The 144,179-nt window shown below is 39.2% G+C and overlaps 5 protein-coding genes and 1 long non-coding RNA gene across 12 annotated transcripts; 1 reads left to right on the top strand and 5 right to left on the bottom strand.

Annotated features, from left to right (window-relative positions):
* Positions 1-16,611: 16,611 nt before the first annotated feature.
* crybb1l2 (crystallin, beta B1, like 2) lies at positions 16,612-21,016 on the bottom strand. Its single transcript, XM_051703615.1, has 6 exons — positions 20,916-21,016; positions 19,954-20,054; positions 19,108-19,226; positions 18,860-18,992; positions 17,221-17,363; positions 16,612-16,822 (listed from the first exon to the last, which is right to left on the bottom strand). The coding sequence occupies exons 2-6, from the start codon at positions 20,047-20,049 to the stop codon at positions 16,651-16,653; spliced, it is 663 nt and encodes a 220-aa protein (XP_051559575.1). The 5' UTR covers positions 20,050-20,054; positions 20,916-21,016; the 3' UTR covers positions 16,612-16,650.
* Positions 21,017-24,509: 3,493 nt separating this feature from the next.
* Positions 24,510-33,104, top strand: cryba1l2 (crystallin, beta A1, like 2). Its single transcript, XM_051703616.1, has 6 exons — positions 24,510-24,681; positions 25,533-25,609; positions 25,930-26,048; positions 26,421-26,562; positions 30,545-30,687; positions 32,328-33,104. Exons 2-6 carry the CDS (start codon positions 25,541-25,543, stop codon positions 32,473-32,475), a joined length of 621 nt encoding a protein of 206 aa, XP_051559576.1. The 5' UTR covers positions 24,510-24,681; positions 25,533-25,540; the 3' UTR covers positions 32,476-33,104.
* Positions 33,105-39,036: 5,932 nt separating this feature from the next.
* On the bottom strand, positions 39,037-64,029 carry unc93b1 (unc-93 homolog B1, TLR signaling regulator). 2 transcript variants are annotated; one of them, XM_051703050.1, is made up of 13 exons: positions 63,865-64,029; positions 63,349-63,487; positions 62,888-63,029; positions 58,401-58,554; positions 57,932-58,093; positions 54,709-54,838; positions 52,442-52,535; positions 50,466-50,590; positions 49,783-49,965; positions 42,568-42,841; positions 40,657-40,775; positions 40,365-40,487; positions 39,037-40,004 (listed from the first exon to the last, which is right to left on the bottom strand). In XM_051703050.1, exons 2-13 carry the CDS (start codon positions 63,466-63,468, stop codon positions 39,756-39,758), a joined length of 1,875 nt encoding a protein of 624 aa, XP_051559010.1. In that variant the 5' UTR covers positions 63,469-63,487; positions 63,865-64,029; the 3' UTR covers positions 39,037-39,755. The 2 variants fall into 2 exon arrangements, with proteins under 2 accessions (XP_051559010.1, XP_051559011.1); XM_051703051.1 differs by having other exon boundaries at positions 63,349-63,483; positions 63,865-64,026.
* A 5,700-nt stretch (positions 64,030-69,729) lies between these two features.
* Positions 69,730-72,315, bottom strand: timm10 (translocase of inner mitochondrial membrane 10 homolog (yeast)). The gene is made up of 2 exons (XM_051702017.1): positions 72,014-72,315; positions 69,730-70,373 (listed from the first exon to the last, which is right to left on the bottom strand). The coding sequence occupies exons 1-2, from the start codon at positions 72,082-72,084 to the stop codon at positions 70,178-70,180; spliced, it is 267 nt and encodes an 88-aa protein (XP_051557977.1). The 5' UTR covers positions 72,085-72,315; the 3' UTR covers positions 69,730-70,177.
* Positions 72,316-72,655: 340 nt separating this feature from the next.
* LOC127443423 (uncharacterized) lies at positions 72,656-79,771 on the bottom strand. Its single transcript, XR_007897665.1, has 3 exons — positions 79,507-79,771; positions 78,512-79,397; positions 72,656-77,774 (listed from the first exon to the last, which is right to left on the bottom strand). It is a non-coding gene; the product is annotated as an uncharacterized LOC127443423 (long non-coding RNA).
* Positions 79,772-83,228: 3,457 nt separating this feature from the next.
* ctnnd1 (catenin (cadherin-associated protein), delta 1) lies at positions 83,229-132,210 on the bottom strand. 6 transcript variants are annotated; one of them, XM_051702008.1, is made up of 20 exons: positions 131,836-132,188; positions 108,920-109,071; positions 104,731-104,802; positions 103,676-103,801; positions 103,149-103,429; positions 101,616-101,894; positions 101,258-101,513; positions 100,854-101,076; positions 100,558-100,750; positions 98,294-98,411; positions 95,017-95,173; positions 94,580-94,597; positions 92,655-92,720; positions 92,388-92,515; positions 91,998-92,148; positions 91,609-91,804; positions 91,274-91,464; positions 91,066-91,119; positions 88,188-88,270; positions 83,229-85,329 (listed from the first exon to the last, which is right to left on the bottom strand). In XM_051702008.1, exons 2-20 carry the CDS (start codon positions 109,064-109,066, stop codon positions 85,321-85,323), a joined length of 2,748 nt encoding a protein of 915 aa, XP_051557968.1. In that variant the 5' UTR covers positions 109,067-109,071; positions 131,836-132,188; the 3' UTR covers positions 83,229-85,320. The 6 variants fall into 6 exon arrangements, with proteins under 6 accessions (XP_051557968.1, XP_051557966.1, XP_051557965.1 ...); XM_051702006.1 differs by lacking the exon at positions 83,229-85,329 and adding an exon at positions 87,851-87,950 and having other exon boundaries at positions 132,121-132,209; XM_051702005.1 differs by lacking the exon at positions 83,229-85,329 and adding an exon at positions 87,851-87,950.
* Between the last annotated feature and the right edge of the window lie 11,969 nt (positions 132,211-144,179).

Below are 144,179 nucleotides of genomic sequence, written 5' to 3'. Positions count from 1 at the left end.
TAAGAAAGATACATTTTTCACAAAGGGCCCTTACATAAGAACTTTAGCAAAGGGTATATTCAAACTGTAATGCCATGCTTCCTTCAGAGTGTCCACATCAAGAGCTCTGTCCTTTGTAGTGAGTAGGGCATAGGGATGATTGTAATTCGCCCGAATGCGGCTTCAAAATTCATGTTTGAGGTATGAAAGTGTCCGAAAGGCTTCGTACAAAAATGCTGCCTTTGGAGGCTGTATATGGATATAGAATGAAAATAAGATGCTTTTCAAACTGTTCTGAGACCAGGTACCTTGAGCGTTCCATTCATTTAAAGGTGCACTCATTAAAAAAGTTGAACTCCTAAAGACCTGAACTGTAATTTTGCAGTATACAGTAAGTAATAAATCATGACCACTCACACTAAAATGAAGACTCCATTCATATCAGTAACCTTATAAAAGCCGTTTTATTCTACGTGGAGAGGGTCCGCACATGGGGGCTGCCATGTTAGAATCACATGAACAGCAGAATACTATTTGCTTAATCTCAGTAACCGTCCTGTTATTTTACACTTTCACTCATTGATTAAAGTAATCATGGCTGACTGTGTGTGAATTCTACATTTCTACAATGGGATCTGAAACGGAAAACTATTGATTTGAAATTATGCTGCTTCCAAGCTGCTAGGTGTCAGTGTAAGTCCAAAATGACACAAAGATAAATGTTCTCTACTATCTATAACTATATCTGTGTTTATGCTTAACACACTATGCCCTGTACTCCTTTTGCAGTTCTTGCATTACACTGACCTATATCATTCAGTCTATTTCTCTGTTATTTTCTCACTCATATGTTCCTTTTTCCCTCTGTCATTGAGCCGATAATGAACCACAGTCACCGCTGAATGCATGCCATCATTTTCCTCCTGCTTAAAGCCTCTATTCACAGTGGACCCCATACAGTATAACCAGTCTTTTCTCTCATTCAGATTGCTTCTTTTCAGGTTGCTTCTTTTACATTTCTTCTTCTCTTTTCTCTCTCTCTCTCTGTGTGTCTTAGTCCTTCTCTTTTTTTTTTCTTTTTTTTTTTACTGTTTTGCTTGTTCCTCTCTGGGTGATATCCTCACTTTCTTTCTTTGCTGTACTGTTTTCTCTCTCACACTCCTTTTCTTCCTCACCTTCTTTTCTGCGCTGACATTTTGTTAGACTCAAAGAGAAGGATGCAAGTGTTAGTTTGCTCACTGCCTTCTGTGTGTGATCGGTGTGTGGGCAAGTGTTCTGAGGGCAAAGTGTGTGATGTTTGTGTACAGTACACACACAGCTAGAACTGTACGACCGTGTTTGTGTGTGTGTGCATACAGGAACAGCTAGCATTGTGGGATTGTGCACAGCATGAGCCGTTACACTGTGTGTCTCTCTAATGTGTCATTGTGATCATAGCAGAGCTCGGTGCATCAACACATAAATTCAGGTGCTATTTCCTGATCTTTTCTCTCACAGCTCTCATTCAATGGCACACGCCTTACAGTCACCATCTTGTATTGTTTTTTTTCTTTTCTTGTCTATGTTTTCAGTGTTCCTTGCTGTTAAAAAGAACAGCATTGCTGGCTACCATCATATGTGTTTTGGATGCTGGTCTCCAGGATGGGATGCTTTAAAATTTAAAAGTACTTGCAGCACCATTTGGGGTTCCTCAGATGTCACACTGGTGAAATTCTCTGAATAACCTCTAGGCACCCTTTCAAGGAGCCTGCAATATCCTAATTATGTACTCAAGGAACTTTAATTTATGTCAAGTGCCTTGTGATGGTGTTACGTAAGGACAGGGGCGGTACTAGGATGTGATGGAGGCATTTTGGGGAGGCATTTTGATCTTTAGGGTGGGCAACTGTTTATCTTTTTGTCAGACCAGGGGTGCTCCTCCGTGATAATTTTGTTTGGGTTGGTTACCCTTAATCGTGTTTTGGCATTGATCCGGGGGGGCCTCAGAAGTTTTAAATGGGGCACAAGGAAAATTTAGGGGGATAAAAAAAATTGGAGTGAGGCTTACTTAAAAAGAATCCCCAGGAAAAAATTTCCACGCAGAAATTGCTAGTGAATTCAACAGATTAGTGATGGGCCGTTCATGAACGATTCGTTCATTTTGAACGAATCTTTTATGTGACTTAGAAGAACGAGTAGTCTCAGAGAGTGATTCGTTCATTTTGTGTTCATTGCGCAACCTCCATTCCTTTGTTATGTGAAAACCGCACAGGCGCTGTACAGGAAACAGAAATGATTAGTTCACCTCTCGAGTGTTTTGGTCCGAGTCGTTCGTTCTTTTGTCACGTGACAGCCGTATATGCTATGCATTGCTCACACAGGAAACAGAAATGATTAGTTCACCTCTTGAGTCTTCTGGTCCGAGTTGTTCGTTCTTTTGTCACATGACAGCCGTATACACGATGCAGTGACAAAAGAACGAACGACTCGGACAAGAAGATTCCAGAGGTGATTTAATCATTCTATTTCTCATAATTTGTCCTTGGCTGCATTTTAAATTTTTCCTTATTGGGACTATAATCAAAGTTTGCATAAGCAGATGTGTTGGGGTGATTTGGCTATTGAAAATGTAACAATTTAATTCTGCTCAAATGAATGAAATGAACGAAATTACTTGAATAAAGATTCATTCATTTTGCTGAACGAGACTCAAAGATTCAAGTCAGTAAAATGATCCGATCTTCCCATCCCATATTTTCAAGTAATTCAATTCTTGGTGGCTTTAATTAGAACTTCTCAAGTAGAGTTTACTTCATAATGAACTCAAGTAAATTTTACTCACTTTTGTTTGTACATTTTACTTAAGTAATGTAGCACTGACGTAAGCTATGCTTTCATAGTGTACTGGCAGTTCATTCATTATTTATTAATTTAGTCATATACCATAAGACATACAGATACCTTCCACATAGAAATTTAGCATAAGCACTGCAGTGCATTGGATAATATCACCTTTTTTTTAGCAGTCATAAAAAAAAACATGACCCTGAGATCTCAACAATTGGTGCATAAAACACAATGACGGTAACAATCAACAGATAAAGTTTTTGTTCATGAACAGGTCATTTTGAGAAGAAAATTACCAAATGTAACAGCAAAATAACCAATAATATTGGTGTAAATCAACTTGTAAACAGTGAAACTATGCAAGCACATTAATTATTCAAGCCTGGTGCATGCTGGGAAAACCAGTTTACCTGTGAAATTTATTCAAATTACCAAATAAGTATAACATGGTTTTCTTCTTTAACCCTCCTATTGCGTTCAGGTCTGATCAGGGAGAGGTAGATAATAATTTTTAAATACCACATAGATTTTAGTATGGGAACCAAACGTTGGGACTTTGTCAAGACTATCAAAATACACAATACATTTTTACTTTCTTTCAGATTTTGTAATAAATTTGTTTAAGAGAAATAACCATTTAAAAAAATTATTTCATCTTTTGCGTTCGCAGGTCAGTTTTGACCCGGGTATCAATTGTGGCTTTAAACATGATATTATGTAGAGTCTTTCTTCATGTTTTGTACTTCAGAGTAGTGCTTATGAATACCATCTATCTTCTTCATTCAATTTTCACTGTTACTTAAGACTAACTCATTTTCTGCTGCTAAAAATATCCGCTGCTCCCATATGGATCTTCCTCCGATTCCACAGACTTGCCCCAGCATCCCAACGCACTCTGAAGCCTCTCAGCCTCATGCACTCACTCATACACGCACAGATACAAACTCTCACCCCTCTCTGCACTTTATTTTTAACCCAGTCAATCAGACACTGCTCACCGATGACGCAAATCCACATGCAACACTGGCACCATCAGCCACAGGGAGAGAAGAGAGGAAGAGAAAAAGAGAAAGAGAGAGGCATGAAAAGGGACAAGCTGTGGCAGGGAGTGAAGATGGAGGGAGAACAAAGTGTTTGACGATAAGATCATAAGACCAGATCTGAATGAAACATTTCTCAGTTTGTACCAGAACATACCTGAAATGTGACTGACAAATTTTCAGACTGCACTGTACACTGTACAAATGTTTTGTCAGGTAACCTAACCTAAAAAGGTGCTTCATGCTGTAACATCTAAATTAATTGGTTTTATTAAAAATATTATTTAATATGACTGAATAGCCCTGCCATCATTAGGTCTTCAACTGTTCGGCCAGCTTGTTTCCCGACTTGTCAAGTGCCCCAAACCCCTCTAAAATCAGCAAACCACACCAGGCTGTGAGACCAGCTAAGATGGTTTAAGCTGTTTTTTTCAGCCGAGTCTGTAAGATAACAACTGCACATGTTCACTCTTTACAGTGTAAGTAAAATATACAAATGGCTTTGTAGGTTTCTCCACTCTTTCCATCACTCTCTCTCTCTCTCTCTCTTTCTCTCTCTCTCTCCTTTCTTTCTAACTCTGTCTTACTGATAGGTTCACACCCACTCATTTGTTAAACACTGAGACAAATAGCCTACTTCACTCTCGACGGAAAGACTTTTTAGGAAGTTCCAGAAAAAGAATGGCTAACTCACAACACAGCTGTGACGCAAGACAAAAAAAGACCTGCCGCACACACAAACACACACATACAGCTTTTGCAGCCTCTGTGTGAGCTTGTGTTTCAGAAAGAGAGAGGTAATGTGGCAAAGGCTACATATTTTCTGTGTATGTTTATACATAATACAGAAAATCCATTAGTGAAAGAGGATATTGCACTGTAAAAAAAAATTTTCTTAGGTTACCTAAAAATGTAGAAACATCTAATTTAAATGGCTTTATTCAATTAAAAATATGGTTTACGTAATACGATCGAATCAACCTAGGTAATTTTTAAGGGTCAGTACAGGTAGAAATCTTTAAAGGTAACATCTGCCTATTTTCACTTTTTTACAGTGTGCACAGTAGCCTATGTGCGAGATGGAAAACTGATATGTGAGCCCATGCTATTATTAATGTCATTGATGTATTTTGTGAATTTTTTTAATAGAGAGCTACTACAGTTATTTCCCATCTAAAAATCTGCAGAACATCTGTGAGCGAGAAGAGCAAAAGACCAAGAAAATAATAAATGTAGATTTACAAAAAATGAGATTCCGTACTGAAGAGCCGATTGTTACAAGCACCACCGTCTAGTGGTGGCAGTTCAGTACTGCAACTGCCCGAGATTCAGTTATTTAGAATCCCACTGGGCCATCTGATAACTTTCTTCCCTCTAATCATTCCAGCCCTGTCCCAAATCATCCTCTATCTTCTTTTCATTACCCCTTGGAGTGTGAGGATGGAAAGAGTGTGTGAGACAGGCGAGAAAGGCTGATCACACACTTAGGATATAGAGTTACTAGATTTCCCAAGGTGTTTGGAGTGTGTGTGTAGTTGTTTACGCGTGTAGGGCCTAGGGACGACTGACGTCAATGTAGAGGCCGCATTTTGAGTCAACATGAAGTGTGTATGTTTGTTTTGGCCTTGTGTAGGAAGCATACCGTCAATATCAAATAAAATATTAATTCATTCAGGAAAGCTCAGAAATATGTTACACACGCAAGTGTATCAAGAAGTGCTAACTGAAAATGATCAGTCATGTGCTGTAAGAACACTCTTCAATCTCTCTCTTCATGATTGTTTTATGTTGCCTGACGTTGTTTTTATAGCTGCACTCAATATTTTTTCCTCATTAAAAAAGTTTTACTCCAAAAGAAAGAAATTGTAAGATATGTATGAAGTCATGAACACTCACATGAGATGAAGACTCCAGTTCTATGCATTTTGGGGTATCCCATTTGCGATTATATAAATATCGACATTTTATCACTAACAGTTGATAACATATTTTTCCGATGATTTGTTTAGCATGCTTGTCCAGCTGGACTGCATATTTTGTTCTGGACCCAAGCAAGTTAAAAATGGCTCATTTTTTAGAAAACTGCCTAAGTTAATAATAACAATAATAATATGTATGTTTTATTTATATAGCGCCTTTCCAAGAGCACAAAAGTACATATATGGACAATACATAGAGAGAGAAAGAAAAAAACAACAACAACAACCAATTAACAGTTAGCGATGGAGTTGAAATGATGTGAGAAAAGATAAGTCTTTAATTGAGATTTGAAGGTGGAAATAGAGGTAATGTTATGAAGGTTAGGTGGAAATGAGTTCCAAAGTTTAGGAGCTACAACACTAAATGCCCTGCCACCCATTGAGGAGTCAAAATCTTGGGACAGAGAGCCGTCGAGCATCAGAGGACCGGCGTGTACACGTAGGAGTGTAGGGGAGGAGTAGTTCACATAAGTAGAGCAGAGCAAGGCCACGAAGTGTGTAGCGAAGGGCTACCTTATACTGTTAGGGCTAGCTTGAATCGCAGTGAACCAGGTGTGTCGGTCAGAACACCACAGAGGGAAGTAGCAGTTTGAACAGGTTTATTTTCACAGATGCGGTATAATCAAATCAGAGAGGGGAGTCAGCCTTTACATGCACATCAGTCAGTTCCTACTAACAGGATGTGGACAGATAGACTTGAGGACTGCAGTGGGCCCAAAGTGGTGTATGTGATAGAGACAAGGAGGCCTCCTTGGAAACATCCAGAGGAATGAATACTCTCTGCTCAGTATAGGCTCTGGGACCACTGCTAATAAGCATACACGGGTTGCTGAGAATGATGGGAGGCGTGAGCCAGTTAGAGGGAAAACTTAAGTACTGTCTTTCACAGATCTTGTCTTCTTGAGAGGGCTGGATACATATCAGTAGAAGCATGAGATGTATGATTGTGGTGGACGGTGTGGTTTCTCTCTTATAGGACGCACACAACACAAATTACATCCAAATTGTGGCTGATATTAATGACGATGCACGTCTCCAACACTAGTTTAAGCAGAAAACCCGATCGCGAGCAGTGGCGGAGGCTGTCTGCCGATCTCCAAGTAATGAACAGCGTTTCTTCCGGCTAGCCGCGATAAGCGCGTTTCATGATAAAAGTCCCCATACTGGCTAGCACGACAGTGCTCTGACACTCTCTCTATCGCCTTTTACACAGCCGCCCCCAAATTGCGTGCAATTTGCTCATGTAAAGGCGTATTCTTAATCTGGAGTCGTTGATAGGCATTCCTTTTCCTCCTTAGCATCCGGTATGACTGGAAGAGCAATAAGCCGAGCAACGGGCCGGGTGTAGACTTTGTCTTTAACTTGTACATCTACAGATCGTACATGCCCATCCACACTGGGATGTACTTTAACCACTCTGCCAACTGGCCAGAGTGCCCGGGGAAACTGGGGGTCCATCAACAAGGCTACTGAACCTACTGTCAGATCGGCTGGGGTACCATGCCACTTCTGTCTGCATTGAAGGGTTGGCAGGTAGCACCTGATGAATCTCGCCCAGAAGTGATCTGCTAGGACTTGGCAGTGTCGCCATCTTCGCCGGCTCAGTCCCTCACTTTTAGGGTACACCACTGGAGGTAGTGCTCCATCCAGCCGCCCCATCAAGAGGACATTTGGAGTCACGGCATCCAAGTCGGCAACACTGGAGGAGGTGTAACCCAGCAGTTTCGAGTTCAGTATAGCCTCGACCTCTAGTAGCACTGTAAGCAATACTTTTTCAGAGACAGGTTGAACTCCGATGACAGTATACAGCGCAGTCTTAACAGATTTGATCTCCCTCTCCCACGTACCCCCGAAGTGGGGAGCTGCAGGGGGATTGAAGCGGAAATCAATCTTCTGCTTGGCTAGGAGTCGTTTGAGGGCAGAGGACATGCTATCAAACCATTCACTGAGCTCTTTCTCACCTCCTTTAAAGTTCGTGCCCTGGTCCGAATAGAGCTCCATTGGACTCCCTCGGTGGGCGACGAACCGTCTGAGGCTCATCAAGAAGGAGTCAGAATCCATAGCATGCAGGAGGTCCAGGTGCACTGCCTGAGTGGTAAGACATTTATAGATAATGCCCCATCTTTTCTCCGAGCATCGTCCTATCTTCACTTGGAAGGGGCCGAAGCAATTGACACCAGTGGAGTAGAACGCCGGCTTGTATAGACGCAGACGGGCCACAGGTAGGTCAGCCATCTTTGGGACTGATGGCTTCGATTTCCATCGCCTGCACTCCTGACATTGGTGTTGCACCCTCCGTATGGCCTCTCTTCCACGGAGTATCCAAAAGTTCCGACGCATCTCAGCGAATACTCGCTCTGGGCCCAGATGACAGAGCCGAACATCATAGTCCTGGATAAGGAGTTTCGTTGTGGGATGGGAGGGGTCCAGGACAATGGGATGTTTAAAGGCAGGGTCTAACCATTCGGCCCGTCGGAGTCTCCCTCCCACGCATATAATTCCCTCATCAGGGTCCAGCATACGGTGATAGGGTAAGGAGACGACTACTTTGAAGTACAGCCTTTCCTGCTTTAAGATGACGCAACTCTTCTGGAAAGCATTCAGATTGGATTCTCTGAAAGATTTCCATCTCTGCCTGGCGATAGTCCTCTGCGGTCAAGGGCTCGTCTTGGTCCGGCGCCCTATGCATCTCTTGTGCTACCGCCTCGACCATACTCTTCCAGGACAGGTATGGCTGCCCTCCATGAGCCTCCTGTCTGTCAGCTCTTGATATCACTCCACATGTGGCCATCTTCTTATACTCCATGATATCCTGCTCAGGGATCTCTCCCAGTGAGGATGGCCATTCAGCAGGTCCCTTGCTGAGGAAAGATGGCCCTTGGCTCCAGCGATTATGTTCAGCTAATTCTGCCAAGGTCTTCCCACGAGTAACATCATCGGCCGGGTTCTGTGCAGAGCCAACGTAGCGCCAGGTACTTTCTGCCGTAAGCTCCTGGATCTCCGCTACACGAGTGCCCATGAAGACCTTGAAGCGGCATGACTCTGACTGCAACCAGGTTAACACGGTCGTCGAGTCACTCCAAAGAATTGTCTTATCCGTCTTCACCGTCAGCTCTCTCTCGATCGTCTTGGCCAATTGAGCAGCAGTCAGCGCACCGCAAAGCTCGAGGCGGGAAATGGAATGTTGCCGCCTGGGTGCTACCCTGGACCTAGCTGCAAGGAATGCTAGATGGACTCATCCCTGGACATCTTCTGTCCTGAGGTAGGAGACTGAGCCATAAACCCTTTCGGAGGCATCACTGAACACATGGATCTGCCTGGAAACAAACATCTGTTCAGTAAGGGCTGGAGCATAGGGTCGGGGTACAGAGATGCGTGGTAGCAGGTGTAACTCAGATTCCCATTCCTTCCATGCCTTCTGCAGGTCTTGCGGGATACATGGGTCATCCCAGTCACGAGGCTTGTCCCACATGCTCTGGACGATGAGCTTGGCACGAGTCGTGTAAGGTGCAATAAATCCCAGGGGATCATATTGTCGGGCCAGTACCTTATAGACATTCCTCATCGTCAGTGCTCCATACTCCAGAGGTCGGCTCTTGTAGCCTAAGGTGTCTGATCCCCAGTGCCAGCTGAGGCCGAGGGCCGGTTCCGACAAGCCAGGTTCATCATGGGAAAGCCATCGCTCCATGCTGTCGGATCTCGCCTCTGCAGGTAGATGTCTGAGTACATCTGGTATGTTGCAAGCCCACTGTCTGAGCTCAAACCCTCCAGAAGCTAGTACCTCCATGAGCCGGTCCACCAATTCTTTGGCCTCATTTGCGGTGTGCACACTCTGGAGGCAATTATCCACATAAAAACAGAGCTCCACCGAATGCTGGATTCCTTCTCCTGGCCCGCCATGATCTCTTGCATGCCTCTGGAGGGCAAAGGTGGCACAGCACGGTGAGCACGCAGTACCAAATGGTAGAACCTGCCACTGGAAGACTTCAGGGGGGTTATCGCGCTTCATGTCCCTCCATATGAACCTGAGGAATGGCTGGTCTTCTGGTAAGAGCTGAACCTGGTGGAACATGCCTCTGATGTCTCCACTAACTGCCACCGCATGTTCCCTGAAGCGTAATAAAACTCCCAGTAGAGAGGCGCCCAGTGTTGGTCCAGGAAGGAGGGTGTCATTGAGACTTCGGCCTTGGAATTGAAAAGAGCAGTTGAAGACTAAACGACTCTTCCCGTTATGACTCACCAAGTGGTGCGGTATGTACCATGACTCATTGGTGGCTGAGGCTTCGCTTGAGTCGATTCTCCTGACTGCTCCTGCTTCCACCAACTTCCGAATCGCTGCGCAATACTCTTCAGCTTGTAGAGGGTCCCGGGCCAAGCGTCTCTCTAGACTCCTGAGGCTCGGTAGGATGGCTTCCTTGGGAGCCCTGAGTGGGGGGACGCCTTGCTTCCTTAGCAGGGGCGTGGCATATCTAAGGATGCCTGCAACCTGTACTCGCCCGTCCTGGCCTCCAGGAGCTCCAGCGCTTCCTTATCCTGTTTTGACCTCACTGCCAGTTTGCCACTCTGGTATGGCAGGATGTCCACCTTCCAGAGCTTCTCCACGTTCTGCATCAGATGTGTCATCTGGGATGAGACACTAGTGAGGAGACACTGCTGGATATTCGGGGCCCACTGGGTAAGGTGTGCAGGTCCTTGGAGCGTCCATCCCAGCCTCGTGCGAATGGCCGCCGGACCTCCAGGAGGGCCCAGTCTCACCGGCTCGACAGGGGTAAGTAGATGGGGGTAGTCTGCACCAATCAGCACGAGCGGCTTGACGCGCTCAAATGGCTCGTACCTCCTCTTCAGGCTGACCACGGGGTAAGAGTGGTCTGCTAAACCCAAGCGTTGTGAAGTGAAGGCCTCCCCTATCCGGAATGTTCTCTTGGGATTAGTGGGGGATGAGATTTTGAATGAGACAGCGGCGCCCTTCAGGGTTTGAACTTCCTGTTGAATTGTGCGGAGAGCGAGATCTTCAGGCTTCTTATGCAGGCCCAGTTTGTCAACTGCCTCAGGAAGGAGCATCGTCCGCTCTGATCCATCGTCCAGAATCACATAAGTATCTACTGTCCTGTCCCTGTTGCGCAGGAGAACTCTGACGACTTTCAACAGAACACGAGAATGGGACGATGGTCTGTCTAGGTAAAGAACTTCCGTACTGGTACTTACAAGACAACTTTCAGCTTTCGGTTGCTCAACCTTGGGGTGTGCGTTGGGATCATGCAGTACCCTTAGATGCTTTCCTTGGCACACATCACAGAGCCTTTTGAGGTCACATTGCGCTGCTTGATGTCCTCTCCCGCATCTCCAGCATCTCTTGTTGACTTTAATCCACTCTACGACCTCCTCTCGAGTGAGTTTTTGAATAGCCGGACACCTATTGAGGAAGTGCTCTGTACCCTCGCAATACGGACAGTAGGGTTTCACTTTGCCTTTCCGTCTCAGTGCGGATGAACTCTGGACTTCTTGTCTAGTTGCTTGAACCGTAGAACCGTGGCTATGGGCTTACTGCGACGCTTCTCAGCTCGGTAGCCAGACAGCCCTTGGGCACGGATGTCAGAAGGGTTGTCGTATCCTTGGCACCACGATTCATATCGAAGCCATTCTGCCAGGTCGAGCAGCGTAGGAGTGTGTCCAGGACGGTGGAACATCAGACGCCTGAAGTTCGCTCTCATCTCAATTGGAAGCTTGGTAAGGAGACGGGCCACATGTGAGCCGCATTTCAGCTCGACTTCTCCATCTGGGCCTAATGTCTGCAGCATACCTACAAGTGACTGTATGTGCAGAGAGAATCTCTCAAAGGCTGATATATCTCCTCTCTTAATCTCAGGCGAATCCATCACTGCAGCAATCCGCTTCAAGGCTACATGGTGCGGCTGGCCAAACTTCTCCGTCAAGGCTGCCATGGTGTCCGTGTATGGCCTAGGTGAGTTGATGAAAGAGTCGGCAATGAGACAGGCCTCTTCAAGCTTCACATGATCCACAAGTATCTGATACTTGAAAAGCTCTGAAGCATCCGCGGGTAGCAGATTTAACAGAGCTAATTTTAGCCGAGAGAACTCCATTGGGTCGTTATGAATAAACAGAGGAATCTTTGGCGCCGGCCCCCTATACTCTCCTCCTCCCTGACTCATGGATACTGATGAGAACTGTCTGCCTCTGGCGGGGTGTGGTTGGCTCATATCAGGCCTAGTTGGGTGCTGAGTTGAGGATCCTGCATTGGTGTGATACATACTGGGCTGCGGACGTGAGATGGGCGAGTGGGGTCCTGGTCTCAGGGTTGGGGACCAGCCGTCATATTGTTCAGGACCTCGTCTAGGCTGAGGGGTGTTCAGGCTTCGAGGTGTCGAAGGTGGATGAGTGTGGGCTGTGATGCTGGGTGTCATACTGTCCCTCATGAGCTGTAACTCACTCATCATTCGGTCGATGACAATGACCACTCGCTGCTCCTCGACAGCTGCCGACTCTGGAGGGTAGTCGGAGGAAGGCCATGGCGGAGGGGGCAGCTCCCCGTCACCCTCCTCTTCCTCTGGCACTAACGAGTCCTCTGGTAATGGAAGGGGAGGCATTGGCCAATGCTCGAATGCCTGATCACGCTGCGCTGCTCCTTGCACTTTGACGGAGGCCGATAGTTCAAGCGATTCCCTTCTAGTGTCATAAGGTGAGGCGGAACCGTACTGCATGCTCTCTCTGTGTAGCCAGCTTGGCTCGGCTCCCTCCTCAGTGTAGGGCATAGGGGTATGTCGCCAGCCCAGGCCTGTGTCATCATAGCTCTCCTCAAAACTTGGTAAATAATCGTCATGTGCCCTGGGGGGTCTACTCCACTTCACATGAGGCTGTGAGCCCCGATCTTCCTCTCTAGGCGGGTGTGATGCCGGGCTGGCACGTGATGGGCCACGGATCTTCAGTCGCACTGCACTGACCTCATAATCCTTCAGATAGGATGGCTGTCTTAACTGACGTTTGGGCCGAGTGGAGGGGGGCCACGATGCTTCATCACTCCGTTGCATACTCCCAGCACGACTACGATCCGGCTCGAAGGACCACAAATGTAGCGAAGGGCTACCTTATACTGTTAGGGCTAGCTTGAATCGCAGTGACCCAGGTGTGTCGGTCAGAACACCACAGAGGGAAGTAGCAGTTTGAACAGGTTTATTTTCACAGATGCGGTATAATCAAATCAGAGAGGGGAGTCAGCCTTTACATGCACATCAGTCAGTTCCTACTAACAGGATGTGGACAGATAGACTTGAGGACTGCAGTGGGCCCAAAGTGGTGTATGTGATAGAGACAAGGAGGCCTCCTTGGAAACATCCAGAGGAATGAATACTCTCTGCTCAGTATAGGCTCTGGGACCACTGCTAATAAGCATACACGGGTTGCTGAGAATGATGGGAGGCGTGAGCCAGTTAGAGGGAGAACTTAAGTACTGTCTTTCGCAGATCTTGTCTTCTTGAGAGGGCTGGGTACATATCAGTAGAAGCATGAGATGTATGATTGTGGTGGACGGTGTGGTTTCTCTCTTATAGGACGCACACAACACAAATTACATCCAAATTGTGGCTGATATTAATGACGATGCACGTCTCCAACACTAGTTTAAGCAGAAAACCCGATCGCGAGCAGTGGCGGAGGCATTCTGCCGATCTCCAAGTAATGAACAGCGTTTCTTCCGGCTATCCGCGATAAGCGCATTTCATGATAAAAGTCCCCATACTGGCTAGTACGACAGCGCTCTGACACTCTCTCTATCGCCTTTTGCACAAAGTGCTTTGAAAGTTAACAGAAGTATTTTGAATTGAATGCGAGATAAAACGGGTAACCAGTGAAGATTGAATAGGATGGGAGTAATGTGTGCTGACCATATGGAGTAAGTGAGAACTCTAGCAGCTGAATTTTAGACATATTGTAACCTAGCAATGCTTTTGTTGCAATAAAGAGCGTTGCAATAATCAAGATGCGAGGTCATGAAGGCATGGACTAATGTTTTAGCATCAGTCTGGCTAAGAATTAGGCAATATGTACAGGTAATATATATGTTATATGAAGGGTGACTTGGGTGAAGGAAGAAGTGCTAAAGCAGATAAAAACTTTGTGGCTTCTTGGGGCTTACAGCAGCAGTGATCGGTGCATAAAAGAGACATTTGTATTTGATGTTTTAGAGAAATCATGTTTTACTTTGTGATTCTTTTAAAAAAATTTGAACTGTGGTGTTAGGGAAATAGGGACTTCTCCATTTAAGTGCTATGTGAAAGACTTTTATATTCATATTAATACTTTTACCCCATTACCTCTAGGTGGCGCTTATTTGCGAAGAAACACAAAACATTTTTAAACAAAATTTAAGTCCTCTTCACTATAATTGTTTACTTCTGGTTGCTTTCCGATGCCTGTCCACAATGGGATTCGGTTCCCTCCGCATCTCGCATGACGTAAGCGCGCTGGCATGTTTAAATGAAAGCAAAACCAATTAAGCTTGTGAGCAACATTCTCTTGTAAACAAATCGAGCTGCACTTCCAGTTGTATTATGTCAATTCTCGCGTGAACATGCCAACGTGCTTACCTCAGGCGAGAGGCGGAGGGAACCGAGTGCCATTGTGGACAGGCATCGGAGAGCGACCAGAACTAAACAATTATAGTGAAAATTACTTAAATATTGATCTGTTTCTCACCCAAAGAGATTGTATTGATTTAGAAGACATTAATTTAACCACTGGAGACGTATGGATTACTTTTACTATGATTGTCTGTGCTTTTTGGAGCTTTAAAGTGCTAATCACCATCCACTTGCATTGCATTGGACCTACAGAGCTAAAACATTCTTCTAATAATCTTTGTTTGTGTTCAGCAGAAGAAAAACTTATGTGACTAAATGATTAGATAATTTAAATTTTGTGGTTAACAAACTCTTTAAGGGGTTAAAACTGTTTTATTGTACATGGAGAGGGTCTTCTCATGGGGGCTGCCATGTTAGAATTACATGACCAGTCAAATACTACTTGCTTAATCTCAGTAACCGCCCTGTTATTGGACACTTTCACTCATGGATTAAATTAATCATGGTTGACTAGTGAATTTCTACAATGGCATCTATAACTAAAAATTTGTGATTTTGAATAATGTTGCATCCACACCACTGATGACACAAACAAAAAAGTTACTGAGTGCACCTTTAAATGCATTTTATTTCCATTTAGATAAAAATAGACCCAGCAGTCAAAACAGACTGCGTGCTGTGCACTAAAAGTATTTATAATCAGCATGTTTAGCCATTGTATAAATAAGCTAATCTTGATAGCTCACTCAGCATCCCCATTTCAAATAATTAATACTAGTAATTGTTTAAAGGGGTCATATAAGCTTTTTTTTGTTTTGTTTATCATTTTATTTTTTCTCCTGATGTAATCAAGTTTTGTGCCAAAACAGTCATAATTTTGTTTTTCATTGCCATTTTCCACCATCTCTTTGAGACTTAGATTTAGATGGGCCTGTTTTTTTTTTTTTTTTGTGCTGTACCTTAAAGACTTCTATGTACTGTAAATGCTGTCTTAGCATTTGAAATGAGTTACAGCGCTTATTCACAGGTTTCCTGTCAAGTCCAATATAGTTTGTGCTGCCCCATCCTTCAATAACAGCCTATTTGCAAAGCCTGCATGACATTGTGACAGGTTCACTAGCCAATCGATGTTGAAATGTGCCACACAAACTGCTAAGGTCACCGTTTAAGAAACTTCAACTATGCATTTCTAATGTTATGCAGAGCTGCATGTGCTACAACACAGTCAACAAAAGCACAAAGTTAGGCGGAATTTCGTATTTTACTATTATAATTTGTTTTATACAGACTTGAATAATAGTATCAATGAACACTGAAAAGGCATCATTGATGTGTAAATGATCAGGTTTATGTCGGGTCTATTCAGGCTTCTGATATCAGATAACAAGATGTTTTTGCAGCTTAGTTTAAAAAAAATTAGTTCTGAAAGTTACAGCATGTTTTCACAGTGCATCAAAGTCTTTATGTCAAAAGATCAATGAAACATCAATGTTTCATGGTATGACCCATTTAATAATATATAATACATTTTAAATGGGAGCTTTTGGACCATGGCTCTCTTTCGGAGTTGTTACACAGTGGGATAAATTAGTTTAGAAATGTGGACAGAATTTTCTTTCTTCACTGATGTGAGAGGCCTGATATATTTGTGGTAAAGGTTGAAGGCATGTATGGACACAGATAACCAGCAGTGATAACAGGAAACAGTGATTACAGGTGTTGTTTTTATTACCTTTCCAAAAGCATGTGGAGGTTTTACACAGCCTTTAGGCCAAAACACCCCTCCCCCTGCACCCGTTGCCCCACCCAACCCACTATTGTCAATCATCATCCCTGACCCCCTGAGTCAGAGATCACTTAAGGCTTCTTGTGATGGACTGATTTTGTCAGGGGAAAAGTGAATAGAGGATGAGGAAGAGGAGGAAGAGGGAAGAAAGAAGAAGATGGAAGAAGAGGTAAAGAGTACAGAGAGAATAAATAGGGGTGAGAAAGAAAATGCCATGTCAATCTTTACAATTGCAGTAATCTGCCACATTTTCCTCCAATACGTTTTTGTGTTGTGGCAAGCCAAGAATACGTTCTCTCTCTCAATCTCCCCCTACCCGGGATGACTCATATGAGTGGTGCGCTCCTCCTCTCCTTCTTGGCCCTCCCCCCTCCCCCTCCTTTATCTTCATCTCCCCCTCTCTTTCCCTCACCCCTGTTCCCTCTCTTTCTCGTCCTCCCGAACCCTCACTTGGTGGCCATAGTGTAGCAGCCGTCTGGGTGCCACTGCATGTCGCGAATGCGCCTGACAGACTGCATCTGGGGATGACGAGCGCCAAACTCGTTAAAGTGACGGTAGTCGCCCTTCTCCAGCAGGTACTGGCTGCCACGGTAACCGGGGTACTGGTAGCCCACCCAACTATAAGATGAAATGTGAGGGAGAGACAAACAGACACCACAAAAATAGAGTAAATAAAAATGAGAGTAAAAGGGTAAAGAGTTTATGAAGTAGGCGTAAAATAAGTATAAAAGTATAAATATAAAAAGCCTCACTGGAAATGTTTTGGAATAAGTTTGTAGTACTAATGATTTCCTTATATGGAAGTCTTTCAGTTTATTTAGGCAGAGTTTATACAAACCATGATGGAAAGTAAGTTTTGCAATTAATTTCAATGAATAATTCAGTATGTGACTTGCACATTTGATCACAAATCTCAGAGACATTTGAAGTCTTTTAATTTGTCTCGAGATCTATTCTATATCTATTTTTCTGTTCAGATACTTGCAAACCAATTCCTTTGATGTGAGAGCACTTACGTGCCACAGCTGACCATGATGCTGCCGACACGGTCGGTAAAGCCGTAGGTGTACATACTGGGAACGTCATCATCGATAATCTCCATCTTGCGGCCCTTGAACTCACCAACCTCATGCAGACAGATCTTATGCTTTTCTGGATCCTGTCAGGAGCAGACACAACAAGAGGATCAAAAAATATTATTTATACATATTTATATAAATATAATTATTTATCTTTCTTTTTATAGTTTTTACCACTTTTATGGAGAGTGAGATATGACAGGAATTTATGAGAGATGAGGGGGAACAAGATTGGGGAATGTTGCGAGCAGTGTTGTATAGTAATGGACTACATGTAATCTGGATTACATAATCAGTTTACAAAATTAAAGTACTTGAAATTAGATTACATTACATTTTTAAATGTGTAGGACCCACTTTAAATTAGGTGTCTTCAACTACTATCTATCTATCTATTCATCTATCTATCTATATTTCTATCTATCTATCTAGAAATGCTTAGCTACTTGCTCAAACTTGCTAGCAACATGCTAACAACATGTTAAATCATGCTAGCAATATGCTTATAACGCCTAGCTACATGCTAAAACATGCTAGCGATGCCTAACTACATGTTAGAATATGCTAGCACCATGCTAGCAACTCCTAGCTTAATGCTAAAACATGCTAGCAACATCCTAGCAACGACTAACAACATGCTTAGAAGGCCTAGCTACATGCTACAACATACTATCTTTCAATCTTCCAACCTTTCAATCTGTCTGACTGACTGAAGGGCTTTTAAAATGTTCAAACTTTTTCAAAATACTTGAACTTACAGGCTAGGCTTTTCAAGCCAAACTCAAAGTTTGTCTACAAAGTTTTCAATCTAGTTACATCTGTAGTTACACTATTAACCTTACCCCAACCTTAACCCCTAACCCTACACCAACACTTATCCTAAACCTTAACATAGTAGTTAAAGACACCTAATATAAAGTGGGACCAATGTGTGTAGTCTAATTAAAGTAAATTATTATGGATTACATGATTTCATATCGATTATATAACAGTCTTGACTCTTTCAATGAATTCAGGGACTTTCAAAGGACTCAGGGACTGACAAATAGCAAATTGTTATCCAGATTACATGTTTGATTTCATGTTTACTAATGTTTAATGAAAGGAGTGTAAATTGGTATTTAATACACTTAAAATTATATTTTCATAAAATCATGCAATGAGTCATTTAAAAGTAATCAGTATAGATCACATAAAAAGTGTAATCTTACTACTTTGAATTGTAGTTTTGTAATTCAAACTCGCATTGCCAATGTGAGGCTTACAGCTCAATTTATTTTTCAAATCTTTAGCCATTTTGCCACTGACAGGAAATTATGGGAAAGGAGGAGGAACAAGATTTGGAAATGTTGCGAGCCGGATTCAAACTTGTGTTTCCTACAAGAGCGCCACGGCTCAACGCACTGAGCACTAGGCCACAGCTCTGACCAAAAATGGTGTCAGAATAATGTTTTGATGATTGCATGAAGAACACTGCTTTGACAATTGTGATTATATGACAAACAGTCACTCCAACCCTAAACATAAGAGAGGAAGACATTGGCATGATGAATAAAGTGGAAGGAAGGGTGAATACCATTTTGACGGGTCTGAAGGAGAGCAGATAGTCGTTCCTGTGGCAGTTGCTCCAGCAGTCCCAGCGAGGGTACTCACCCTTCTCCAGGATGTACATCTCTCCACAGAAGTTCATCTGCTCCCAACCTACCCAACTAAAAAGGGTGAGCGAGAAAGAAAGGAGAAAGATAAGACAGAAGTGTTGAAATACGCAACAATGTAAAAGTCGCTCATATGAATTGTAGGAATGTCTGTAAGTGTGTCACTCACGGGCCGCACTCCACACGGAGGGAACGCACTTTGTCCATGCCCATCTCACACACGTTCATGCACTCATTGGTGATCTCGATCATACGGCCCTGAAAGTTCTCTTGATCAAACACATACATCTGAAAGAGACAAAGGAGAAAAATGGGCACAGAAAATCAGGATGTTTCTGCTTTTTATGCAACTTTAAGTTGACAGTTTTCAGTTTGGCTTTGCTTAAAAAACTGCACACTTCCAACACCCACATCTATTTCTATGGAAACTGAAATGATGCACAGTTTCGCCAAGCTGTTTGCATTCAGTCCATCATGCATGTGTTATTAAACATTACACATACCTTTTAGCCATCTGATTATATACACTGACCCCAAAATATATTTGGACACTTTTGGACTTCTAAGACACACTTAAAAATATATGAATTTGATTGCATTAGATCCAAAATATCAATATAGAAAATAATTGGCATCTGCAAACTAATTATGCTAGACTTTTTTCTCAGAACTAGTCATTAAAACATTTTTTTAGTAAATGTATAAAATCAATTTTGAGAGTAACCACAGGTGTAGTTCATCACGTTAACTACGGATATGGTCCTCTAACGTTATCTTAATTTTGCACAGTATATCTATTGTTTATCTATCGTTTTGTTTTTTTAAACTTGGTTTGATATTTTATTTCTTATTTATTAAAAAAGTTAAATAATGCAAAGACATTCATTTATACATTTTTAATTGTGTCCAAAGTGTCCAAATATATTTTGGGGCCTCTGTACTGTAGGTAATATGAAATTGACACTGCAATATGACATGCACTTTGATCAAATATTAATGGGTGAATGTGTGTTACCCTGTAGTTTCCCATGCCCATCTCGGTTCTCTTAGTCTGAGCGGCCTTCCCATCAGGCTGGGAGGCAGGCTTGGACTTCTCTCCACCAGAGGACATGATGACTACAGTAAAAGAGAGAGGAACCAAGAAGAACAACATATGCATGAGTGGAGAAACATGAATAATTAGAAGATTTCTTCGCTAAAATATCTATTGTTGGACATGTGGTGATGTCAAGTGCTAAATATTGCTCAATAAAGTTCATGAGACTCATTCTCACAAATTATTTAGTACATTTATATTGCTTGGTTGAATTCTTCAAATGTTGAATAGTTAACACCCACTCACTTTGCAAGTAAAATAGCAGCATAAACACGCAATGCTCATACGTAGCAGAATTGCCCTAGACTACTATATATATATATATATATATATATATATATATATATATATATATATATATATATATATATATGTTCCAATTACGTAATGTACATTCTATTACAATATTATAATAAATTGTAATAAAATTGTATAAAACAGAAAGGAACCTCCCAGGTATCTGAGGGAATTAGTGGGGAAAAATGCTAAAATAACAGCTACTCCAGCAAGTAATTAAGAGTACCATTTAGTCATTTTAAATCTCAATAAATAAATAATATGACATTTAAACATTTCCTTTAGCTGCAACTCTCTCTCTCATTACACATAGCAAAGAGACAGCTTCTTTTTTCTTTTCTCCTTCTGTTTTGACAAGAGTCCTACAGTTCACCCTGACAATTATTAAGCTCTGTGCTTACAATAGGATCACATTTTAATTGCTTTCTATCAGTGCCTAATCTGTCAAAAGCGGCTCTCTCTTTCTCTCTGTTAGAGGTAATCTTTCACAAGTCTATGCTGGGGTTCCACAGACTACATAAATAGACGACATGAGGTAATGACTCTTTTCCAGGTTGTTTTTCTCAGAAACCCCAGTCTCTTACCTGTGTGTTAGTCAGAAGCCGTTGTCTATCTCACTTAGCGTGTCAGCGTGTGTATTGAAAGCAAACATCTGTCCCTTTTATAGGCTGGTGGCCAGCGTGGGGGGATTAGGCCCACAGAAACAAACTCGCTGAGCTCAACACCCCACACACAGAAATCACCCCATCATCAAACAGAGAGAGAGAGAGAGAGAGAGAGAGAGAGAGAGAGAGAAAGAGAGAGAGAGAGAGGTGCACTTATTTCTTAAACCCAAGAGTTATGCCTTTTTTCATAGAAGGCTAATTAATTTAGTGCCCATAAATGGTAATTATGTTTTTTAGAACTCTGTATTAATTCTTATGTCATCCACAAAGTACATTAAAGGGATAGTTCACCCAAATATGAAAATTCTGTCATCATTACTCACCTTGATGTTGTTCCAAACCAGTATGACTTTACTTTCTCCGAATACAAAAGGAGATATTATGCAAATGACAGCCTCAGTCACCATACACTTCCATTTTATTGAAACAAGATGCAATGGAAGTGAATGGTGACTTTGATCAAATCATTGCCTAACTTATAATTTTGTGTTCCACAGAAGAAATTAAATTTAATAACATTTCTGGCAACCGTGCTGCAACCTGTGTATGCTTTTTGGAGTAATGTGCCAGCAAATTGTAACTTTTCATTATAAAACTAAAGCTGGAGAGGAGTTTCTCATTTGAATGATGCTGTTTTTTGGCTTTGCTTTGTTTGTAGGGTTAACAAAAACATTGCCTTTTGCTCCCACATGAAATACGCTTACACAACCACAAAACACCCTTATTTACCAGGATGATAAAAGTATTAAAGGAATATTCCAGGTTCAGTACAAGTTAAGATCAATCAACAGCATTTCTGGCATAATGTTGATTACCACAAAAAATAATTTTAAATTGTCCCTCCTTTTCTTTTTAAAAAGCAAAAATGGAGGTTACAGTGAGGCAGCTACAATGGAAGTGAATGGGGCCAATTTTTGAATGGTTTAAAGGCAGAAATATGAGGCTTATAATTTTATAAAAGCACTTACATTAATTCTTCTTTTAAAATTCATATATTATTTGAGCTGTAAAGTTTTTTTTAATCATCATTTTTACAGTCATTTTAGGGTTTGTTGACTACATTGTCATGACAATGAGGTTGTAAAATTGGCTATAACTTTATACAGAAAAGGTTAGTAAGCGATTTTATAACACTAAAATCATGTTAACATGCATTTTGTACATGTCTTGAGGCTATATGTTTGAAACAGTAAGTATTTGAATGTTTATGGATTGGTCCCCTTCACTTCCATTGTAAGTGCCTCACTGTAACCCAGATTTTTGCTTTTATTTAAAGAAAATGAGGAAGGAGTCAAAATAAATTTTTGTAATAATCAATATTATGCCACAAATGCCGCAGATTGAGCTTAACTTGTATTGAACCTGGAATATTCCTTTAATATGACATTGTCATTTCCCCATCACTTTAACACTTCAGGGTCACAGGTCATATGATGTGATGAGCAGCCATGATGGGACAGCTGTTACCATGGCAACACTACAGTCTGAAAAAAGGTCTTATAAACTTAGTCTGGTACACCTACACTTGATTATAAGGGGAAAATAAATAAAAGAAATATAAAGGAAATAATAAAGTAACTTCACTTTTTGGAAACATAGAATGGACTTCATATTTTGGGTATCACTATAAAATATAGCTACATATTAATAAAGTTAGTTATACACCGATCAGCCACAACATTAAAACCACCTGCCTAATATTGTGTAGGTTCCCCTTAATGCCGCCAAAACAGAATAGCATTCTGAGATGCTATTCTTCTCACCACAATTGTACTGAGTAGTTATCTGAGTTACCATAACTTTGTCAGTTCGAACCAGTCTGGCCATTCTCTGTTGACCTCTCTTATCAACAAATAATTTCCATCCACAGAACTGCCGCTCACTGGATGTTTTTTGTTTTTGGCACTATTCTGAGTAAACTCTAGAGACTGTTGTATGTGAAAATCCCAGGAGATCAGCAGTTAAAGAAATACTCAAACCTGCCCAACTGGCACCAACAATCATGTCACGGTCAAAATCACTGAGATCACATTTTTTCCCCATTCTGATGGTTGATGTGGACATTAACTGAAGCTCTGGACCCATATCTGCATGATTTTATGCACTGCACTGTTGACACACGATTGGCTGATTAGATAATCTCATGGTTGATTGTTGGTGCCAGATGGGCTGGTTTGAGTATTTTTGTAACTGCTGATCTCCTGGGATTTTCACACACAACAGTCTCTAGAATTTACTTTGAATGGTGCCAAAAAAAAAAACAAAAAAAAAAACATCCAGTGAGTGGAATTTCTGCGGACAGAAACGCCTTGTTGATGAGAGACGTCAACAGAGAATGGCCAGACTGGTTCGAACTGACAAAGTCTACAGTAACTCAGATAACCGAACTGTACAATCGTGGTGAGAAGAATAGCATCTCAGAGTGCTATTCTGAGATGCGGGTTGGCGCTGATTTGGCGGCACGAGTGGGATCTACACAGTATTAGGCAGGTGGTTTTAATGTTGTGGCTGATCAGTGTGTTATAGTAAAAATATAGTAAAAAGTTTTTTTCAAGTAACATTCGGGTTCAATACAAGTTAAGCTAAATCAACAGCATTTGTGGCATAATGTTGATTACAACAAAAATTATTTCGACTCATCCATTCTTTTCTTTAAAAAAAAAAAAAAGGGGGCAAAAATCGAGGTTACAGTGAGACACTTACAATGGAAGTGAATGGGGCCAATTTTTGGATGGTTAAAAGGCAGAAGTGTCAAGCTTAGAATTTTATAAAAGTACTTACATGAATTCTGCTGTTAAAACTCATGTATAATTTGAGCTGTAAAGTTGTTTAAATCGTCATTTTGCAGTCATATTAGAGTTTGTTGACATTACATCGTCATGGCAATGAAGTTGTAAAAATGGCAATAACTTTACACGGAAAAGATTAGTAAGTGATTTTATCACACTAAAATCATGTTTACACACATATTGTTCATGTCTTGTGGCTGTACTTTTAAAACAGTGAGTATTTTAACATTTACGGATTGGCCCCACTGACTTCCATTGTAAGTGCCTCACTGTAACCCCGATTTTTGCTTTTTTCTAAAGAAAAGGAGGGGCAAGTCAAAATGCCACAAATGCTGTCGATTGAGTTTAACTTGTATTGAACCCGGAATATTACTTTCAATTCATTAAACAAGGAGCCTTATCCCTAATCTTAAAACAGCACACAAATTACAGACATGTTTCTGAGTGGTTTGAAATCGAGGACGTTCACTGTGTGCAGTGGGTCAAATCCCTGCATTCTCCACATATAGGCAGCTCTTTGTGTACCTTACGATGCACAGTGCTGACCGATAGGAATATACCCGCCTGCGCTTCATTGTGCGGGTCAATGTGTCTGCATTCACATGCATTAGGGGCGCGCACGCTCGCGCACGGCTTCATCAAATCCATTGCGCTGACGGCGCAGAATGCAGCACCACTCTGGATTCACAATAAAGAGAATTATCTCACAAACACAACCAAACACACACACATTCACAAATACCCCTTACTCTGTGGTCACCCCATCAGTTTCAGAGTTGCGACGGGCATCCAGCTGTGGTGGAGGTATTAAACTGAGGCGCCAAAAAAAATCATAAAACTCCTCGCGACAAGGGACTGGCGCACAACATTTTAAAGTAGGATAGGCGGAGATTCAGGTGAGTTGGAAGTTTGGCAAATACTGTATATTAAAGATGAAGTTGGGATAATAATAGAAGGGATTATAATTTTATGGAAATTAACCAGTGATGAAAAAGAAATGGTCAGTTAACTTCTATGTTCAATTTAAGATATTAAAGCGTCAAATGAAGCTGCACTTGCTCAGTTTGACCATTAGCATTAACATTTGGGCTACAACAACAACAGAAAGTACATTTTTGCAGTCCGAGTTCTTCAGAAACACCTTCAGAAAACATAGAGTGCACTTAACTCTTATGGGGGGTCCAGGAACACCCTGGTATAAGCAGTGTCCATTTTGTCATTGGACCTTCTTTGCAAGATTGACTAGTTTAAGTGTAGTCAGGATTGGTTCCAAATTATGATAGAAATTCCATTAGCATTCCTTGGGTGTTTTGACTACACTTAAACTAGTCAATCTTGCTGTGACATCGAGGAGGGCATGGCCGGGCCTTGAGTGTGCGCGCCTGGCGCTGAGTTGGCCAAACAGTGGGAGAGGGATAAAGGGGAGCCGGAGACGCCAGTTCGAGAGCAAGAGAGAGACGCACAAGCTGTGTGTGTGCATGTCTGTGGGTTTTGCTGCAAAGCACTCTTTATGTTTTGTTTAAGTTCATTTGTGTCTTTTAAGTTTATGTTGACTGCTCAGCCGGTTCCCGCCTCCTTCTTGCCCATCTTGTGAACCCGTTACACTTGCAAAGAAGGTCCAATGACAAAATGGACGCTGGTTATACAAGGGAAATTCAATTAGCATTCCTTTCAGATTTTTTGACAAAATCCCAAATTACAATTAATTACAATTATGTTTATTTGTAATAAAAACACTTTTCTGCAGGTAAGAAGATGAACCGAGTCACCAAGATTCAAACAACCCCATCAATGTCTGGGACGGACATGGCTCCTTGCTTCAAGGTTATACCGAACCCTACTATTCTTTCAGTCATACGCTTTCTTTAATGTGAAAACTCTATGAAAGTGTGTGAAAGAGGCCAACCTAGTGATTCTTTTTCTGAGAGTGAAAAACAAGGTGCCAAACTGTCAATAATTTGACACAGATTTACTCTTCTCAAGTACTGATTTTGAGCCAGTATGGATGGATTCCGCTTCTTCTGTCTGGGAAGAATAATGGAGAATTCTGCATAATTTAATAGATATAAGACCTAATAAGAAGGCAGGGACAGTGAGAGATCATGTTGAAATTTGAAATTTCAGAATTTGTGTTTTTTTCTCAGGTGACCGTGTTCGAGCAGGAGCATTTCCAAGGCAAGTGTCAGGAGCTCACCACAGAGTGCTGCAACATCCAGGAGCGTGGGTTTGACAACATCCGATCGATCCGAGTGGAGAGTGGAGCGTGAGTCGCCCACTCTGTGTTAATGATTGCGAAATCTTGCAACTTCGTATGGAAATTGCACTGTTGAAGTTAAAAAAGAAAAATTAGCTAAATGCCCGACTTATATGCTTGATGATTGAGTTTTAGTGCGAGAATGTAGGCATAGATCAAAATTACTTCTTGATTACCATCTGACATGCTTCCTAAAACATATAGGAGACTCTGGGAGAGAAATTACATAACATGACATGACCAATTCAGCAATATAACACAATAATTGCTGTAATACTTTATTTAAAATGTATATTCTTCAGTGAAAACAAGACATAATACACCCTACTCTTGAAAGTCCTTTTAAAATGTTTTAATTCTCTTTACATTATTTCTCTATAGCTGGGTGGGGTATGAGCACCATGACTTCCTGGGGCAACAGTTTGTCCTGGAGAAAGGAGAATATCCCCATTGGGATGCCTACAGTGGCAGTCTGGGCTACCATGTGGAAAGGATGATGTCCCTGCGTCCCATCTACAGCACTGTGAGTCCATATGCCAATGCTTTGAAGGTCTTGTTCAAAGGACCAAAAAACCTTTATTTTCTTAAACTTGTAGTAAATTAACCCCTAACCCTAGTATTAAACTTCAGTGCATAACTCATTCTAAACCATACAAACATGCATAATACCTTGGAAGACAATGAAATGGGTGAATAAATCCCTTAGAGTTACACTGAAGGGGGGACCCGAGCAGGAATGTCAGAGACATGGGGGTGGGTTCCCGTTAGCAACAACCCATTAAACCATGGGAATACCCTAGCAACCATCTAGCAATATGGCAAAAAACACTTAGAGCAAATTTGCAACCATATGGGCACTACCATCTCATAGGACCTGAAGTGGGAGACACACATTGACTCCATTGTGAAATTGTGAAAAAGGCCCAGCAGAGGTTGTACTGCCTTCGCCATTTGAGAGAGTTCAACTTGCCACAGGCACTGCTGATACAGTTCTACTCAGCGGTCATTGAGTCTGTCCTCTGCACTTCAATAACTGTCTGGTTTGGTTCAAAAATCGAAATCGGACATCAGAAGACTACAAAGGACAGTTCGGACTGCTGAGCAGATTATTGGTTGCCCCTTGCCTTCCCTTCAAGAACTGTACACTTCCAGAGTGAGGAAAAGGGCTGGTAAAATCACTCTGGACCCCACTCACCCAGCCCACTACCTTTTTGAACTGTTGCCTTCTGGCCGACGCTTCAGAGCTCTGAGCACCAGAACCATCAGGCACAAGAACAGTTTTTTTCCCCCAAGCTATTGTAGGGCTTTACTGGTTGTTTAGATCAGTGTTACTATCAGAAATAATTAATAATTATTTCTGTAGTTATTAATCAATATTTAAATTAATTAATTGGATCTAACTCATTAAAACCTCATATGGGACTCCAGTAAATGTAGTGTGCTACGTTTAGGAGCAAGTTTGGTTATTAGCAATAATTAATAATTATCAAAGATAATTATTAATTATTAAAATCAATAGAACATTGATGAGAATCAATGTTAGCTTTTTTTTAATCCTTTAAAATCAACACTTATCAAAGATAATCGTTAATTGTTAACATCGATGAAACATTAAAATTAACACTAGCTTATTGATCATTCAAATTCAATCAAAGATAATTATCAATTATCAAAAATCAATAGAATATTAATAAGGCTTAACATTGACGGGGCACCACCCTGGAATCAGGGACTAATAACCGAATATTAAATCAGTCTCAATATTAGATTGTTTTCTTAAGAAAATCGACATCCGAAGAATATCGATTTTCGGGAAAAGAAAACAATGAATGAAGGCTTGAATCCGAGCACTGACATCCCGTCAGCATGACACAGGCGTATGCAAAACAAACCAAAACACTTCTCTTTGTAATATAAACAAAGTTTATTTATGCAGTAATATCAATTAATAATTAATACAATGCAGTCAATAAACTTCCGACTTACAACTACAAACTAAACAGTGATATGATTAGATATGGAAATAAAAAGAATCCTATAACACATAAGGTGTGTGTGTATCAGTGTGTGTGTGTGTGTCAGTGTGGTTAGTGAGAGAGAGAGAGAGAGAGAGAGAGATTATTAAGTGACAGCCTGAAAGCTGATTTCGCAATAGCTGGAGATAAAGCAGCCGTGTTCATCACTCAGAGACGCGGTTTTACGAGCGGGGCTCGTAAAAGTCCTGTGTTATTTGACTCTAATGGATGAACTCAGTTGCTGTCTCACCCGCGATGACGAAAATGCACAACAATCCAATTTGGTTGGACCACAATACAGCAAAACAAATTCGTGATAATTAATACCCTGAGTATTAATAATTAGCGGACATGGCGGTCCGTAAACTGTACAAGCAAAAACCTTGAAACACAAGAATTACACGCTATAATATTCTATCTCTGCCCAGACGTAAACCTCTTACTTGAATCGCATGAGGACACAGGTAGAATGTGTTTTCCTCCGTCCTTTAACTCCGACCCAGTTCCTTGAGGCTCGGGTGATGACGGGAGGCCGTTTCCTCGCGCTGTCGGCGGGCGGTACGGCTGTTGATTCTCGGCGGGCTGGCGGAGAACTCAGAAATGTCGACTTGATTGAAGATGGAAGAGAAATCTTTAATCTCTTCACTTCTGTAGGCCAACGGATGAAGATGCGGATTGCTCGGCGGCCTCCTTCGGATCCGTTAGAGTGTTCGGTTGAACACAGAGTAATCTCAACTCGTCCAGCGAGATGGAGATTGTATGGCTACAGTTCCAAGTCGGACATTACTTCCTTAAGCCACGAGGTTGCACCGGAGAGCAGCAAAAAGCTACGTCCGTATTCGGTGAACTAAGTCGCTGGAAGCCACTCTGGAAGCATTTCAGAATTATTTGAAGTCCTGATGATGTCATGTTTGAGGGACGTTCTGTGGTGTGCCTCATCCAATAGGAGTTGAGAGCTAGATCCTTTAGAGGGCAAGGCTTCATGGATCTGTAGTCTGTTTTGGACTCCCTTTGTTTGATTTTGGCGCGATTTTTATCAGTAAAATTTATGACTTAGAAGGTGGGGGCTTGAGTTATGTTTTTATGACTGTTAGGCCTGCCCTTGTCTTCTATCTGAACACATGAGGCCCAACACTATCCATCTCATGAACAGTTAAAACTATACTATAATTACATGCAATACCCAGCCTAGTCAATTATATTATTTAACATATCCTAACTCTTCTGCATTACATTCCCTTACACTGTATATAACAGATTTGTATTTAAATACTATATGTATATTTTTGTCTTATTGTGTATTTCTATATATACTTATATTTCTATTCACTTTTTATTTTTAATCTTTTTTTTATTTTTTATTATCTGTTGTGTTGTTGTATTGTTTGTGCACTGGAAACTTCTGTCACCAAGAAAAATTCCTTGTATGTGCAAGCATACTTGGCAATAAAGCTCATTCTGATTCTGAAATAACAATGCTGCCCTGGCAACCACCCACAATACTACAGCAATGTAGTATTAAAAAAAAACGTGCGAGTTGACACGTACAAAAATAATTTACTTTTAGTCCCATAGAGGCCAACCAGTCAACAAGCAGAATTCCAAATCAATACAATAGAGGCATTACATTTTAGCTAACCTCCTATCCAACACTTTATTTTAAGAAAGTAAACATCAGTGCACAAATTTGTTTACTCATTTTATATTTTCGTATTTTAATAAATAACTTCTGTATATAACCTGTAATATCCTCGTCTCATTCCAAACCCCAATGTTTTCTTTGTTACCTGGTACACAATAGTTATTTTCCTATTAAAATTATGGTTAGGTTAAGGTTTAGTTTGGGTAAGAGGTTAGACTTTATGGTTAGGTTTGGGTTAGGGGTTAAACTTCATAAAAAATCATAAGAACGCTTGTTCAAAACCCCAATATTTCTCTTTCTTCCTTGGTACACAACAATGATTTTCCTATTAAAATCATGCTTAAGTTTAGGTTAGGGGTTAAACTTAGGAAAAATCGTAATAACATAGTTCGATGGTTCATTTATTTTTCTCAATGGGAATAAAAGTACGTTTTTGTATGAGACAACTTGTACACTCTCTTACAATTTCACAATCTCGTATACTAATTAAAAAGAGTTGTTATGAGACCAGGCTGGCATACTGTACATATGTATGAGTTAGCTTGGCCAGTGTCTCAAAATCCAGCCTTCAGTCTCATAATTTGAAAGGATGCCACTTCAAAAAGCTACACTTAAGGGTATTGTGACTGCAATGTGAAAAAATAAAAATTACAAATTACAAATTACCATAGTGATTGTGAATGTATTGTTTGTGAGTTTGGAGGTTGTGGAGTGCCTGCATCTGCTTCAATCATTTTTTCAAGCTTTCGAACAATGTCTCTTGACAAAGGGTTGTTTTAAGCTTCTTTTTTTCTACCATCTCCTTTCTCCACTTTTCCTTCAATCTCTTTATCTCTCTCTATTTGCAGGCCAACCAAAGCAGTCACATGGTTATCTACGAGAAGGAAAATTTCCAGGGTCGCAGTGTAGAGCTGTGTGATGACTACCCTTCTCTGCAGGCCATGGGGTGGGGCGAAACACAAGTGGGCTCCATGCATGTGCAGAGTGGCGCGTGAGTAACAATCAACAAAACACCATTAGTGCCAAACCTCTGTTCTCCAGGACAGCACATTTCTCATGCTTAACAGCTGTGCTGACAATACACATACACACACATAACATATCAGACCAGTGTCACCATCAATCATTTCATAGCTTCCACACTCCTTGTATTTGTGGTTAGAAGTGTTCTTGTTATTGCTTACAGAAAATACTACAGTGAAGCATACTGTTGGATAAAAGATAATTGTTTGAACTTGTATTCCTCAATTGTTACAGCAGACACACAAACACACAGACAAGCACAGTGTCTGTTTCATGGCTCAAATAATACCTGTTTTGTACTTGTGAATAATATGAAGTGACATTTATATATCAACATGTCAGAGCATGTCAGCACTGAAGCTGATAATTTAACACAGTGCAAAATTCTCACATAGACATACCTAAATCATTAGATTTACCTGATTTGAATAGCTGGAACTAACAGTTGTGTATGATTTAGGCTCAGCATTCAGAAATAGTTTAATTCACTTTGGAATGCACACCAGAGGCCTGTACATGTATTAAGTTGAAGCTTGTTTGACCCAACCAGTACCATCAAAAAATAATTTAAAGACTAGACCTTACTGTAAATTTGGCAACAGTAGGTTGAAAGTTCTGCTGCTGAAATCAGTCTGTGCTTACTGAAATTTGAACCACTGCCCGCTAGTGGCCGGAGCTGTAAGTGTTGTTGAACATATGGGCGTGTGTAAGCTCCATTTTTTGGGTGAAATGTCCACAGAGTGGCACCAAAAGCGAGTTGTTTTTAGTTGTAAATGATGTAATCCAGTCAACAGGAATGCAAATTTTCATTAACCATATACCCTAACACAAACCCAAAACTAAACCTAATCGTCAGTAAGTAAAACTGTAATCTTAGTTGGAAAATGTAACCTCCAAATTGCAGTCATCATTGATATTGTGAACGCGATTACTTCCTGGATTCCATGGGACCAGAACCCTTGTCTCTGATCAGTAGCAGCACAGTAAATGTAAATGCTTTTGAACCGATGCAAAAATGTGTGAAAGGAGATGGCGCCTGTCAGTAATTTGGCAGAATAGGGTCAATGTCAGGCTACTGGACCATTCAGTAGCAGCATGACTTGTTCCCGTGTGATCATGTTTAAAGACTTACATTGAAGGATGGACCCGAGCCTTATCAAGGGACCAGAATATCACAGGGATTTGGCGAGGGCGCGTTTGACTTTTGTGCCATTAAACAACCATCTAGCCAAGCTCTAGAAACCTATAACACCATAGCAACCACATAGCAATGTCCTGGCAACCACCCACAACATGCTAGCATTGTAGAGGTGACTTTTGTAAGGGCAGGCAAACTCACTTTTTATCAGAAATTTGTGAAAATGTTTTTTTGTTTTGTTTTCAGCTATAGATGTAAAACTGACCCAGTTCAGTTTGTTCGCTACCGTTTGGCTCGGGTCAAATAACAGACCTCTAATACCCATAAGAAGTCAGCTAAAATTATTGATTCAAGTTTCTGGGCTTCTTCTACACTCTAGATTCTCTAACATTTTTTTTACTTTTAACACTCCATTCCAAAATCTCCACTTCACCTCTCCATCTCTCTCTCACTCCTGTCTCTCCCTGCAGCTTTGTGTGCTATGAGTACCCAGGCTATCGAGGACAGCAGTACATTATGGAGTGCGACAAGCACAGTGGAGACTACCAGCACTGGAAGGACTGGGGCTCGCACTGCCAGACCCCTCAGATCCAGTCTATCCGCAGAATCCAGCATTGAGTCTGATAGAATGAGGGAAGGAGTGGTTGGGAGAGAGGAAGAAAGAGTGTGCAAGCAGAGGAGTCGCATCAATCATTATAGCAGCAGTCACTTTACGAGGTGCAGTGTGGCAAATTTGTGAAACTGTCAGCGGTTGCACATGGTTTCCGATTATAGCACTCTGAAACATATGCAGAAAGCTCTAGTAGAATTTATAGTGAAATACGTAGTTTAATTGGACACACTGATCATGGCGTCAGCATAAAATGGATACAGGAAGAGTTTTTTCCTCCCTTTTAGAAGTTGCTAAGCCTATTTATTTTGCTATTCTAACTATACATGATTATATGGCTTGTGTAATCTTTATTATTTGCATTTAGCATTGTTTTTTCCCTGCTGTTCACCACCACAATATCAGAACAGATCTATGACCACCACCAGTTGAAAAGCACTGATCCATACAATAGAAGCAAAGTGCGGGACACAAGGGACACAAGATTACTCGATCAGGGCAAGATGTGTATATTTATATGTAAACATGTCATGCTCTGTGACGTTTGAGTGCCATATGGGACAGATGGGAGTGCGTGTGTTAAACCATTCGGAGGAGAGGAGGATGACGGTTGACTAATAAATGCATACTCACCTCATACTAGCATCTTTGGTTTTTATGTGTGTGTGCGCATGTGTATTTAAGACCAATGGCATTAGTGGACACTTACAGTTGAAGTCAGAAGTTTACATACACCTTAGCCAAATAAATGTAAACTCAGTTTTTCACAATTCCTGACATTTAATCATAGAAAACATTCCCTGTTTTAGGTCAGTTAGGAGCACTACATTTTTTTTAAGAATGTGAAATGTCAGAATAATAGTAGAGTGAATTGTTTATTTCAGCTTTTATTTCTTTCATTACATTCCCAGTGGGTCAGAAGTTTACATACAGTTTGTTAGTATTCGGTAGCATTGCCTTTAAATTGTTTAATTTTAAAGGCCAAATGTTTTGGGTAGCCTTCCACAAGCTTCTCACAATAAGTTGCTGGAATTTTGGCCCATTCCTCCAGACAGAACTGGTGTAACTGAGTCAGGTTTGTAGGCCTCCTCGCTCGCACACGCTTTTTCAGTTCTGCCCACAAATTTTCTATCAGATTGAGGTCAGGGCTTTGTGATGGCCATTCCAATACCTTGACATTATTGTCCATTTTGCCACAACTTCGGAGGTATGCTTGGGGTTATTGTCCATTTGGAAGACCCATTTGCGACAGAGCTTTAACTTCATGGCTGATGTCTTGAGATGTTGCTTCAATATATCCACATAAATTTCCTTCCACATGATGCCATCTATTTTGTGAAGTGCACCAGTCCCTCCTGCAGCAAAGCATCCCTACAACATGATGCTGCCACCCTAATGCTTCACAGTTGGGATGGTGTTCTTCGGCTTGCAAGCCTCACCCTTTATCCTCCAAACATAATGATGGTCATTGTGGCCAAAAAGTTCAATTTTTGTTTCAGCTGAGGTAATTCCTCTAAAAAGGAAGATCTTTGTCCCCATCCAATATAGGACTCATTTTACTGTGGATATAGATACTTGTCTACCTGTTTCCTCCAGCATCTTTACATGGTCCTTTGCTGTTGTTCTTGGATTGATTTGCACTTTCCGTACCAAACTACGTTCATCTCTAATCTCCTTCCTGAGCAGTATTATGGCTGCGTAGTCCCATGGTGTTTATACTTGAGTACTATTATTTGTACAGATGAACGTGGTACCTTCAGGCGTTTGGAAATTGCTCCCAAGGATGAACCAGAATTGTGGAGGTCAACAATTTTTTTTCTGAGGTCTTGGCTGATTTCTTTTGATTTTCCCATGATGTCAAGCAAAGAGGCACTGAGTTTGAAGGTAGGCCTTAAAATACATCCACAGGTACACCTCCAATTTAGCACACCACCTATCAGAAGCTTATTAGCTAATTGTCTAAAGACTTGACATAATTTTCTGGAATTTTCCAAGCTGCTTAAAGGCACAGTTAACTTAGTGTATGTAAACTTCTGACCCACTGGAATTGTGATATAGTCCATTAAAAGTGAAACAATCTGTCTGTAAACAATTGTTGGAAAAATTACTTGTGTCATGCACAAAGTAGATCCTAAACATCTTGCCAAAACTATAGTTTGCTAATATGAAATCTGTGGAGTGGTTAAAAAAATGAGTTTTAATGACTTCATCCTAAGTGTATGTAACCTTCTGACTTAAACTGTACCAACATGATTGTATTCGAGAAAACGCCCTAACACTAAGGAAAATCAATAGCTTTTGGTTTCGAATGCCACTGTAGAAATTCACTATTCACAGTCAGCCATGATTACTTTAAACCATGAGTGAAAGTATCCAATAACAGGGCAGTTACTAAGATTAAGTGAGTAGTGATAGAGACTATTTTACAGAGACGGGCCACATCTATTAAAATGAATGGGAGAAATTGGAACATCCTTTGGTCAACGGATGTAGAAAGGAAGTCCCGCCTTACAGGTAAAAGAGCCAATCAACTTTAAGATACAGACATCGCCTGTCAATCAACTTGAAAACGTGCATGCACATTAAGCCCAAAGTATCCACCTTTTCCTGAATGCGGAAGTGTTCCACAATTCACCTGTTTTCAATTTCCGGTCTCCAGTGTTTACACCTGCATCTGCATTTATTCTTAGAGGGTAAAGTATTACATTTGTAGAAATTGTCTAAACAAAAAACTAAAAAAAATATGTGGCATGCTGATACCTCACAGAGTTGAGATTACCTTTTTTTTTTTTTTTTTACAATGCCTCACCTGAATATGTACTGTAGATGATATAAAGCGATAGTCCGAGATGATATCATTCACTACCAAGTTGTTACGACAGCCAACAACTGCATAAGTTTAGCGTGAAATAAATTTTTACTTAAAATAACACTTAAATGGATGTTGTTCTCCATCTGAATCGCTTGTTTCAGTTAGTTTTATGTTGTGTCTCGAGACCAGAAGCAGAAAACAGGCATTTAGAATCATCCTGGCACTGCCCAGTGGGTGACGCAAATTGCGTCATCAGCACAGCCGTGCACCGCCTAGATTTTCTTGACTCGCGCACTTGGTCCGCTGCTGTGTTTGTCGTCTGCGCATGCGCTGGCCATTGACCATACTAAAAGAGAGTGTATTCCATTCAGAAGTGATCATTCCTATGCCCTGTTCCCTTCGAAGGCTTTACAATCCACTGTGAGAGCTTTGGAGGGCTAAAAGGTGTGGGACTAAAAAATAATGGTCATTCGGAACTCACTATTTAAGTCAATTTTACTGGAAATTCTGTAAGAAGCGATCTTAAATCATGATTGTTTTCCCTTCAAAGTGCCCTTCGGAGGGTGATTCATCCCATTTGGAACGCAGGGACTGTGTCACACACCAGCTGTAGTGCGCATGTTTCGAACGCGTTCCTATTCGTTCGTGGTCAGAAAAGTATACTCGGAAAGGCAACGCGGTCGACCGGGCGCGAGGCAATCCAGAATGCGCATGTCGGCTTTCAATGCAAAATAAAATACATAAATCATCCAAACCTTACAGCTACTAACACGTTTATTGCTGACCCAATTATCCCTTATTGCTGACCCACTGTAAAGATCATTCGCAGCAGGCCTACATTAATACATATACTAATTATACTATTTTAGAATATTTAATTTTAATAGTATTTAAGAGCGCCTTGATTTCTACAAATAATATAAAAAAAGAGTTCATTAATTTATTGACCTAATAATTACCTAATGGCATTATTCCAGATTGATGCATCATGAATTATGCATTCCAAATTAATTCACTATATGGTTTTTAGCGCTACTATAATCAATATTGTTTAAATAATCATGACACAAGACTACAAAATCTAGAGTTACCGTTTGTTTATTTGATTACTCAGGATGTCAAATGCACAAGATATGCATCAGGAGCATCGGGCGTTTTCCCAGTGGGCCGCTGGGTAATTTGGGCCCCTCCTACAGGCGATATTGGCGGCTGCCCTGGGCTTTTACATCCCCGCGCGGACCCCATTACAGAGCAAATATTCAATAAAACCTGTAAGGTAAAGCCAATACATTGACTTTATTTTGAAATAATGTAATGTCTTTTATTTTGAAATTCCTTACACATCAGAGCGCATATTCATATAGGCTGATTTATACTTCTGCATTGAACCTGCAGCGTAGGCTCCGTGTATTGGCCAACGCGTTGGTTTGTATTTATAGTTCTGCGTTGGTGTCTGCATCGTTCTGCGATTACACAGTCAAAATGCGAATTTTACATTAATAAATAAACAAAATTAATATAATTTGTGGATTCAAAAGTATTTATTAAATTATTGTAGCATTAAAAACGAGTTCAAAGTATGTGAGCATGTTGAAATTTAGGTTGGCTATTTATTATACGTACATGTTGCCTGTATTGCAGGGAGCATTAAATGAGAACAATACTGTATGCTTGCTCATGAGTCGCTTAAATAATAATAAATATTTTGTCATACTTTTGACATTCCGTGCTGAAAAAGTCATCAAATGAATTAATAACTATATCTCGCTTGTCGAAAACTAAATGGGTGTCATTTTAAAGACTTTACAATGCATATAGGCAATATAACCAACCCTCATCAGGTGCTTTTTAATTTGCTGACAAATCAGAAATGTTCCATTTCCATAACCTTTGAAAGATAATTATTTACTGTGCACAATACTGTCAAACGTACAGTCAAACAATCATGCAGATCGGAAAGATTGCGATTAGGATATAACACATATTATTTAATTCACATATCAAATTAATATCAAGTAAAAGCCCTGAGAAAAAGAGTTTATAAGCTATAAACAGATATCTTTTGTCACGTTTCACTTGTAACTTCATGAAACACAAACAGAACATAAAAACAACAGATGCTCCCAATTGAGACTATTGCTTTAATGGTCCAAATACAATGTGAAATAAAGCATAGATATTAAAATAATCTAGGTAAAATGTGATGCTACCTCAGATATCATTGTTATCATCCTGGGGAGTGGTCTCTGGTTACAAAGTGCACCAAACACAGCTGATATGGTCTCCGTTGAATTTTTAAATAGATGACTGTCAGCCTACGGCATACGCTACACTGTAACCGCCGTAGCTATGTGCAGCCTATGGCGTTGGTTCGATGCATAAGTATAAATCAGCCTTAAGGCCCGGCCCATTGTCATGTCTAGCAGTCAATAGAAATGTCTTTTTTTCCAACACAAAAATTTGAAATTGAGCTGGAAAATTTAATTGAGCTGGTGTGTTTTGGTGTGGTGTGTTGCGGGCCGAGTTTGGTGGGCCGCTCTGGGCCAGAAAGTCCAGGGCCACTGTTTAGTACCAGTCCACCCCTGCTTATCATCGTCTCTTGCTGTCTGTCAAACAAGGATTAAGCTAGTTTAATTAAGTTTGTTTCTAAACTTCTAAACCGGTGCTTTCAGGCTCGTGCATGAGCTGTGACGTCAACAGTATGAGATGGGGGAAAATAAGTAAATTTCGTAGCAGCCCACCAAAAAAAATTTATTAAAATCATCATTGGAAAAAGATGTAGTATGATGTAATGAAATGTTCGTGATCAAAATGTTTATTTCGTCAGAATACATGGTTGGTGCTGAATGGCCGTCAGTGGGCAAACATGCTAAGCAGCGAGGGTGTAGTTCCAGTATTTACCAGCAGGGGCTAGCGAGGACCTGCTAAACAAATAATTCCTGCCCCCTTGTCCCAAAAGCATTCCAAAGATGGCTGCCAGTGGACTGACTTGCGAGATAGACTTTGGTAGCATAGATATACAAACGTAGATGCCTTGTTCGGCTAGTTCGGATACGTCAACCGTGGCGCCATCATGGAACAGTCAACAAGGAGAGCTGTTTGAATGTAAGTGAATGGAGATGAAGCCTCAGACCGCTGCATAAACTGTTTTTTTGTGGAAACAGTTCATAATGAATTGACTGATTGGGTGGGGGACTGTTTTAGAAGTAAATTCAGGATTTTTATGTCATCTAAAATATTGCCCAACGTCTATGAAAATAAGATAATCTGAAAATTGGCTGGAAAAGACAACAGACTTTTGCAGACCGTATCTGTCAATTTACATTCATGTGTTGTTGGACTGCTCTTAACCTATCCAATATGGCGGATGAGCCGACATATTGCAGTTCATAGAAACAGCTGCTAATAAGTTATCTATGTATAGATATCTATTTTTGGTAGTATTCAGCTAGTCATGTGATTCTAACATGGCATTTCAAGAAAAAAGGAATTTAAAGTTTAAAAAATGGAATTCCCATAGCCCAACTACCTAATTAGTTTATTTTAATTTTGAACTTTACATTTGTTTGTCATTTATTTTTCTTTCATAACCCTGAAGGCCTACATGCCAAAACGTTCACAAAGTTCAAGTATTGCTGTTTTACCTTCTTTACTAGTGGTATGCACCTTGTTTGATAGTGAAGTTGTGCCAGAATAACTACTTTTAAAGGGATAATTCACCCAAAAATGAAATTTCTGTGATTATTACTCACTCTCATGTTGTTACACACCTTTATTTTTATTCCATGAAACACAAAAGATGTTGGGCAGAATATACGGTCCCCATTCGCTTTCATTAGAAGGGGGAAAAAAAAGCATCAACATTCTTCAAAATGTAGGAAAAATTCTGGAAAACGGATCACAAACTACTGTATATTACTATATTTCAAAAAAGCATTCTAAACATTAGAAAAGCAAACTTTTGAATCACATCTTGTCATGTTTATACAAAACGTAACATTGGTTTGTAGGCCATCATACACAAAAAAAAATGTTTTTAACTCTTCTTGTGGAGAAAGAAACAATTTTAAAGTTGTTAAATAAGCTGTAAGGTTGGAAAGAAAAGAAAAGTGTACAAAAAGGAATTGAAATGAAATGCAAAATATGAGCACACCACCTTTACGAAGTTCAAAATAGAGAGTATTCTATTTCTATGGCAACAAACCAACTAACCTTACAAGGTATAAGCAACTTCCTCTTTTCACTTCCCATTTCTATGAAATGCTTGTGTCACTTCTGCTTTTTTCCACCGTGGATTATTTTCTGACCTTCAGTTTTCATACGAGGCCCACACTTTCCCTTTCTGTATTTTTAATAATGTCTTTAAAGTATGAGTATTTTTTTCATGCCATCACTTCTCCTTCAGTCTGGCAATTCAGTATTTTACAACTTCTCCAACTGTTTCCACTCTCCTTATACCTTTTCACCTCTCCTTTTTCACTCTCTCATGTGCTGGATATAGTCCTCTCTCTCTCCTGCCTGCTCGTAGGCAGCGTTGTCTTGTCTCCTCCTGCGATCTCTAACCCCGTTCCTCTCTGGTCCCGGTGAACCCTGGGAGTCGGCATCTGTATTCCTGTCCTCCTCAACCAACATTCTCTCATCCTCCTCTTTCTCATCATCAGCATCACTCAGATCAGTGTCTGATTCATCCGAGTTTTCTTCTTCGAGGTATCGGTATCCTTTCACCTTTGAGGAGTAGGATATTATTGCAAAATGTTAGTAAAGAGAGTGATTATACATTACAAATGCCTGTGTTTGTTTAATTTTTTCACAATAAATGAATCTAATGTTTCAATGTGACTGAAAGTATACAGAGGTGCATTCTAGACCAAAAAGACCTGACGATGCCTTTACCAATAAAGCGATTGGCTCTTTTAATTAAGAGGCGGGACTTCCTTTCCTACAGAAGCCATATTGAGCATTGTGATTTCCGACCCTTTTTTTTCTTTGAGCAGTCTGTCTCTTCTTCCTTATACTGTTTCCTGCAAAGCTGTTATTTTTACGAAGTCATAGGCATTCAGAGAGACAGGTGAACAGTTGAGTTACCTTATGTCGTGGACGGGGAATCCGTGGCAACCTGAACGGGATTTTCTGCATCAAGCGACGCTCCATTTGCACGTAGCAGAAAGATGCTACTATGAGAGTCAACAGCAGGAGTCCGAGTTTGGCCTTAGAAAGGGGACCAGAGAGAAAATGATAATGACATTTTGTTTTTTTTTACATTTCATTTTACAGTATGATTCTGCATTATTAAGAAAAAACTATATGTGAATGTACATCTTTATATAAGCACAAGTCCAATGTAAAGAATCAAATTCTATAGAAATAAGGGCTTTACCCTCATAGGCAATGCAGACCAAAGGTAGACGATAAAGATGGCAATGGCCTGCCACCAGTGGTAGATGGTATAAACAAAGTCTAGTCGCTCCTTATCCTCATACAGCATCCCCAGCAGAGCTACACAAAGCAACACACACCAACAAGACTGTTTATGTCATAACACTGATTTGATTGCAATCCTTTCAGTTTGCAGATACTGCTCAATACGCAAAATCAATTTATAAGGCTACCTAATTTATCAGGTAGCTTTGCACCATCTGCTCTGTTGTTTAAAAAAAAAAAGCAATATCTTGACCATACACAATATTAATATACTTCAGTCATGCACTTTTATACATAAATATTATTACAAGCCATATCAGTTGCCCACATCTTTCAATGGATTTTTTTTAGTTAAATGCACAAATCCATTCATATAACAACAGAAATTCCAATGCCCTTCATCCTCCCTTGTATCGTACTACACATTGTCAATTTTCCATTAGGGTCAGTCCATCTCAGGTGGTCCAATAATTGTGAAATTGATTACCTATATGTATTGGTACTGCAAAACCACCATTTTAATTTTACCTGGGTAACTACAACGGCCATCTTTGTGTCATGGCACACGACAAATTTTGGTTATACAGCTGTTTACGGAAACCTCAATATCTTGGCTCAGGATGGTCCTAGCTCCTTGGAACAAAAATTGATCTCAAGAGCACATTACAAGGCACATACATACAAGGTGCCTTTTATATATGTACATGTACCTTGTAATGTGCTCTTGAGATCAGTTTTTGTTCCAAGGAGCTAGGACCATCATATTGAGTTAAATGTTTGTTATTGAAAAGATGAGGTATTCAAATAAGCCCATAAGTGTTTCTAACCTCTCCTGCATATCTCTTTTCTATTTTTGTATTCTTGCTTTGATTTTTAATGTTAAGATGCCAAACAAATAAATAAATCGAATCTGCTTTAAAGGAATATTGTGGGATCGATACGAGTTAAGCTCAATCGACAGCATTTGTGGCATAATGTTGATTACCACCAAAAAATTATTTCAACTCGTCCCTTCTTTTAAAAAAAAAAAAAAGCAAAAATCGAGGTTACAGTGAGACACTTACAATGGAAGTGAATGGGGTACATTTTTGGAGGTTTAAAAGGCAGAAATGTGAAGCTTATAATTTTATAAAAGCACTTACATGAATTCTGCTGTTAAAACTCATGTATTATTTGAGCTGTAAAGTTATTTAAATCGTAATTTTAACAGTCATTTTAGGGTTTGTTGATATTACATCTTCAAGTTGTAAAATTGGCTATAACTTTACACAGAAAAGATTAGTGAGTGATTTTATCATACTAAAATCATTTTAACACACATATTTACACTTATAAAACAGCGAGTATTATAACGTTTACGGATTGGCCTCATTCACTTCCTCACTGCAACCCAGATTTTTGCTTTTTCTTCTATTAAACTTCTATTAAACACAATACAAAATCTAAAACGTGGTTGAAATGACACTGTGGTGGGAATTTTCATGACTTTCAGAAAAAATAACATAAATCTCCTGTGGTGCATGTACATACACTGTTGGACATAATTAATAGACCAATTTTAAAAAATAGTGTAAAATGTTTTTTAAACGAGACTACTTTCTAAAAGTCCACAGTGCTAAAAGTTGAAGAATCATCCAAATGTTACATCTCATTGCTGGAGCATTTACATATTATTTTAACGTTCATCATCATGTCTCTTGCCACTGGTAAATCTAAGTATACATTTTTGCCATTCATAAGTGACATCTATGCTTCCCCACTCTTCGGTCACTGCTGCTCTAGAGGGCTTCTTCCTGTGTCTGTGAAATAGGTTGTGCTAACTGCTTAATGTGTACACTTAAAATGTGTTAATAACTTTTATACTCACTGCTCAGTCCAGTCTTATTGAGTGCAGTGCCCAGACCCCAGAGGGCAGAAAGTACCAGCAGATAAGGCAGATATTCAGGTTTTCTTGGTGTGGGCGACCAGCACATGAGGGCTATGAGCAGAACAAAGTGCACGAAGGCTCCCGCGAGGAGAATAACCGGCCTGGGCAATCGCAGGAGAGTCAGGGACAGAGCCGAACAGATGGAGGCTGACAAACCATACACCATAACCAATAACCAGAGCTTCTCCATCCCTACTGCACACACTCCATATGACTGAGACAAAGAGAGGGTGATGGGAGGAAGAGAAAGGGAGAATTAAAGGGATAGAAATCATTTAAATCACCCTCATGTTGTTCCAAAACTAAATGACTTTCTTTCCTCTGTGTAAAATGTTCAGTTACCATTCATTTTTACCATACAAGGATAGTAAATGGAGACTGAGGCTGTCAGTCCATAGAATTCTGCCTAATAACTCCTTTTGTGTTCCATGGAAGAAATAAATTCATGAGGGTGATTAAATGATGACAGAATTTTCATTTTTGGGTGACCTATTCCTTTAAAAACAGAGCAAGAGAAAATGGGTTGAGAGAATGACTGATTGTGAGCTGTCACTTTAATACCTTAATTCATCTTAATTAACCTCATTTACTCACAGCTTCTTGCTTCTACATAGGTGGTTAATATTGCAGAAAGGCAACAAGACAGCATCAACAATGTAAACTACGCAAATGAGATAGAGCTGTGAAACCATAAAATACTCGGTGGTGAAAACCGAGTGACTGGGTAGTTAATATATGTCCTGCAGCGTGACATGCTATATAGTCCATCTTTAGTTTTTTTTTAGATTAACATTTTTTTATTGATTCACACATCAAACAAAGAAAAGCAAAACATATATACACAGAATCAAAATTTATCCTGCACTACCACCCCTCCCCCTCCCAATCCCCAACCCGACCCTCAAACAAACACACCTGTGGTCACACATGAGCACATACACACAAAAATGTGTGTTATTAATCACACACATTAATAACTACATCTCTCCACTGCCCCACCCAGAGAGCCCTCCAAGAACGCCAAATATTTGCCCCATTTCTCAACAAACAAATCCAAATTCCCCAGTCTTCTAGATGACCCTTCTTCAAAAGCCGCCACCTTCCCCATCTCCGAGCACCACTCCTGAAATGGGGTGCTCCAGCAGACTTCCATCCCCTTAAAAATAACTTGTCTGGCAATCATAACACTGGTTAGGACCCAATTTTTTATGTGTTTATTCCCTATATTAATGACCGCCCCATCACCTAAAATACAGAGTATGAGGCACAATGAAATCTGAGTGCCCAATACATCACACACAAAACTCTGTGTAAAACTTTCAACCAAAATTCTTGTATCTTAACACACCACAAAAAACATGGGTTGTGTCCCCATCTTCTGATTGGCACCACCAGCAGGTGGCTGTATCTTTAAGACCAAGCCAATACAACCTTGAGGGGGTCCAACAGAATCTATGTAAAATCTTGAACCCTTGCATCTCTGGATGCAGACTTGATGTTTTTTTTAGAATGGACACTTTTGTCCATACTGAGTGCAAATGCGAGATAACGGGGTGTAACTTAAGTTCTCTGTTTAGTTTGATAGAAAGGCTTTGCAATGGCAAAATAGGGGCAAGAACTTCCTGTTCAATACAAAACCAGGGAGGGGCTCTCTCAGGTGGAAAAGACCAATGAGCCAAATGCCTGAGACCGAATGCATAATAATAAAACCAAATCTTGGGTAGGCCTAGCCCACCTTTGTCAATCAGCCTATGCAACTTACTGAAATGTAATCTGGGACATTTACCATTCCAAATGAAGGACTTCGTTATGCTATCAAATTGCTTGAAATAAGAGAGGGGGACATCTACAGGGAGAGATTGTAGCAGTTAGTTGAATTTTGGAATACAATTCATTTTAATAACATTAACCTTCCCAATCATAGATAATGTAATGAAGCCCACTTGCCCACATCGCTCGAAAAACATTTTATTAAAGGGTCAAAATTAACTAACAAAATCACACAAATTTGCTGGGAATAAAATACCCAAATACTTAATGCCCTGTTTGGGCCACTGGAAGGCATCCAGCTGTAAAGCCGTTACCGGGCAGTTCGCTGTCAGAGCCAAAGTTTCGGATTTAGACCAATTAACTCTGTATACTGAGAACTTAGAAAAGGAATTAATAATTCTGTGAAGGCAAGACATAGATCTAGTAGGGTCGGAGATGAATAATAAAATATCATCTGCATAAAGCAAAAGCTTATGTGCCATACCTCCCACCACCACCCCTGGAAAAACCTCCTTTCTTATCGCGGCTGCTAATGGTTCCAGGTCAAGACAGAACAATAATGGGGAAAGAGGGCAACCCTGCCGGTTGCCCCTATCCAGAGTAAAATAATCTGAAATTAATCCATTCGTTTGTACCGCCGCTACCGGGTGTCTATAAAGTAACTTAATCCAACCAATAAAAGTATTCCCGAACCCGTAAATTTCCAAAATCTTAAAAAGATAATCCCATTCTACCATATCAAAAGCCTTTTCGGCGTCAAGTGAGATGGCAGCGACCGGAGCCTGATCATTCGCCACTGACCACATGATATTGATGAAATGCCTAATGTTATCTGAAGAGCTATGGCCCCGAATAAACCCCACCTGATCTAAATGTATAAGAGATGTCATAACTTTACTTAATCAGTTAGCCAAAATTTTTGGCAATATCTAGCTGGATCAGGGAAATTGGACAGTAACTCTTACACTCGCTTGGATCTTTGTTCTTTTTAAGAATCAGAGTGATCCAGATTTGCGTCATGGTTGGCGGAAGCTTTCCATTCTTTAATGATTCCGTATAAACTTCTAGCAAAAGTGGAGCCAGTCCTGTAGCATAAGATCTAAAAAACTAGGCGGCAAAGCCATCTGGTCCCGGAGCCTTGCCTGTAGGTAAGGCCTTAATTACCTCACCCAGCTCCTCCAAGGTTAACTCAGAATCAAGAGAATAGTGTGACTGTCTTGCCCTGAATAGCCAAAACTCCATCTTCCACGACAAAATAGTATTATATCTGTATTTCAATCGTGTCAATTCTCTGAGGCCATCAGATGACATTCGGTGCTTCAGATCTGCCTCGGCACTTTTAATATTCTCTTCCAACTCCACAAGTTCTCATGCTTTGGATTTGTTGGTGAATGAGGTATACTGTATGATCCGACCCCTAAGAACCGCCTTAAGTGCCCACAGAGGATACTGAGGACCAGTTGGTCTCCATATAAACAGCCTTTAACATTTGTTGGAATTCAGGATTTTGCAAAAGGGATACATTATAATTTTATAATAATAATAATTTTCTTTATTTATCACACATTATACATTTGCACATATACAGTGAAATTCTTCTTTTTTCACATATCCCAGCTAGGCTGGGGTCAGAGTGCAGGGTCAGCCATGATACGGCACCCCTGGAGCAGATAGGGTCAAGGGCCTTGCTCAAGGGCCCAACAGTGGCATCTTGGCGGTGCTGGGGCTTGAACACCCGACCTTCTGATCAGTAACCCAGAGCATTAACTGCTGAGCTACCACTGCCCCATTAAAGCGGCAACTATATGATTTCCTTTTCTCCATATGTGGCAACACCTCTAAACTTACCAGGACATGATCTGATACTAAAATGTTTCCAATTGAGCAGTCAAAAACAGATGAAATGAGGGACTTAGATATAAAAAAAACCAAATATATATTCTAGAATAAATCTGATGGACTGATGAAAAAAATGTATAGTCTCCAAATATCTGTAAGACCAAGATTTTTACACATCCTGTGAAGCATCAGTGTTGCTCTAGGGCAGGGGTGTCAAACTCAGTTCCTGGAGAGCCGCAGCCCTGCAGAGTTTAGTTCCAGTCCTGCTTTAAAATGCCTCCTTGTAATCTTCAAGCACTCCTGAAGACCTTGATTAGCTGCTTCAGGTGTGTTTAATTAAGGTTGGAGTTAAACTCTGCTAGACTGTGGCCCTCCAGGAACCAAGTTTGAAACCCCTGCTCTAGGGGGCTTACACACTTTTGCTTCACTATGATCAAGGACTGAGTCCATCAAAAGATTAAAGTCTCTTCCCAATATTATACCATGAGGGGTGCCAGTGGCTTGCAACATCCCTTCAAGATCTATAAAAAAGCCCTGATCATCAACGTTAGGTGCATAAATATTAGCCAAAATAAGACTTTGCCCTTGAATTTCTGCTAAAACAATAATGACTACCTAATTTATCTTTAATCTGTTTGAGACATTTGAATTGTAGATGCTTACTTATCAGTGTAATGACTCCCCTGCTCTTACTTGAGCCAGCACTAAAGAAAACATGTCCTCCCCATATCTTCCCAAATTGTTCAGCTTCCTGTGGGGAGAAATGCGTTTCTTGAAGAAACACTATATCATATTTCTCACACTTAAGAGAAATAACCTTCCTTCTTTTTATGGGGTGCCACAACCCATTCACATTCCACGTGGAGAGAGACAATCCACTCATATTAACATTTGACATTTTGACATAACAGAAAAAATAGACTGTGTCAAAAACAAAATTATAAAGACCACATTCCAACATTAGTGCAACAATCAAACCCCAAACTTCCCCCCCGAACTAAACAAACAGAAAAGAAAAACGTGCGCATTAACCCCGCGCTATCCCTCTAAACTCAAACAGTCCATGTACGCCAACAAGAGCCCCCGTGAAAACTATGCCATCGCATTGCTTAAGTCCGGTGTTTCTATAAAAATGTTGTGAGACAGAATTACTCAACAAAAGATAATCTCTAAAACAAACTCCAGCCAATAGGTGGAATAAACACAAAGAATGTGTAGATTCATCCACATGAATGTCCCAAAGGAGTGTTACTTCACAAAACAAACTCCAGCCGCTAGGCGGAACCAGCACAAAAAGAAACAAAAAAGGTGCTCAGCTTCCTCGGCCGGTCAAGTGAATGTTCAGTGAGTCGGTCCACTCGGCTGCAATGTGAGTAGCACAAAATAACTTACTCCATTGACTTTATGAAGGACATCACTTGCTGAGGACATGTGAATATTTTACGGCCATCCTTAGCATCTATTCTCAATTTGGCTGGGAACATCAGTGCAAAAGCGACCTTCCGTTGATGTAAGAGTTTCTTGCATTCCTTGAATCGATCAACGTTTCTCTGTTGTCGAATTCACAAAGTCTGGGAACAAGAAAATGCTGTGGTTCTTCCAAGAAATCCTTCCTTTATTCCTCTCGTAACACGAGATCTATATCGGATGATCTCAGAAATTTGGCCACAATTGATCGGGGCCTGTCTCCCTCAGCGGACTGCCGAGGCGGAACCCTGTGAGCTCGCTCGATTTCCAGCTTATGGCCTGTTATGTCGAGCAGACTCGGAAAGAGCCCATCCAGGAATTTCACCATATCCTGACCCTCTTCGGCCTCAGGAATTCCAACAATACGGATGTTATTCTGCCGGCTACGGTATTCCAAGTCCTCCAACTTCTCCCAGACACGCTCCAAATCCACCTTGGTTGCTAGCAGATTAGCAGATAATTCCCTCTCCGATGACTACAGATAATCGTTCCGTTTCTTGACATCCCCCACTCTTGTAACTACCTCAGTGAATTTCATCTTCATGGCAGTGATCGATCGACGTATTACAGCTAGATCCTCAAAGTCAGCAACGACCTTTGTCAGCATTGCCGACATGTTCAACATTTCTCGCTGAAATTCCCTAATTTCTCCGACCAAATCGACTCCCGGGCTCGGGGCCTCCGGGGGGGATGGTGTCAGGTTGAGCGCGTAAGTGTCTTTTAATGTCTCCAGCCTGAGGATTTTGAATTCTTTGACATATTGTCCTCCTAGAACAGTTATGGAACAGAGTGTATGGAATCTCACTGGTTTATGACATTAATAGTGTTAAAACTAGCAAAGTGAGCAGAGCCAACCGTTTACACGTCCGAATCTCGCATGGCGACACGTGACCCGGCAATATAGTCCATCTTAAACTATTTTAAAAAGCGTTTTGCTAATTCTTTTATAATTATTGGGCAAGCAGTTTTTATTACCACATTATTTGAGAGACTACATGCAAATATTTGTTTTAAAAATGAATTGGTCACATTGCAGGATCATTAAAAATAGTGACCAACTAAAAGGAATAGCTTTTCGACCTGTTCCTCACCTAAAGCTATCATATGACTTCAAAAGACTTGCAATATAGAGTCACATGGACCACTTTTATGGTGCTTTTGCATCCTTTCTGAAACTTGAAAGTTGCAGTACCCATTCATTGTAGTTGCATAGAAAAGCAATCGGTATACTCTAAAATTTCTCCTTTTTTGTTCTATGGAAGAAAGAAAGTCATATGGGTTCAGAATGACATGAGGCTGAATAAATGATAAGAGAATTTCCAGTTTTTGGTGAACTATTCTTTTTTTTTTTTTTTTCTTTTTTTTTTAAATGGTGACCAATCACAGCACCTTAAATATAAACTTTCTCTTAAAACTCATATATATTTTAACCTTAAACCTTTACTCACCCTCATGCCATCCCAGATGTATATGACTTTCTTCTTCAGTAAACAAACAAAGATTTTTAGAAGAATATCTCAGTTCTGTATAAACAATGCAACTGAATGGTGACCAGAACTTTGAAGCTATAAAAAGCACATAAAAGGTAGCATAAAAGTAATACATATGACTCCAGTGGTTAAATCCATATCTTCAGAAGTGATGTGATAGGTGTGGGTGAGAAACAGATCAATATTTAAGTCCTTTTTTTTTACTGTAAAGGAGATTTATAGTAAAAAAGGATTAAAATATTAATCTGTATCTCACACAAAGTGATTCCATTGCTTCAGAAGACATATATAAAACCCCTGGATTCATATGGATTACTTTCATGCTGCCTTTATGTGCTTTTTGGAGCTACAGGACCTACAGAGCCAAAATGTTCTTTTAAAATTCTTCGTTTGTGTTCAGCAGAAAAAGGACAGTCATACACATCTGGGATGGCATTAGGGTGAGTAAATGATGAGAGAATTTTCATTTTTGTGTGAACTATCCCTTTAAGGTAAAAAAAAAAAAAAAAAAAAAAGAAAAGAGAATACATGAACATGTTATGCATCAACCTTACTGCATAACACACAGCCAGTTTCTATTTTCTCTCACCAGCATGAATCCCTCGACAGCAAAGAGCATCTCAAAGCCTGAGTAGATGAAGAATGGACAGAGCAGACGAATACGGTAGTCTCGTAAGTGCTTGAAGGGCAGCTGGAAGATGTTGCCCCAGCCGATGCTACGGAGGTCAATTTCCTCTGTGGGCCGATATGCAGCTCCACACAGCAGAAGGAACTATAAGGGGAACATTGACAGCAAGCAAACAAAATGAAAATCCACCATTTATGCACCCATATGACTTTCTTTGTTCCATGGAACACAAACGGAGATGTTATGCAGAATGGTTTTTCCATTCAATGTAAGTGAATGGTGACTGAGGCAAACATTCTGCCTTTTGAACATCTCCTTTTTTGCTCCTTGGAAGAAAGTAATAGGGTTGGAACAACACAAGGGTGTGTAAATGACATAATTTTGATTTGGGTGAACTATCCCTTTAAGGCTGGGAATGCTCATCTTTCCTAAATCACCAGTAGATTATGACTGATAAACAAAAAAATTGTCTGAAATCTGATTTTGGCTCTATGAAATGTGTAAATGAATGCAAAGTCAGTTGATTAACAGGGTCTAATGCTTGTTAGCTACAAGCACGTTGCTGCTGTCACTGATATAGTCCTCATTTTTGGGAATCAGAAATGAAAACAGAGAATAGATGATGATAAAGATGATGCTCTTACGATGATCATGGCGAGGAAAGCTGCACCCATGAGCACACTCTCCACTTCGATTAGCAGCAGAGAGCGTGGCAACTTGAACAAAACAGTTTTATTAAAATTCTCTATCACACCTTTCCCATCAGCGCCTGTGAGAGGAGGAGAGGGGAGAGAAAATGACCTTTCATTTTTTTAACAAGACTGCAACTGTTTTGAAGCACAGTTTGAGTTTGTGAAACCAAATATTCAAGATATTGTTTAGAGGGAACCAAATGTAAAAGTTAATAAAATTGGTCAATAAAAAAACAATATTGTTCGACCCCTAATCTGAATTTAAGGCAGAATTTCCAACCCGCCACCGGTGGGCGCCAGAGCTCTCTTAAAGCCATAGTATACTTGCATCATATGGCGTGTTGCTACATCTTACATTGCGTGCGACGCAAATTTCGTCATCAGCGCAGTATGCGTGGACTGTCCGAGTGCAGCCCAGCTTTTCTAGATGCGCAGACACTCGTCGTCAGTGCACGTCGTCTGCATGAATGCCTGCTGTTCACTGTACTAAACGAGCACGATCACAAAACAGTTGTAGTGCACATGCGTTACACATATTAGTATGTGCTCTCGGCCAAAAGAGTATACTTTGAAAGGCTAGAAATCTCGACTTTACGCAAGACGTAACAGCATACAGAAAAATGAAGTACTGTAGCTTTTAGGGGTCGCCAAACCTACTTGATTTTAGGAAAACTGATTATGCTTTCACTCATGGCCGTTATTACATAAATAATCTGCACGATAAACACAGAGGCGTCCACTTCTTAGCAGAGTGAAAATAACTTTCGTTAACTGAAAAGCAAAGAATAAAAGGCTCGTTCACGCAAGAAATGTTCATCTATCAGTTGTAGTGAACATGCATCAAATGGCTCATACAGGCTCGCGTACAAAAGAGTATACTTTGAAAGGATCGAGCACTTGACTGTGAACGTGACAATACCGCACACAGAAAAACTGACAGATGGCCATGGCATCAAACTATGGACATCAAACTTGCTTCTGTACTTCTTTCACAAAAGTTATTCCACCATCAAATATGGCAAGCAGATGACCTTCCACATTAAGCAGTGCTGCTGTTGATTTGACTTTATCGACTATTTTGCAATTTTAAATACTGGGTTAAAAAAAACGTTGTCGTCATCTCTGCTGAGAGCCAGGAAGAGCCAGACACAGCATAACCATGAAGAGCAGATGTGCTGATGCTCTGTTTTGCAGGAAGTCTGAAGTGTGATGTTTTCTAATTCCAAAGTGACAGAATTATTTCCATTAGAGCCAGCTGACTGTAAATATTCTTCTCCAGATTAGATTTTATTTTGCAAGCTATCTTGTGATTATGAACCTTATGAGATTATGCAAGCTATCTTTCTTTAAAAATAAATACCACATAGTTTAATATTTTATTATTTGTTATCTAATGCAGTAACTTTCATATACTTTGAAGTTTGATTATTTTTTGTCATTGAATTACTCTTTCTCCAAGCAAGTCTTGAAGAGGCGAGGTTGAAGCAGCAGCTGTTGAGGTGTTATATTGTTTTTCCACAGCCTCACAGTTTTTGTTGTTATCTCTATATAGACAGCCTGTTTAGATCCTATATGTTTGACGTGGTAGTTCACAAGAGTTTTTAAATAATTTCAACACAACAGTTATGCGAATATATTTCCCTTTCCTTTTAAAAGTCTCTTCAGTAAAAGCAACTTCTACAAAGAGCCTAATTCACTTCGGTTTTAAAAGTCTACTTTATACAACTTTATAAACATATTTTTCAGACTTTTCTTGGTTTTCTACGTGCACCAAAGACATCAAAACCTCTAAAAAGGGATATGATAACTAATGCTATGCAAATATCATACTGAGCACCTGCCCATGCTCAATCAGCAAACTACACAAGCCAATGAAATATCAGAGTAAGAAGATAAAAATTGGACAAGACCGAGAGCGAGGACTTTACCACACTGTGAGACTTTGTAGAGAGTGTGTTGGAAATCATTCAGATAGTTGTTAAGGAACATCACCATGGGAAACTCGGCAAACACAAAACTCAGCTGCAAAGAGAGTGAAAACTATATAAATAACTTCTTGTAAATGTACAAACCCACATACACAGCCTGCATCTGACACATACAGTTGAAGTCAGAAGTTTCATAAACTTAGCCAAATACATTTAAACTCAGTTTTTTCACAATTTCTGACATTTAATCATAGAAAACATTCCCGGTCTTAGGTCAGTTAGGATCACTACTTTAAGAATGTGAAATTTCAGAATAATAGTAGTGAGAATGATTTATTTCAGCTTTTATTTCTTTCATCACATTCCCAGTGGGTCAGAAGTTTACATACACTTAGTATTTGGCAGCATTGCCTTTATATTGTTTAACTTGGTCAAACGTTTTGGGTAGCCTTCCACAAGCTTCTCACAATAAGTTGCTGGAATTCTGGCCCATTCATCCAGACAGAACTGGTGTAACTGAGTCCGGTTTGTAGGCCTCCTTGCTAGTACATGCTTTTTCAGTTCTGCCTGCAAACTTTCTATCGGATTGAGGTCAGGGCTTTGTGATGGCCACTCCAATACCTTGACTTTGTTGTCCTTAAGCCATTTTGCCGCAACTTTGGAGGTGTGATTGGGATCATTGTTCATTTGGAAGACCCATTTGCGACCAAGCTTTAACTTCCTGGCTGATGTCGAGATGTTGCTTCAATATATCCACATCATTTTCCTTCTTCATGATGCCATCTATTTTGTGAAGTGCATCAGTCCCTCCTGCAGCAAAGCACCCCGAGAACATGATACTGCCACCCCCATGCTTCATGGTTGGGATGGTGTTCTTCGGCTTGCAAGCCTCACCCTTTTTCCTCCAAACATAACGATGGTCATTATGGCCAAACGGTAAAATTTTTGTTTCATCAGACCAGAGGGCATTTCTCCAAAAAGTAAGATGTTTGTCCCCATGTGCACTTGCAAACTGTAGTCTGGCTTTTTTTATGGCAGTTTTGGAGCAGTGGATTCTTCCTTGCCGAGCAGCATTTCAGGTAATGTTGATATAGGAATCGTTTTACTGTGGATATTGATACTTGTCTACCTGTTTCCTCCAGCATCTTCACAAGGTCCTTTGCCGTTGTTCTGGCACCAAACTACGCTCATCTCTAGGGGACAGAATCCGTCTCCTTCCTGAGCGATATGATGGCTGCATGGTCCCATGGTGTTTATACTTGCATACTATTGTTTGTACAGATGAACGTGTTACCTACAGGCATTTGGAAATTGCTCCCAATGATGAACCAGATTTTTCGCCCATTTTCTCCCCAATTTGGAATGCCCAATTCCAAATGCGCTCTAAGTCCTCGTGGTGGCATAGTGACTTGCCTCAATCCAGGTGGCAGAGGACGAATCTCAGTTGCCTCCGCATCTGAGACCATCAATCCACGCATCTTATCACGTGGACTGTTGAGCGCGTTACCACGGAGATGTAGTGCGTGTGGAGGCCCACGCTATTCTTTGTGGCATCCATGCACAACTCACCACGCACCCCACCGAAAGCGAGAAACTCACATTATAGCGACCACGAGGAGGTTACCCAATGTGACTCTACCCTCCCTGGCTACCAGGTTGCTTAGGAGATCTGGCTGGAGTCACTTAGCACACCCTGGATTCGAACTCACTACTCCAGGGGTGGTAGTCAGCATCAATACTCACTGAGCTACCCAAGCCGCTTGGCTTATTTCTTTTGATTTTCCCATGATGTCAAGCAAAGAGGCACTGAGTTTGAAGGTTGGCCTTAAAATACATCCACAGGTACACCTCCAATTTAGTACACCACATATCAGAAGCTAATTTGCTAATTGTCTAAAGACTTGACATAATTTTCTGGAATTTTCCAAGCTGCTTAAAGGCACAGTTAACTTAGTGTATGTAGACTTCTGACCCACTGGAATTGTGATATAGTCAATTAAAAGTGAAACAATCTGTCTGTAAAAAAATTGTTGGAAAAATTATTCGTGTCATGCACAAAGTAGATAAACTAAACTATAGTTTGCTAATATTAAATCTGTGGAGTGGTTAAAAAATTTGTTTTAATGACTTCAACCTAATTGTATGTAGACTTCAACTGTACATGCAGCTGTAAATACATGGTAAATACCAATCAAAGGTTAACTAGTTTTGAATTATAGCTGCTTCTGGCATTTCACACATTTGAGAGACTGTTGGTTTTAACTCACATGGAAGATGATGTAGAAGACAGACTGGAAAACAATGATGTAAGTATGGAAGGCTCCTTTGGGGGGCTTCTTTTGCTCCTGGACATGTTCCTCCTTATAGTTCACATACTCATAGTACTGCTGGGCCATTCTAAAACACAAAAATAAAGATGTGGGAGCAGTGTCTATTGAGCCTATAATTAAAGGCGTAGTATGTAATTGTTTCGCCATTAGTGGCACCAAATGGAATTGCAAAAATAATTAGAAAAGTTAAGATAAACGTTAAAGGGATAGTTCACCCAAAAATGAAAATTCAGTCATTGTTTACACACCCCTGTGTTGTCATACAATGGCAGTTTATGATGACCACCTCTTCAAGCTTCAAAAGGACATAAAAATATAATTCAGAAGTCTAATAAATTATTGGTAGCGACTCATGTCTTGTTCTGAAGAAATACGAAAAGGTTTGGTGAGAAACAAACCGAAATCTAATGTATTATTTAGTGAAAATCATCAGTGACCATTGATCTCCAGTGCATGTTCATGAGACAGACTGCATGCAAGCTTTAGAGCTCATTGCATGAGAGCACAGCGGTGCAGTTTTGTTTCGCCTCAACAGGTCCACCAGCGATATTAACAACAGAAAACACAACATGGCTGCACACAAACCAGAGAACAGAACTTACAAAACATGTCTGAAGAGTTTGTAGTCAAAAATAGACGCGTTTCAATTTCCAGAACTGGAGAGAAAGGCGGAGGGAGCTGGAATGTCTGTCACCTCTTCTCCATTGAACCTGTGTGTGTGTGTGTGTATATATATATATATATATGTGTGTGTGACAGAAATGCACCTAAAGAGACATCCACGAAAATAGTCAGTAGGTGTAACATTCTCTGCCAAAAACAAATCGTTTTAATAGGCAAGTGAGATGCTGGCTTCAATATATTGTCAGAAACAGAATTGTTTATGACCGTGCCAGTTCACAGCCAAATATGGAAACCAAGTGATCGACAGAATGTCCTGTCACTTGTCGCAGCTTCTTAGAACAAAAACTCTGATTAACATGGAAAAGATAACTTTTATTGCATGCCGTTTGGCATCTGGTTAGGACACGGTGTGATTTTAGCTACCTTCAGCCCCATCTCTCTGTTTGACTGAGGACTGTGGTTCAAACAAGTAAGACTGGTCATAGAAATACATCTGTTTTTAGACTACAAACTCTTCAGACATGTTTTGCAAGTTCTGTTCTCTGGTTTGTGTGTAGCCATGTTGTGTTTTCTGTTGTTAATATCGCTGGTGGTCCTGTTGAAGTGAAACAAAATGGGTTTTCGCTTGAACGCCCCACCTCGCAAGCAGTTGCTGCGCTCTATTCACGTGCAAGGAGCTCTAACCAAACTGTTATCACTGCTGCATTGTGAGCGAGCTTTTTCAATGCATTCCTATAGAAGCTGTGCACCATGCTCTCGAGGTAGATTGTGGGATTGACAGTGGCTCGGAGCAAGCTGTTGCCTAGCGTTGTGAGCAACAATGAGCGGATTTCTTCAGAGCAAGTGGAAACGCAGCGTAAAGCTTGCATGCAGGCTATCTGAAGAATAACGGTCTTTGAAGATTTTCACTAAATAATACATTAGATTTCCAAACCTTGACATATTTCTTCAGAACAAGACATGAGTCGCATTCAATAATTTATTAGACTTCTGAATTATACTTTTGTGTCCTTTTGAAGCTTGAAGAGGTGGTCACCATAAACTGCCACTGCATGGCATCACTGAGCACAACATCTTTCACAATTTCTCCCTTTGTGTTAAGAAAAAGGATAATAACAACACAGGGGTGAGTAAACAATGACTGAATTAAAATTTTGGGGTGAACTAGTCTTTTAAGACAAACTGTTGTTAGCTTCACAAAGCCTTGTCTGAAAGGTTAAAAAAGGGTGTTCTGTGTGCAGTGTTGGGTAAGTTACTTAAAAATAGTAATCCACTACAAATTACTAATCATTTCCTCTAAAACTGTAATCAGATTACTTATTACTTCATTGCAAAGTAATCACATTACTAATTACTTAACCTTTAAGTTACTTTCTAAAACACTTTGCTCAACAAATGCAAAATAATGTCTATATTTCTTTCTTGTTCATTGTTAAAAGTCATACACTCAAAACCTCACATTTCTCTTTCACAATGACTCGTTACAGAGTCTTAATTCATGTATTCTACATAAATTATATATTTGTACTTAATGTACTTAAAAGTAATTAAATAAATTGAAAGTCAGTAACTGTAATCTGATTACAAGAATTTAAGTTGTAATGCATTACACTACTTTTACTAAAAAGTCATTAGATTACAGTAACTAATTGCTTTGTAACTGGATTACACCCAACACTGTCTGTGTGATTGCTAGGGCATTGTTAGTTGGTTGATAGACAGATAAATAGGTTAAAAGTCTTGTATGGGTTACATTTGAACAGTTTGCAGGGCTCAACATTAGGGATTTTTTTCTGCTGCCCTGCCAACATTTTCACAAGCCCACCACCAAAAAATACAAACAATTAAATTACAAAAATTGTCAATTAAAAAAAAAATTAACGATTAATATATATGAATATTTGTATGAATTAAAAATACATATGTTTAAAAAAATTATATTTAAATGTTATTTTTGCATGTATTTGAGCCAGAAATACTATTTTTGTCTCATTTAATGTTGCTTTTTCCTTACAACAACAACAACAACAACAACTAATAACTAGGTTTACGGGTTTTTTTAGGTAATAATAGCTGGAAATTTGACTGCTTTAATTTAACTCCATGACAGTTATAAATTGATAAACAGTTTTGCTGTAAAACAATAGCATACTGTATGATGCAAAATATTACTGATTGGTTTGACATCTTCAACCCATTCTTACTTGTGCTTTTGAGACTGTAACTAGTCATTTTGTCAACTGTAATTGCAATTTCTCTCTCTTGGAACTCTGCTGGTTTAAAAAAACTCATATACATGTATATTATGGTGTTGATTGTCAGACCTCTTTTACAGCTGACCTATTCTGCTAATTGGCAATGTGACTCATCTTTGCAGCAGCATTTATAGTTTGTATTGTACTGCAAGAATATAATACCTAATGTTCTTTAATAATTTAAAAATCAACTACTGAACAACATGTAATTTTCAATGATGTATTTGTATATTTTTGTATATCCTATTTCTTTACTAATCTGTGCATTTAAGCTTCCTCACCTGGTGATGTAGTTTCCCAGTGATGCCCACAGCGGAACTATGACGACACCAATGGCCACAGCTGATGGTACCAAAGTGTAGTATCGCTCCCAGTAATTGGTTGAAACAAAGAGCGCATAGATTCCAGAAGCCAGGAACATCATCCATTTGGTGCCCAGAAATCTGTGGAATAAATTGAGAAATAAACTTAAATTGGAAAATCATGAGTGAGTTGGGGGCGATTCCTGATACAGGAACTTTCTAAACCACTGAACTTTGTAATTATCGCAAGTCATTCTTAAGTTAACACCATGGGTGTGAGATGGCCTTTGGTGACATAACCGCTCAGCAGTTGTTTCAAGCATTATATATGGTAGACAGTAAGAGAAGAAGTGCAGCAGTTGACAAACATCCAAACAATAGGGAATAATGAATGTTGTTATGAGCAAAATAAAAGTGAAAGGAAAGAAATAAACACTCATGGTATTACCTGATCAGCACAGGCGTGTAGAGAAGGCCAACAATCGGCGTAACGTTGATGCCCATCAGCATTTTGTTGTCGATATCCTCCAGCCCTAAGGTGCCATATTTCACCTCACGGTACGTCTCATCATAGTGCAGAATTAACTGCATCTGCAACAGACCTACAGAGCACACAAAGCACTAAATTATGACAGCTGTAATCTTAATATATATTCTAGGAATGCACCAATGTATCGGCTGCCGATATTTATCGCCAATTATTGACCAAATTAAAACCATTGGCATATCGTAATAAGCATGAAAATGCAGATGTGAAAAAACAATGGTTGATTTATAATTAATTAGTAATACATTTTGTAAAAACTCTGTGAATTCAAATCCAGAAATAATAATAGCCACAATATGTAGAAGGGTTGGTAATACTAAGAACATGTAATATTAAATTTTGTCTTATTCTCAAGTTAATGCAGAAAAACCATCATAAACAAACATGACAGTTGTGAAAACGGCCCTTATCTATAGGCTACACGATCAAATCAAATCAAATCAAATCACTTTATTGTCACACAGCCATATACACAAGTGCAATGGTGTGTGAAATTCTTGGGTGCAGTTCCGATCAACATAGCAGTCGTGACAGTAGAGACATATACCAATTTACAATAACATCAAATTAACACAACACAATTTAAGCATCTGTTATACACATAATTACACTCAACAATATACAAATAATAACATACACTGTACAGTATACAATACGCTGTTTTTGTTTTTTGTTTTTTTGTTTTTTACTATATAGATACACATTATTCAATAAAAATTAAAAATTAAAATATATATTAAAAAAGTATATATATATATATATAGAATGTACAGTATTGTACTGTATTGACATTCAGGCTGTCGGTTGATAGTCAGTTGTTATGAGAGACATAATATAATAACAGTAATATAATCTATGACAGTCCGGTGTGAGATAAAAGAGTAATAAAGTGCAGGGCTGATGTATTTTGATCGTGGGAGATCAAGAGTTCAGAAGTCTGATTGCTTGGGGGAAGAAGCTATCATGGATTCGGCTAGTGCGGGTCCTGATGCTGCCATACCGCCTACCTGATGGTAGCAGTGAGAACAGCCCATGGCTCGGGTGGCTGGAGTCTCTGATGATCCTCTGAGCTTTTTTCACACACCGCCTTGTATATATTTCCTGGAGGGAGGGAAGCTCACCTCCGATGATGTGTCTGGCAGTTCGCACCACCCTTTGCAGTGCTTTGCGGTTGTGGGCGGTGCTATTGCCGTACCAGGCGGAGATACAACCAGTCAGGATGCTCTCCACAGTGCAGGTGTAGAACCGTGTGAGGATGTGGCGGTTCATTCCAAACTTCCTCAGCCGTCTCAGGAAGAAGAGGCGCTGATGAGCCTTCTTCACAACGACTTCAGTGTGGACAGACCATGTGAGTTCCTCAGTGATGTGGACACCCAGGAACTTGAAGCTGCTGACTCTCTCCACTGGTGCTCCATTGATGGTGATTGGACTGTGTTCTCTGTCTTTTCTTCTGTAGTCCACCACAAGCTCCTTTGTCTTACTGACGTTGAGGGAGAGGTTGTGCTCCTGACACCAGTGTGTCAGAGTGTGCACCTCCTCTCTGTAGGCTGTTTCATCATTGTCAGTGATCAGACCTACCACCGTCATGTCATCAGCAAATTTAATGATGGCATTGGAGTTATGTGTTGCCACACAGTCATGTGTGTACAGGGAATACAGTAGTGGGCTGAGAACACAGCCCTGCGGGGCTCCAGTGTTGAGGGTCAGTGATGAGGGAAACCATTCAAAATGCTTTGAAACCAGCAGACTTTGACTTCTGAGATAACGGTATGATATTCATTAATTTTGCATGATTAAATTAAGATTGAAAATGAAATATGGCTATGCGCAAATACTTAACCTTAAAAGTTTGTGTTTTTCTTTTTTTTTGGGGGGGATTTTTCCCCGTTTTCTCCCAATTTGGAATGCCCAATTCCCAATGCGCTCTAAGTCCTCGTGGTTGCATAGAGATTTGCCTCAGTCTGGGTGGTGGAGAACGAATCCCAGTTGCCTCCGCGTCTGAGACAGTCAACCCATGCATCTTATCACATGGCTTGTTGAGCGCGTTGCCACGGAGACATAGTGCGTGTGGAGGCTTCATGCCATCCACCGCAGCAACCACACTCAATTCACCATGTGCCCCACCGAGAACAAACCACATTATAGCGACCACGAGGAGGTTACCCCATGTGACTCTACTTCATTTCATTTTTAAAGCATAATTCCTTAGTAAATCAGTGATCTGATGAGGAAATAAGGTACAGTAAGTGGCAAAATATCAGTAACGTTATCGGTATTGGGCAACAGTTTTTATTAAAATCGGTATCAGCCTATAATTTTTTTTTAAATCGTATCGGCCATATTTTTAAAGGATCATTCTTTAGTAAAACAGTGATCTGATGAGAAAATAACATACAGTAAGTGGCAAAATAATGGTATCGTTATCGGCCTTTAATTTTTTATTAAATCGGTATCAGAAAAAAAATTCATAATAGTGCATCACAAATATTTTCACATTTAAAAACTTGCGTTCATAATGTACACTGGTGGCCTAACGTTTGGAATAATATACAGATTTTGCTCTTATGGAAAGAAATTGGTACTTTTATTAACCAAAGTGGCATTCAGCTGATCACAATGTATAGTCAGAACATTAATAACATGAAAAATTACTATTACAATTTGAAAAAAAAATTCAGAACTTCTTACACTACTTCAAAGAGTTCTCATCCTCCATGTGCAGCAATGACCGCTTTGCAGATCCTTGACATTCTAGCTGTCAGTTTGTCCAGATACTCAGGTGACATTTCACCCCACACTTCCTGTATCACTTGCTATAGATGTGGCTGTCTTGTCGGGCACTTTTCACGCACCTTACAGTCTAGCTCAGGGGTGTCAAACTTGGTTCCTGGAGGGCCACAGTCCAGCAGAGTTTAGCTCCAACCCTAATTAAACACACCTGAAGCAGCTAATCAAGGTCTTCAGGAGTGCTTGAAGATTACAAGGAGGCATTTTGGAGCAGGGCTAGAACTAAACTCTGCAAGGATGCGGCCCTCCAGGAACTGAGTCTGACACCCCTGGTCTAGCTGATCCCACAAAAGTGGAGTTAATGGGGTTAAGATCCATAACACTCTTTTCCAATTATCTGTTGTCCAATGTCTGTTTCTTTGCCCATGCTAACCTATTCTTTTTGATTTTCTGTTTCAAAAGTGGCTCGTCTTTGAAGACTGTAGTGTACACCTTTGTATAAAATCTTCAGTTATTTGGCAATTTCAAGCATTGTATAGCCTTCATTCCTCAAAACAATGATTGACTGATGAGTTTTTAGAGAAAGCCGTTTCTTTTTTGCCATTTTTGACCTAATATTGACCTTAACACATGCCAGTCTACTGCATACTGTGGCAACTCAAAAACAAACACAAAGACAATGTTAAGCTTCATTTAACAAACCAAATAGCTTTCAGCTGTGTTTGATATAATGGCAAGTGATTTTCTAGTAACAAATTAGCAATTTAGCATGATTACTCAAGGATAAGGTGTTGGAGTGATGGCTGCTGGAAATGGGGCCTGTCTAGATTTTATCAAAAATGATTTTTTCAAATAGTGATGGTGCAGTTTTTCACATCAGTAATGTCCCGACTATACTTTGTGATCAGCTGAATGCCACTTTTGTGAATTAAAGTACCAATTTCTTTCCAAAACAGCAAAATCTGTACATTATTCCAAACTTTTGGCCGCCAGTGTATATTAGAAGCTAATCGCACCCGAGTTTGTTTGTTTGAAGCATTAACATACTGTATAAGATCAAATTCTTGCAAACCGCTTTGCAACGTCTAAAACTAAACACGTCGAAGACGTCCCCAATGCGTGCATGCATAGATCAGAACACGCCACTGAAGATAAGAACAGATGTGCAAACTTTAGTTTGTTTTTTGAGACTTAATCAAAATATTTACTTAAAAAAAGCTGTTGCTACTAAGCTACAGCATTTTTGGTGGGGGGCCACAACACCCTGACCACAACACTTCCAAACCTTCTTTTGTTTTTTGCACGTTACAAGATGTCCCAGAATTGTCAGCTGTTCCTTGTCTTCAGTCTCAGACATGATGAGACATCTTTGTGTGTGAAAGCATGCCAATTAACTTGCTACAAATGACCAGAATAGTGGATAGCAAGTCAAGTATGACATCCAAAAAGCATGTCATATTTATTGGCACTGTACATGATCAGACAGTAGACATTGACATCACACTGATACGACAATTTGAAGAGTGACGTCATAGTTGATGTCGCACTTACGGTGGGATCTTTTTAGAAAGCAGTAAGCAGACTTTGAAAAGTATGATGTGGCTTCAGGACTGAATCATATTATGTGTCTGTGATGTGTAGTGCGTAACAGTGCAGCTGACCCATGTAAACACTGTAGATAATCATTCCTCCGCAACTGGCCCCCACCACATTCTTCACTACGCCCAGCCTCTTTCGTCTGTAGTACTTGCGCTCCTCCTCCTCTTCATCGTAGTCAGGATGTGGGCCGAGAAACTCCTCCACCTGACAAAACAATGGAAAGTAAGGTTTTTCAATGAAACTTTTTAAATTGAATGATAATATAATTTGTCATTTTTTTTAAAAACATTTAAAAGGATGCAAAATAGAATTTTTTCACTAGTGCAGTCAGACTTTTGCAACCCACTGAATATTAAATATTTTAATTTTACTAACAAAGTTTGTCATTTCAAAAAGAAAAACAATTTCCTAACAATTATACTAACAGTTTAATAAACAAAATAAATTAAGTCACCTGATTAACTCTGTAAATCATTTGTTTTTGCTTATAACTACACGACAAGTCTATTATAAGCTACAGTACCTGTCCCTGTATGTTGCCTTCAGGACCGGGTAAATGCACTTCGTCTTTTCCGCCAGCAGGAGGCGCGCCATTCATTTCGGCCTCGCTGACCACGTCATCTTCAGTGATCACTGCTGCCATCTTCTGGCCGCTTTGCTAACTAACCACAAGAGTAATGCAGAGGATTAATCCTTCAGAAACGTATAAATAATCTCTCTCTCTCTCTCTTTTTTTTTTTTTTACATATCTGACATCAAAGTAGAGCGAAAAAAATATATAAAAATGAGCAAATGGTTACGTTGCTGTAATGTTACCTACAATGTTATTTTTAGTATATTATTCTAAGTTTGCTCTTTGAGTTAATGAAAAGGGCAATTTCTCAGACGTGCACAACAGGTGTACAAACGAATTTATCTGATGTCAGAACAGCGTTAGTTTAATACATTAACAGGCAATGGAATATGTATGTATAATAAAACATATCGCGGATGATAGTCTATAAACTTTAAACATTAACTAAGAGCAAATATAACTTACCGAACCGACTGGAAACGATGCACTTCGCACTAGAGACAAACACTTGAAAAGTACTTTCAGTGTTTTGAACTGAAGGTTGAAGAGTTTCAAGTGATTAATGGAACATTCACCGTACAAATAACTGCGCGCTGCCTTTATGAAGAAAACAGAGAGGGAAACGAAAGTTTTCTCATTAGTTCCCTATTTTCTTAAAGGGATAGCGACTCAAAATATGAGTCATTCGGATATTACACAAGCCAATTGGAAGATAGCTTGCTTATCTTTTATTACTTAATATGTTGAAGGCAGTGATTCCTAAATGAGAAAAACTAGCACGGCTGTCAAGATACCATGGTAACTAGTAATTTAAAGCAGTCTGCAATAGACCTTATTCCCAAAAGCGCTTATATTTCAAGCGTTCCTACTGTTGATGTAAAAAAAAAAACCTTACCTTATAGACCTTATTCAGAGTAGCGCCATATTAAATTTTTGACGGGAATGAAAACGAGGCTGTAAGGGGATAGACAGTCTCTTCAGTATCACGCACTGTATAAAGTTGTATAAAATGTCCTAATGCACATTCAGCAGAGTTTTTTGTCTGCTGAATTTGTTTTGGGAAAAATGTTTTCAATGTTTCGGCGGTTTTACAATCAACACCAATTTAAACAACAGTAAAGCTCATTGAAGAGACTAAAAACAACCTCATTTCATTTTGTAAAAAAATTAATATGGCGCTAATCTGCATAAGGGGAATTTGTAATGTTTTAAACAGTTTTTTTTTTTTAATGTGGAGTCCCATATCCCTGCATTGAACAAGCACTACATATGGACACAGGCTGAAAGCATTTAAATATGCTCCTCCCAAACATGGATAGGGGAAACTTGGCCCGCCCCTGTCCACTGTAAAGTGTATTTTTATAAGTGACAAAACACACACATGGGAGTTGTAGGCCGTGGGCTTCAGCCCGTATAAGCCCGTGCTTTAAGTAGCCCCTGCCGGTTTCATTTTTGATTTTTAAATAAAAATGGTTTCCTCAATCTGAGTGGTTCAAAACTTGGTGGCTTTATTTAGATATGCAATCTGAACAAAAAATAAAATAAAATTGGACTTCATTCGATGAGTCTAAGTAGTCATAAAAAATACATTTGACACCTCGGCTGTTAGCGGTCAAAATTGACATCATTGACCGACCATAGGAAATGAATGGGAAAGACCCTAACACAGAGCAAATTTTTTAAATTTTTTTATATGTGTTGAATACAATCTATATATCAGCCACAATGCTGAACGAACACACACAGAAGGGGTGAGACTTTAAAACATCCAGAGTGCAAAACATTTACACCCACCCACCCACACACACTCTTACACACACAGAGAGTGAGAGAGAGAGAGAGAGAGAGAGAAAATGAATGGGTTAGACTATGACACAACCAGAATGCAGAATCCACACACACACACAACTGCATGCTGAATGCACACACACACACAGTCCCACACAGTGCCATATACATACAGACACCCCCCAACACACACACACACAGAGAAATGAATGTGTGTCACACACACAGTCACATACACACAAAGAGAGAAATAAATGGGTGTCACACACACACACACACACACACACATCAAAGAACAAAAATGTCTGGAAACAAAGAAAATTTCCCACAGCTCAGAGTTATAAATGTGGTCTTTTGGACATTGCTCACAGTTCATTCTGTGGCAGTGTAACCAGTCCTACTTGACCCGCTCTGAGCGGGATTTGAACCAGCGTCTCTGGCATGGGAGGCTCACGCTAACGAGGAGGCTAAAGGCTAAAGCCCCTAGTGTCAGTCACTAGTGTGCCTCTTGAGGCCAGGTGAGTGAGGTTGACTGCACAGCTATTACAAACCAGCTGGCTCCTGTTACACTCACCCCCCTAAACCTTACTCTTATCTGAGTAACAGCACCACTGTAACCAGTCCTACTTGACCTGCTCTGAGTGGGATTTGAACCAGTGTCTCCAGCATGGGAGGCAGGTGTGCTAATGAGGAGGCTAAAGCCCCTAGTGTCAGTTGCTAGTGTGCCTCTTGAGGCTAGGGGAGTGAGGTTTACACACTGCACAACTATCAGGTACCAGTTGGCTCCCATTACAGCAGCACCATGGTAAAATGCTATACTGTTCATGAGACCCTGGAACAATTGCTTGACTCCAGTGATGATGAACAAGGGCTTGCTAAGGTGGCTGCATAGAACACTGCTGCTGCACTACTGGCTATTATTGTCACAACATTATTTTCAAGTCATGTTATTTTTTCTTTTCTCACTATATGGCAGCAATCTGCCCCAAAACATGTCACATTCTCATATTTTCTTTGTTTAAAATGATAAAAGTGTACACCGATCAGCCACAAGATTAAATCCACCTGCCTAATATCATGTAGGTCCCCATCGTGCCACCAAAACAGCTCTGATCCATCGAGGCATGTACTCCACAAGACCTCTGATGGTGTCCTGTGGTATCTGGCACAAAAACGCTAGCAGCAGATCCTTTAAGTCCTGTAAGTTGCGAGGTGGGGCCTCCATGGATCGGACTTGTTTTTTCCAGCACATCCCATAGATGCTCAACCGGATTGAGATCTGGGGAATTTGGATGCCAAGTCAACACCTTGAACTCTTTGTCATGTTCCTCAAACCATTCCTGAACAATTTTTGCAGTGTGGCAGAGCGCATTATCCTGATGAAAGAGGCCACTGCCATCATGGAATACCATTGCCATGAAAAGGGTGTACGTGGTCAGCAACAATCTTTAGGTAGGTGGTACGTGTCAAAGAAACATCCACATGAATGCCAGGACCCAAGGTTTCCCAGCAGAACTTTCCCCAGAGCATCACACTGCCTCCACCGGCCTGCCTTCTTCCCATGGTGCATCCTGCTGCCATCTCTTCCCCAGGTAAACAATGCACACGCACCTGGCCGTCCACATGATCTAAAAGAAAACGTGATTCATCAGACCAGGCCACTTTCTTCCATTGCTCCATAGTCCAGTTCTGACGCTCACGTGCCCATTGTAGGCGCTTTCTGTGATGGACAGGGGTCAGCATGAGCACTCTGACCAGTCTGTGGCTACGCAGCCCCATACACAGCAAGCTGCGATGCACTGTGTGTTCTGACACCTTTCTATCATGACCAGCATTAAGTTTTTCAGCAAATTTTGCTACAGTAGCTCTTCTGTGGGATCAGACCAGACGGGCTAGCCTTCGCTCTCCACATGCATCAATGAGCCTTGGGCGCCCATGACCCTGTCGCCAGTTCACCGGTTGTCCCTCCTCGGACCACTTTTGGTAGGTACTAACCACTGCATAACAGGAACACCCCACAAGACCTGATGTTTTGGAGATGCTCTGACCCAGTCATCTAGCCATCACAATTTGGCCCTTGTCAAAGTTACTCAGATCCTTACGCTTGCCCATGTTCCCTGCTTCAAACACGTGAAATTCAAGAACTGACAATTCACTTGCTGCCTAATATATCCCACCCCTTGACAGGTACCATTGTAGCGAGATAATAAATGTTATTCACTTCATCTGTCAGTGGTTTTAATGGCTGATCAGTGTAGATTTTTACTGTAGTGAAGTTGCTTATTTGCATATGCAAATAATTGTAAACATGTAAACAGGGTTGGGAGGGTTACTTTTGAAATGTATTCCACTACAGATTACAGAATACATGCTGTAAAATGTAGTTTGTAACGTATTCCGTTAGATTACTCAAGGTCAGTAACGTATTCTAAATACTTTGGATTACTTCTTCAGCACTGCTGGATTTTTGCACTTGTTTTGACTATAAAAATTCTGCCAGTACAGTAAGACAAAATACACGTTAAAAATACATTCTCTAAAAAACCTAAATATGTGTTGTTTGTAAACAAGATCAATCAAATTAATCTTGTTTTAAGGATCTTTAGATATTTTTACAGGAAGACAATACAAAAATTATCATCAAGAATACGATTTTTGCCCTAATATCAAAAGTCTTACTAGAAAAAAAGAAATTATGATCCAACGTGAATTTTCTTGATAAAAAAAATATGATCGTGCCTGGTAACCTGGCTAGAAATAGCATTTTAGCTTAGCGTAAAGCTGACAATTTACACAAGGTTTATTTCTATTTCTTCTGCTCCAAACTTACTTCAAACTTACTTCTCCGTCTGCTCGTATGAATGTAACACTTCATAAGAAAGTGTTTCACCGCTGTTCAAATGCACTTTGGATCGCATCATTTATATGTATAAATGTTTTCCATCTGAAAGGACTAAATATTAAATGAAACAAATGACAATAAAATGCAAAGTAATCTCTTCAGTAATCAAAATACGTTTTGAATGTAACTGTATTCTAATTACCAATTATTTAAATTGTAACTGTAGTGGAATATTTCGTTACTCCCCAACCCTGCATGTAAATAAGATCTAAATAACCTAAAGTCCCAAAAGAAGTGCATAATTTTATTGTTACTACTTCAGGAACGTTAGTGTTATAACATGTCATAAAAAAAAAATAAAAATAAAAAAAGGGCAGGGGCCTGGGTAGCTCAGCGAGTACTGACACTGACTACCACCACTGGAGTCATGAGTTCAAATCCAGGGTGTGCTGAGTGACTTCAGTCAGGTCACCTAAGCAACCAAATTGGCCTGGTTGCTAGAGAGGGTAGTCACATGGGGTAACCTCCTCGTGGTTGCTATAATCCATGGTTCTCACTCTCAGTGGGGCATGTGGTGAGATGTGCATGGATGCTTCCGAGAATAGCATGAAGCCTCCACAATGCACTCAACATGCTACTAATAAGACAGTCTCAAATGCAGAGGCAACTGAGATTTGTCCTCCACCACCCAGATTGCAAGTCACTACTTTACACCTTTATTGTATACGGTCAAAAATTATTGCAAACAGCCAAGGTGTTGACCATTTTTGAACAACTTAGGCGAGTTAAGGGAAATTTGCTTTTTTTTCTGGTCACAAAGTGTATCAAGATTGAAAAAATATTTGTTCTTTTTATTGATGGAGCAACATAATTTAATTAAATTATAACAGAATGTTGTATGGATTAAAAAAGTTTTTTTTTTATTTTTTAAATGTGGTGAGGGTCTTTCTACCTCACAGTTGGGGTAAAAGGCCCCAAGGTGGGTTATTGTGATATTGGGTAAATATAGGGACAATACCTATAGGGCAAAATTTTCAACTTAAAAAAATTAAACTTTTGAGACTGCAAGATGCTTTTTTTTTAGTAACAAATTTAGATAATATTTATTTAAAATAACCACTTCGTAAAAGGGTTACCCATTTTCTGTTAATTTCAATCACATTTGGCATTTCATTACATCTCAAGTATACAATAAACAAATTACTCTCCATTGTGATTAAATCAGTGTGAGCCCTCTTTGAACATTTTTCATTATCTATTTGCCCCACTTTAGAAAAACAATGTGTTTTATTGGAGCCTTTAGCCCCAGCAACAGGGGGGCTTTTTACCCCAAATTCTTTCCTTTCACTTATAGGAAAGCTATTAAAAGGCTTTTGATTTACAATTGAAATGACTGAAAATTACAATTAAGTATTTTGTCGCAAATTAAATGTGATAATTCAGGGACTTTCATTAGCTACATAAATTTGCAACATTTGCACAATCAAACTTTAGACATTGCATGAAATTATCTCATGGATTAGAAATATTTTGCAGCGTGTAGTGATAAACAGGTGTTTATGAAAGTACTGTGGTAGTTTTTTTATGCTTTTTAGTGTTTTGGGAGAAAATAAAATTAAAAGTGCCTTTTACCCCATGGGGCCTTTAGTCCCATTGTACCCTAAAAAAAAAAAAAAGAGTCAGCCCTTATTTTCTGCAAATAGGCATGATCAATGGTTTAATTGAGTTTAGTAATAAAGGAGTTTTGCAAAATTACTCACAGCCAGAAAATACAATGATCACAGTCAACATTAAAAAAAAAAACACACACACACAAAAAAAATGTATAACACAATTTCACAAGGACCTGCAATTCCCCAATACTCAATAAATCTCCCCACCCAGATAAAGTTTTATTCCACGTTAAGTGAATCTTTCATCCAACAAACTAACACCGCCAGATTCCACCAAATCTTGGGGTACAATATACCCCACCTCCAACCAAAAGTCTGTACCTTGAAATTGAATGTCTCAGTGAATAGTTGTAATATTCATGTTATAATCTTTACATTTGTGGCCATGCTGCCCACTTTCCCCCTTTTGGAAGTCCATAGTGCTGCTCCTCCCACAAAACCTAGACTATCCAAGATTTTAAGGTCCTTATTGGGCTTATCCGGTTCCAGCTGCAGCTTTCCTCATCACCTCCTCATCCTGCACGGAGAGCTCAGTGAGCTTCCGGCCAAGTCTCTCGTGCAAGTCCAAATACTTTGCAACACAGCGGTCCAGACACACAGCCTCCCCCTTTGAAAGTTCGGCTTCCTTGTAATGTGGGGGAACACATTTCCTGTGACATGCATTGGTCATGCTGTGGGGGAGAGCACATAAGAATTAGTAAAGATGAGCCAGAGGATTTCAGTAATGAAATATGTATATTTACAACTATATAACTATATTTCTTTATAATTTCTGATATTATAATCTCATTTTGGATCGTTCCATAAATGAAATATTGAGAAAATAAAAAAAAAAAAAATATATATATATATATATATATATATATATATATATATATATATATATATATATATATATATATATACATATCATTTACTTGCCCTCATGGTGTTCCAAACCTGTATGACTTTCTTCTGTAGAACACAACTGAAGATTTTTAGAAGAATATTTCAGCTCTGTAGGTCCTTACAATGCAAGTGAATGGGTACCAAATGTTTTAAGCTCCAAAAACACATAGCCAGCATAACAGCAATCCATAAGACTCCAGTTGTATATCAATATCTTAAGAAGATATATGATAGGTGTGGTGAGAAACAGATCAACATTTCTACTTTTGTTTTTTAGCGATTCGCACTCTTTGTGCATATCGCCATCTACTGGGCAGGGAGGAGAATTTATAGTAACAAAGGATTTGATCTGTTTGTCACCCACACCTATTATATTGCTTCTGAAGATATGGATTTAACCAGTTGATCTTATGGATTACTTTTATACTGCTTTTATATGCTTTTTGGACTTTCAAAGTTCTGGTCATCATTCACTTGCATTGCATGGTCCAACAGAGCTGAAAACCTTCAACTGTGTTCAGCAGAAGAAAGTCATACGCATCTGGGATGACATGACGGTGAGTAAATGAGGGAATTTTTATTTTTGTGTGAATTATCCCTTTAAGCTTGTAAATGCGGTCTTAGTAACTCCAAGGAGATCACCTATACTGCGTATTTTAACTGAAAGCTTTAGTCAGGAACATCACAAATGCATCCATCACCCTTACAAAAGAGTCCTGTGGTGGTATCAGATGGTAATACCATGATATTTTGATATCTACAGTGGAACTGAATGATTACTTTATTCATGCCCCATGGTATTTACATTATATTCTGAAGAATTTATAGAATACCATGGTATTATCATGGTCTATGTCCAAAAACATGGCATTACCATGGTTTATGAATTATTAAAAATAATAATAATAATAATATCATGGTATCATGTCCAAAAACCATCACCTAAACCATATTACTATTGTACGTTTTGGTACTAATTTGTGCTAGCTGTTATTTATATGTGTTATCGATAATGTTTGGTCTGCCTGTGACAACGGAATAAAAAGAAGAGATGATACAGTAATTTCTGTAAAAGCATTTTCAAGTTGTACGCCCAATGAGGATAAACAAGATGATTTCTAGGTGCAAACGAGTTTAATTGTTGCAGTATTAAACGATATTAGAGTTTGCATTGTGATAAACACCATTTGACGCCTTACTAAATAGGCAATCTCGAGCAAGGCCTGATATCTAAATAAGATCACAATGAGATGCTAAAACATATTGCTTCTCTTAAATCGTTGACTGTAGGTAGGGGAATATCTCATATGCAACTTGCATGATCTACAACATAATTACAAAAATAAATGTGATTTTATATGCTGAAATGTAAGTAATGTGATGCTGTTGCAGATAAGAGAATACATAATCGTAGTTTTCATACCGGTTATACATATCAGCCATCATTTCAACCTCCAGCTCCGCGGCGAGCTGCTGCGCTTTCATTGGATCCATTTCAGCAAACGACCTTTCGGTTCACCCTCGTTGAAAACCCACTGGACAACGAATGGGTTCCGTTAAATTTTGATACCTGGCAGCCTTGCTTAACCTTCACCGTGTGCGCTTAACCAGAGGGCGAACCCACGTGGATCCTTTGGATTCGGTGTTGAACTTGTCACTTCCGCTAACAATAAAGTTTTCTATTCAAAAGCACTCTGGCGCGTTCAAGCCTCCTTGGTTCAGACTTTTGGCAGCAGTCATATTATTTTTTTATTTTTTTTTTACAAGTATATTTTTGTCTTGATGTGTTTATATTAATTAAACTTACACGTTTTCTTTATATATTTTCGAAAATAAATGAAATAATTAAATAGTTATAAATAACGAATGTTTGGTATTACACAAATCATTACTTGAGTGTGACCCAAAAAAACAAGCACACATCTAAAAATGACGTATATGAACTTATATATGAACGTATTTTATTTACACTATTTCAGATATATATATATATATATATATATATATATATATATATATATATATATATATATATATATATATATAAACTTTATATATGAGACAGGCAAAAACAAATTAATTCACATAAGTGATGTCAAACAGACAAAAACAATTCTTGTCAATTGTTATAATCTTAAACCTCAAAGTGCTAAGCTCAAACATTTGCAAACGTTAAACTGTTAAAGATGTATTCCCATCTTGAAATTTAATTCAGTCTCTTCGCCAGTGAAATCTACCTCCTTCCATCATATCCATCTCAATCTCTTGGTTCTGCAGACCATCAACAGGCAGGCTGGTGATCTGTATAGCTGCTAAATACCATGAAGGAGTTTCTGCAGAATCCTCTAGAACATCTACTTCAATCTTTTCTTCTGAGGGGCAGTCATCTTCCGAAGCTGAGTTGGCCACAGTGGACAGCACAGCTGAGACATCCTCATTGTGCATGCTGGGGCTGTGGGAGTTTGACCGATTGGTTACCTCATCAATTTGGACAGAAGAATCCTCTCTACATATATTACTTGTGTGTCTGTGTCAGATCTATAACAATCCTAGCACTTGCTGCTGCCTCCTCCTCCTCTGTCCACCAACCATCTCAATGTTTTGGCCCCCTTCCTCATCAATATCATTGTCATCCCACCCATTAGTGGTTTCCCGACATCCACCCTCTGAACTGAGCAGAGTATTTTCCCCTACAGTTTTATTGCTTGCCCCCTGAACTTCAGTTTCTTCATCCTCAAAAGTTTATTCCACTGTCTGAACCACTCTGCACCTAGTTATATCCTCCTCTTCCTCATTCTCGAGACAATCAACCACCCAGTTAATAACCTGAGTGTTTTCACTGCATACTGTCTGAAAGTCTTTGTTGTTGTCTGTGGTCACCCCGAATAATGCTTATTAGAAAGTGTAGCTTCTGAATTGTGTTCACCACACACATTCTGCTTGTGTACCATCAGGATTCATAACGATCCGGGTGTGCATCTCTTGCACAATTATTTTCATGTCTATTTCCTCCAGCACTGTTGGTTTATTCATCAACAGGCATTACAACATCCTTCGTTATGTCCTTAGATATTAAAGCATGGACAGACATTTTTGTGGGTTGGTCTTGAATGTCTTGTCCCATCTCCTTTTGTAAATCACAACTCTTCTCATCACAAAAGAGTTGGCTGCTCTACCAGCGTTCTATTCAATGACAAATCTGTCTTCATCTTTAACTGAACATTCCACATTATCTGGCATGTTACTATGTGAGAACTGTAACCTTTTTTGGTTATCAAATTCCTCTATGTCTTCCTTATCATTTGTCTACACAGATGGCTCTATTTTGTTTTCCCCACAAATAACCTGATTGCTCGGTTCACTGTTCACTACTAATTTGCTACATCTGTCTTCACTTTCCTCTAAGTCCTAGGAATCTCTGAGAGGTGAAAGATGTTTCTTGCAGGCTTGATGTTAGTTGCTGATCAATCAGCATAGAACTCCCACAGAAGGTACTTTCAACTCTTGGGCAAGTCTGATGGAAAATCTTTATCAAGGATACTTGATCCTTTTGGCTGGCCAGCATATTTCAATTGAGGATTCTGCTTTGTCTCTTCAAAATTGTTGTTAATATTGGCTTCCCCCATTTCTGTCGAGCCTTTCTTCTGATTTGGTTCTTGTGTGTTGTCCTGTTAAAACTCATTGCCTGTCTTTGTTTTCTCCATTTCACATTTATCTTAGCCTGAACAAGTGGTCTTGCTGAAACTAAAGGTGGTTCGCCCGATTTCTTCGCATTGCTACAATTTTGCTGGAGAGCTGCAGTGCGGTTTTTTAAAATTATTATTAAGGGGGTCTGCCACGCCTATAGTGACCTGTGCTTTGGGTACATAATCATTATTTTCATGTTGTTCACTGGTGGTGTCCAACAGAGGCTTTTTATTAATGAGAGGTAAAAAAAAATTCTCGCCTTCTCTTCACACCAGAAACTGTTTTTCTGTTTGCACGAGTTGTGGTCTTTTGGGTCCTAACTTCATGCAAATTAGAGGTTGACAGGTTAAAATTTCCATTGAGGGTCTCTTCCAAATTATCATCGCCCTTAGTCTTGGATATCCTCGGTTGAACTTGAGACTTGCGTTCTAGGTTTTGACACTCTGTGTCCCCTTTAACTTTTGGCCTTTGAGATGCAAGTCTCCAACGTCTGGTCATACTCAGCTTAGGGTGCTCAGCTTGAACCATGTTTATGCCCATCCCAGTGATGAAATCATGGTTTGAAGTCTTAAACTCCTGCTTTGTTGTTAGCTCAGGGCATGATTGATTTAGAGAACCACTGCAGTCAAGCAATGGACGTGGGCGAGATGAATCAATCATTAAGTTCAGAGGGAAGTCCCATTTCACAGGTGATGTAGAAAGCCACTGGGGAAGAGTTTGTGTTTCTGGGTAATGCTTGTGTGATTCAGAGACCTCATCATGAGATGTTCTTGAAGGCTCTTGTGAAGAAACATCACGGTTTGCCTTTTCTGATTCAAGGGGGGAAAGGCATCTTTGAAGTTTGTAATCTAGCCTGTCATCAGGTATGCCGGTCATAACAAGGTCTGACATTTCCCTAGTTGAAGGGAAGGGGCAGTCTGGGACAAATGCGTTTTTTTGGGTTTATAATATGTCTTCTACTAATGAAGGAGTATAGTCTCTTGGCATAGTCGCAATATTTTTAACTTTTCTCAAGTGGGAAGTTGAAGCATAAAGTTCATGTCCAGGTGACTGAGCATGAACTGAATTGGATCTCGACTGATTTTGAAAGGCCGAGTGGTCAATCTCTGAAAAATAAGAAGTGTAGTCAGTGGTTACGACCAAGATAGGCCCATCACATTTTGTTTAAGAGAAGTAGGCATGTGCAGAGTGATATAAAGTTTGGAGCAGACAGTGGCATTGAGCAAAGTAGGAAGAGATTTCAGAAAAATACTGTAAGAGAGAGAGCCAGGAGAACAATATATTTTTACATGTTTACATTGTGAAGAAAATGCTTGGTGCTTGGCTATGCAAAATTCACTGCTACAATGCAAGCAGGGCCAGTTGGTACTTTTCAAGAGTAGGGAAGCACATTCATGGCCTGAATTTTTGCGCAAAATTGTGGGCATTGCACACAAATTTCCCAAATTCCTGCATGTTCCACGTTCACAATGCAGGGAATTTAATAATATATATATAAACAATTATGATATAGTAATATAAATACTATAATATACTTAATATTAAAATATATTAATCCATCTACCTTTAATATACTTATGAAATAAGCAATGTTCTCTTAGGATTTAATCTGTTAACATTTTCAATGCATTTTTTATTAAACAGCCATTACTAATGTAACTGGTGAGAATTAACATGTTCTCTTAAAGGGACAGTTCACTCAAAAATGTAAATTCTGTCATTACTAACTCACCTTCATGTTGTTGCTAACTTGTGTGACCTTTTTTCTTCCATGGAACTCAAAAGAGATGTTAGAGAGATTGTTAGTTTTAGTCACCATTCACTCTCATTTTATGAAAAAACAAAAAAGATGTAGTGACAGTGAATGGTGACTGAGACGTCTTTTCAGTTCCACAGAAGAAAGTCATACAGGTTTGAAGGTAATGATTACAGAAATTTCATTTTTGGGTAAACTGCTCTTTCAAAAGTATTTTTAAAGATATCTTAAAAATCCTCCATCTCATTCCATCTGAATAAATATAGAGGTAAGAATTGGGAAAATGTTGCTCCCAAAAGCTGCTCAAACTATTACTCAAAATTAACCTAGCCCAAATCAGTTTTTGCAACATTTTAAAGTAGTAATAAGCAAAATATATATAATGAAAGCTGAAATAAATGTGTTATGTCAGATTGTAAATAACAGAGCATGTTTCTTCGAGCTGCCACCAAACACACTGTACTCGACAGAGGTGCTCTCACATTTCTAACGCTGTCAATCAGGTAAAGCATTTCAATTGTTGGCTGTTTGTTGCAAAGTCCCACCCATTTGAGAGATTGACCAATCATAAAATAGAGAGGCCAAAAATACATTGATTGAAAGCCCAATGTCCAATAGGCAATCTGAAGCAGATCCAATGCAAATAGCGCTCACGAAGCTTCCATAGACTCCAAGTGAAGCAAGGTGTCTAGGTGGGAGAAAACAAATATGCCTTTCGTCCAATGAACTTCGATCTTTTGCGCCATTGATTTGAATGTTACTGGTATCTGCCATAGACTCATTATAGCATGGCTTCAACAGCGCTCTTAGCACTGTGTGTCCACTGTCTTTTATGGACATTCATGTAGAAAAAGGCGATTGCATTACTTGAACATACAGCGCGATAGTGATGTGTGATATTTGTCATGTGTATTCACCAAAATATTGAAATGCACAAAAAGTAATGCGTCATATATGTAGATTACTTGTACTTATCTTGAATTTATTGCCGTATTATAAAAATTTTAGGGGAAGCCATGCTTCCCTCGTAATCTTAAGAATTCGCCACTGGTACACTCCTTCAATGTATGTCTATGTTTTTATTTTTTGACATGTTTTATCAGCTGCCAGGCTGCCAAGTTCAATTGTGTGGAAAAGTAATAGCACCCCTTTACTCAACAAACCACATGATTTAAGGTATCATTCATGTTTTAAGTAATGCTTCCCCTTCCCTCATCATTCATACACACATACATGGTCTAAAGTAACATGACACAAATACATTTTAAGGTAATTCTTTACCCTCATCTCTATGTCCTGGACACCCAGGTGGTGTTGCTGTCTTTCTAATTTCCAATTCCCTCACCTCTGGCTCACAGCATTGCAGAACAAGACAAGAACCTTCAGCCGAGGTCTCAGTCCCATTTTGCCCACTTTTATCTTCCTGAAGAGAACCTAGCTGGTTCAGCTGATGCTCATCCAGATCTCTGTCAATTGGCATCAAAGGCAGGAAGTTTAAACCCATCATGAAGATATCCTCCAAGAGCACTGCAGTCTGTTCATCAGATTCATCTGCTTGGGGAGGGCTTGAAGATAAAGTTGGAACATCCAAACGCGAAGAGACAGAAATGTGATTTGCAGTATGAAGACACAGGTTATCTGAAGAGGCATGTGTGGAAGAATCCGAAGGTGAAATGGGCAGGTCCGTTGGAAGGGTGAGAGTTCCAAGACTTTGACCAGGAAGTACACCAGATGGGCAGTTCTTTAATCAGAATATGAAATAAAAATACGATTAAAGAGGGAACATAAAGAGAACATATTGAAAGGAACTTTTGCTGTAGAAAGATAAAGTGTGCCTACATCAAATGAAAATTATGTCATAATTTACTCTGTGGAACATAAAAAGAGATGTTTTGATGAATAGCTTGTCTTGTCAATACTCACTTTAAAGCTTTTAAAAAGTATCATTAATGTTCTTCATGCAGTTTGTGCGTCATAAACCAAGTCTTCTGAAAGCATACGATGCATTGGCGTTAAACAACCCGAAATGCAAGTCATTTTTCAGCTAAAACCTTGATGTCCGTTCCACTGTTAACAAGCTTCTCTAATAGCACTCATGAACATTCAATGGATGTCAAGATATTTGCTAAAAAATTGATTTACGTTTCAGGTCATTTTACACCAAAACCTTTCGTATGACTTCAAAAGGCTGATCCTTTTGGGTCCTTTTTTAAGCTTTAAAGTGAGGCACTATCTCCTTGCATGTTCCGCATATGAAAGTCATAAGGTTTGGAATGACACAAGGCTATATAAATGACAGAATTAAAATTTTTAGGTGAACTACTTCTTTAAATAATGCTATAATGCTAAAATTGACTCAAACAGTAAATATGATGCTGCATATTCTATATAATATACAAACTAAGCTCCGTATTTGGCTAAATTATGTCAGAAATGGCAACTAGCATTACACTGAAAATTCAGAATATGTATCCTTACCGAAGTTAGAGGTCCACAAACTTTCGCTTTATCTGTCTCGCTCTCGCCCTCGAAGACAAGGAGACTGCTTTCCCACTGAGTTCATTTCTTCCTCCTCAGTTTTATCTTCAATTTGTTCTTGCCTACTTTGGCCTCTTTTTTGTTTTGTGACTTCCAAAGTTTTTGGTAGTCTTTGCCCAAAACATTTCTACTTCTTTCCACCACTCCAACTGGGTTTGACTTGGTCCCTTCAACATTAAGGAGCTTGACCTGGTTGCAAAGTTTGTTTGTTTAATTGGCTTCCTCTCTTTGGCCTTTCCCATTCCCACCTCTTCTTAGCCTTTGTTTCATGATGGTTTGATACTGATGTGTCTGCCATGTCAGTGGGAGGAGGAACAGTGACGTCACCGATGCAATTAAAACCTCTAGCTTGACTAGCTTCATCAAATGACTGCGTTGGTGGTAAATCGGGTTCCAGCAAACCATAAGGTTGCACTGGAGCATCAATATTATTTGCAATGTAACAAGTACTGCTTTGCTTCTACAAAAGCGCAGGCCCACTCTCAATTTCCTTTACGTGGTCTTCTCTCTGTACACCAGTCTCTCTCCAACTTCTCCCAACATCCTCAACTCGTCTTTCCACCAGCACTCTCTTGTTCTCAATGAGGTTTCTAAAGCCAAGTCTGTGGGCAGCAGATATTACTTCCTCATGTTCGCTCAGACTTTCTACCCTCCATGTCTCCAGTGTACAGGAACCCAACTAGCTTCAGTAAGGCTTGAGATCCTATAGCCTCGAGGCTTACAAGTCTGTTCTGCCCTGCTGGTGGAGCAGGGGAGGAGGAGAGGTCTCTGGAGAAGACGGGACTTAGAGTAGCTAAAACACAGCTGTGAGCTGGAACACAGACACCTGAAGAATTGAAGCAAAAAGGGATTTTATCGTTTTATAGCTTTAGGGGGAAAAGGAGATTTCAGACACACTACAGGCAGCAGGAGTTATTTAGCTAGTAGCATCTTACCATCTGTCTGTAGAAGTGTGTCACAGAAGATGCTTCCCTGCTGCTGTTTCTGCAGTTCACCAAGCAGGTACGATGCAAAGTCAGGGTGTAGATATTTCCACATGCTGGCAGTTACAACTTGAGGCTAAAACACATTTAGGTTCAAAACAATTGTTGTTAAAAATAAAAACTTTTAGCTCCACAGTTATTTACGGATTAGAACATGCTTTACACTGTTTTTATTAGTACTCAAACATTAACATCAGACAGATAGATTAGTTTCTGATAGTTTGTGCATTGTTCTGGTAATTTTAAAAATTCAATTCAATGTACTGGTATTGTTTTGATAAAATCAAGCAAGGAAATACAATGGTTCAGCCATACTTTGGATCTTAAGTGGTCGTCACCTTGTTAGGTCACCAATGATGCCGATCTGATTGACAAGTGAGCCTGATATCGTGACAATTATGATGGCAAAATCACTGTTTTCAACCTCTAAGTGCACGTGCACGTAGTTTATCAATACTCTGATATTAGTCACTTTATAACATGCGAACACAGGCAATATGTAGGGCACGTGAGCCCAGCATCCCACTGCGGCACAAATCAAACAAGTCTCGCGCTACTCGTCAAAGGTTTCACCCAATGAAAAGAGACAAACAGAGGCCTATCAATAGATGGTTGTTGTCTCTTTTCAGACAAAAGTCGTTCCAAACCCCACATTATTCCAAAAAACGTACTATTCTCAGACTTTGCCAGGGATCACTTTGTACTCAAGGAACTTAACAGTTTCAATCCACTTTTTTCAGAGGGGATATCCTTTAAGATGGCTGTCAAATAAAAAAATAAAAAAAGTGCCACACTATAGCACAAAAGTAATCAGATTAAACGTTGGAAGTAGGTGTTTCGATTGAAGATGACATGAGGGAATGGAATACATCACAGTCGATCAGTGTCAATGAATGAACTCGTTAAAAGGTCTAGCAAAAGTGACGCACCTGTCATGCGCACGTGCACTGTTATCAACGCTTTTGTAAAACAAACCCAGGTCAAATGGCGCAACTGGTCATATATTTGATAAAAAATGTAAATAAGTACAAATAGAAATAAAGTATAAAGGTCACATTTCTTTGCTTTATATTATTTAATTATTTTTACAGAGTTAAAGGGATAGTTCACCTTCATATTTTTATGCAACTATCCTTTTTACTCCTGTGTGAAGTCAAGTGTTAGTAACTAAAGGAATAGTTCACCCAAAAATGAAAATTCTCTCATCACTTACTCAAACTCATGCCATTCCAGATGTGTATGACTTTCTTTCTTCTGTAGAACACAAATGTTTTTAGAAGAATATTTCAGCTCTGTAGGTCCATACAGTGCAAGTGAACAGGCACCAACAGTTTTAAGCTCCAAAAAACAGATAAAGGCAGCATAAAAGTAATCCATAAGACTCCGGTGGTTAAATATATGTCTTCTGAAGCAATGTGAAATGTGTGGGTTAGAAACAGATCAGTCAAGTCCTTTTTTTTTTTTTTTTTTTTTTTTACTACAAATTCTTCTCCCTGCCCAGCTGTTGGCAATGTACACGAAGAATGTAAATTGACAAAATCACGAGATGACGAATGTGAAAGTAAAAGAGGATATTGATAGTTAAAAAGGACTTAAGGATCTTTTTCTCACCCACACCTATCATATAGCTTCTGAAGACATGAATTTAACTACTTGAGTCATATAGATTACTTTTATGCTGCCTTTATATGCTTTTTGGATATTTAAATTTTTGGTGCCTATTCACTTGCATTGTATGGACCTACAGAGCTGAAATATTCATCTAATAATCTTTGTGTTCAGCAGAAGAATGAAAGTAACACACATACTGTACATTCTATATATACTTTATTTTTATTGAATAATGTGTATCTATATTGTGTGTATTGTATACTTTACAGTGTATGTTATTTGTATATTGTGTTGTAATTATGTGTATATTAGACTTTAAATTGTGTTGTGTTAATTTGATGTTATTGTAAATTGGTATATGTCTCATCACTGTCACGACTGCTATATTGATCGGAACTGCACCCAAGAATTTCACACACCATTGCACTTATGTATATGGCTGTGTGACAATAAATGTGATTTGATTTTATTTGAATGGCATGAGGTTGAGTAAATGATGAGAATTTTCATTTTTGGGTGAACTATCCCTTTAAGTACTAACACTTGACTTCACACAGGAGTAAAAATGATAGTTGCATAAAAACATCAAGGCATACTTCTTTAAAAAAATGTGTTACATTTACTCACCCTCATGTCGTTCCAAATCTCTACGATTTTCTTCCGTCAAACACCACTGGAGAAGTTTTGCAGAATGTCTGAATTCTGAATCCTTTTCATAGGTGGAAAGTGGATGGGGACCAATGGCAGTTCAGCTCCAAAAAAATGTCATGCTATAAACCTTTTTTTTTTTTTTTTTTTTTAATGCCAACGACCAATGATCCACTTGCGGGTACTCTTTTGCAAAAAATATGACAGCAGCGATACATTTTCATGTATGAAGATCATTTTTTTTTTACTGTGAGAAAAATAGTAAGCATGATATTATAAATAAAACATTGTTTTCAAAATCAAATAACTGACCTTTATATTGGCATTGTACTAAATCCAAAACATATTGTTTAAATAAAATATCTGGGAAATCTCTACTTGGTTTTAAAGGAATATTCCAGGTTCAATACAAGTTTAGTTCAATCGACAGCATTTGTGGCATAATGTTCATCACCACAAAAATTAATTTGACGTCCTTTAAAAAAAAAAAAATGGCACAAATCTTACACTTACAATGGAAGCGAATGGAGCCAATTTTTGAAGGGTTTAAAAGGCAGAAATGTTGTATTTTTCTATTTCTTATTATTTAAATTCACTTGTTAAAATTATTTGAGCTGTAAAATTGTTTAAATCATGGTTTTTACAGTCTTTTTAGGGTTTACGGCGATACGTCATCATGGCAACAAAGTTGTAAAATGATATAACTTCACACAGAAAAGGTAAGTGATTTTATCACACTTAAATCATGTTAACACGCATATTGTTTACGTTTAGTGGCTATACTTTTAAAACAGTATTTTAATGTTAACGGACTGGCCCCATTTACTTTTTAGTTTTTCTTAGGGACAAGTTGAGATATATTTCTTGTGGGAATCAACATTATGCCACAAAAGCTTATCCTTGATTGAAACTGGAGTATTCTTTTAATTGACAGTGTATCTTTCATTGAATAAAATAATCATGATTGACCTCATGATTTCCAAACAGTCTTTAGACAGAGGAATGAAATGGTAAACATGTCGAATTCAGTAAAGCGGACTTAAAAATTAACAAAATTCACAAGTTAACTTTAACTTCGTTATTTAGTCCAATCTTTTTCTATAACATTTTCCGCAAAACCCAAAGTGCCACCTTGCAGACCCCATTTTGAAAACCCCTGCTATAAATATCTACATTTTTTATTTTGAGTAAAGTATTAATTTCATATCATTTCAGACTTATATATAATAATTCTCTGACCTGAGACTAGTAATGTTTATGGACCGTATGATTTCTAACATTAATTTAGAGGCTATATTTTAAATTCAGAATTTAGTTTTCAGTTTTCTAGATTCTTTCCCATTTTAGAAACTGCAGTTTTAAAATTGTATTCACCATCTGAATTATTAAATGTACAAAAATTCACTCTCAGAAACTAAACAAAAATCATTATTTTATTAAAAAAAAAACCAGTATTGCTAAGTTACATGTTCAATCCATGAGGGAAAGGTGCAATGTTTAAGACCAAAGGTAATGTGTTGAAATATAGGAATTATGAATCAAGATTCATTTGTTAGTGTTGCAGAGAAACATCATGTCAACTGACAGCACGACACAAAGATTTTTTTTCCTTTTAGTCTTTAATTAAAAGATATAAACCGTAAATGCATTTATTTGAAAAACAAAACTGATTGCATATGCATTCACCCACAACCCCAGAAAAAAAAGAAAAAGAAAATAAAAGAAAAAAAATCAGTCCTAATCATAAAATATAGAAAAAGGAAGAGCAAAAAGGACAAAACCAAGAGGAAAAATAATAATAATTAAAATTAACAAATATTCTCTGGTATATATAGTTCAATGTGCTTTTACTTTATCTTATTTTCTCATCAAGCTAGAATCAAAGTCTGAGCTCTGGCTAAATCCTGCCTGAAAGAGATGCTATTTTTTTATAATTAAAAGACTGTCATCTGCCTTCCTCAACACTGTAAGATCGATTGATTCCTTAAACTTAAGGGCAATCAGGACTTGTGGCTCATATGTATTTAGTCAACAGCCAATCTTCCATTTACTGTCTGTAGTGTCTCTAAGGATTGGACAAGGCAGAAGGCGGGATTAAAAATGCACTGGGGGAAAAAATATGTTCTTAAAAAACAAAATCCATCGACTCCAGAGTTTCCATTCAGTAAATATCTACAACAGACTTACTGTGCATTTGAAATATGCAGTCTACGGAACAAGCACTGTACTTCTGGATCTCAGGAGAACCCAATGCATATACATCTCAAATGTACACCTGTTCGCTCTCTAAACACACAGGCACTGGAACCAAGAGGCAGAAGGGTGGCCGAACGTCCCTGTGCACTCTCCTGGACGCCGCTCATCACAAACACACTCCCACTCACCCACAACACATTTAACCATTCAGCAAGTGAGGCACTCCAAGTACACGGAGTGGATTTGTGAGATGCGGTCATATTTACACATTATATTCAGATGAAAACAAAATAGCACACACTGGGTCCACCAGTATGGCCTCAGCCCACAAAGTATTAAAAAATGGGAGCACTGGTCTAAGATCTGGGCTAAAATTTGTTTCTGATTTTAAGGCTCTTCTTAAATCAGCTCTGCTGTGGCCATTTTATCAAGTTTATAAAAAAAATAAAATTGGGGGGGTTTTCCACTCTGTATGCACCAAAGACCAAACCAACGGTGGGAAATATCCAAAAACAACTCTCTCACTCTGGAATGCTTTGCAAATTTGCCACCAGGTCTACTACTTAAGAATTTGAGTATTCAAGAACCCAACTGTCCTCAGCTACCACTAGAGATACTTATTGAATGCTACTAGCTTAAAAAATATATATCCCAATGCCTCTATTGTAATGCTTAATCAAGGTAAGATCGTTCAAAAACCACAGATGAAAAACCTAGGGGGAGTAGTGTTGGGCTAAATGGTCATCTAGTGCTTTTAGAAAACAATGACAAAAATAGGCCTCAATGCATCAACAAGACATAAAACTTACTGAGATATTCTATATACATTATTTTCCGCAGGTCACATATGACAGTGATGCAATTTGGCATTACTTTCATCACTGTGAACCAAAGCAAAATGTAGCAAAACAATCAAAATACCAATGGCAGTCTATACTAGTGTTCTAATAGATGCATAAGCAATACCCGAAAACAAAAATGGATTATAAAACTTGATAAGCTTGGCATGTGGCTGACCCAATAGATCTTCAAGTCCCTAGTGTTTACCTTAGTCCATTATTTTCACACAAAAAAAAGTGGTATGGACCAAAATCGAAAAGGAATAGATTCATTCTATAGTGTCCATTGTAAGTAGTGACTGTTCTAATCACATTGATCTCGGTGTGAGTTAGAGAGAGTGACAATAAGAGAATGCTGAACTATGAAAGGGGTTGCTGCAATTAGTGGCTATGGTCCCATAAGTGATGAGATCACAGGCTCAGCAGGGACAGTAGGCAGGAGGAGGAAACTCACGGCGGGTGATGTACACAATCAGTTTTTCTGTGGAGAGAAATAGATGGAGGTATGAAGGTTCAGTATCGCACTCTCTTACATAAAGTTTACTAATGGATTCAATAATGTGTCATCACTGAATTGAGATGGGCATTTGTGCACAATGCAAAATGCACATCAGCTGGTTTAAACATTCAACTGATGAAGGATAAAACCGCTAAATGGACACGAGGGGAAGAGATCAGTGTTGGGGAGTAACAAGTAGCGACTTTCAGTTTCAGCTACTAACTTGACTAAATTTTTTCCAGTGTTGCTTTTCCAGTAACAAGCAACATTTTCCAACAATTTGCAGTTTATGTGTTTTTAACACCATGCCAGCTTTTAAGGCTATTTTCATGGCGAATTCCTGGTTAAAATATAAAACAGCTAAAAACCTCTCAAAGATGTTTATGGAAGTATATTAATGACAAATGTCTTTGATACAAAAAAGTATGTTGAATTGCACTAATTAATATATATATATGTAAAAAATGCATTTCATTAACTGTGCTTGCATTTTTTGCTTGCATTTATTGTAAAGTTCAACTAAGTTAAAGTGCACCTATTATGGTTTTTAAACGTGCCTAATTTTGTTTAAAAGGTCTCATACAATAGATTTACAAGCATCCAAGGTCAAAAAACACTTTAATTTGTTCATAATTGAAATTGCAGTATTACCTTTATTACCAGCGTTATAAACGACTCGTTCAATGATCCGTTCTAAAGGATTCATTCTAAACTCCTCCTTTCAGAGAGCCTACTCTGCTCTGATTGGTCAGATGTCCCAGTCTGTTGTGATTGGTCGCTTAGTGTGGTGTTTGAGGGCGGGTCAAAGCTGTTCGCGAGCAGCCAATGAAGACCAGAGGCGGGTTTTTTGTTACCAAATTACGTAGGTTATTACAGAAAGTAAGTCTGGAATTACTAACGTCTCAGGTGTTCAGAATAGGTTCTTTCTTTTGGGAGTCAATAACTCCATTAGTCGTGCACTTTGATTTTTGAAACTTTGCTGACTTTTTTACATTCACAAAAAGCTATATAACACACTACATGAAAGGTAATATTTGAAAAACCATAATAGGTGCTCTTTAACCGATTTATCAAAACTGGCCATCATCCATCGACAAACAATGCAGGTGGAACTTCATATTGTTATAAAGGTTTATTTAGTGATGAACTCTCACTGTTGCTCCAAGTCTTCATCAACACCTGGTTGCAACACCTAGTGGTGAAACATAGTAGCAGCAAGAGAAGATTTCATCAGCACTCTACTGCTTTCTGCAATGCCTGGATATGCAAGGTTAAATTTCCAACTTTGAACCACTGAAATTTTAGAGACAAGTTTGTAAATTAAAAATATAATGGACCGATTATTACCTGTTGAATAATAAAAGACGGAAAAAAAAAACGGAATATTTTGGAACTGAAGTTTTAAAGGTATTGAATTTTATTGACGGAATTTTATGCTAAATGTTTTTAAATCATCTTAAACCTATAACCATGTTAAACTGCTTTAAGAGTGCTTGCATAAACACAGTAGGCCTCATTCATGACACACAGGCCGAACGAATGTGTGTAAATCTTTCATAAAGCCGTTCTGACATAAATTCTCGGAATCATGAAAGTTTTTGTATTTTTAAAAAACTTTAGTTGGTACGAATGAAATTTACACCTGCTCCCGACCATGTGTAAATCGTGTGTTAGACATCCAAAAGGTGCTGTTTTCTTTCAGACAAACTGCCATGACTACATTTTGATAGAAGTGAAATTCAATTTACTAATAATTAAATGAGTGAAATTAACTTTAAAACTTAAATTAGTTAAAAAAAATAATAATAAAAGCTTTTTTTTTTTTTTTTTTAAACCATAGCCTATACTTATTTAGAAACATTTCTTTACAGCTTAATTTTTTTCAAAGTATAATTTTTGACAAAACTCTTATTGTTAATTTTACATTGTTTTGCTAGAACTAAGGTAATAATCAAAATGAAACATTTAGATAAATGCTGCTGTTCATCAGTATGTTTTTGACTATTCTCTAAATTAGGATCTTTTAGATGAGTGTTTACTGTAAGTATCTGAAAGAGTTTCCATGTTTGCTGGGCACTTACTGGCTGCTTTTCCTTAACTATTTGGCTAAATTCATCCATTTAAACAAGAATTTAAGCAAAAGCTTTCAGATAAAATATTTTTTAGATCATGGGAAACAAATTCACTCAAGTGTGTCCAAACTTTTGACTGGTAGTATATATTTAAAAAAAATATTGCGCTCTTAAATTGATTCAATGATGTTAGCTAGTTGTAGAATAACTAGCAGTAGACTACTGGTTTAAATACTTCAATTTTGGAAAAGACATAAAAAGTAGCTTCCCCAACACTGGAAGAGATGTACAAAGATTAGTAAAACCCATTTACAGAAGCATAGAATAACAACATAATACTGTTAATGGGGGTTAGAACCACAAATACAAAGACCAGCACACATACACTTAAATATACACATGAAGCCCATGCAGAAGGTTGACACACATACCATGCGTGCTCATGCACTGAGTGGGGGGAGGGGGAGTGGCCTAACCATCATAAGAGTCCAAAAGAGGCAGAGAGCCCCGCCTCTCCCCATACATTCCTCCCTGAGAGTCAAAGAGAGAGAAAGATTGACAGAGGATAAGAGAAAGGGAAAGGCCATTGAAGAACAGTGAGTGATAAGAGTGTGGTGAGTGTTAGTTGAGGTGGGAATCCCTCTTAGTGAAATTACATGAGGTAAACAAGCTTTAAGTATTGCTTGTGAAGAACGTTTAGAGAGAACACAAGTTGTTTGTTGTGTGTGAGTGCACACGAGTGGTTGATTGCTTGAATGTGTTGGTCACCTGAGATGCATCTCTGTCAGAGCGATCCAGAGTGTCATCTAAAGTGTTTCTCCGTCCTCTCTGGTCAAGCGTAGAGTAAGCGTCTGGTAACACAAACAATTCAAAATCATTAGCACAGTGATTTCTGCCTTACGTAGCACATAGATGTGAGCAGGGTCCAAATTAACACTCTAGCATCAAATACACTTGCAAAATATAATGGAGTTTCTGACCCCCTTTCTGTTTGACATTAATACAAAAGGTACAATTAGGGTGTGTTCACACTTGGCAGGTTTGATTCGATTAAAACTCTGAACTCTGGTGCAATTGCTCTGTTAGTGCGGTTCATTTGAACAAGTGTGAACGCTGCCATCCGAACCTTGGTGCGCACCAAACAAGCGGACCGAGACCGCCTGAATAGTGGGTCTCGGTCCATTTCCAAACGAGCCTTGGTGCAGTTTGACTGATATATGAACGCAGCATGGACCAAAGACATCTTAACGGACCAATAACAGAAAGTAATTTGCCTAAAACTGACCTCAAGCATACCTAGTTATTCTCATTATAGGAGCTATGTTGCCCATTACTGTTCGGTACAGGCGTCAGAACTGCTGTCAGCCGTCCTTGCAGCATATCTTCGTTTGTGTGTGCAACGGTGTGCAATTCTGGGTGCTGTTTTGACTCCTTTACTCATTTTATTAGCTCTTTGTTTGTTCTCAGCTGGTAAAAATACCACCATATATTACATATATAAATCCAACGAGCGCATTTCGCCCGGCAGCCAGCATCGTTTTGGATGTTCGGCAAGTTCAGTCGCAAAATATACGTCATAAAAGCTGTCCAATCAGGTTGTGACTTTTTCCTGATGCCTTTTGTTTTATATCTTTAGATTAGGTGTTAAAAACGCCAATGTGAATGCTAAGCAAACCAGGACTAAATGTATAATTTTCTTTTTTGGTCTGGACCAAGAGAACCGAACTACAAGTGTGAACACACCCATAGTCTACAAAAGAAAATATTTACATTTACATTTATGCATTTGGCAGATGCTTTTATCCAAAGCGACTTACAGTGCCCTTATTACAGGGAGAATCCCCCTGGAGCAACCTGGAGTTAAGTGCCTTGCTCAAGGACACAATGGTGGTGGCTGTGGGGATTGAACCAACAACCTTTTGCTTACCAGTTCAGTGCTTTAGTCCACTATGCCACCACCACTCCGATCAGTGACTGTTACTAATCTTTTATCTTAGTAGAAAATTACCACAAGTTTAGCATGTATGCCAAAATGTAACTTCATGTGGCAATATTTTTACTGTGTTAAGCCACCAAAACAAAAATGAGAAAGAAGAAATCATGATGTTATTGTGACAGGTGCCATTTTACTGAGAAATTACACAATGACCTGCGCTGTTTGCCGTAGAAATGCAAAGGGAAACAGTCATTTCATTGTCAAAGGGACAAAATATAAAAATATAGGACTATATAAAAGGGCTGTCAACCCATTCAAATGTTTTATTATGCATTTATTCATACACAATTTCTTATATAAATTAATCTCATGAAATTTAATGTGTTAAAGCGTCAGCCCTAAAATATACAGTATATATAGTAATATATACTGTTTCATGTCCAGTATAAAGTATTTAGAGCCAGTAAAGTCCATTAGCTTAAAGTTAATTTTGTACCCTGGGTATAAGTATATCCAATTATGAAAGTGTACACTGATGATTCAAAAACATTATGACCACCTGTCTATATGCTGTTGGTCCTCTGCATGCCACCAAAACAGCACCGACCCACCGAGGCATGGACTCTACAAGACTCCTAAAGGTGTGTCCTGTGGTATCTGGTATTAGCAACAGGTCCTTCAAATCTTAAAAGGTGGAGCCACCGTGGATCAGACTTGTTGGTCCAACACATCCCAAAAGCTCCTCAATCGGACTGAGGTCTGGGGAATTTGGAGGCCAAGTCAACACCTTAAACTCTTCATCATGTTCCTCAAACCATTCCTGAACAATGTGTGCAGTGTGCATTATCTTGTTGAAAAAGGCCAGTGCCATCAGGGAATCCCATTGCCATGAATGGGTGTACCTGGTCTGCAACAATGTTTAGGTAGGTGGCACGTTTCAAATTGAAGTCCACATGAATGGCCGCACCCAGGGTTTCCCAGCAGAACATTGCCCAGAGCATCACATTCCCTCCACTGGCTTGTCGTCTTTCCACAGTGCATCCTGGTGCCATCACTTCCCCAGGTAAACGTACAAGGCCGTCCATGTGATGTAAAAGAAAACAGGACTCATCAGACCAGGTGACCTTCCACTGCACCAAGGTCCAGTTCGATGCTCGCATGCCCATTGTAGGCACTTTCGACGGTGGACAGGGGTCATCATGGGCACTCTGACCGGTCTGTGTCTACGCAGCCCCATACGCAGCAGGGTGCAATGCAATGTGTTGTGACACATTCCACCCGTAACCATCATAAAAATTTTCTGTGACTTGTGCCACAGTAGACCTTCTGTTGGTTCAGACCAGACGGGATAGCTTTTGTTGACCTCACGCATCGATGTGCCTTGGGCACCCAACATCATGTCGCTGGTTTGTCCCTCCTCGGACTATTGTCGGTAGGTACTCACCACTGCTGACATGCCTTGCCATTTCAGAGATGCTCTGACCCAGTTGTCTGGACATAACAATTTGGCCCTTGTCAAAGTCACTCAGGTCTTTACTCCTGCCCATTTCTCCTGCATTCAACACGTTGACTATGAGAACTGATTGTTCGCTTACCATCTAATCTACACAGACCTTGAAATGTGGCCTTGTTAGGAGATGATCAACGTTTTCCGCTTTACCTAGGAGCGGTCATAATGTTTTGGCTCATCGGTGTCCATGTTTTTCTTACCTGGTCCCATATCATTAAGAGGAATCATATCTCGGTCCCTGTCCTGTTTGCCACCTTAAAAAAAAAAAAAAAAAAAAAGAGACAAACATTGTGAGATCAGAGATTCAGAGCTGTGGACTGTTGATAAATAGATTCTTAGGCTATCTTTTGGATCTATTTGTTGTGTAAACACTAAAGAGCATTCAGCAAGAATGGACTGTGTCTTCACCTCTGTCTATTAGCGGCAAGGTGCTGTCCTCGTATCCTCCATTGGTGCGGGTGTTGTTAGGGGGGGTGAGGTTGACCATGAAGTCTGTTTTCTTCCAGCCATCTTTCTCCAGTGTGCGGCGGAGCTCTTTGAAGCCCCACACGATCTGCAGGACCAGCCCAGCGCCACGGACCTCTCGATCTGAACGGTTGCTACATGTGGAGAACACAGACAGTTATGAAACATACAACAACAACAACAACGGCTTACACTGAGCACAGAAGCCCAATGCTTAGAAACAAGCACACAAATGTGACCAGAATACTCAGAGAAACAGCGACACAATATCAACATACCTGTCTTTGTTAATGAGCACCAATCTCTCGATGCCCTGGGAGCTGCGCAGGGTTTTGGCCGCCTCTACGCTGGACCCGATCACCTCTGCCATGGTGCTGAGAACAGACACCACTGTCTCCTCTGAAAGCGCACGCACAGGCTGACTCTGACCACCGCCCGGCAGGTTAGCCACCAGGTTAGGCACTGCATGTTTTCCTAAACGCAGAGAGAGATAAAGATTTAAGTAAATACACATACTGAACACTGTTAAATGAATGGGGACACATTTACAGGGAATAAAACACTTAGCATATATGATGCAAATAAACAAACCGGTATAATATTTATTACTGATGACTAAGCATAAACATCTTGTTGCAAGCCAAGCATTCATCTTGCTTATACACACCTAACAGGTCACGGTTGCGAGCGTCAATGGCCAGGTTTCTCAGTGCTCCAGACATGGCTCTGACCACACGGTCGTTCCCATGAGATAATAGCTCCGTCATCATTGGCAGACCATGCTCCTGTCGCATCATTGCTCTAATGTACCGCCCATACTGGTGGAAGAAAGCAAAGACAGAGTTATTTATTTACAACTCATTTCTGATCTCAAAATCAGAAATAGTTTGAAAAGTGTCCGTTACGTGGTAAACAGTTATGCAACGGTTGAAAACACACCCTAGCAGCATCTGCATTGGACTGCAATAGCAATATAGTACGTATCCGCTTGTAAAGCAGTGATACTGGTCACAGAGTCATTCCGAATTCTCTTCAGTTGTTTTGTGCATGTACTCACCGTCCAGCGGCCCGCACACAGATTCTGCACAGCTCCTGCAGCAGCTTCTAGAACCGATGGGTTCTTGCTCTCTTTCAGGAGGGAAGTATACACACGCACCACCTCTGGCTGGAACAGCAATTCATAACCTACAAAAAGACACAATCATGAACTTTTATCTCACCTATTACCTGACTAAGCTTTTGATACTGCGATGAAGCAATACTATTCACATAGTATTTATAGCCAACAGGAAGTCCATTCAGGACTGTGTTATTGTCTTTGTACCTTTGGCTGGTGTGCTTCTCTTTGGAATGTCAATCGTATCTGAAGTCCCATCATCCTCTTTCTTCCCTGAACACAACAGAAGGAATGAGGAACAAGTGAAATGGAGAGAAAGGTGAAAGTGATAGAAACCAATAAGGAATATTAAAATAAAAAATGTGTCTTCAAATGGTTATGATACTAGTTGACAATTTAGAAGCATATCTCTGAAGAAAACCACCTCTTTATATTAGACTACAGACCATAAAATGCCATTCTATAGGCATTTTAATGGCGTGTATAAAGCATTCCACATAAAAGGAAAAGATACAAAAGATTTTCTTTAAACAAAAGATGGTTGTCCTCAGACAGAGTTATGAAAGAAGCCATTTATTCCCCATGAGGAAATACCCTTCGGGATGTAATGATTAGACTGATGACTTAATTCAAAAAGTTCAAACAGAAGTATGACATCATAATGTAGTGACAAAGTACAAAACAGACACTAGAAAAACAAATCAAACTTTGTCCTTGAATAGGTCTATGTGATCAAAGATTAAATGTGAAGGTGCAGATTTATCAGAAGTGTGGTGCACTGACGCACTCTGGTGGTTAGATGAAATTTAATGCTGAAGTATGTAACTTTTTCCGGTGTTAAAATACGTTCCACTATCCCAATTTAATATGCAGAGAAAACTATAAACACTGTGTCTCTGTGGCACTATGAAAATTCCTCTGTTTGTTTTGAACATCAGTCTCATGAGACGCAACACTGACTCGACCAATGGCATGAGTTGGGGGCGGGACTATCATTTTCTTTGACCAACAGCGGGGGGGGGGGGGGGGGGGTATTCAGAAAGCTGTTTTGAAAACATTATTTTTGCAAATCCGTTTGGTGGCACTAGTGCAGCAGAAATTACATACTTCAGCTTTTTTTTTTAAAATGCCGACAGCTTCAGAAGGGCTTCAGAGGACTGAGTAAATGGGCTTTAGTCATGAAAGATGTTTGTCAAATTAATTGTTAAATTTTACACATTGGGGCAAAAGGAGGACCTTAGAACAGCTTTTGTGTCAAGAACACACCCTTTAAATGCTGTCTAGGTAGGCAGCTTACTAGGCTTTATAATTCAGTGTCCAGTGACATAATCTGATACTTGTTCCTGGTTTCTTACATTTCCTTCCAATCAATAACAATCTTATGTAACTGCTGCACTTATGTGTCTTCTTACTTTACAAAAGTAGTGCAGCTCATAAAATGGATGTGAAATGGAATGGAAAATGTTTTTTGTCCCCTAAAGCAGAGGTTTTCAAACTGGGGTCCAGGGATCCCCCAGGAAGAAAAATTTTTTTTTTGCAATTACCCAATTTTACATTATTACCGCTTCGTCCTACTTTTTAAAGACTTCAAGATTATTTTATTCTGTTGTAAGCCCTAGTTTTTAAATATAAGACATCTACATAAATGTCTGTAATATAAAATATTTCATGAACCTTAAGCTTGATCACTGGGGGTGGTAAGGCCATATTTGAAGTTGCTTTGGAATTATTTTTACTTGTGAAAGCAATATACAAAATATATTGTTTCTCTTAAGGTTTATATACAAACATTATTAGTGAAAATAAGATGGTAAGGAAAACACTAAACTTAATGCAAAATAAATATTTTTATAACAATTATTTTATAATTAAAATAGTATTTTAATACTAAATAATTTACATTTTTTTAAAAAGAAAAATAAAATTTGTCCTTCGCAAGGGGATCGTCATATTTGGAAGTCTTAGGCATCAAAGTTTGAAAACCCTGGCCCTAAATCACTATTTAGATCCATTTCAGATCCATTTTCTGAACCAAAAACAAGGTTAATGAGTTATGAGGTAAAATGTAACTGATTCCAGTGAAAGCAAGCAAAGCTTTTTATTAAGAAAAGAAAATAAAGAGAAAAGCTTACCTTTAGAAAACCACTCGTCTGTAACGGGACAAAAAGATGCAAGGAAAGACAGCAGAAGAGACCGATGAGAAAATACAGAAGAAAATGAGAGAGAGGAAAGGACAGTTTTTCGGTATAAAAAATTGCAATAGTGCCCCAGCCACCATTAAATCATTCAGGCAACAAATTCACAAAGCACACAACCATGTGTAAAATACATGCACGCTTCATCTCTTTCTTGTGTAAACAAGCCCGATCTGGCATGTATCAAACTCACAGTATTAACATACTTCAAAGTGTGTACTATGATTTACGGACACAGAAGAAACACAGCCTCTTACCTTTGTTTACACAACACAGAGATTGTGGTGGAATGCAAAGATAGCAAGTTAACATTTTAATTGGCTACACCCCACAGCCAGTGCCTGTGTTTTTATTTAAATGACTCAGGGATGCACCTTTGCCCTTTCGGGAGCTGAAGCAACCACCCTTTTGGGAAGAAGGGGCGGGGCCTTGGTTGATTGGCATCGTCTCCTGGTAGCGCTCGCAACCTGGTATCTCCCGATGCACTTGATAGGACAGATTCCTCAGCAGACACACGCTGTTCTCTATCAGCTGCAAAGACAGCCATAATAAGCTATTATTACTATTATTTTATAAAGACAGTTACAATTTGCCGTTGCCAATTGCAAAACTACTTTTAAACAGTTGATAATCAAAGACCAAAGACTGATCCTACAAACCTACATTCAAAAATAATTGACAGATTCTTTTCATTCCAATAACACTTAATTCAGTTTTTTATTTTAATTCCGGTGTTACAACGTTTCACCAGATTACAGGGTTTACCAGTGTTACATCAAGACAAAGCAGTTGTAATATTAGATATAACTTTATAATATTAGTAAGAGATTTTATAATGTAAACTTACGTTTGTATCTAACAGTGTATTTTAATGTTCATAGACTGGCCACATTCACTTCCACTGTAAGTGCCTTAATTTTAACTGCGATTTATTGAACCCGGAAAATTATTTTAAAGCTGCAGTGTGTAATTTCTGTGCCACTAGCGACACCATGTGAAATTAATATTATTATTATATATTTTTACACAATATAGCATAAGACTTCCTGAACAATGAAAGACGTGTGGAATGTTTGAGAAAACTAGGGATGTCGCGATACAATTTTTTGGAGAAAGAATACTAGTACCGATACTTCCTTTTCGGTACTTGCCGATACCAGTTTTTTTTTTCTTTCTGAATTCTATTTTCAACAGTTTATTTCAATATTATCATCAAAATGGGGTCTAAAATGAATTAGAACTATAATCAAAAATAAATATCATTTTATTTACAACATAATATTGTATTATTTTTATCAAATGAAGAACTTTCATACAGAACTTCAGCACAATCCAAAATACAACATTGGAGTTATTTTTGTCAATTAAAGGAATATTCTGGGTTCAATACAAGTTAAGCTCAAATCGACAGCGTTTGTGGCTAAATGTTGATTACCACAAAAATGTATTTCCACTCATTCCTCCTTTTCTTTCAAAAAAGCAAAAATTGAGGTCACAGTGAGGCACTTAAAATGGGGCAAATTTTGGGGGAGTTTAAACAGAAATGTGAAGCATTATAAAAGCACTTATATGAATTCTGCTGTTAAAACTCATGTATAATTTGAGCTGTAAAGTCGACTGAGTTTGTTGACATTACATCGTCATGGCAACGAAGTTGTAAAACTGGCTATAACTTTACCCATAAAGTTTGTAAGTGATTTTAATCACACTAAAATCATGTTAACACACAAAATGGCCCCATTGACTTCCATTGTAAGTGCCTCACTGGAACTGAAAAACTTTTTTTTTTTTTTTTTTTTAAAGGAGGAACGAGTCGAAACTAATTTTTGTGGTAATCAACATTATGCCACAAATGCTGTCGATTAAGCTTAACTTCAATTGAACCTGGAATATTCCTTTAAAGTGCTGCTTAAAGAGCATCACATATATTGCTTAAATACAAGATAATCTTAATTATTATTATTATTAGTAGTAGTAGTAGTAGTATTACAGTGAAAATTACATAACTATACAGTGGTGATATATTTCTGTCATACTGTTTTCCATTTAAATAGCGTTTTCCATTTTATTTTGGCGTGAAGCCCTTTCTGTTTGTTGGTTTTTGACTGTTGTTTCTAACCTCTGCAAGCAGGTTGCTACGTGACCCAGTGCGATTGTGAAACCGCAAAAGACTGCAATTTCATTAAATATGTAGTCTGTATGTGCTACACACTACATAGTAAATTAGCTCTCTGCTCGCTGTCATCTGCTACAAATAGAGTGCGCGATGCTCACAATGGTGTTTTAGAGTTCCTTGGTATGAGCAGCTGGCTTCACATTTACATTCAAACATTCTTAAACAAGATCTATTTACTTTAAAGTGTACAGCACATGCAAACTATATATTTATCAAATTAAAATGCTTTAACAATCACACTAGGACACAACATGATTTTAATTTGTGCGCTGAATGTTTACGTAATGACATTCGTCCGTTAGATGGGTTGGGTTTTTGGTTTTGGTTTGGAGCGCAGTATTGGACCTGATTCCGATACCAGTATCGGGACATCCCTTGGGAAAACGCGTTTGAAAACGTTTTATTCTTGCAATTCTGTTTGTGCTGCTAGTGGCATAGAAATTACACACTTCAGCTTTAATTATTCTTTTATTAGTAGCAATTGTGTTCATTCAGTTCAAGTACTTTGGGGGAAAAAAGAGAGCTGGATTTTAATCTAAACATGATTGAAAACATGCAAACATGCAATATGCAGTCATAAAAATACTTTGTTCCACTTTTTACTCTTCCCTCAAGATGCCTTTATGTGCCCACTCTGGAAATGAGTGGCACGTCACGATGTGACAAATCTCTCGCATTTATCTCAACGGCTAATTATAATGTAATCGGAGTGATCTTTATCATGTCGCATGTGTTCTTCAAGTGTAATGTAGATGAATGGATGTCAAAGATCCACCACTAGCAGCACTATTAGTAGTAGTATTAGTATTAGCACTATTACTCGCTATTTATAGCAACTACAGAAAGCAAGTTGCTTTGTTTATTTTTAATTTTTTTATAGATCCAGTTGTGGTTAAGTTCATTTGGTTTACTCTGAAAAAACTTGTTGCTTAACACTCGTATAATGCAATTATTTCCCCTCATCTCTAGGTGTCCCTCATAACTAAGCCAGAGGGCTCCGACTAAGCACCATAAGGCCTATTTAATTGGCAATTATTAATTAATAAAAAATTTTTTTTTAAATATAATTCTGTTTAATATAAAGTTTCTGCAGCTCGCCAGCACCCCCTGCTGGTCGGAGGCCCAGGGCAAATGCCTGGTAGGCCCATGCGTTAATCCGTCCCTGTCTTCCCTAAAATGTACTACTATTGTGTTTTGTCTTTGTGGCAGAAGAGCAGCCCATATGAAGCCACAATCTTAACAGTCTGTACAAAAACAACAAGAAACGTGTTTACATTTACGTGCTTACAGTGGAAAAATATTGGGTGACGTGCAGCGACTGCCCCAACAAGTTCCACTGTAAATTAATTTTTGCCAACACGTTTTTGTTGTTTTTTTACAACCTGTGGGACAAGTAGGAAATATTCAACATAATCAACATATCGCAGATATGCCCCAATATCGCAGGTAAGCACCAATCACAGCTCAATGGTTACCTTGTTGTCCACATCTTTACAGTTGATCTGTGACTGGACAATGTACATAAGAGAGTCGACCAGTCCGGAGCACTCCCTCAGCTTCCTCCTGGCCTCACTCCGTTCCGAACTCACATTCCTGAAAGAGAGAAACGTCATGTTACTAATTAGGACACTGCCTGTTTAATGTTTAGCAACCTTTGGCATGCAAAGAAAGTTTTAGCTTCAGGTCATCACCAAAAACATTAACTGGCATTTGGAAAGCAGAGCAGTCAAGGGCGCTGGATGAGAAATTGAGTGTTAAAAGGCAGGCCACTTTTAGCTTTGTTGAAATGAAATCATGGTGTAAAACCATTCCTACGATTGAACAGACTGCTTTCTAAAAGCCTAATAGGCGAGTGGGAGATGTGAAGGACAGTTTAAAAGAGAATCACTCAAGGGAAATAAGTGGATTCAAAGATCATATTTCTCTCTTTTGTCCAAACTTTGGCCTGGTTCTTTCAGAGTCTCGGAGTCTCTGAGTTTCATAGTCACACACACATTCACAAGAGTATTTCCTTTGAACTTCCCTCTTTTCTTCCACATAAAAATGCAGTTTCCTCACATATACACTCATGACCTTTCTTGACAGGAATTCTTTAGCAGCATTAAGCCACACCCCTCCTCCTCAAATGTCTTCTACCATATGAATCTTGAACGTGCAATCCCTTCCCAACACATCCTCATTAGGGATGTGCAAAACTACACATTTTCAAAATGGACTAGTTAGCAGATTGCCGGCAGGAAGCCCCGTATAATGAAGCTATTTTTGGGTTCACCGGTTTCTTTGGGGCGTTTACATAAAATGTGTTCAAAAACAATTAAATGAAATGGAGCGAAGGGGTCTTCAGATGCTCAAAAATATTGAGAGATGTGACCAAGCCAAAGATGTCCATCTGAATGTGTATGGCTGTAGTGGTGCTTTAAAGGGGAGGAATTTAAAGACGTAACTTCTCCAAGAGGGTTTTACCGTGCAAACTGTCTAAAAGCTAAAGCACAGCACATTGTCAGCATGCTCATTAAAACAGCACCACTGAAAATATGACAACAAAAATATATATGGGATACCGGGGCTAGTTGCCACAAGGGCTATATTTAAAGCTGAAATATGTAACTTTTCTTTCTCCTATCCCAACTAAATATGCAGAGACAACTATTAGTAAGCCATTCATAGGTTAATTTTCACAAAATGTAAACACTGTGTTTGTTGCGCTATGAAAATTGCTGTTTGTTTTGAGCACCCCCCCCCCCCCCACCAATGTTACTCAACCAGTGGCGTGAGTTGGGGGCGGGACTATCTGTTTGTTTGACCAGCAGCAGACCTGTTCAGAAAGCCGTTTTGAAAATGCTTATTTTTGCAATTATGTTTGGTAGTGCTAATGTCGCAAAAATTACATACTTCAGCTTTAAGTAGCGATTCGTTTGAGTGAAAAGTCCAATTGCGCAAATGTGTGTTTTCTCTAGCAATACGTTGGTCTCAACCTCTACTTTTAAAACCCTTTTAAATTAGAATAATTGCTCCTGGGTAAACCAAGCGAACATAATCAAACCACACTGAGATAAATTAAAGCAAGGGTCAACTGTATAATGAAGGCATATTTTTACCAAAAGGTTTAAATGTGTTCTTAGGACAAAAGGTATTTTTTATGAAAGTCAGTTGTGGTCACATTTCCATCAGGCAGGTTTCCACATGTTTTAAATGTCATAAATTTACACAATTTACAAATCCAATATTTGTTAGCCAAAACAAAGTTTTGATATTTTTGTACACTACCTTTTTCATTTTTGTTGTTTCTTAATTTGTTTTGTGCCTCAATTGTTGTACTCTTTAAATTAGGCTGAAAAGCCTATAATAGGCTGTTTTATGCAGGTGTAGATTTAAAGAGGTGTAGATTTTGTTTTGGTGATTGTGATGGGGGTGGGGACGTAATGTTCACATTGAACCTACGACAACTGATTTGATAGCAGGTTCCAATGTGACAACTTACCCCACCATAGTGGGGCACACTATTGGGGCAGTTGTCCCTAAGGTCAACATGTGTTCAAAGAACTTTAACTTTTTTCATGGGCAAAAAGTGAAAATGTTTAATAGCTTTTTTAGTGGCCAAGGCTTCAAGGTATGTGGCTATACAGAAATTGACCTGAGAAATACTCACTGCAGTAAAAGAGTGTGACAACTAACCCCATATGTTAGAATCAAAATTTTTACCAGTCAACCTCACGAATAGTCGCCTGTCTCTCTCTACCTTAAACACCCAGTAGTGTTGGTGAGTGCCGTCTCCCACTCCAAGTGTCTAGGTTTGCAGCTCTCCTCTCCCCCTTTGTTCCCCCTCTCCCAGCCCGAGTGTGGAACCATCACCTCATCGGACAAAGCGTGCAGCGCGTGGTCCACTATCTCCATCTTAACGGAGTCATGAGACGACAGGTTCCACAGTGTGCCTGACAAGAGGACAAGCCATCATCATCACTTTAAGCACAGTATTTAAAGTTCAGAAAGCTCCTCTGATGATAAACACTCATGACTCTCAACAGCAAGATATACCTGTTATAGTGTCTGTGAGGTCCTGATCTCTCGTCTTCCTCAGTAGGCGCACCAGTGCGGGAATTCCATCACAGTTCTTGATGGCTATCTTGTTATCTGGATCTCGTCCGTATGAGATGTTCTTGAGAGCTCCGCATGCTGCGTAATGCACCTCCTTCTTTGGGTTATCAAGCATGGACACCAGGGCAGGGATCCCCTTCAGTCGCCTTACTTCTGACTTCACCTGCACAGAGTATAAAGAGTCTGGGTGCATGGAGCTTGCAACAGATGTGCATAAGTGATGACTGTTGCTGCTGGTTAGAACAAATTCAGAATACGATTATTTGTAGTTGTTATATTGTGTCACACCTGGTCTGGACATGGCATTAGTTTCTATACTGCTTTCTGTGCGAGTGCAAACTAACCTTATCATTCTTAAAGGTAAGATGCTGCAAGTAGGCTGCAGCATTGCTTCTGACAGGGTCCAGGCGATAGTTGAGCATTGCAATTACTTCAGGAAGTTCTGGCTGCCTCCATGTGGAGGGGGCAGGGCCTTTGCGCAGAGTGCTGTCCAGTGATGCCATGCTGCCTCTCTCTCCCTGAGCCAATGGGGCTCCACCTCCCCAATAATACATATCACCAGCTCCACTCATATCACCATCTAGTGTGCCCTCATATGACCTGGACAAATTAAGAAACATACATGAGGGTCAGTAAATGACAGAATTTTCATGTTTTGGTGAACTAGCCTTTAATATAGTTTTAGAGCAAAAACACACTAACCCTGTCCTGCGTGGGGGTGGGGCATGGTGTGCATGTGCTAGCCGGGGCATCGTGCTGTAGTGCATTGCTGACCCCATGCCGTAATCAGGCTCGTCGTATCCCAGGCTCCTCTGATCATCCTCCAGGCCGTAGGGCTCTGGGACAAAGCGCTGCAGGCCTCCAGTGATCTCCAGAGCACTGCCCATACGTCCCACCTGAGGCTGAGCCACATACGGGTCCAGTTGTGGGCGGCTGTGGGTGCGGTAGGCAGAGTCCAGCGTGCGGTAGCCATCAACAGGTCTACAGAATAAGAAACATGGTGAAGTCAGGAGATCTTTCTAAATTGATGAGCTATTACTCTGACAATCATATACACAGCTGAATTGGTTAAATCTAGAACTGTGGTTCTCAACTGGTTTTGCTTCAGGATCCAGATTAACATGAGACATGAAGTGGCGAACCAACTCAGTGCTAAAATTGTTTATCTTAGAAAATGTAATAAAACTTTCCTTGAAATCAAACATGAAATTTATTACCATTACCATTTAATGGAAAGGCCCAACAATAGGCAAAATTATTCACATGACAATTTTGTAAAGGCATAAACAACCAAACTTTTAAAGGTGCCAGTCAAACACAAGGACAAAAACTGGGCCAAATATTGTATTAAAGGAATATTTCAGGTTTAATACAAGTTAAGATCAATCCACAGCATTTGTTGCATAATGTTGATTTCCACTTGTTCCTCCTTTTCTTAAAAAAAAAAAAAAAAAAATCTGGGTTACAGTGAGGCACTTACAATGGAAGTCAATGGGGCCAATCCGTAAACTTTAAAATACTGTTTCAAAAATATAGCCACAAGACAAACAATATGCATGTTAACATGATTTTAGTGTGACAAAACTGATTACTAAATTTTTCTGTGTAAAATTATAGCCAATTTTACAACTTTGTTGCCATGACAATGTAATGTCAACAAACACTAAAATGACTAAAAATGACGAAACAGCTCAAATACATGAGTTTTAACAGATAAAATGTAAGTGCTTTCATGAAATTATAAGCTTCACATTTTTGCCTTAAACCCTTAAAAAACTGGCCCCATTCACTTCCATTGTAAGTGCCTCAATGTAACTTCCATTTTTGTTTTTTTTGTTTTTTAAGAAAAGGACAGTCAAGTCAAAATATGTTTTGTGGTGATCAACATTATGCCACAAACGCTACCGATTAAGCTTAACTTGTATTAAACACAGAATATTCCTTTATTAATTTGACAGTTGAATTTGTTTTATTGGACACACAGCCCTCGACATCACCAAAACATATGGGAAGCATTTCTTCCTCCTCTTTCAAAGACAATAAACCAATAAATTTTGCTATACTAACAATGCACAACTTGCGTTTTCTTATTTGCATTAGCACTGATTTTTGCCTACTGTCCGTGGACAAGCAACCCATCAGTTGAGAACCACTGATCTAAAAATATCTGTAATTTCAAACAAACCGTTGCACATCTGTCACACTAATACATAGTTCCATGAAGTAGGCACACACCTGTAGCGTTCGTCCATACGAGTCCCTCGGCTGAGGCTGGCGTAGACTTCAGAAGGAGGTCCGCTGCGATAGTCGTCATAGCCGCCTGGAGGTCCATAGTGGTAGTTACGGGGGACAGTAGCAGTAGGGTAGTCCATGGGACCACCTGGTGGCCTGTACAGGCGGTCTATCGGGGTGTTATAATTCATGCCGGTGACTGAACCAGTGCCATCCAGAGAGAGTGTGTCAGAGACGGAGGGAATGACTGTTCGTGTAGTGGTGGTCTTTGTGACCTTCTTGACCTAATAAAGAGGGGGGAAAATGCTTTCAGGTCAGACAACAATAACATAACCAAAGGTAATGATGCAAAACCAATGCCATAGGCACCATATTTGCTTGGAGAGCTGCAGTGGAGAAGATTATCAGTGAATAATGACTAAAATTTCAGACCATTCACCACACAACGCTAGTACATGGCTATATACAGTAAATAATGACAGAATTTTTCATTCTTGGTAAACGATTCCTTTAAGTGCCCACAAACTTACTGTAGTCTCCGTGCGGCGTGTTGTGCCATCATCACTGGTTTCGACTGAAATAACTGGCAGTCCATCGTGAGGGTCTTCCTCTACCATGACCGACTCAACAATATGACCAGGGTCCAACATCCTGTACTGTAGCACAAATGCACAAACAAAGAACAATGGTGAGTAATAGCCAAGAAGAGAATGTGTCTGCTCACACAAACACACCATCTGGTTGCAGAGCATACGCAGGTGTCAATGATGACAAACACTCACAAGTTTCAAAAAAGTGTAACAGTACGCACAAGCTTAACAAAAATGATAGCCAAGGGCCTCTCACTTGCCCTACAGTCATGTGTTCACTGGTGCAATCTTACGTTTATTGCTGATGTGTTTTCGTGCATTGGAAACATAATTTGGATTTTTGTGATGTACTGAACAAGGTGGCATATTTATATCAGCACAATTTTGCAAAAAAGATATCTAGCTGTAAAACAAAGATTTGTAGGGCTGTAACTTATGATTATAACTATAATGAATTAATCTTTGATTATTTATTCGATTAATCTAATAGAAAGCCATGTTGCACGGTGCACATATCCGACTAATCAATAATGAAATTTGTTGTTTTCTATTTTATTGATTTGTTGCAGCACTAAAGATTTTTCAAAATTGCAAGAATGGCTTGCGATAGTCCTGGAAGCATCACTTAGAATTTTTGGAATATTCAGTATAATAAAAGATAAACATTTTATTTTTCACACTGCATGAAATCATTTTCCAGTAAACTTTTTTGTAAATAATATTTAAATGTGAACTAATTCTTTTGATGTTAAAAAACGTTCTCCAATCCAATTTAAATATGCAGAGACAACTATTAAGTTATTCGTTGGTACATTCATTCATTGCATTTGGTGATGCCAGTGGTGAAGAAATTAAAAACCCCACTTTAATGTTAATAAAAATTTAACAATAATGTGTTGCTAAAAATAGTACTATCAAATTTGTTGTTGGAGGGCAAATAAAGTCTATTAAACACAACAGGTTTTATTGTTGAGGGCTGGACACCAAATACTAACCTGTGTCCCGTTAATGTATCCCTCACTTAATTTGAGGCGTTCCAACTCTGCATCACCAGTGACACGCCCGTTCTAGAAAAACAGGGAAAGGGAGAGGGGAAGAGAGAGAGAGCATTATGAAACACACACACACACCAAAAAAAAAAAAAAAAAAAAAAAAAAAAAGCCCAATAAATGTCAAAGTGGCCAGTGTCCATGCCGCTGAAAAAGGCCATACATTCACAGCAGGACGCCAAGTAAATACAGGTGCATCTCAATAAATTAGAATGTCGTGGAAAAGTTCATTTATTTCAGTAATTCAACTCAAATTGTGAAACTTGTGTATTAAATAAATTCAATGCACACAGACTGAAGTAGTTTAAGTCTTTGGTTCTTTTAATTGTGATGATTTTGGCTCACATTTAACAAAAACCCACCAATTCACTATCTCAGAAAATTAGAATACATCATAAGACCAATAAAAAAAACATTTTTAGTGAATTGTTGGCCTTCTGGAAAGTATGTTCATTTACTGTATATGTACTCAATACTTGGTAGGGGCTCCTTTTGCTTTAATTACTGCCTCAATTCGGCGTGGCATGGAGGTGATCAGTTTGTGGCACTGCTGAGGTGGTATGGAAGCCCAGGTTTCTTTGACAGTGGCCTTCAGCTCATCTGCATTTTTTGGTCTCTTGTTTCTCATTTTCCTCTTGACAATACCCCATAGATTCTCTAGAGGGATCTGGTCTGGTGAGTTTGCTGGCCAGTCAAGCACACCAAGACCATGGTCATTTAACCAACTTTTGGTGCTTTTGGCAGTGTGGGCAGGTGCCAAATCCTGCTGGGAAATGAAATCAGCATCTTTAAAAAGCTGGTCAGCAGAAGGAAGCATGAAGTGCTCCAAAATTTCTTGGTAAATGGGTGCAGTGCCTTTGGTTTTCAAAAAACACAATGGACCAACACCAGCAGATGACATTGCACCCCAAATCATCACAGACTGTGGAAACTTAACACTGGACTTCAAGCAACTTGGGCTATGAGCTTCTCCACCCTTCCTCCAGACTCTAGGAACTTGGTTTCCAAATGAAATACAAAACTTGCTCTCATCTGAAAAGAGGACTTTGGACCACTGGGCAACAGTCCAGTTCTTCTTCTCCTTAGCCCAGGTAAGACGCCTCTGACGTTGCCTTTGGTTCAGGAGTGGCTTAACAAGAGGAATACGACAACTGTAGCCAAATTCCTTGACATGTCTGTGTGTGGTGGCTCTTGATGCCTTGACCCCAGCCTCAGTCCATTCCTTGTGAAGTTCACCCAAATTCTTGAATCGATTTTGCTTGACAATCATAAGGCTGCGGTTCTCTCGGTTGGTTGTGCATCTTTTTCTTCCACACTTTTTCCTTTCACTCAACTTTCTGTTAACATGCTTGGATACAGCACTCTGTGAACAGCCAGCTTCTTTGGCAATGAATGTTTGTGGCTTACCCTCCTTGTGAAGGGTGTCAATGATTGTCTTCTGGACAACTGTCAGATCAGCAGTCATCCCCATGATTGTGTAGCCTAGTGAACCAAACTGAGAGACCATTTTGAAGGCTCAGGAAACCTTTGCAGGTGTTTTGAGTTGATTAGCTGATTGGCATGTCACCATATTCTAATTTTTTGAGATAGTGAATTGGTGGGTTTTTGTTAAATGTGAGCCAAAATCATCACAATTAAAAGAACCAAAGACTTAAACTACTTTAGTCTGTGTGCATTGAATTTATTTAATACACAAGTTTCACAATTTGAGTTGAATTACTGAAATAAATGAACTTTTCCACGACATTCTAATTTATTGAGATGCACCTGTATATTTAAAAAAAAATGTGCAACACACAACTAAAAACCAGAATCATTTGAAACAATGTCCATGCAATGGATGCATATGGGTAAACGACTGAACATTTAAACAAATTACTGAAGTGACTGAAGTTAGTGACACCATTGTAAAACAGAAACATGACAGTGTAGCGGAAAAGAATGATGAATGATGGATGAACGAATGCCAGGACTGGCTACCAGAGAATATTACTCATGCATTTACACAACAATGGCATGCAGCACCACTCAAATTCTCTACACGCAAACCACGCAGATATTTGTCCATAACCCCGACTGCATGTAAACACCTTGACCATCATTCTTTGTGCAATAGCTGCTTTTCCATTATCGGGTCAAGGCGAGCCAGGGCTATCAGCTGGACAGCTGAGGCCAGTAGCCTCGGACCTAGAGCCGCGAGACCAAAATCGATCTGCATTCCCACCATCGGGCCAATAGCCCCGCAGCGCTATATGCCCCAATACGCCGCCCTGATGCCAATGACACACACCCCGCCTATTTCACAAGCAAGAGGGGAGCTCAAGCTGAGGTATCATGTTATCTAGAATATCGAGTTTATATCATTTGTTAACATCAGCTAGCTAGCAAGATAATGTTAGTAACTGCCAACTGTAACTGCCATGGTGTCCCGAGTGGTCTCTCCACAGTGTCTCGAACCATGGAAAGTTCTTTTTTTGGGCACAGCTTTGTCCATTGTGCGTTTAAACAGATTTTTACAGTACCCGCAATTTTTCCCAAACTTGTACCATTGTGTGCTGGATACACAACCTGGCAAGTTTGGCGAACTTAGCCTTTGACACAGACCCCGCCTCACTTGTTTGGCCACAAGGGTAAATGGTGGGCCAAAAGCCATTGCCTGTTGTCCCTGAGAAAGCCACGAAGCAGCATGATGAAGCCCCGGAATTGACAGTGGGAAGGCAACTGGTCCTGGCATGCACTAGCATAACCACATTTGGCCCGATAGTGAAAATGCGGTAATTGTTGTGCACATGCCCATTTATATTTCAACATCAAAAGCAAGGAATAATCAGATGGCTTCAAATCTCATGCAAGTAGTTTTCTTACACTGTCAGTGTATTGCCGTGCACGTAAACCCGCATATTGTTTCTTGCATGTCTCATCACTGCATCAAACCTGGTGCGACATGTTTTGACGTGCCACGCTTGAATGTAAGCAAATTATATTTGAGAGCTATAATGGAAGGGAAGATTTTCTGTGAATAATATCTTACATTTTGGGCTGTTCCTCACACAAAGCCACTTTGGACATTCTACAAAATATCTTCTTCCCCCAAAGAAAGTCAGTCAGTCACTTGGTTTTGGAACAAAATGAGGGTAAGTGACAGAATTCTAATTTTGGGTGAACTTTAAAAGTTTAAGAACTTTAAATGCTTTAAAAGTTTGAGAGATACAGTTATTCTGTTATACTGTGATAGTATGATATATTTGAGAGACAAGCAACAAAATTTATTTAAAGATGTGGCATGGAATAAACCTATCCAGTTTCATTAAATCACTTGCAAGCACAGTCAACCCCCTTGAAGGAGGTGGTGTAACCTAACCAGTCAGACAAGTCCTCTAATCCAAAAAGTGTGTATCAAATTGTTTTTATTCAAACTGTTTTTGTTCAGAAGGGTCAAGTAATCTGAAAGTTCAAGACAATACTAAATGTGTTCTTGTTGAGCAACCAAAAGACAGAGTTTTCCCAACTCCTCTTCTAAACACAAGGGAGACTCGACTTACTAAACCAGTTTGTTATCTCTGCACTCTCAGACACCAACGTAAGGGGGTTTGGGTGTTGAGAAAGTTTCTGTGATAGAGACATTCACCATAAAGACTGAAGAACATTCATTCCCACACAGTCCGACAGAGTTGGTTTTTACATACATACAACATACAGACATGCTTTGGTGAGGACCAAAAGAGGTGACGTTCAAAAAACAAAGAGACAAATAACGTCCAGATTTTAATGGACAATGTGATGGCAACACAAACTGGGGGTGTACAAAGAAGAACCATGCAAGGGAAACTTTGACTTGGTGTCACGTTATCAGCTGCAGAATGACATCTGCATCAATGATGACAGAAGCATACAAATGATGCAAATGTAAATAAAAACAATGACAATGAATGCCACTTGTGAAGGATGGGTTAATTGCCATGCTCCTCAAAGTGTCGACAAGTACGAATGCAATGGTGCACAGAGAGATGAGATGGAGGAGAGAGATGCAGGGAGGTGGGGCAAGATGACGTTTTAAGATGAACATGGGGTGAAATATCACAGGGTGATGATGCGGGGAACCCTGCTGCTGCATGATTGGCTGGGAAGGCGTTACCTGCAGGGTGGGGAAGGGGCGGGGTAGGGTGCCGGAGGGCCCCACGCTCCTCCTCTCCTCCTCCAGAGCTCGAGTCAGACGCTCAAACTGCATCTCCTGCTCTCGCACGGAGGCCAGGAGAGATGCGGCATTCTCACACTGCTCCATACACACTGAGAGAAAGAGGACAGGGTTACACATTCGCACACACATCATGAGAACGAGCGCCTTACACTCTCCACATGTGTCCTAAAAACAGAGAGAAACATGCCTGCATGCACTCCATGCAGATGCAAATGACACTTGTACAGAGAAATGCATAGCCCTATCCAAGATGGTGTGCACTAGAGATGGATGATCAGTACAGCGTTTCTAAATCTTGATCCTGGAGTAGCCCTCACTAAGCATTTTGGATGCTTCCCTAATCTAACACACTTGATTCAACTCATCAGCTCGTTAGTAGAGGCACCAAGATCTGAATGGACCCTTTTTGAAATGCAGAAGTAAACTATGGTGGGGTAAACTATAGCGGTGAAAAGGGCACCACAGCAAATATTGTTGCATTCCCATTTTCTGCAACAGCAAAAGAATCCACTACTCTTCCACAACGTTGGATTACGACAGTCTAGGTTTGTGCAATTATTTGTAATTTATTTGCGATCACAATTTCTGCCACTCACGGTTAGCCTAATTTAGCATAACCCTCTGCGATATTAGTGAGCTTGAGCGAAGAAATTACAGCCAGGTACATTTGGAAATTGCTGTGTCTACTGATGACAGACCAAATCACAAGCTCTTTCGAGGTCCATTTTCAGCTGATGGATCAAGCTCTCTGAGGAAGTTCGGTTTACGAGTAGCCTATTGTATGTCACTCTGATCTGTAGTGTATTACACACGAGATTGACAATGCTGTGTTTCAGCGGTCTCAGTGTGGATCTTTGCTCAATACACACAAATTCCATCTGCTCTAATAATGTGTTAAACAAAGAACATCTGTGCTCCGAGTTCGGGTTGTGCACGTTGCTAACATGCGCTGACTACATTATATTTAAAGCATTCCAGATTTACTCAAACTGCACATTTGCGTAATTCCAAATATGTTTTGTTTAGAAACTTGTAATGGCCAATCTAAAGTAATGCCATGGCACCAGTGTTACGTTGACCAAGGAGAGCATTTCACCATGTTTGAAAGGAGGAGCACAAAGCTGTTGTCAACTTTAAACAGACACAACACACTTCTAGGGCTGTGAACTGGGCAGATATACTAAGTTTGAATTTTCTCAAATATTTTCAAAATTCAAATAATATTGTTTCCTTAGTCCACAAGAGGGTGCATTAAATACATAAACCATACAGCACTGTTATATTACTGCAAATAACATTCCTGGCTGTTTAAAAAAAAACAAAAAAAGCATTCCATTTTCAACGAATGTGCATAAAATAAATACGTTTTAGTCAGTCCATTGTTTCAAATAAGTCAAAAGAAAAACGAGGGGAGGGAAACGCTTCGATAGACAGTTCACATGCTGTTACACTTGAACTGATGCCACAGTCTACTACCCCGACTCAAACTTCATAATAACAGTGCAATATTGTTTTTTTATCCACTACAGTGTATGTAGGGTAGCAATATTCCCAGATAGCAGTGGTATTTGGCTGAACTCGGTGGTGAAGCGGCTCAGACTGTGAGCCCAGGCCAGGGGCTGTTCAATCAGAGGGAACACAACAGAATTGAAAGGAACACGAGGATCAAGACAGATACACATTTCAAAGTTTAACATCTTTCCTGACAAAGCATTTAAACAACTCATTGCTTAATCTGAGAAACACTTATTAAGGGAGCAAGATGCAACAGCCAAGTACCTCCACCTACCATAAGGGACTGTTTACACCAAACGCTTTTGCAACCATCCATTTGTTTTTCTATGTAAGCACGCGCTACACAAACGTCTTTGTTTCGCTTTGTTTTTGTTTATTCAGCGTCTCGTACAGGAGCGCTGTTTTGTAGATGATGTGTCTAATTAAAAAGAACTTAAAGCATACTGAGACACATGCTTTCTGTTAAACTGTATTTGTTGCGCTGTCTAGCCTTTTTTTAGCGCAAGGATGCGATCGATCTGAAGTCATCATCAGGGCTTGGCACAAATCCAAAATTCAAATACACAGTTTTAGATTTCGAATGTGCATTTTTTTTTTACATTCTACGAGTATTCGAAAATTAATTTGACAGCCCTACACACTTCCTTTAGTTTTCCGCAAAATAAAGGCTTAAGACCGTATTGCCATTCTGTATGCTTTATTACAGAAATATATTACTATTGAATATTGCAATAATACTTTTTTTTCAAATGGATCTCTTAAAGAGGACTCGAGTGCAAACACACTACAGAGTAACTCTTGGCAGTAATAAAGCATGGACAAAACATTACTTCATTTTGGTTAGGGATCATTTACTTGTTCTTACTTTTAACACCTTGTTCAACATTAATGTTGTTTAATGTATTTCTTTTTGCCCAAATTGTACAGGTAATACAGGTAAAACTCAAACGACAGAATACTCTTGGTTAAAATTTTAGCAAAAAGATGCCTATATCTGCTCAATCTCTCAGCAGCTTTATTTGAATCCCATCACAGCAGTAGTGACTATTTACGCTGCTAAAAAGGTGGAAACGAGTCATCACCGTCTCTGAAAGGGTCCATTGGGTGTATTTGGTCACCCAAAATGTGCAGTGCCAAGGTACTCCAGGACCAGGATAAAATGCCACTAAACTAGGTTATCTAGAATGATTATAATTTTGTTTTAGTTTGAATATTTTTAGCAGTGGGACTTCAAATCAAATCAATTACTGTCGGACTTCAAATTGCTTTCTGTGTGCAAAGTTTCTGTGATTATGCATATTCCAAAGTTCTCAGCTTTTTGTGGACTAAGACAATAAAAGGTTATAGATATTTAGCCTATTTGTTGGAATACCTGGCATGTACTAAATTGGAGGGATGAGCCATTTTTGCAGCATTTTTTACATTTTAAGGCCAAAGTATACTTTGGTTTTCCACGTGCCAGTACGTCTCGTGTGTCACTACACAGTACAACCCAGTTTTCCTAGGCACGCTGACAGTCCGCATTTGAACACGACTAAGATGACTGTACCAACATTAGAGCTGTGCCTATACAATTATATAATCAATACATCAAGATGCTTTTTGTCATACTGTATGGATACTTTAGAACCTTGTATCAATATTGCTATTTATATATTTAATTACTGTATATGTGTGCATATGTCCTACATTTAATAATGAATCTAGTCCTCTTAAAAAACAAAAGGTACACAGCTTGAAATCAGTGGCTTTCAGAGGGATCAGAGCTACAAGACTGAAACTGAGCTCTAAGATTCATGCTGGGACTCGCTCGCAGTTTCACTTTCTCAGACTCATCGATTCGCGTATTTGTCACAGTTTCAATCACGATCCGATTACCATATTTCAAATGTAATGAATCGTGACATACGTAATGGGTAAAGTGTGCATGCATCGAACGTGCCTGTACTGGCTCACATCCAAAAGAGTACACATTGAAAGGCTAGAGATGTTAACGAAGTGTACAACTTTAGCTGTTGCTCCATGTCTTGCTCTCTTCAAAAAATTATTTAAGCGTGTCGAGACCCCTGCATTCGGCTTCATTCAGTTGCACTCTGTCATGCTGTTTTTGACTGCAAGGACACATCCTGTGTAAACACCCCCTTAGAAATCTGTCTGATCGGTATGTGGTGGACAATGAACATGACCCAAATATCAGCCTAAATATACAGGGCTTCCTTAAGACCGACTAGTCGTTCAGACAACCCACCAACTAGTCATTATAAAAATATGTAGTCATGCACATCCCTAGTGTGCACCATGTGACCCATGCAGTAAGCTAAATAAAAAAGCAGTAACAGAGAAAGCACGGAAATGTGAGAGAGATAGAAAATAAAACCAAGGCTCCTGAGCTGTGGAAAGAGCGCACGAGAGAGACAGGTACTAACAAAGCTCTTCAGACGCAGGCGTGATCACGCTGTCACCGCTGAGCACACAGAGGAAACCAGACCAGTTTCTTTCGCGCAGAGAGAACTGTGAATCAGACGCGGTGTGAGAAGAGATCGTGTAGAAGCAGGCATAACGAGTGCAGACACAACAAGGAATGAGCCAAGGTCTATTCAACTGGAGAGTGGCTCCACACAAATGTATCAGTGCTAAAGAGACTGTGCTGGCCTCTACAGACTCAACGTTTTCATGCTTAAACTGACACCCCTTACAGAAAGTACTGTGCCAGTACTATGGTGCAGTAATGGGATCACTTATTCATGTAGTACTTAAAAAAATACTAAGGTATTACCATGGTAAAATTTCCAAAAAAAAAAGGTACTTTTATATAGACACCATGGTACCAAATGCTTACCATTTAAATTTGTTTTAATGGTGCTCTAACATACTTTGAAGAATACTATGGTATTACTATGTTAAGTCCACAAAAACTTACATATACCATGGTACTGAATGCTTATCATATTCATACACCTTGATGTTTAGTTACATGGTGCTCCCAGTTACCACAGTAAAAGTCCATAAAAAATATGGTAATATCATCTTACTTTTTGTGCAGTGCATTTCTTTACAACCTTAATTTGCTTCATCAAATTAGGACAATCTGCCCCCTTCAACTACAATCAGCTCTGTAAAACAGCTGGAGAAGCTACTCTATCAGAACCTCAGAGGACACATTTCATTGTTCATTATTAAACAGAGAAGCTCTATTGTGCATCATATCAGCATTCAGTTCTTCTTACTGAAACATATCGTGATATCAGGAGAGTGGTGTATAAATAACCTCTTAGGCGACTTCACGCTGCATTTGCTCATTAGCACCAGTTATCTGGGTGGGGTGCAGACGAAGGGTGTGAACAGCAGGTGAAAAAACCTGCATATTCTGCGACAAGCTCAGTGCTCAGATAAGCTTTCCATTAAAATGCTCGGAAGCAAGACTGATGTCATACACGGGAAGCCGAGTCAACTGAGAGATATTCAAAAGGTTCTTTGGAAGATCTGCCTAGCAAGAGATTGTCTGATGGCACTGAAGAAGTCATACATGCATATAATCTTAAAGACAATAAAGGGAACAAACTGGGAAATTACTCTACGCAACAAGAAATATTTCCAATCATGTACAGTTGGACTTCCTCAAATCCTCAAGTTTATTACGGTCAATACAAAGTGAAAGAAACAAACAAAACTACACTTATTCATCAATCATTAATATGCATCATTAAAAGCCAAATCAAAACATAACCAATCCACTGCACAAAAGAGCCAAAAGGTAAAAAATTAAATTCCAAAATAACAACAAAAAAATAAAATAAGTTATCCATGAACAAGCAGTAATACTTGATTTAGCAACCAAATTCACCCAACGATCACATGCTTGGACCTACATTTGCAAAAGAAGTCTGCCAGGTGAGAAACATATGTCTGATTACTTAGAAATAGGGCTGGGTATTAATACAGATTTCCCCATTCGATTCCGAATCATTTTGGGTATACTTAGTTATATTGTCAATTTTGCTTACATATGAGAGCAACTGGATTCTCAATACTAATTTCGATACCACCACAAAATACTACCTCATTTGAGTAAACATTGTTTCAAGTTCAAGCAATTATTCAAGACATGTAAACATTCAGTAATAAATTAAGAGCAAGGAAACAAATTAGGCTACAAGCAAAAGAACAAATAAAAACAACAAAGTTTGAAACTTACTGGTCTTCACTCTACGATTACGGTACACTAATAATTGTTAAAGCTACTGAAGTTTTCTTGTTATTGTTTGACTAAAGAAATCAGAATTAAAGTTTTTCTGCTTTCAGTCCATATTCAGGGTCCAAAGTTTACTTTTTAGCCTAGGTGGCTGGGAGATGAAAAAAATGCCAGTCAGATTTTTGCTTTATTGTTTAACTGCATTTTAAAAGTGGATTTGGTAGACATGACAAAAAAATGCTGCATGAATTTTTAAAAGTGAGCTGCTTTTTTAGTACTATTTTACCATTTATGAAATATTTAAATGCCTGAAGGTTCATTTAGATTTATTTTATTTTTCTCAGATTTTTCATTTATTACAACCAAAATAAATACCTAAATAACAGTAACAATTCTTGGGTTATTTCAAGTGAGTCAATTAGTTGTCAGATTTATCCAGTCAGCTCTGACTGATTCAAAAGTCTTGTTAATTCACTAACAAGAGCAGGATCATAAGAGTCATTGATTCAGGAATCAGACACTGGTAGTACTTTTAGTTGCTGATTCTCTAAAAAGAACCGGCTCAAAGATTCATTTGTTTGGGAATTGGATATATTTACAGGAGAATGTGTGTGTGGTGTTGGGTAATTAAAACTTAAAATCGCACATTTACTCGATCTTCCCTTCTTCACGATAGCATGAATGGTCCTGAACATTGTCTTCATCTTCCTTCTAGATATACTAAGGCTATCAATGAGCAGCGGGAAACTAGCTAAGGGCCGTTCTGTCTGAACACCTGCAGCCTTGCTGACTGTAGGCCAACAGAGCCCCCTTGAGGACAAAACTGGAAACTGGAACATTATTTTATGAAGCTGACAGGCATTGAGAGGAAAAAGCACCCGCCACACTGCAACATTCACTGCCCAAATAGAAAATGTACCCTCATTTGGCGCTTGCCGGGTGTTAATTTCGGACCCTGTCCATATCTATTAGCTTCAAGGTCATCTACATGTAAGTAAGTGTACTGCAAAACATTGACAAAATGTCCTATCAGAAGATAGAAGCCTTTAAAATCTGCTCTCTCTCTTACAGCTAAAGAGAGTCAGGAACATCCATTAAGTCACAGAGGTTGAGAAATTTTGTCAAATCAAATGCTTTTTAGATCGAGAACTGTTCAGCACATCTGGCTGTGTTCTAACTGGTGCTAATCATGCCTTTGCAGCACACTTCAAAAGGCACAATCCATACTGTAGTGTTGTTTCAAACAGATTTTCCAATAAGAATCGCTTAAAGTGAGTACTGACTGACCGTTATCACCTTTCAGTCATCTGAAGTGCTCACAGTGGATGGTAACTGTCTTCAAAGATAATAGGGCGTAGGGATGATCGGTTCTGAATGGGACGCGCAGGAGGTATCTTGGGATGTACACCTCAAATAAGTGTTCTTTATTCTTTAAGCTCAAATGTATTGTGATTTAAAACATTGATATATTGTGATCCTTTACTCGCTTGCTTCTCATTCATATGTATTAGACTTGCACAGTGCCTCCAGTCTCGTCGTAAGACCGCAATGTGCTGGGTGCATTTGTGGGCTGGTTATGGATTTATGTTGTCAGTTAGATCATCGTTCGGTTCTCAAGCCTTTGTAAAATCTAGCTGGTATTGAGACTGCTTCTCAAGTTTCCTCAGTAAGCAGCTCTGACATGAGCAGCATGGTGGAAAGGGGTATGTATGTATAAACTAAAGCCTATTGACTTTTTTTTTTTTTTTATGTGATTAGTCGTTTGACATGTCCCATCCCCAATTTCTGTATCAGTAGGAAATGGGTCAAAACACCAAATCGAACTGCGCTCGTCAAGGTGCTTCGAGGACTTTGATATTAACGACATACACTTGCATTTACACTTCAAGTCCAATATTTTGATACAAATCAGCTTTTTTGTCCCACTATTTACGTTCACTTCAGACATAACTGACCGTTTATGTTAATACCTCACAAAAAACAAGCATTTCCACGGAATTTAAGTGTATTTAACCATTTAGGTGCGTATCTGCATTACCGCAACTCCGTAAGTGCACAAGCACATAAAGCACGCAAACATGAAGCACGTGCACATACTGTTAGCCGCCAGTCAGTCAGTCAAACCAAAATGAACCTCAATATACTTCCGGAGAAGTTCTTATTCGTTCTTCGTTCAGAGGTAAAAGAAGTTCAAAACAGCTGAGCAACAGTATACTGTTTCCAAACAGTCTGACACCCATCACACCGCTGTGGGAGGCGTTTAGAAGTACATTTAAATATGAGAACGTGTAAAACCGTGACATCGTGACATTAAAATGTGTTATCAATGACTTTGTCTCATTCTATGAGTAGAATTCACAGGAGGTCAGAGTAAAAGCTGTTTTAACCACTCGATGATGATTTAAAGTCATATATGCAGTAGAAAATGTTTAATTTGTCTTGTTTACATTTTGAATTCATGGCAGCTAATGCGCTAACATGCAGAGATAATATGCGCCGATTACACTCTGTTGTATGATAACACCGATACTGCTGCAAAAAGTAGAGCTGCACGATTCTGGATAAATTGAGAATCACAATTTTTTTTTTTACTTGGAATAAAAATCACGATTCTCTCACGATTCTGAAGAAAAATGCTTATTTCAGTGATTTACCAAACCTGGACATAAGGGTATTTAAACAAAGAAACAATTTACTAGAGGTTCTGACAAAATGTTCTCTGCTTCAATCTATGCAAAAATGCAATAAAGTTGTAAATCAAATATATAAAAAGTCCACAAAAAGGCACAAAGAATACATTATAAACAAAACAGCGCCTTGTGATTATTGCAAAAAAAAAAAAAAAAAAATCCTGTTAAAAAAACTGCATAATAAATAAATGTAATTGGTTTCTCACAAGCTAAGTAAAAAGCAAAACGAGCAGAAAATAGCTTCATTAACAGTTCTATGTTAACCTGGTATTGCACTTGTAAACAAATATGCAATAAACACTTATTTTACAAAAGTTTTTTTTTTTTTTATATACAAATATTAACAATTTAAAACAATGAGGCCTTCAGTGTTTCTCTTGTAAAACTTGCTTCAAGCTTGTAAAGGAATTATTCAAGAGCCAGTAATTAATTATTGGTAAAGACACTGGCTACCACCCATGGAGTTCACTAGTTCGAATCCCAGGGCGTGCTGAGTGACTCCATCCAGGTCTCCTAAGCAACCAAATTGGCCCGGTTGCTTGGGAGGGTAGAGTCACATGGGGTAACGTCCTCGTGATCGATATAATGTGGTTTGTTCTCGGTGGGGCATTTGGTAAGTTGAGCGTGGTTGCCGCAGTGGATGGTGTGAAGCCTCCACACGCACCATGTCTCTGTGGCAACACGCTCAACAAGCCACGTGATAAGATGTGCGGGTTGACGATCTCAGACGCAGAGGCAACTGGGATCCGTCCTCCGCCACCCGGACTGAGGCGAATCACTACGCGACCACAAAGACTTAAAAACACATTGGGAATTGGGCATTCCAAATTGGGAGAAAAAGGGGAAAAATCCCCCCAAAAAAAGGTTATTTAATGCAAAACGAAACTACTTAAATACTTGACACTCTTTACTGTGTGATAGATCTACATTAATAATGATTTGATGCAGTAAGAGTGCCTGAATGCCTATAAAAGACAGCATACAACTTGTATACATTTAGACATCGCACAAATCTAACATTTTGAAGAATTTGTCCCATCTGCTTATACATTTATGGCTGTTTGCTTTAATATCTCGTAAAAACAGCGCAGATTTAATCCTGTCTGTTTACACTTGTAATTCATTAAAAGCTGTTTACATTAATAAATTGCCTAAAGAGGGGTATTTTGATTAAAAACAGCACAGAATCTCGTGCAGGAGCGCTGCATTCATCACAAGACACAAGTGCATGGGCAGACACATGCATGTGAGTGTTTGAAAGCAGCTGGCTGTGATCAAACTGCACAGGTAGCAAATTTAGCCCGATCTTGGTTATGCCGGTATTTTTGTAGCAATGGTGGCTATTCAAATATTGAACTGAACAGAGATTCACTCATAGCTAATCAAGGCTGCACCCTGCAGTTTGTAAAGCACTGTGCTGGACAAACGTCTTTGGCCGTTGCGTTTTAGTTTATTCAGCATCTCGTGCAGGAGCGCTGTGTTTTGTAGATGCCATATGAAGTTTATCGACATTTAAAAACACGTCTTGAAGTGAATTTTGAATTTAAATTCAATCGCCTTACAAATGCATGCCACTGGAACGTTAATATACATTGCAGAACCGTTGTAATTTAGAAATTAGATTGCGTGGGTGTCTGAATCAAGATCACGATCTTTTAACGATTAATCATGCAGCTCTACTGAAGAGAGTATTTAATTACTTTTGTAGACTAATTAAACCCAAAAAACATTTGTTTTTTTTTTAACTGCATGTCATGGTCTTGGAAATGTTCTCTACATGAATGATCGTACAGATGTAAGTAAATTTGCACCAGCTCGCAAATAACTCTACAAGCCGGTGTGTTCTTGCTGACTGATTTTGACTGACTGAACAAGATAAACAGAATGAGTTGGCAGCATCAAGGTAGGTGGAGCTCCAGGTCACACCTACCGATGACATGGACCAATGTCAGTAAGGTGTTAAGCAGTCGGTTAGAAGTTTTCGTAAAAGTTCGCCCAGGCGAACCACTGAAACAAACACAAAACCAGTCTTTCTGGCCAGATTTTGTTCTAAATGACGTCACACCCATTCGTTCTTCGATTTCGTATGAAGTATATTTGGGCCTTAAATGCGTAAAAGACTGATCCTGGGTAGCTCAGCGAGTATTGATGCTGACTACCACCCCTGGAGTCGCAAATTTGAATCCAGGGTGTGCTGAGTGACTCCAGCCAGGTCTCCTAAGCAATCAAATTGGCCCGTTGCTAGGGAGGGTAGAGTTACATGGGGTAACCTCCACGTGGTCGCGATTAGTGTTTCTCGTTCTCAATGGGGTGCGTGGTAAGTTGTACATGGATCACGAAGAGTAGCATGAGCCTCCACATGCGGAGTCTCCGCGGTATCATGCACAACGAGCCACGTGATTATGCACGGATTGACTGTCTCAGAAGCGGAGGCAACTGAGACTTGTCCTCCGCCACCCGGATTGAGGCGAGTAACCGCACCACCAAGAGGACCTACTAAGTAATGGGAATTGGGCATTCCAAATTGGGAGAAAAGGGGATAAAAAATAATAATAAAAGGATTGATATCGGGAAATTTCAAATGAAGATCGCAATTAATCAGAAAACCAATTTTTTTCCAGCATGCCTACTTAAAGTAATAGCACACCTCTCCTCAACAAGCCACATTATTGTGTCATTCATGTCCGTAGCACAAATGGTGATCTATAATTAAAAAAAAAAAAAAACTCAGCAATTGATCACAGCATTCTAAAACAGTGGATTCTTTATTTGCATAATGAACCACAATCTTGGTTATGAATCTTTAACAATGGATCTAACCTTTTTGAAGTTTCCAAACATCTGCAACAGAACCACTGTAAAAATAAAGTGCAACTGGGAGTTTCTGGACCTCTCCCTAGTCCTAAAGTGCAACCATAGCACAACTACCATGCATGTCAGAAACTATTTTAAGGAGACCACAAAAGCTAACAAATCCAAGAGGGAAAAGTATCCCCAAAACAAACAGTTGCTCCTATCATAAGAACATGATTCAAATGGAAGCAAGTAGGAGCCAAAGGCAAATGTACAAAACAGCATTGGAGAGGCTCCGCCCCCGAGTTAAAGACCATTGTATTCTGAAATGTTTCAGGCCGCTAACCCAACCCGCAAAAACACACATGACTTGCTCTCACGCCACACCACGGAGTGTGTGTGTTTGAGTGTGAAAGAGAGAGGGGAAATATTTGCAGCAGTCTACCTAGTAGTGAACAAAACAAAAAAGGAAAAAAGTCCACTACACAAAATCGGTAAAGAAAGGAACAGAGGGTTGCGCATATGTGCTGGTAACTGGTTTGAGGGGGACATTGTGGGTGTGATGATTGCATTGTCCTTGAAAGCACACACAGCAGTAAGTTTCATCTACGACTGAAACAGTTTTCAACCTCTCTTCGACTTCCCTACCCATAAAGCAAACAGACTTTCGTAGAAAGTCGGGGATGAACACACACACACACACACACACACACACACACACACACATTCCTGCTTGTATTGTGGCATGTCAGATCCTGTCTCAGCTCCTCTGGCAGCTTGAAAATGACTGGAAAACAATTCCCTTCCTTTTGCCTTATATGTCGCTCTTTCTCTGCCTTCCTTATAACATGTGTATGTCCTCATTCCTTCCCCTAGAATCTGATTGAAGAGTGTGTAATTGATGACTTATTCAGCTTTCAGACTGTTTCACATTTAGGTATGAATCATCTAGACAAGTCTCACTCATTAAGACAAAGCCTTGTGAAGTCTAATACACGTTTTATAGTCACTTCAACTATGAACAAAGAAGGGAGGGTTTTATCTTGATTAAACCCATTTATTGCAAAATTTGGGCACCAATATACTATAATTATGATGTCCATCATTGGTTACATGTGCTTGACTTTGGATAAAGGAGATTTCTGGGAAAATTCAGGTTACAGCAGCAAACATTTTCTGCGGTTATTCAAAACATTAACTTTTCAAAGCCTGAGTCTCACTAGCTGAATTTTCCAATAATTTTCTGGTGTTAGCTTCATTAACAATTACTTGCCAGGTAGAGGGAGACAGTTGGGACTCCCTGCTGAGTTAATGGCTTGAAGAACTCAAAAGCACATCTGGCTTACTTGAAATTATCACTGGCTGTGGGTGGGGTGGGTACACGTCACCAAGGCAGTGACCAATGAGTGCAGTTCATGTATAGAAGTGTTATTTTCCTGGAGTATGGTTGACTTTTTTTTTCTGCAGAAAAAGCATGACGTCTGGAAAGTGCTCGTGGACGGTTCATTTGAATGAGAAACGGATTACTCTTCGGGGTCAACAAGTATGTTTATATAACATATCTAATGTCACATAGTGTCAGACAGACCATTAAAAGAAAAACATTTCTGATGCCCAGATCTTTGCACAGTGTGACAATAAATATGTAGAATCTTTTACAATAATATAACGTAAAGTTAAGCTTTATTTTTCTACACAGCTTTAGATTATATAAATATATTGTAGTATACATTTATATAACATTATGTATAAATATGCATACCTTAAGCCCCGTTCACACCGCCAGTAATTTTGTAGCTTGGTGTCGCTAGAATCTACTATCGGTGTCGCTGGTGGGTGTTCCTACTGTTTGTTGCTGTAACGTTATTGGAGGTTTGCATGTCTGGCCATAGCTTTTGAAATATGATCACGGATGAGACCTAATACCGGTAAAATTAAGATATCATTACAACTTGACCAGGAATCAGTTAAAATGTACATTCTGCAGTGTAGAGTGTTTTATAAAACATGCAGCAGTGTTCACTACATTAAATCATTAACAAGACTATCAATCTATCATGAATGAATCAAACTCACTCAGAATGCAGACAGTTTCTGACACGCTTTTCCACGCATCGTTTTATTATATCCATGCATGTGGTTACAGACAAAGGTTATAGAACAGTAAAAATCCCTCACGATGCTGAAACTTCGAGACAGATGACGTGAGCTCCGCTGTCTTCACTCTCATTGGTAGTCGCTCGCGAATGTCGCTTGTCATTTGCATAAAGTTCACATTTTCTCAACTTTGTCTTGTTGCTCTCCACAGAGATCTCTGTTGGCAATGGCCACGGCAGCTCGTGTAGCCGGATGTTGCTATGCTCTCATTGAAAATTTATGTGATCATGTCGCTGTCTCACAATGGTGTGAACGGGGCTTTACAAATTTGTACTTTTATTTTAGTTCATGGTACTTTAATACACTTTTGAATAGTTCACTTTCTACCAAATGACACTCTTTTGTTGCCCAGCTCTTTGCACAGTGTGATGATAAATGTGTGAAAGAAAAGGATGCTATTTCATTTTGCTATGCGTTCTCAATAGAACATGTATTTGACAAACAACCTAACATAGCAGATGCTGCAGACTCTAGGGAGTAATATTGAAAAATATCTGTATATTCAAAAGCTTCAGGTTGATTGGCTGCGAAAATGGGGCGTGACAGTGAAGTGTTGAGAAAAGTCAAAGGTAGTCATTAAGTTTGACACCTTCCCTCCATTTTAAACCGGTAAGTGTGACAGGCTTACCATCTAGTAGGGTTGCCATGGTGTACGGTGTTACCGGTTTTACTCTGCACAAGGGACAACACCGGTGTAAAATTTTATACTGGATAAAAGGGAGAAACATTATGAATGGAACTTCCAATATGAATACATGAACATTTTTGTTATATTCTATAAACTACTGACCATTCTCCCAATTCCAAATAAAAATATTGTCATTTATAGCATTTATTTGCAGAATATTACAACTGGTCAAAATAACAAAAAAGATGCCGTGTTTCAGACCTCGAATAATGCAAAGAAAATGAGTTCATATTCATTTTTAAACACAATACTAATGTTTTAACCTAGGAATAGTTCAGAAATAAATTTTTGGTGGAATAACCCCGATTTCCGAAGAATAGCTTTCATGCATCTTGGCATGCTCTCCACCAGTCTTTCACATTGCTGTTGGGTGACTTCATGCCACTCATGGCGCAAAAATTCAAGCAGCTCGTCTTTGTTTGATGGCTTGTGACCATCCATCTTCCTCTTGATCAAATTCCAGAGGTTTTCAATGGGGTTCAGGTCTGGAGATTGGGCTGGCCATGACAGAGTCTTGATCTAGTGGTCCTCCATCCACTCATTGATTGACCTGGCTGTGTGGCATGGAGCACTCCCCTGTTTGAAAAACCAATCCTCAGAGTTGGGGAACATCATCAGAGCAGAAGCAAGCAAGTTTTCTGCCAGGATAACCTTGTACGTGGCTTGATGCATGCACCTTTCACAAAGACGAATCTACCCGATTCCAACCTTGCTGAAGCACCCCCAGATCATCACCGATCCTCCACCAAATTTCACAGTGGGTGCGAGACACTGTGGCTTGTAGGCCTCTCCAGGTCTTCCTCTAACCATTAGATGACCAGGTGGAGGATCGGTGATGATCAGGGTTATTCCACCAAGTATTGATTTCTGAACTATTCCTAAGTAAAAACATTAGTATTGTTTTGTTTAAAAATAAACATGAACTTGTTTTCTTTGCATTATTTAAGGTCTGAAAACACTGCATCTTTTTATTTTGACCAGCTATCATTTTCTGCAAATAAATGCTCTAAATAACAATATTTTTATTTGGAAAAAATTTTGTACTTTATAGAATAAAACAAAAATGTTAATTTTACTCAAACATGAACCTTTAAATAGTAAATCCATAGAACCTGAATTTTGCAGTGGTCTCAATTTTTTCCAGAGCTGTATATATATTTTTTAAAGTTCCCATGACTTTCCAAGAGAGACAAATAAAGATGAATTGTCATTGTTAATGTCACTCCCTCAGCAGCTGTATTTGAAGCAGTGTTTACTAGTTTTGTAAATGAATGGCAGGGTAATAACACAAAGAATAAGGTTTTAAATCTACATTAAATTACATTTAAAATATAAAACATATATTTAGATTTACACTGTTTAATTAAGGCAGAAATGCATCACAGTCTTTGAAAAGGACCCATTCTTTCAACCAACCACTGAATTGCACAGACATGATGCCAACTCGCATCCATCCATGATGCCTTCAGAAAGGATGTTAAAAAAACACTGGATTTAGTCATGCCTTGTTGGCGTCTTAACTCCTTATACTCTGCATTTTTCAGTGTTTTGGGCACAGCTTATGTGTTACAAATAGACCTCCGGAGGACACCACCAGCTGTGAGAGTTCTCTTCTAAGGAAAAAACTGTCGTGGGACAACTCTCTAAATAGGTCTGACCTAGAACACCTAGAAACTTGGGCAAAAATCACATAAAACATGATTTAACAATACAGGTACACTATATCTGCAAAGTTTAGCTTGCTGAACAGACAGTACACTGACTCAAAGACATCTGGTCAAATGCCAGTCCATATTAAGAATCTATGACTCGTCATGCACCGAAACCCACTGAGACTGCCCTGAGCATTTGCAGAAATACAGAGAAAATGCCCTCTGTGACATCATCAATGCATCACCAAGGCCATTTGACATCATTATCACCAAAGAGCTTTCTTATGACAGACAAATCAGAGGTAGGAATGGGAGTATTAGACATTAGCCACACTAGGCCAGAGTAATTCAATTTGTCAGGTGCTTAATCATTTGCATCCACTAATGGGATAGCAGAAGTATTAGACAGTAAAACCACTAAGCATCCAAACTCTAACCACCTAGTGCTAACACTTGCACCAATATATGGACAGATCACCAGAGCAGGATGTGGCACAAGTAAATAAAGCCTGCAATATAACAGACTGCAGCTGCAGCAGGCGGCCAAATATGATCATCATATGCATGTGGGAGGCAATTCAGACAACAGCTGCTGACTTCTGCTCCAAATATGTGGAAGAAAACCATTAAGGGGACCATAATGTACTTTATATGGAGAGATTCAAACTTAAAGCAGGTTTCTGAGAAGGACAACATCTACAGTATTTGAATCAGGTTCATGGCATTTGTAGTACCATTTTGACAAACATCACACATGTCTCCCTCTTCCTGCTGACCCAGGCAACACAAACATAAAGAGCTACACCATCAGCATTGGCTCCAAACTAATGCTCAGTGAACTTTGGTACACAGTAAGTCTGTGAAATTGAAATTCAAAACTGGCCCATTTATCAAATTTAAGATAAAAATGCACATTCTAATTCTGAAATGAGCATTCAAATTTTGGATGTGTGCCAAGCACTGATGATGACTTACATTCTTGGGCTAAAACAGACAAAGCACAACCAATAAACCAGAAAGCGGAATACTTGAAACACGTTTTAAAGGTTGAATTTCCTTTTAAATTGATACAGCATCTAAAACATCTATACTGCAAGAGACACTCGAAAAACAGCAAGACACCACGCCATTGTAAAAGACATCCGTCTAGCGCATGCATACATAGAAAAAGATGGACGCTCTTGGAGTGAACAACGACCAGATGTGCAGCACTTTGGCAGTTGCATCTCGCTGCATAAGCATTTAATACGTACATATTTAACAAAACTATATTTATTGAAAAACATTATGGTACCGCCAGTATTACTATGGCACCGGTATAGGCTACTGTGCAACACTAAATTAAAATAGAACGGTCTATTGAAGCATTTCTTTTTACCTTTATATTTAATATTTGATATGAAACTGGCTAAATCTTTTGACTATCATTTTACACACATTTGATAACAACTAGATATGTTCTTTGCAATAAACAATCGTTTCAATGCTGTGCTAATTAGTTTATATTGATTTGTTGCGCCCGCTTGTGAACACAGGAGAAAATAACTGGGTTTTTTTTAGGGATGCACCAATCCGATACCTGGATCGGTATCGGCTCCGATACTGAAGCTTTTAGACGGATCAGGTATCGGTCTGACGAGCCTGATCCAAATCCGATACTGTGTGTTAGTCATGTTCGTCACCGTCAAGCTCAAAAAAATGACATAAGAACCATAAAAACACAATTGAAGTAGTTCATATGACTCGTGCATTTTATTCAAAGCCACTTGAAGATGTGCAATAGCTCTGTGAATCACAAAAGGCTGTGTTTAATAAGTAAATATATAAAATGCACGTGCAGCTACAATGCGTCAGTGAATGGCGCTGCTCCGTTTACACATACACTCACGGCTATTTTTAGCCTTCACGTGGTGCACAATATTTGAGCGCTACTCACGAACAACATCTCAGATGTAGATGATCAATAGTTCGGTTCACTTGTAAATATGCATTTAGAACGGCACTGGAGGTGGTTTTTTTTTTTTTAACCAGAAATTGAATAAGAAGCGAATTAAACTACTGTGAACTTGCCAACAAACAGACACACTTACAGGACTTCCTGGAGAGTTCAGAATGTCAAAATAAAAGCGTGAGGGTTTAAAAGTTAAAGGTGCATGATTGAGATATATTACTATATATTATTATAATATATTATCATTTGTTTACAAATTATGTTCTCTCTTAACAACTGACTATCAACCGACAGCCTGAATGTCAATACAGTACAATACTGTACATTCTATATCTATATATATATATATATATATATATATATATATACTATATTGCCAAAAGTATTCGCTCATCTGCCTTTAGACACATATGAACTTAAGTGACATCCCATTCTTAATCCATAGGGTTTAATATGACGTCGGCCCACCCTTTGCAGCTATAACAGCTTCAACTCTTCTGGGAAGGCTTTCCACAAGGTTTAGGAGTGTGTTTATGGGAATTTTTGACCATTCTTCCAGAAGCGCATTTGTGAGGTCAGACACTGATGTTGGACGAGAAGGCCTGGCTCGCAGTCTTCGCTCTAATTCATCCCAAAGGTGCTCTATCGGGTTGAAGTCAGGACTCTGTGCAGGCCAGTCAAGTTCTTCCACACCAAACTCACTCATCCATGTCTTTATGGACCTTGCTTTGTGCACTGGTGCGCAGTCATGTTGGAACAGGAAGGGGCCATCCCCAAACTGTTCCCACAAAGTTGGGAGCATGGAATTGTCCAAAATCTCTTGGTATGCTGAAGCATTCAGAGTTCCTTTCACTGGAACTAAGGGGCCAAGCCCAGCTCCTGAAAAACAACCCCACACCATAATCCCCCTCCACCAAACTTCACAGTTGGCACAATGCAGTCAGACAAGTACCGTTCTCCTGGCAACCGCCAAACCCAGACTCGTCCATCAGATTGCCAGATGGAGAAGCGTGATTCGTCACTCCAGAGAATGCGTCTCCACTGCTCTAGAGTCCAGTGGCGGCGTGCTTTACACCACTGCATCCGACGCTTTGCATTGCACTTGGTGATGTATGGCTTGGATGCAGCTGCTCGGCCATGGAAACCCATTCCATGAAGCTCTCTACGCACTGTTCTTGAGCTAATCTGAAGGCCACATGAACTTTGGAGGTCTGTAGCGATTGACTCTGCAGAAAGTTGGCGACCTCTGCGCACTATGCACCTCAGCATCCGCTGACCCTGCTCTGTCATTTTACGTGGCCTACCACTTCGTGCCTGAATTGCTGTCATTCCCAATCGCTTCCACTTTGTTATAATACCACAGACAGTTGACTGTGGAATATTTAGTAGCGAGGAAATTTCACGACTGGACTTGTTGCACAGGTGGCATCCTATCACAGTACCACGCTGGAATTCACTGAGCTCCTGAGAGCGGCCCATTCTTTCACAAATGTTTGTAGAAGCAGTCTGCATGCCTAAGTGCTTCATTTTATACACCTGTGGCCATGGAAGTGATTGGAACACCTGAATTCAATTATTTGGATGGGTGAGCGAATACTTTTGGCAATATAGTGTATATATATATATTTTAATTTTTATTGAATAATGTGTATCTATATAGTAAAAAAAAAAAAAAAAAAAACAAAAAACAAAAAAAAAAAGGCATATTGTATACTGTACAGTGTATGTTATTATTTGTATATTGTTGAGTGTAATTATGTGTATAACAGATGTTTAAATTGTGTTGTGTTAATTTGATGTTATTGTAAATTGGTATATGTCTCATCACTGTCACGACTGCTATGTTGATCGGAACTGCACCAAAGAATTTCACATACCATTGCACTTGTGTATATGGCTGTGTGACAAAGTGATTTGATTTGAAAAAAAATTATAATAATATTTAAGTTGAATGGGTTCCAAAAAAATAACTGTGTGAATGAAAAGTGAGCTGATATCTTACAACTAAATTGAACAAAAAAGAGATCTGAATCCTTTAATGTCCAAATACAAGTTGAAAATTTTTTTGAAAAAAAAAAAAAAGCTTATTTTCTACAGATGACTTATACTTGAATTACTGTTAATTTTGCTGCTACATTATCCAGTATACTAGTTAATAATAAAGTGTTTCTTAATAAGCTATACATTTATATTGAAATAATGTGTAGTTAGAGGTTTGTGTTTCTTTACATATTAAAGAGCACACCCAACTAGTTCCACACAATAAAGATATTCTAAACTGATTATGCAAAAAACAACAACACTGGTATCGGATCGGGAGATACTGAAATTTCCGATATCGGAATAGAAAGTGGTATCGTGCATCCTTAGTTTTTATCCAACAAATTGTATATACATTTTTTAATTGCGCATAAGAATTCTGAATGGAAACACTTGGCATGCAAATAAACTCAATTCTCTTAAATTTAACGCGCTAGGAGGAGGTGGATTTTCTAGAATTTAGCACTAGTTAAAATGCGCATTAAGGTGATGGAAACAATTTATTCGCAAAACGATGATGTGTTTCGACCATTGGTGCATGTGTTGAGTGTGCAAATAGCTTGATGTAACTGGCCCAACGGAGGTCAGACCTTGGCACACAATCCTTTGAACAAAGTCCTTGACATTCGGAAATGTTAAACCCACAGCTGGTCTTTAAAGTGGGTTCTCACAATCTGCCAGAACAGTTTTGAGCGTGGACACTCCCAGGTATGCGGAGGATGACGGCATGCGGGCATCGCTGCCATTTAAGCCCTCATTATATCAGATGTTCTGCTTATTCAGCTGCATCTCCAGGCAGGATTTAAACAAGGTGCGATTGCTCCAATTGTGCAAATAAAACTCTCCCCGAAGGAGGTCATTCAGCTGCTCCATCATGACAAGATGGGCTACTTCAAAATAATGCACATGACATAGTGAATGGAAACGGCGCAACGATTAGCATTTTCTTTAGTTGAATTTTTGTAAATGCACTTAAATATGAAACATTTGGATGGAAACCCCAGCTAATGTCGATTTAAAAATCAGATGTCTGGAAATGTTTTCCCCTTACCTGAAATAATGCTTTTAAAACTCAAATATAATTTCTCAGCCCTGTTGACAGTCCTAACACACAGGCAACTGAACCACAATAAGCTGTAAGTGTTCACCAACTATATAGTGCTATAACTGGTAGTTATTAAAGCCTTAAAGCTCCGAGGAGGCATTTATTGACCTTTTTGCATGGGTGCATAAATCAAGCACTGAACATTAGCCATTACTTCTTATTCAGGCAGCATGTCGCCACAGCACGAGAGACCCGGAAATGGGAGCGCCGGTGACGTAACGCTTTTTAAAAATCAACCTGTTACTCCAGGTAAAAGGTAACGGGGGAGGGACCTCTCGTCTTTTCTGTTCCAGCAATGACTCTGTCTGGGATTTGAAAATCCAAAGTACAAGTGAAGTAACCACTGAGGGAAAGAGGTGAACGTGCTTTTTTTTAATGGCATCTCCGTCCTTCCGCGTTTGAAAGACACACCCTGCTGTTAACCGGTCATTACCGCGGTCAAACTATTTGGTTACTTGCCACTGAGTCGTCGTGTTCAAAGACACACTTCCCCACACATTTTGGAGTCTAAGTTATTCTGGTTAGAATTTAAATTCCTCGCGGGGTGGGGGTGTTTCAAACCGGGCGAGTGTACACACGTTCTCCTTTATCAGCCCTCTCAGGTCACTGTAGACGAGTGTGAAAAATCCCAAACATTCCTGCTTTGAGGCTTTTTGTTTCGACCCGAAGCTAGATAAGCTTCATGAGTGACACTGACTCACGCTGAGTGTCTCAGAAAATCATACACACACACACACTGTGTAACCTGCTGTTTCACATGGGTTGTGTGGAAATGAGAGTCACTGTGAAGTGAGAACACACACCGAACCGCGCCTTTCCCTTCCCCCACATACATACACACACACACCCTTTTACTAAAATACCCACTCAACAGGTTCCTAAACTTTTTTTTTATTATTATTGCATACACCGGGAAAGCAATCTGACCGAATTTCGCCATCTTCTGGGGGGTTTCAAATCTGAGTCATACGTAAACCAGAGAAACAAAGTGACTTGAAGCACCTGTGAGGCGGAGATCGGTTCAGGTAAACCCAATAGTGGCGATACTACATCGGACCCAAATCCCAAGCGAAAACATAGTGAAACAAAAATCTAATAAAACACATCTAAATTTAATTATATATATATATATATATATATATATATATATATATATATATATATATATATATACACATACATTTTTTTTCAATATGCAAATCGTGGCATTTTCAATTGCATTTTAATTAAAGACACCGGAATTAGACTTCCTGCAAATATCTACTGAATGTTCTAAAATGTTTTCATTTTATTTATTTTTTATTTTTTGCAACACATTTTCCAGAAACATTGGTGCTTTAATGATCGGGTGACTTCCGCACACTCAGGTGTGTTCCTGGGCCTTGACCTGCTTTACTTTGCTGCAGTGAACATTTTATTTCTACCCACTTTAAACATTTATCTAGAAGTCATCCTGACAACACCTAAACATTAAATAATTAAGTATGTTACAGCTGAGAGGGTGCAAAATGAATAAAAATCCCCATTGAGAAGCTATAAACTATTGGAGTAGTTACATTGCATATTGTCTCATATTAGGCACTTAAACTGATCTAGATGTACACCAGTTGTATCATTTCCAGAAATCATGGTTTTAACATGAGCATAATTAACCCAGAATCACATAGGACTCAATATCACCAACAGTACCAAACCCCAGTTTAAACCAATAACTTTATCTTCTCTCCATGTCGTCGAAATCATAGGACTGCAACCCGACTGGGGGAAAAAGACACACACACGCCGAAACGCAGTGCTCACAACACTTCTTTCACCATGCATATAATTCAAGATAATAGAAACGACTATGCACAAGACTTAAAAAAACAGAGGTTTCCTCTTTCCCAAAATGCGCCTCACGCTCGTGCTTTGATGCTTAGCACGGCGGCTAACTCCACTAACCTGCTAGCATGGAGATCTGGCTAACTTTGTTCAACGCCAAAAATGACAAGGCCAAACAGGGAAACCGGAGGACAACAAAGAAAGCCAAGAGAGATAAGAAACAAACAGAAGAGTTACCATAGAGTCTACCTTTGTTTTTGGTTTCGTTAAAGTCCCGATGTGAGGTCGTGGCCTATCGAAACGGGCTTCTCTATGGCCAGTTTCAGATTTTCCAAGCGGTAGGAAGTGATTGTAATTCCAAACGTTTGCTGCCTCTTTATTTGGGCGTTTCAGCCCCACGCTACACCAGACGCATCTGCCCTATTTCATGAGTTTGTTTTCTATTGCATGGCCTGTAACGTGCCTTAACGATTGAAGCGAAACGAAGAGGAAGCCTGAGATGAACTAATTTAAGCACTCTTTTAGAAAACCCACCAATCTATCTCGCTCTCCTTGTTCACTCCTCTCTTTGCTTGTCGTCCCACAGTGAAGCGTCTGACCCCTCCCCTGTGAAACTGGAGTTCAGCAACACCGCTGGGCGGGGACTGGAGACGATCGAGTTTTCAGTATTGCAGCGATATTACATTGCACAACAATTTTGAAAATGTAAACGAGTCTTTAAAAGGGTCCTTCACACCGAACCCGTTTTTGCGCCACGTCTTGCTGTGTTTCTTCTTCTTCAGCGTCGCGTTTTTAGACGCCGTGTCAGGTAAAACGCGTTTCAAGACATTTGCGTTCCTTTATCACACTTCGGGTTTTGGAACGCGGAAGTAAACGTTTGCAGGGTAAACTTCGACAGCGGTGAATGGGAGATCACAGCAAATATTATTTTCGCATACCCATTTGCTCCAAGAGCAAAATAAAAAAATCCTCTATTACATTTGAATGACTTTCCAGAAGAGGAAAAAAATAGAGAGGTGGATAAAGACAGTCGGATGGGAGATGACAAATTTGCTGTCACTCTCTCAGCAGCTGTCATCGAAACCCCCTTGCAGCTGTGGTAATTCATTTTTTTAAAACAAATTCCAGGATAATATAACACAAAGCATACTGTTATACATTTATTTAAAAAATGTATAATATACAACAAATTGCGAGATTTACGCTGCTAACTAAAGCGGAAACGCGTCATCACAGTCTGTGAAAAAGGTCTATTCTATCCACTTTTTCCTGGGGGTCTTACTGGAGAAATGAATGTGGGTGGGACTTCCGCCGGAAGTCGTTCAATAGCATTCTCTAGCTCAGGCTGCATTCATTTTAGACCCTGTTTACAGCTGGTAATAAGATGAGTTTCGGATGATCCGATCGCAAAGGTCAGCACTAAATATAGTTGTAAATGGTGTGCAAAATGTTTTGTGATTGGATCACAAAAAACACATACAGAGGTAGTTAAAAGCCACATTGCATTTGAGGTTTAAAACGGCATCCTGATGTGTCGCGGACAGCAGCAAAGCACCTCTCATCACCAGTCAATCACCCACCGAACAAATGGTTAAACGTACATTTAGATTAAATCTCAACTGCATCTGGGAGAAACAGTGTGCCGGTTTTGTTCGCGCTTTCTTTGTCTTTATGACTTTTTTGCAGTTTATTATCGTTCAGTAACACACTGATATAGTGACTGATGTATGTCCATATGAAATCATACATGCTCTCCTCAAAATCCCAACACCACAATGAAAGAATGAATGGACGTATACCGCAACAACAGCTGTGTTAACTGTGACAACGGAAGTAATGCCCATATTTCTTGCTAAGCATCACGGGATGTAGGAAAAATTGGATTCGTTGCGCGTAGTTTTTTTATATTTTTTATTTTTTTCAGCAAAAGAATCAGTTCAGTCTGAAAGGCCCTAATACAGTTATTTTGGGTTGGGGTCTTTTGTAGGTGATCACTGTCCACGGAAAAAACAGGCATGTGATCAGCTAAGGACAAAAAAGTAGGAAAATCTGAAACTCCAACCTCTGGCTGGAGAGTTTTACATTTCTGCAAAGCTGGACATTATCTGGACTCTCCTTGGTGTTCCTGGAGTAGTGCTGAATGGCTGACACCTGCATGGCCTTCAGGTTGTATTTCACTAATTGATAATATTCAAATCTCTCTGCACTTAGGTTGGCAGATTTGGCTTGCATGATGTTGGACATAACACTGAATGAATCAACTCTTGCCCTCTCTGTTATCTGAGGCAGAGTCATGTCGCTTGCATATCTATGAGAAAAAAGTTCATTTACATGTATGACAATAGCATAATTCCATACAGAAGGTGGCATGAAACATTTGTGTCATATTCAGATAACAAGCTAAACATTTAATTGCTATTTGCCTATACATGGTGTAGCTATCAAAATTACACACGGTGTAAATTGCATGATGTGTGTAAATAGGACCTGGCAACCATGACAAACCTGTGTATTTCATGTTGAAACTCAGCTCTTTCTTTGTCACTAAGCTTCACAAATGGAAACATGTCTGGCAACTTCTGGAGGTAAGGAAGAATCTGAGCTTTCCCGAGCATCTGGATCCAAGCATGACAGGGTCCTAAGAGTTGAACTGTCAAGACGCAGTTTTACCTGAAGATCACCTGCACAGCTAATGTAGGCTTTGATTACCTTTTGAAAGTCTTTGCCACAGGGTGGTTCCTCCCTAGTTGGTCCAGGATGGATGAGGCCTCAGAGCCAACAAAAGGCTTTGAAAGATGGGCCTCTTTTGACTTCATCTTTGGCCTAGAAAGATTACTCCCCTTGCTGTCAATCAGGTATTCTGGCTTGATTAAGCAAGATAAAAACTCCCTCATGAGTCTCTCCTGTTCATCATGGAGTTTATGAACCTTTGGATTGAAACAGTAAAACATACTGCTTCAGCAAGGGAAGGACTGGTGAATAGAAATGAAGCTCAATGAGGGTTTTCTTGTCCTCTAGCAACACCTGTCAAAACATGGAAAAATATTTTATCACTGCAGAAATCACTGCAGCCAGCATAAAAAAGAATAAATTAAAACAAAAAAAGAAAATGCTGCTAATCGGTGTATCTGTGTAAGATTCATTTAGACAGTTTAAACACATTTTAAAAGTGTTTAGGGCATTTTTCTCACCTTCTTGCAAATCCTGACCTTTCTCATCTTCCCCTCATTTGTAAAGTTCTTATACCAGTCCCCCAACTCCTTCCACAACCCCTTTATCTGGGTCCTGCCTGCTTCTTGTACATCCCGCTTTTGTAGCATGGCATTGACAATGTCTTCATATGTACTCTTATTTTAATTGTCCAAGAAGGCATAGTTAAACATAACTAATGCATCCCACATGCGCAATGTTTCCAGACTGATATCCAAGATTGAGAGCCACCTGTGTGGAATATACCACTCTGGTCATGAGAAGCTGATTCCAAGAATGCTGCAAATTCCTCTGAGGCCTTCTTTCATATCAGCTGACCATTTGTGGTCTGTGTGCAAGTTTGAAAGCAGATCTTCAACCCAACGTTATACAAATGAACCGAACTTTGACGTCATTCGACCCCGGGTGCGCACCAAAAGTGCTAGCATAAAAGCACCCTTAGAGCCCCTCATCACAGCACAGAAGTTCATAAGAATGGACACCAGATTATCCCATGGGAGAGCCATCATTTCAAAAAGTCCATCCAGTGCATTGAACAGAGACTCTGTTACAGATGTGAGTTCCAAAGCTGCAAGGTGTTGAACAACCATCCTCTCATGCTTCTTGGACCAGTAGCTAACAAGTACACCTAATACTCATTTAATTGTCTTGCTAGTGGCCTCATCAATGTTGAGGGAGAAGGGGACTTTTCTTATCCCCTCAAGTATTTTATCTTGTATAGTCTTCTTCACACCATGTGTAAGCTTGTAAGATGCAGATGTCCTGTCCATTGAAAGCTCATTGTAACAGGGTTCAATGAAAGGAGGCGGTGGGAACCGGACGAAGCATCAAAGTAATGTTTTTAAGCCAGTCTGAGCCAGTCCTCCGACCCCTGGCGGACAGAACGCCCCTCCGCATTTCGGCGGCCGGTAGGGAACTCCTCCTCTGCCCCTGGCAGCGGCCCCACCGCTCCAGGCGGCCAGCAGTGAGCCCCTCCTCCCCTTGCGGATGGTGGCCGTTCCTCCGTGTCCAGGTGGCCGGTAGCAACTCCTCCGTCCCCCGGCGGATGGCCGGGGCTGCTCCTTTGAGGTGGATGGTAGTGGTGAGGACTCTACGATGGCGCATAACTCCTCCCTTCCAGGCTTTGGCACCAGTGTAACAGGGTTCAATGGGAAGGAGGAGGCAGGAACCGGACAAAGCATCTAAGTAATGTTTTTAATAAACAAATATAAATGCATACAGGGCAGCTGCCTGTAGCTCTCTCTCTCTCTCAAACTGCCGCATCTTGATGCACTTATCCCTCTCCTCAGCTGATTAGCCCGATTGGGGGCCAGGCGTGCAGAGTCACGGCCCGGCCCCGCCCTCCTCCTTGTCACACTCATCAAGGGCTTTTGGATCCTTAGCTAGCTTTTGTGCCAGTTCAATAATTCCTGGTGTAACTGACAGAGGAAGAGAATTCTCTGCAACAAATCCAAGTATGTTTTTCCGAGTGCCTGAAAAACAGATATTGATTCAATTAATCATTCACAAAAGCAGTACTGTCTTAAAAGTGTAGTCTAGTGATCAAATTGTTGCAACAGCATTTCACAACGTTATACAGCTAAGAAGACAAATTGTTATTTAATGTCTACATAATTTATACTTCTATATAAAATACTATATTTGCAAAATGTAAAAAATGCATAACACAGGGCTTCTATCTTTTTCTTTCATGTGTCTTTCCTTTAGACTTTACAAGAGCCTCATTACAAGAACTATCCTACTAAGGCATTTAACTATAGTCTTTTATACTATAACTGAGCATTAATTAAAAAATGTAAATCTGTTTAAATTCAGTCTATTTCAGTTATGTTATCCAGCTGTATCCAACTCATTGAAACATTAAGAGTTGACTGATTTTTTTTTTTTTTTAAACTGATCTGATTCTGTGCAACATGGTCACATAGAGGAGGAATTGATCTTGGACGTTCACTGTGTAGAGCCGCAACAATAATATTATCTGTGGGTGCCATCTCGATGCGCATGTTTTGCTGTTGGATCCTCCATTCATTAATGTGTTTTGGATGCTCCATATGTTTCCGCAGTGCAGTCATACCATTTGCTCCAAAATTAATAGGTTGGTTGGATATGTTGCAAATAGCATTGCCTGGTTCACTGATTTTACTGAAACAATTCAGTGAAAGTGTGCATCCTTCAACCTGGACACTCTCCTGCAACCAACTCCATTTCAAACTATTTTTCACCCCTTCATCAATTGCCTTTACTTCAGGGCTGTTCACTTCTAGCCTGGCCATGAGTTTATGGTATGCTGGAAATAAATAATAATAGAAATAATTGCAATGTAGAATTGCCATTCATTTATCTGACAGCAAACAACAGCACAAATAGTTTCTAATGCTAATAATACCACAGAGATTAAATCAATTATAAGATATAAATCACCATCAGGAAGGGGACTAAATCCTATATGCAACTATGCTTTCCTGAAATAATATTTCACACTTGGCCACACAAAATACAAACCATTATAATTACTCAATTCTGATTGTTAAATGTAGTTTTTATTACTTTAATTTTTTTTATCAGTTTAATAATCACTTAAACAATATTCATTCAAATAAGTTGATAATTTATGTACAAAGCTGACTTATGTTGATGTTAAGTATGATAAACAAATAGCCTCCCTTCTTATCTTTAAACATCAATTGTACTGCATTGCAAACACGACAGTTTCAGACATCCACAGATTGCTCTTTTACTATGACGTGTTTCATGTTTTCTGTATCTATAGCCAACAGTTGGAAAGGGATTATTTTGCCAAAATTATTTAAAGGTGCACTCAGTAACTTTTTGCTCGTGTCATCTTGGATTTACATTGACACCTAGTGGAGTGGATGCAGCATCATTCAAAATTAAATAGTTTTCAGTTACAGATGCCATTGTAGAAATTCACTATTCACAATCGGCCATGATTCATTTAATCCAAGAGTGAAAGTGTCCATTAACAAGACAATTACTGAGATTAAGCGAGTAGTATTCAGCTGGTCATGTGATTCTAAAATTGCAGCCCCCATGAGGGTGCCCCTGTCCCATGTGTCCTTCAACATATTTGTACCCATTCACTTGCATTGTATGGACGTACAAAGCTGAAATATTTTTCTGAAAATCTTCATTTGTGTTCAGCAGAAGAAATAAAGTCATTCATATCTGGAATGGCATAAATTAAGTAAATACTGAGAGAATTTTAATTTTTGGGTGGACTATCCCTTTAACTGACATAAAGTTTCTCATGTTTCTGTAGCCAGTTTTAAGAGCAGTATTCTGTACTGGTTCTTCTTGTGGCTGCCATGAGGTTTTGGTCTTTTGGCACTTAATAATGACATCCTAAGGGCAAATCTTTTCTGCAGCTGACTTCCATAATAATTAAAGACAGCATTTGTCTACCTTGCACCTAATTTACTAAAATTTTGAGCTTCTTACTTGGGGGTTCACATCCAGTCAATATGCTTTGTCACCTGTCTTTATGCATTAGAAATAACAGTTCTTTAGCTGATTGTGATTTTTATCCAGATTGATTCAGGATCAGTCATATCTGGTGGATCAGTCAAGCATCAGTCATATCTAGTCACAGTCATCTGATCCTCCAGTCAATTGTGGGATATGACATAACATGGGCTATGACGTAACATTCCTTCCCTCAAATCATACTAAGCTGATGTGCAAGCTCAACTCAGTTCATATTGAGAGCTAAGCACAAAGAAAGTCAGGATGGGAGTTTGTGGGCCCAAATGCTTAACAGGTGAGTCAGGATAAGGCTGGACCATTTATACTCTCATTTTTGAAACTTTAGATATAGGTTTAGGTCACTCCCTTGGCCCCAGGGCACACAAAAGCACTCTGCAGACTGCAGCTATAATGTAGGGAACTCCATGGTTGTCCATGTAGTTTTGCAAATCAGTGTTAGTGAAAGGTCACCTGGTGGATTGCAAGTTAAAACTAACCTCAGCAAGTTAGGGAGTAGTTTCATTGTTCATCATAGCAGGCCAAAATGCACATAATTAGCAGGACCAAATGCACATAAATGCAGAATTAAATTAATCCATAAGACTCCACTGGTTGTATCCATGTTTTCAGCAGCGATATAAGTGTGGGTGAAAAACAGATCAATATTTAGGTCAGTTTTTACTATAAATTATCTTCCCTGTCCAGTAGGTGGCAATATGAACGAAGAATGCAAATCACCAAAAACAAAAGAAGAAGAATGTGAAAGTGGAGACTGAGAGTAAAAAAGGACTTATATATTTATCTGTTTTTCACCAACACCTATCATATCACTTCTGAAGATATCGATTTAACCACTGGAGTCGTATGGATAACTTCTTTGCTGCTTTTGTCCTTTTGGAGCTTCATAATTTTGGTACCCAATCACTTGCATTGTAAGGTCCTACAGAGCTGAGAAATTCTTCTAAAAATCTTAATTTGTGTTCAGCAGAAGAAAGAAAGTCATACACATATGGGATGGCATGAGGTTGAGGAAATTATGAGAGAACTTTCATTTTTGGGTGAACTATCCCTTTAACTAGCATCTTGTGGTATATTAAGTTTCCTTTTGGTTGGAATATATAATGACATTTTGCATTTTTGAAATGGTTCATAGTCTAAAACAACCAAATTTCTCTAATAATCACCAGCACATCCTATGTGTGAAACCTATTATTGGCTACATCAAATCAGATGGACAAACCAAAATCCAATATAATTTCTTAATAATGGCAAACTTTTACACTGATACTGCCAATTGCTCACATTATTTATACTATGTGCATTATATCTGTTTCCATTTTGGGTCCCCAAGTGGTCAGAGGCCTCTGAATACATCTAGTTTGGTCTGTTGTTTATTTTCTGTACCTGATTATAGGGGCACCCACTGGAAACAATGAAACTCTGATCAAATAGAGAAAGGGACCTGCGGAAGCCTTCATCTAGCATTATTCATCATGCCCTCATACTAAATGCACGTGGAAAACAAACAAGGAAGCCCTCAAACAACATGGTGGAGATCAACAGCCTGCAAAGCCCACCACAGAACTACAGATAAAAGATTTTTGTTGGTGTTGTATGCCTCACAAGCAGTCCAAACATGATATCTGGATGCTAGCTCATCCTTTACTCCTTCAGAGTGGTAGGTAACCGTTTTGGCTTCTGAATTCAGCTACTCTCCACAACATGAACGCAAACTCTAAGGACAAAGATGAACTCGCATAATACAGAACTCATTGCTCCATCTAGTGTCAACCACAGGAAATTACAGTGGGATTTTTCACAGTCTTTTTAGTTGTAACTGGTCAGTTCCTCCCAAGCTAACTAGTGTGAGCTAAACAAGGGATGCGTCGAGTGTGTTAGCTTCTTGTCATACATCAGAATGTCAGACATCCAAATTATAAAGAATGTATAACTGAGTTGTTTAGGCTGACGGCATGTTCTGATTATGCATAGCCTTTTTGGATGATAATATTAAATTATAATTGGTTGCCAAATGTGTGGAGCATTTCTCTTTAGACTATATCTGTAAGGGAACTTTCCCAGTTTTTGTGTCTTGCTTTTGTACTGAGATGTACTTATTTAAAAAAAAAAGAAAAAAAACACACAAAAATACATTCTAGTGTCAACCTGTATACGTATAAATAAGTGCAAAGGTATTTGAAAAGAAGTGCAAATGCTCAGTGTGAATCCACAAGAGTGAGCAAGATGGTCATAAGATTTAATTATCGCCTCAACTGCTCATGAGATTGATGTAGGTCTGGAATACTAAGGGCATTACATATTTTACCTTACGAGAGCTCCCAGGCATGAAATCTACCAGACACCTGAAGTGCTGTAAGTGATGTTCCAAACTACAAAATTTCAAAATAGCCTCTTTAAGGCACACATGAAACAGAATTCACAGTGTGCAAGGAAACAACTCCTTATCAGATAATAATACAGACAAGTAATTAATGAATCACAATATTAGCATTTGCACAGCATTTTGCTTATAATAACACAACAACAACATTAAAACAATAAGAAAAAAATCAAGCACAATTTATATAAAGAATACACACACACACACACATGTATATATACATATATATATATATATATATATATATATATATATATATATATATATGTACATGGTTGGGAGGGTTACTTTTGAAATGTATTCCACTGCAGATTACAGAATACATGCTGTAAAATGTAATTTGTAATGTATTCTGTTAGATTACTCGAGGTCAGTAGTCTAAATACTTTGGATTACTTCTTCAGCACTGGTAGATTTTTTTCACTTGTTTTGACTATTAAAACTCTGCCAGTACAGTAAGACAAAATACCCATGTTAAAAATACATTCTCTGAAAAACCTAAATATCTTATGCAGTGTTGTTTCTAAAACAAGATCAAATGTATCTTGTTTTAAGGATTTTAAATATTTTTACAGGCAAACAATAAAAAAAATTATTATCAAGAATATGATTTTTGCCCTAGTATCAAAGGTCTTACTTGAAAAAAAGAAATTATGATCCAACGTGAATTTTCTTGATAAAAAAAAAAATATGATCGTTCCTTGTAATGTGCATGTAAAATGGCTAGAAATAGCATTTTAGCTTAGCGTAAAGCTGACAATTTACACAAGGTTTATTTCTATTTCTTCTGCTCCAAACTTACTTCAAACTTACTTCTCTGTCTGCTTGTATGAATGTAACACATCATAAGAAAGTGTTTCACCGCTGTTCAAATGCACTTTGGATCGCATCATTTATATGTATATAAATGTTTTCCATCTGAAAGGACTAAATATTAAATGACAATAAAATGCAAAGGAATCTCTTCAGTAATCAAAATACTTTTTGAATGTAACTGTATTCTAATTACCAATGATTAAATTGTATCTGTAGTGGAATACAGTTACTCATATTTTGTATTTTAAATACGTAATCCCGTTACATGTATTTTGTTACTCCCCATCCCTATATATATATATATATATATATATATATATATATATATATATATATATATATATATATATATAGTTGAAGTCAGAAGTTTACATGCACTTAGGTTGAAGTCATTAAAACTAATTTTTAACCACTCCACAGATTTAATATTAGCAAACTATAGTTTTGGCAAGTCGTTTAGGACATTTACTTTGTACATGACACAATTAATTTTTCCTACAATTGTTTACAGACAGATTGTTTCACTTTTAATGAACTATATCACAATTCCAGTGGGTCAGAAGTTTACATACACTAAGTTAACTTTGCCTTTAAGCAACTTGGAACATTCCAGAAAATGATGTCAAGCTTTTAGACAATTAGCCAATTAGCTTCTGATAGGAGGTGTACTGAATTGGAGGTGTAACTGTGGATGTATTTTAAGGCTTACCTTCAAACTCAGTTCCTCTTCGTTTGACATCATGGGAAAATCAAAAGAAATCAGCCAAGACCTCAGAAAAAAAAACTGTAAACCTCTACAAGTCTGGTTCATCCTTGGGAGCAATTTCCAAATGCCTGAAGGTACCACGTTCATCTGTACAAACAATAGTACGCAAGTTTAAACACCATGGGACCACGCAGCCATCATACCACTCAGATAGGAGACACATTCTGTCACCTAGAGATGAACGTAATTTGATGCGAAAAGTGCAAATCAATCTCAGAACAACAGCAAAGGACCTTGTGAAGATGCTGGAGGAAACAGGTAGACAAGTATCTATATCCACAGTAAAACAAGTCCTATATCGACACAACCTGAAAGGCTACTCAGCATGGAAGAAGCCAATGCTCCAAAGCTGTGAAGCATGTGGGTGGCAGCATCATGTTGTGGGGGTGCTTTGCTGCAGGAGAGACTGGTGCACTTCACAAAATAGATGGCATCATGAGGAAGGAAAATTATGTGGATATATTAAAGCAACATCTCAAGACATCAGCCAGGAAGTTAAAGCTCGGTCACAAATGTGTCTTCCAAATGGACAATGACCCCAAGCATACCTCCAAATTTGTGGCAAAATGGCTTAAGGACAACAAAGTCAAAGTATTGGAGTGGCCATCACAAAGTCCTGACCTCAATCTAATAGAAAATACGTGGGCAGAACTGAAAAAGCATGTGCGAGCAAGGAGGCCTACAAACCTCAGGAATGGGCCAAAATTCCAGCAAATTATTGTGAGAAGCTTGTGGAAGGCTACTCAAAACGTTTGACCCAAGTTAAACAATTTAAAGGCAATGCTACCAAATACTAACAAAGTGTATGTAAACTTCTGACTTCAACTAATATATATATATATATATATATATATATATATATATATATATATATATATGTGTGTGTGTGTGATTGAACAAGTTTACATGATTGATAATACAATAAAATATTAAAGAAATGTTAAAGAAAGACAAAAATTAATGGAATAATAAGACAATTATGTTGCACTCTGAAAGCAAGGTCAAATGAAACAGAGGACATGGTTTTGATTTGTTTATTTCATCTTAGCTAAACACATATGTATGGTATGAAATATACCTATTTTAAAATTACAGTCGAAAGAGGCAGAGTAAAAATCTGAAATATAATAGATGTATAATTCTAGTCATGCATTAGCTTAATAACTTCTGTTCTGTGGTGGATAAATGTTAGCATACATTTGTTAAAAAAAAAAAAAAAAAAAAAAAATTCACTTGATTAACTTTTGACTAATTGGCAGGTTCATGAACGCGCATACACGTGCACATGTAACCAACAGCATTCAACTGGAATTTTACAACGCTTCGGAAACGACTGTCATTCGCGTAAATTTAAACAGAAAATTGAGTTGTGAGTAGCTACATGTCCACGCAAACACACTTTGGCACTTCGTACGGAGAACCAAATGATTTTACGGTGAAATTTTGACTTAGATTTTTTTTTGATTGAGTTGACAATTGTGGTTCGAGAGTTGAATAGAAATGTCTACATCATTTTTTTTTAACGATTTTACGCAGTTTTATCATTAGACTATATCGGAGGTTGTCTGTATGTATCTGTTATATTATAATTTATGTTATCCAAAGTAACGCTTGACAAGGAAATGTATTGGTCTTGTTAGAGAGATTAGAGCGCGCAGACATCGTAATCTTCTGGATTAGTCAACTGTCCACATATTGCGCGCGCATGTCTGCCATCACTGAACAAATTCAGTCTTGCCCTAACATTACATTTACAGAAAATGACATTGCAATCGGCTATATCGGAACAGCTACATTAAATATTGGTAAAACTATAGATAGATTTGTATTTTTGCCTAATTTCTTTATAGTGACTGTAACATTTCTTTGGTGCATTTATATACATTTTAAATGTACATTTCTCTTCCCACAGTTGTA

The sequence above is a fragment of the Myxocyprinus asiaticus genome, chromosome 7 (genome assembly GCF_019703515.2).
Source record: "Myxocyprinus asiaticus isolate MX2 ecotype Aquarium Trade chromosome 7, UBuf_Myxa_2, whole genome shotgun sequence".
Taxonomy (NCBI): domain Eukaryota; kingdom Metazoa; phylum Chordata; class Actinopteri; order Cypriniformes; family Catostomidae; genus Myxocyprinus; species Myxocyprinus asiaticus.
Note: the sequence above shows the minus strand (reverse complement) of the source record. Positions and strands in the feature narration are given on the sequence as shown.

Bases quoted from the DNA above. Each gene is read 5' to 3' on its own strand.
- crybb1l2 (XM_051703615.1), bottom strand. From the start codon at position 20,049: ATGTCCTCTGGTGGAGAGAAGTCCAAGCCTGCCTCCCAGCCTGATGGG. The intron at 19,227-19,953 runs GTAACACACATT...TGTCTCTTTCAG, and splicing joins TGGGCATGGGAAACTACAGG to ATGTATGTGTTTGATCAAGA. The intron at 16,823-17,220 runs GTAAGTGCTCTC...TTCATCTTATAG, and splicing joins ATCATGGTCAGCTGTGGCAC to TTGGGTGGGCTACCAGTACC.
- cryba1l2 (XM_051703616.1), top strand. From the start codon at position 25,541: ATGAACCGAGTCACCAAGATTCAAACAACCCCATCAATGTCTGGGACG. The intron at 26,049-26,420 runs GTGAGTCGCCCA...ATTTCTCTATAG, and splicing joins ATCCGAGTGGAGAGTGGAGC to CTGGGTGGGGTATGAGCACC. The intron at 26,563-30,544 runs GTGAGTCCATAT...CTCTATTTGCAG, and splicing joins TGCGTCCCATCTACAGCACT to GCCAACCAAAGCAGTCACAT.
- unc93b1 (XM_051703050.1), bottom strand. From the start codon at position 63,468: ATGGCAGCAGTGATCACTGAAGATGACGTGGTCAGCGAGGCCGAAATG. The intron at 58,555-62,887 runs GTCAGCTGCACT...TGTGCTCTGTAG, and splicing joins TATCTACAGTGTTTACATGG to GTCTGTTGCAGATGCAGTTA. The intron at 52,536-54,708 runs GTGAGTTAAAAC...CTCTCTTTGCAG, and splicing joins TCTTCTACATCATCTTCCAT to CTGAGTTTTGTGTTTGCCGA.
- timm10 (XM_051702017.1), bottom strand. From the start codon at position 72,084: ATGGATCCAATGAAAGCGCAGCAGCTCGCCGCGGAGCTGGAGGTTGAA. The intron at 70,374-72,013 runs GTATGAAAACTA...TCTCCCCCACAG, and splicing joins ATGGCTGATATGTATAACCG to CATGACCAATGCATGTCACA.
- ctnnd1 (XM_051702006.1), bottom strand. From the start codon at position 109,066: ATGGAGCAGTGTGAGAATGCCGCATCTCTCCTGGCCTCCGTGCGAGAG. The intron at 101,077-101,257 runs GTTAGTTTGCAC...TACTCTGTGCAG, and splicing joins TTACCTTTAAGAATGATAAG to GTGAAGTCAGAAGTAAGGCG. The intron at 91,120-91,273 runs GTGAAGACACAG...TTTTTTTTTAAG, and splicing joins CTTGCCGCTAATAGACAGAG to GTGGCAAACAGGACAGGGAC.